General features: G+C 37.5%; 5 protein-coding genes across 6 annotated transcripts in view; 3 read left to right on the top strand and 2 right to left on the bottom strand.

Annotated features, from left to right (window-relative positions):
• Nucleotides 1–35,840, top strand: part of LOC135468638 (alpha-actinin-like) — a 47,933-nt gene extending 12,093 nt beyond the window's left edge. The window contains exons 2-22 of the mRNA XM_064747002.1: nucleotides 12,831–13,065; nucleotides 15,746–15,832; nucleotides 16,491–16,578; nucleotides 17,862–17,940; nucleotides 20,615–20,696; nucleotides 20,967–21,052; nucleotides 21,410–21,502; nucleotides 22,133–22,363; nucleotides 22,734–22,810; nucleotides 23,176–23,305; nucleotides 23,509–23,600; nucleotides 24,786–24,831; nucleotides 25,309–25,375; nucleotides 25,666–25,727; nucleotides 26,056–26,133; nucleotides 26,745–26,900; nucleotides 30,758–31,042; nucleotides 31,441–31,494; nucleotides 32,023–32,250; nucleotides 33,025–33,183; nucleotides 33,669–35,840. Coding sequence (XP_064603072.1) covers nucleotides 12,831–13,065; nucleotides 15,746–15,832; nucleotides 16,491–16,578; nucleotides 17,862–17,940; nucleotides 20,615–20,696; nucleotides 20,967–21,052; nucleotides 21,410–21,502; nucleotides 22,133–22,363; nucleotides 22,734–22,810; nucleotides 23,176–23,305; nucleotides 23,509–23,600; nucleotides 24,786–24,831; nucleotides 25,309–25,375; nucleotides 25,666–25,727; nucleotides 26,056–26,133; nucleotides 26,745–26,900; nucleotides 30,758–31,042; nucleotides 31,441–31,494; nucleotides 32,023–32,250; nucleotides 33,025–33,183; nucleotides 33,669–33,827 — 2,574 coding nt within the window. The 3' untranslated portion in view covers nucleotides 33,828–35,840. The remainder of the gene's footprint in view (nucleotides 1–12,830; nucleotides 13,066–15,745; nucleotides 15,833–16,490; nucleotides 16,579–17,861; nucleotides 17,941–20,614; nucleotides 20,697–20,966; nucleotides 21,053–21,409; nucleotides 21,503–22,132; nucleotides 22,364–22,733; nucleotides 22,811–23,175; nucleotides 23,306–23,508; nucleotides 23,601–24,785; nucleotides 24,832–25,308; nucleotides 25,376–25,665; nucleotides 25,728–26,055; nucleotides 26,134–26,744; nucleotides 26,901–30,757; nucleotides 31,043–31,440; nucleotides 31,495–32,022; nucleotides 32,251–33,024; nucleotides 33,184–33,668) is intronic.
• A 1,504-nt stretch (nucleotides 35,841–37,344) lies between these two features.
• LOC135466361 (protein phosphatase 1 regulatory subunit 21-like) lies at nucleotides 37,345–53,931 on the bottom strand. Its single transcript, XM_064743795.1, has 21 exons — nucleotides 53,836–53,931; nucleotides 53,385–53,453; nucleotides 52,771–52,917; nucleotides 52,370–52,480; nucleotides 51,532–51,696; nucleotides 51,003–51,061; nucleotides 50,580–50,674; nucleotides 50,005–50,207; nucleotides 49,217–49,318; nucleotides 48,348–48,436; nucleotides 47,495–47,637; nucleotides 47,135–47,224; nucleotides 46,356–46,483; nucleotides 45,562–45,726; nucleotides 45,139–45,231; nucleotides 44,454–44,555; nucleotides 43,793–43,939; nucleotides 42,909–43,052; nucleotides 42,324–42,422; nucleotides 41,920–42,057; nucleotides 37,345–41,081 (listed from the first exon to the last, which is right to left on the bottom strand). Exons 1-21 carry the CDS (start codon nucleotides 53,884–53,886, stop codon nucleotides 41,058–41,060), a joined length of 2,364 nt encoding a protein of 787 aa, XP_064599865.1. The 5' UTR covers nucleotides 53,887–53,931; the 3' UTR covers nucleotides 37,345–41,057.
• Nucleotides 53,932–55,740: 1,809 nt separating this feature from the next.
• On the top strand, nucleotides 55,741–92,043 carry LOC135467629 (polypeptide N-acetylgalactosaminyltransferase-like). Its single transcript, XM_064745410.1, is given in 16 exon segments — nucleotides 55,741–55,850; nucleotides 66,389–66,744; nucleotides 74,251–74,349; nucleotides 76,996–77,063; nucleotides 80,419–80,484; nucleotides 81,338–81,459; nucleotides 82,257–82,344; nucleotides 82,971–83,058; nucleotides 83,322–83,425; nucleotides 83,925–84,051; nucleotides 84,545–84,564; nucleotides 84,567–84,636; nucleotides 85,162–85,245; nucleotides 87,534–87,660; nucleotides 88,710–88,829; nucleotides 89,416–92,043. Coding segments are annotated over 16 exon segments (1,794 nt in total). The 5' UTR covers nucleotides 55,741–55,760; the 3' UTR covers nucleotides 89,581–92,043.
• A 3,442-nt stretch (nucleotides 92,044–95,485) lies between these two features.
• On the bottom strand, nucleotides 95,486–117,537 carry LOC135466661 (PHD finger protein 10-like). 2 transcript variants are annotated; one of them, XM_064744282.1, is made up of 16 exons: nucleotides 116,486–117,537; nucleotides 115,887–116,176; nucleotides 114,910–115,034; nucleotides 113,270–113,353; nucleotides 107,564–107,631; nucleotides 107,040–107,108; nucleotides 105,958–106,086; nucleotides 104,701–104,810; nucleotides 103,674–103,806; nucleotides 102,377–102,523; nucleotides 101,531–101,557; nucleotides 100,482–100,514; nucleotides 97,733–97,856; nucleotides 97,295–97,407; nucleotides 96,649–96,770; nucleotides 95,486–96,220 (listed from the first exon to the last, which is right to left on the bottom strand). In XM_064744282.1, exons 1-16 carry the CDS (start codon nucleotides 117,509–117,511, stop codon nucleotides 96,157–96,159), a joined length of 2,664 nt encoding a protein of 887 aa, XP_064600352.1. In that variant the 5' UTR covers nucleotides 117,512–117,537; the 3' UTR covers nucleotides 95,486–96,156. The 2 variants fall into 2 exon arrangements, with proteins under 2 accessions (XP_064600352.1, XP_064600353.1); XM_064744283.1 differs by lacking the exons at nucleotides 100,482–100,514; nucleotides 101,531–101,557 and having other exon boundaries at nucleotides 95,487–96,220.
• A 14,093-nt stretch (nucleotides 117,538–131,630) lies between these two features.
• Nucleotides 131,631–142,963, top strand: LOC135468729 (b(0,+)-type amino acid transporter 1-like). The gene is made up of 13 exons (XM_064747128.1): nucleotides 131,631–131,765; nucleotides 132,313–132,435; nucleotides 134,729–134,830; nucleotides 135,417–135,659; nucleotides 136,383–136,508; nucleotides 136,940–137,039; nucleotides 137,328–137,372; nucleotides 138,997–139,120; nucleotides 139,658–139,761; nucleotides 140,381–140,477; nucleotides 140,984–141,133; nucleotides 141,569–141,737; nucleotides 142,026–142,963. Exons 1-13 carry the CDS (start codon nucleotides 131,735–131,737, stop codon nucleotides 142,082–142,084), a joined length of 1,473 nt encoding a protein of 490 aa, XP_064603198.1. The 5' UTR covers nucleotides 131,631–131,734; the 3' UTR covers nucleotides 142,085–142,963.
• Nucleotides 142,964–144,179: the final 1,216 nt, after the last annotated feature.

Raw genomic sequence — 144,179 nt, 5'->3', positions numbered from 1 at the left:
AAGTCTGTTTATGTTTATTTACATCATGTGTTCAGTGCACATGAAGGATGAAGGGTTTCTAGGTTTTGTTGGTTTATGGGATTTCTACTCGCTGTATACTGTAAGGAATTAGATGATACATATACATGGTAAAATCAAGCAGTGCTAAATTTACATATTATCCAGACTAGAGACCTCTTAAACAAAACTTCATAAATACAATTTCTTGTAAGTGTTGGCATTCAGGCTTTAACTCTGTGAGGTGATGTGATCTGTGTAGCTTTTACCAAAAAAAATTTGAATTCGTTTCAATACAACTACAGCTATATATATATATATATATATATATATATATATATATATATTTGTGTTTGTGTGTGCATCTGACTGCTTCTGTGATTTTTAGGCACACTTCGAATTGTTTGTATAATGAAGTTGGTGAGTGGGGGTGCTGTCCCTTCCATTGTCGAATTCCACTCCTTGTATTTGTGTTCAGTACATGCACCCTATTTAGTATGCTACAGGCGTATCATTACAGAGGGAAAGTACATATACTTGTATGTTAGAGTTCAGTGTTAGTGTGTACTTTTCAGAGAGCACCCACACCTTTCAAGGCTAGTGATACATATAAATATAGATACACATCATAAATGTATGATTGATGACTTGAGCTGTGCATGGAGATGGAATCTGACTGCAGGCGACATATGTTCACCAGTGCTGTATGGTTATTCCAGTTTACTGAGAGCACTTGTAGGTCATTCACCTGGACTCACCCATTGTACATGCACAGTACATGTATATATGCTGTGGACGCATCAGGGTGATGTCAGAATAGTTTAAAAGTCTAAAGCAGTGCTTAGTTTTTGGCAAAAAATAAATTTTTGGGGGTCATCAGTTGTATTTTGTGTCTGATTTCATTTTGTCCAAATCCCAGTTGAGGTGTGATGGAACATGGCGACACACTGTTGTAGACATACTGGCTTAAGCCATGTTTTCATTTATCTGATGTCACAGTTTTTTCACATCACTACAGTTCAGAAAACTAATAATCCCATACATGACAGCACTTGACTGAGCAAATGATATATATTTTGCGTATTTTAAAACATTAATGTTACTATAAGACTTCATGTACTCCACCTCAGCAAAACTGTACATATACTTGTACATGCACATGTATGACGAACAAAGGCTACATTTCTGGACTTTTTGTAATTATAGAATGTCTAAGGTTCTGAAACATGTGTTTGCACTCAGTTACACCTCACCCACTACCCGGCTGCTAAAGGTAATCTGTTTAGGGTAGGTATCGATCAAGTCAGACAGATGGATAACCCAGGAGAACATTTGTCACCGTGTCGCTGTGCAACCAGAGACTACAGACACTGGTGATAGCAAGTGTTTTGTTTAACAAGCTCTCTACACATAATCCAGCAAAACATTCAGCTGCACTTCTCACATCAGCTACTGTACCTATGGGGAAATGATATACTGTCTATGGATAGGCAAGATTTCTATATATTTTACAGAGAGAAATGTGTGATGATTACAAAACATATGCTGACACTTAGAGAATAGCAATGCAACTGTGATAATGAAGCTCAATGTTGTTGAATGTCTTTAAATCTCTAAACTTTCAGTTGGCAACTGAAAACTGTCAGCAAACTGTCAGTAGAGTGGGCATATATTGAGAAGTATATTTTCAGGAGGCTGTGGTCATTTTATATGTAATAGCAGCATAGCCACGACAACTGAAAATGGGCTTGGGCCTGGGAAGTGAGCTGGTGTATAATTAGCAGTCAGTGTTTGTTCAGATGTGTTAAAGGGAAGGGATACCTGTTAGAGATGCTCTAGTGTAAATTGCCATAGGCTAAACCTCTAAACCAGCCCCCCCCCCCCCCCCCCCACAAGCACCTATCCCCCCCCCCCAACAAACGGTTTGTTCTTCTGGTAGCTTCCACTATGTTGTATGTACATGCACACACATACTACTAGCTTGTATTTTACCCAAGTGGTATGTGCTGTACAAAATCTCTCCCTAATTTCTTTAAAAATAACAATTTTCATGAAGGTTATCTCTGGCATGTTTTTCAATGCCTGTCACTTTGTTTACTTTTTCTGAGGTTTGTGTTTAACCTCACATTTTTGTATCTATTTGGATTTTACATTATGACAGATTTCAGGAAATGTCACGATTTTCTGTACACCTCAACCATCAATGAATAACTTTTTTTTAATTCTGAAAAGTTCATTGTACCTGTATACTGAAATAAATCTGTAAATGTACACATTAAAGCTGAAGTTTGAAACATGTACATTAAGAATACCTGTGCCTGATACACATATCAAACCAGTAAGTGTTAAGAAATTTTGCAGACTTCTCTGAGTATACACAACTGACTGGTGCACACTTCTACTGAGCACACCCTAATAGTGTTACAATACATGTACCTCTTAACTGGCTTTACATGATACACATGTCACACCAATGAGTATAAACACCTGACTGGTGCACACATTTACTGAGCACACCTTGATCTTAAATGTTAAACACATGTTAAACTATTAAGTGCACATCTGGTGCACACTTCTCTGTCTCTGAGTATAAACACCTGACTGGTGCACACTTCTACTGAGCACACCCTGTCATTCGCCCATACACTGATAGGAGTACATATCACAGCTGGTGTTTGTAAGTTGAGTCATACATGTGTCTCCACTACATGCAGCATTATAGTCCGCCTATGGAATTCATATCACTCAATCTACAAAACAATCTTTGGTATTTTTAGAATCGTCAGCTTTATGGTGTTGATGCGTATATTTGACAGTTCTTATATTCTAGCTACATGTCTATGTACTGTATTATGGTGAACACATGGACACTTTTTTGAGAAATTGTGCTGTGAAAATTTGCTAAGTTAAAGAAATTCATTCTATCTGTCAGAAATTTGAAGCAATAACTCGCCTTCATTTCTGTCTTTGCATAAATTTTGTTTTAATTTACTGTTTTATAAAGGATGGACTAAACAAAGAAGAGCTTCAGTTTGTCAAGGATTCATGAAGTTCATTCATCTTCATGCACACTTGTTATTCAGGGTTTAAACGTCTGCCAGATATACACGATTGTAAATTTAGCATGGCTGAGAGTGGACCTGAGTGTTCAATGCTCAGTTTTTTGAAACTTATAAATTACAGTGTCAATGATCTGAATCAGAAGCACCTTACAATTTCTGCTGTAGGTACAAATAATAATTTTAGGCAGTCAAGATGTGTAAGATAATCCTGACTAAAATGGCTATACCAGAAACCACTAATATACATGAATGTACTTACTACTTGTACTTGTAATATACTAGCTATAATATGCTAGTCACAGTAGCCACTATAGAATAGATGGAACAGAAATATGTTGAGCATGTGTCAGACTTGAGCCAGGCTGAATTAAAATGCTGGTAGAGAAAGGTATGCTCATCGAAAGCAGATCTTATCTGAATCTTTGTGGCATAGAAAATCTATTGTTTTCTGTCAGGTGAATATTTGTCCTCGGGCTACTTGCCTCCATAGATCCATGGAGACATTGTGTATCAGAATAGTTGGCTTACGTTTATTGCTGGTTGGTAATAATCCCAATTTACCAGGGTAACTATGCTTTTATACATACAGATGTGCACATGTATGTAAATTACATGATGTGATATAAGGTGGAACTTGCTTAGCTTAACACATTCATAAAAAGTTAATATGAAAGAGCCACTTGTGTCATATTCTTGTAGTAGGAAACCAGACTTTACTCTGTGTAGCCAGTAGGATATGCAATATTCTTGTAATATGAGGGTTTCCTGAGACAGTAGGATGAGCAGACAAATTGAACACCTGCATGATAGCACTAGTGGGGCGACCGCATTCTCAAATGGCTCACAGCTTAGTTAATATGCTTGCTATTTTAGCCCTTGAATTTCTGATTGAAATTAATATTCTGAAAGGCCTGGCGCTGGCTGGTGTAAAAATAGAGTTACCATACATGTAGGTTATGTATGTGCTTGTATCTTGATTATATGTAAATGGTTATAAATTTGCATATTTATTAAATTCTTGATATATGTGCAGTCAATTTCATTGAAATTTTTTTGTATGGTTCCTTGGTTTCAAAGGTGTGACCAGAACTAGTATGGTCATTAATGTTTTTGTAGCAGAACCATGTGATTGTAGTTTCCTGTGGTGTATGAGGTGTGGTGTTTAAGGGATTTTTTAACAGCTGCCTGTAAAGTGCCCATAATTAGACATGCACCTGACTGCTATTGTATGCCAAAATATCCTTACAGCATTAAAACACCATTCAAATAAATTAATCAAATTTTTCAAAAATAGCACAGTTATACCTCGAAGGTGTTTATTCATATAATGATATCCTTGACCAACATGATGGTATGCCTTTATGATAATGTCTGTATATTAATAGATACATGTAGCATGTAGGGACAGCGCATGTATATGTACAGGGGTTCTTATGGAACAGGAAAATACATGTTTGACTGAGAGGCACACCGTCTTCAGTTGTCGAAGTATTTAGGGTGCTATAAGTAGAAATGTACATTGTCTGCAAACAGGGGGGTGGGAAGGGTTTTCTGTACACAACTGCTTCTGGCTGGCCACAGGAACCCGCTTAGCCAGGGCTAGTAAGGGCATGAAAGGGCCCCCCCCATCAAATGCTCACTCATTCACCATAAATCCCCGGAATGCATTCAAGGTATCAAACACAGTGCTGGTCTCCCTGGTAGTTGTTCTACCTTGGCTGGCTCCTACGTCAGACCCTCTGTTGTACTACATAGACTACCTACCATTATACCAGGTGCTGCTACAGTCTGCATGTGTTAGTTGCAGAGAAGCGTGGCAGCCCAGTTAAATCTCTCAGTAGTGTGACATGTAGAGCCCTCAGCTTGGATTTTACTAACTACATGTAGCTGACCTACTTACATGTAAATACATAGTTATTGACACAATCATACAAATGTCATGCGAGGCATTTGTACACAAGTGTGGCAGGATGCAAAATGGCTTTAGGTCTGGATGAAGGAGAACAATAATGAACATACAGAGGCATGAAAAAAACTGAGTCATGCCTCGTGCGCTCATGGGCTCACTTTTATGTAGTGGTGTGCATCCGGCAAACAGAAAAGTTGTAAAAGATTCTCACTGAAGTTGACACGAACATACAGTATGTAGAAATGTCAAGTTCAAGGAAGGCAAAAAAAGTTCATGTTGTTATTTAGAAGAATCCACAACTTGGTGCTTTTTCATCATGGATATGATTACATAGTTGGCCTATTAAACTGAATATTCTTTTCACTGACTCTTCCAAGATCAAAAGGAAGCTTGAAAGAAATAAATTGTAAAAGCTTGTAGCTAGGTCATAGTTTGCTTTCAGTCAGTGGTGTTTGCCCTTTATGCTATATTAAATGTCTCGGTCTTGTCACAAGTTTCTTGTATTACGAACACCTGAAAAAAGAAATCTGCTGTAAACTGTCAGACAAGATATACATGTACATGTACATGGGTTCTTCATGATATCGGTTCATTTTTGTGATTGGGTGTTTGTTGCCTGTGTCAGATGATTGATTGGGTGTTCATTATGTTACCTGTACAAGATGATTGATGTACATGTGCAAGTGGGGTCAGGATGAACTCTGTGCTGAATGGTTGGAAGGGTTGCTATTTAAAGAGCAAGAATTTCTAATTATATTAAACTATTTATGACTCATTAAATGAGAGCATTATTGAATTTAGGCATCCCACATTAAAGCTCTCTTAGCATGCCAAAACATTAATATGAAATAAAAAATGTCCAAAAAAAAAACATAACTAAATGCATGGGCATTTAGCTAGAAATAAGAGAAGGGTCTCAAGTATTTCTCCATGGCGTAATGTCAGTCTGACACAGCAGTCGTTTAACTTATTAAGCTGCATGTAAATGACTTTTTCTGCTGATCATGTAAATTTCATGATAAACAGAATTTTGAGTGTAGGTTATGAGTTATACTTAATGACCTGGAAAACTATCTAGACCGGATACCTGCTTATCTTCAGCAATGTTTTGGTAGAGATACATAACCAGTGTTACTGTAAAATTTTCATTTATTTTGCTGATCGAGTTGGTTTTTACAAAAAGGAGTAACATGTAGATCTTCATTTGACAAATTTTCCTTTCAAACAAACTTGTGCACAGTATCAGATATTCATATCATTAAATTTTGGACTTGAGTAACCCTTATGTATCCAGACTCTGAAAATCAAGGTTTACATGCATATGTAGTGCTTGTAAGCTACTCATAATAGGGCAGCATCATGAGAATATAAAACTGTGTGTTGGGAAAATGGTGGGTGAAATGTCATCTTGGATTGTAATTTTTGTATTATTATATACCTCAACCTTGCGCAAGCATATAGGCAACAGCCAACAACTTTGGTATCTTAACAAACCTAACTAGATGTATGGGTGCTGTGGGTGATATTAAGTGCTACACGTAGATTCTGATTGATTCATCTACCTTATAGGGCTAATTCAGAGATTTTTATGAACTTTGATTTATTTCTTATCAGGAATACTTGAGTGTTGGCATCAAAAGTATCAATTTGGGACCTTATGGTGTCAGGAAGTGCCTTTTCATGTACCAAACTTTAGGTGAAATTCAGTACTTGTACTTGGTATATGTGACACCATCTGACTTGGCAGTGTGTCAGTGCAATAGTACATGTCTGTAGGGAGACTGCTGTGGGTTGATTAATGTTTGATGAGGGGAGTTGTGGTTAGAAGAAACCTGATCTCTGAGATAAGTACTAAAGATAGGCCAGAGCATGTGGTCCATGTTCAGAGCCATCTCTCCTTGGGAAGTTAGTTGAGATAGCAGACAGACTGTGGAAGAACAGGCTCTCTTATAGCTTAAACAGAATTCCTGTTGCTATTTTTTTGTCATCCGGCTGCTAAGTGTTTGAACCAGTAGACACTTCTGATGCTCAAACTCTGAGGAGGTACATGTAGCTTGCGCTCAGATATCCATTAACTCTCTACTTTTCAAGGCTATAAAGACCTAGAAATTGCCCAATTACCAAATACCATGGTATCTCGCTATAGCCTGTATGGAAGTCTCATTTCTAGACTTGGCAGAAGGCCACTCCCCAGCATGTATGTTTTGAGTTGTCATAGCTGAAGGTGATTATGTAACACATTCATCAACATTTCAAATCATTGACTGTTCAAAGAAAACAAAAACATGAACAAGAAATGGTTGCTTAACACATGTTAAATGAATAAGATATATTCCTGCCATCTCTGTTAGCTCAATACTGAAAAAGGCTCTTAGCTGTAGAGGTGTAACGTATATCTGTATGTACATGTACATGTGTAAATGTACATACATATATAAGTACATGTAAGGTCATTTTTAAGTGGAATTCACAAGGTGCACAAAGTCTCACAAAGCAAAATGCAGACAAGTAATGGAAAAAGGAGTCCTACTTTCATTTATTTCAAGCAAGAAATTACAGGCATATGTGGTAATCGTTCTTGAGTACACGTTCATATGTTTAGGTAATGTAATTAAGGTACAGTACATGTTCATCTTAGCAAGGGAAAAGTACAGGTGTTTAGGTAGGTTACATGTACCTGTTCAATTGAGCAAGGAAAAGATTTAGGTTGTGGAGGAGTGTAAGATACTTGTACATGTTCAGTTTAGCAAGGTTTAACTTGAAGTGTTTAGGTGTTGTAAGGCACAGTTTGCATGTATGTTATCAGTTCAGTTTAGCAAGGCATAACTTCAGGTGTTTAGGTGATGTAAGGTACAGTGTTCATCTATCTTATGTTCAGTTTAGCAAGGCTTGACTTCAGGTGTTTAGGTGGTGTAAGATACAGTGTCCATCTATCTTATGTGCAGTTTAGCAAGGCTTGGCTTCAGGTGTTTAGGTAGTGTAAGGTACGATACATGTACAGCATTGCTGAAGAGGTAGTGCTGTAGAGACAGTGGTACAGCCACTGGGATGGGGCTGCTGGCAGGCCTGGGCACAACAGCTGTCAGAGGGAAAGTTATGAGGCCAGCCTCCTAAGGAATGTGCAACCTAAGGCTTTATTTTCCTCTGCTCATCTCTTCTCAGATGGAACTAGTTTGCAGCAGGGCTGCCTGTCGAATGTGTAGGGCTTGGCGATTCCCCCAAATCAGTCTGTTTGATCCCGTCTTCAAGTCACCAATGCGTCAGTGAATCTGTGATGGGTTATATTTATGAATTATTCATGTGTCCGACACAGAACTGATGCAAATATCGGTTATTGTCAGAGGTATTTTGGGATAAATAATCATTGCCTCATCTCTAATGATCAGAAACACTTCAGCACACGACACAACCTGGTTATGTGTATTTTATTAAGCACAAAATTGTATTTATATATGTATTACATGTGTTTTTTGGACTGGAAAGGAAATATTTTTTCCACTTGAATCACATCCTCTATAACTCTTACAAATATAAACCTTACAGATATGACCTTGATAATGGGGTTTGTGTATAGTGTAGATCACATGATTTAACTTCTGATTTGTGTGAAACACTTATGTACATTTCAAAGTGCAGATTAAAAAAGTACATGCAGTATTTTTCATTTTTGCCAATGTACATGTACATGTGTCTGTAAGAGTCTAGGGAGTACCGTGATTAATTAAAAAGACAACTTGGTAAATTTGTCAGTTTGTGATGATGTTGTTTCGTGGCTTGTTTGATGCCGGGTCTGACTAATAAAAGAACAGGGCTGAATTAAAAGGCATAACTTTACCGGGCTCATTTTATTAGTGGTAAGTAGGCAGCAGCTGTTCTTGACTGACTGGGGCTAACCACATGTGGGTTTAATATCTCCCCAGTGTCCAGTCAGTCTGCAGACTGCTGGCCTGGTCAGGTTAACCTGGCTGAAGCCTTTGTGGCCAGTGAGCAAGCCCCATAAGTCAGTACACAAGGAGATAATAGACTGTAAATGTTTGTAGATCTGTGGCTAGCTCTAGGCTACTGTGTGCAGCCTTATTCAGCTCTGCTTTCTCTCTGTCAATCATGTTCACAGTTAAACGTCCTCATTAGACACACACCTGTTTCTAAGGTGTCAAAATAAGATTTTTGGTATAACCAAGATGGCTGGGTGACCATTGGTTTGTTCAAAGAGAGATTTATCCATGGAAAGCTTCGTGCACAGGTGCACAGAATGGACTACTACACGTACTTAACATTGGCCCCTTTTACATGATAACGAATAGAGTTTTATGTCCTGTCTAAGTACATGTTGTAAGCTTTATCTTAAATATAACTTGACTTCTGACATACAATTATCTCTATGAATAAGGCTCTGTCTGAAGATGCTGATTGGACTAGACCATTTTGCCAACACAGGGGTGAGAGGAGCTTCAGGTGGCAGAAAGTGTTTTTCCCAAAGGGTCGATGAGTCAGAGAATGCAATTTGTTAGCAGTCTGGCAAGATGAAAACAGATTTGCCTCTCCACAGGTAGTCTTATTGCATTAGGTATTGGACTTGCAAGATCAATAAGTCAGAGAAGTCTATTGTCTGAATACTGATTCACATTGGTTATAATGAAAGAACTGCTATTTAGCTTAAATTGGTACTTAGCGAGCATGATCGATTCGTGTATATGTTGATTCTTCTCATCAATACATACTGTACAAAAATTGATTTATTACTTGCTAAAAACTTTTGTGCCTGTTTTACTAGTATACATGTAAGTAATGTAGATGTAGGTACATGCATGTAGGTTGTACTTAACATCCTGTACACTGTGGATTGTACATGTACACTGCATAGGAGCCTATAAGCTATTTTATACCTAATTTGATGTAATCCCCTATATACATTGTTTTATGGGACAGCCTGTATTCTACATGTAAATCAGTTGTCAGTGACCTGTTGACAGGTTGTTGTTGAATGTGACTGTCCATATCAGTCTGGGTAAAGCTGTGGTTTTCCTGCCTCTATCTTGGTCAGGGAGAGCTGTGAGAGTGTGACAGGAGGTCATTCTGCTTTCAGTCAGGAGCTCATTGATCATTCTCAACTGAGCCTGTAGTCTGGGGGAATCCAGTTGTCATTTATGTACATGTAATTGAAGGTGACACTTGACATTTCACACAGGTAACAACTGCTGCAGGGCCCATCTAGGCTTCATATAACCACATGTACATGTACAGTTTTGTACATACAGTTAGTGCAAAGTACATGTGCATACACTTTGTCCGTTCCATGACCTGGTAATAGGTCAGTGTTCAGTCAGCTGTTACGCTGTCAAGTTTCATACTCTTTGTGGTACCATTCTGATTTATCTGTGAATAATCAGTTGGGACAGTGTGCTTATAAAGTTCTATATGTATACATGCCCATGTACTGTGTCTAGTATTTGATATACACGTATATGCAGTAAAGTGGACAATCATACTACGAAGTGCATCCGTACATCTTTATTACTGATATTTGCTTTGTTATATACAGACTCAGTACATGTACCTTATTAAATTCTTCAACCTTTTCAATCGCCTCTGCAACCAATTTTTGGAAACATACTGAGGGAACTACATGGTGCAGAGAAATAATTTACACGGGCTTAGGAGCTTTCATCTTTAGTTACACAAATGAATCAGTTTATGGTCCTTTTCATAATAATTGTATACATAAATTCCATTGAGAAAAGTGCTTTAGATTGACATTATACACATTCAGTGCTGCACATATACATGTACTCATATACACATTTATTGTACTCATATACGCATTTGTTGGCTATTGTTTGACTTTCCAGTAAGAGGCAGTTCCAGGGTATTGGCTGAGGCCTGCTCTAGTTTCCTGATTTCAGGGCTCTAAGCTCCTCTGCTCTGGCTAATTACCCCAAAAGCATTGCTCATTATCAGTTTGATCTGTTTGTAATTGAGCAGGCCCTAATTACTGTTAAAACCATCCTGTCCTGGAAGTCCACATGTACATGTAGGTGATATCTATTTTATTACCAGTATTTTATTGACCGGGGAAAAAAATAACAGCCACATCAGCTCTCATGGGACAGATAGCTCTGTGTTTGTAATAATTACACTACAGCAGCACAAATGCCTGCAATTTCTCTATTGCTGTAGGACCAGGACTGCAGTTCGAAACACTAAACCGTCCTGTATTTCTTATTTAATAAAATCCATATTTGAAAAATTTAGAATATGAAAACATTGAATAGGTTTGCAGAAGATATGTATACATTTAGCACCTGAGGAAAATATTATTTGCAGTTCACTTTGGATAGGATGATTGACCTTGACAATTTTCTGTGGTAAACATAGTTATTTAAATGTTTGTCCTTGAATAGTACATCCAAACCTCCGTGAACATCCAAATTTCTGTGTACCACTGTGTGTGTATTCAGAATCACACCATCTGTTTCCAGCCAACATGGAACATCAATTTGCTTCACTGATTTCAATACAGGCCTGCTTCTGTTACTTCACATTGTGAAGGGCTTTTTTTGTGATTTGCTGGCCTTATTTCCAATCAATAATGTTGATGAGGCCACAAGCAAGAATTAATGGTTAAAAAGTGTGATGTTATTTTGTGAACATGTGGAAGTATTGATCAAGAAATCTAGGTACAGAACTGTGCGGTGCTGCTATTTTATAAGCTGCATTTGTTGACAGGATTGGTCGTATCACTCATATCACATCATATCAAATGTTCTATAAAATCTAATGTTCTATGCATACCGCAAAATAAACACACACATCCGAACTCAAAGTTGTCCTAGACATGTGGCGCCCTGATAACACAGACCAAAGGCTGGCGTGGTCTCATTATAACTATAGATTATGATTGGAAACTTAGGTGTTTATTGAATTGTTTCATGCAACTTCATACATCAACACCACAGTTGTGTACAACAGGTCTACATCTAAGTTTGTATCTACATGTATATCGTGCATGTGTCGGCCTACCAGTTGTTCCATTTTAGAGAAAGCTTTCCTGTATACATGTATATGTATCTTTGGTTATGCAGAGAACTAGAGTAGAGACTTTGGTTATGCAGAGAACTAGAGTAGAGACTTTGGTTATGCAGAGAACTAGAGTAGAGACTTTGGTTATGCAGAGAACTAGAGTAGAGACTTTGGTTATGCAGAGACCTAGAGTAGAGACTTTGGTTATGCAGAGAACTAGAATAGAGACTTTGGTTATGCAGAGAACTAGAGTAGAGACTTTGGTTATGCAGAGAACTAGAGTAGAGACTTTGGTTATGCAGGGAACTAGAGTAGAGACTTTGGTTATGCAGAGAACTAGAGTAGACTAGATCTTGAGCCATGATCTTGTTCACCAGTCGATACTATTTGTTATTGTATTCTTCTACCTTTTCAGCAAAGCTAAGTGGGTTTATTTTGGTTCTGTTTTTTGAAACGAGACCCAGAGGGTGAAGGGGAGTTGAGGGTTTTCGAGCAGTGTATTGTTGTGTGAGTCAGATTGAACAGAGGTAGAAACCTCATGTAAGATAACAGCACATGTATATCTCTACGGAGTAATACTTCTGAATTGATCAGTATTCAAGGCACATGTTCATGAGGAAATTCCACTGTAGTGTACAGCAGATAACAGTTATATCCTTCAAAATCACTGTTCCATAATGCTGTTTCACATGTAATTTATAGTCATCTGAAACTACATCAGTGAGAAATTGATCGTAAGTATAAATATGCCTATGCATGTCAGTAAGATGAGGTCCTATCCGTCTCGCTGACATGTTAAATGAAATCACTCATTTCTATGTTTGTTTTCTTGTTTCTTTCAGACATTCACAGCATGGTGCAACTCCCACCTCCGGAAAGCAGGGACCCAAATAGAAAACATAGAGGAAGACTTTCGAAATGGGTTAAAATTAATGTTACTACTGGAAGTGATATCTGGGGAACAGTTACCAAAGCCTGACAGAGGCAAAATGAGATTCCATAAAATAGCTAATGTCAACAAGGCACTGGATTATATTGCCTCCAAAGGTGTCAAGTTGGTTTCTATTGGTGCTGAAGGTAAGTTGAGTTTTTCTCAGGGTTAACCAAATTGGGAATGGCAACATTTTAGAACAATATTTTTATGCGTTGGTGGCAGGAGATACATGTACATTGTATAAGTTCAATATATTGTATCAGTTCAATACCATTCTTGGACAGGGAATTCTCTTGCTCCCGTTTTTCTTGATGCCTTGGTGGTAATAAGCTTTGAACAGTGAGCTCTGTTGAGGCCATTCCACCAATCTGACCTGTGTCACATGAGGAATAGTATATAGCCCTTGTACCTTGTCAAATAGCGTGTGTGTTACTATGAAAAGTTCCTCCACCCAAATTAGAATGAGTAAATATATATACATGCACCAATATACATATATATGTACAAAACACCAATATACAAGAATGGTAATCTTCAAATATTAGTGGAATTAATAATTCTAGATAAATAGGTGACTTATTTACGATGGTCTTATTTGAAGAAAAAAAGACACAGTAGTGGTCTATGTTGGAATTGATACATGTTAAACATTTGTACATGTATGTGACAAGGTCATGTTGAGGCAAACTTATACCATATTTGAAGAGTGGATGGCTTTGAGTTCAAGTTCAGCTCATGTTGGGTTCCTATCTATCGGTATGTGGGAAGGTCTGCCAGCAACCTGCAGCTGGGTCTTGGTTTCCCCCGTGCTCTGACCGATTTCCTCCCACCATGATGGTGGCTGCTGTCGTATAAGTGAAATATTCCTCAGTTTAGCGTAAAACACCAATCAAATAATTAAACTAAATATCTGTGTCAAGGTGAGGTCCCTCTAGTATCACACCTAAGTTTCAGCAAGGTTTCTTTTTTGTACATTCTACTTTGCCCATATTTGTTGCAAAGACTTGTTGCACACATGAATTGCAATAGTTTGAGAAGTGTTGGTGTCGTTAAGTGGGGAAAACTTGCCAGTTTTGTTCGGACTACATGTAAATTAGTTTACTAGTCATTCTTATACAGGCCACATGGCCCAGTTACAGAGATGGTAACTCAAAGGGATACCAACATGTAATCCATGATCAGTGATGTTAGGAGACTTTGTCTAACTTTGCATGTGATTGCATTGTGTAAATTGATTAGTAACAGTAAAAATAAACAAGGAAAGCTAAGTAAAAGATATGCTACATGTTAATAGAGCAAGAGGGCATACATTATGCCTGCAGGTATGTTTTATAACATCATGCATATGTATGATTGGTGACTGAACTTCATGTAGCTTTACAGGTTTTATAATTTTTTTTTTTGAGTTTTGAGGTACATGTAAATGTATAGGGTATATTAGACACTGCATTGTGTTCAGATCATTATTGCTAGGTGCATCAGTAAGGGTAAATGAAAAGTACATGTAAATATCACCTTTCATGTCAATTCTAAAAATGTACAGACAATTGCCATCCACATGCCTGAAGAACATTGTTCAAATCATATACGTGTACTAAAGTCAAAATGATGTACATGTAATGAGGTAACAATGAAAATCTTAGTTCTAATACAGTGTCTTTACCACAATGTGGCTGAAGTATTGCCACTGTGATGTTTGAGGCCATACATACATTCATACACTATCTACCACCTTACACGTACTGTTATAGACTCCCATGAGTAATGAGAAAGGTATACCATAGTACCAGGGTATAATCCAGTGATTTCGTGGAAGGGCTAGTGGGCTTAGAATGGGGGAAATTTTGTTGTAAAACAACATATTTTGGGGAGAAGTGTGTACCAGTGAGCTGTGATTTTTTTATAAGTACTTTTACAGTTAACAGGTACATAACCTAGACACATGCCTTCCAAAATCAAACACACAAACCTTCACTCATATGATACCTTACTCTCAGTGTTCGAACAGTAATAGAGAGGTGTGCCTAAGTGAAAAGTGTACAAATGGGACATTTGTGGTTGCAATATGGGAAACAAACCAGTGAAAATGAGGCCAAATATCGACCTGTGGAGCATAGGTAGATTATACCCTAGGTACATGTTTTAATACCACACTATTGGCGTATGTGTACCTTGCAAGGATAAGAATATATTCTTCAAGATCTTACCCTTATACATGTACATGTGCCATTCCCTGAATTGAAAGTGAAAGTCTACTACTGCTGTAATAACTGAATAAGGTTGCTGACAGAAACTGCCTTCTGTTTATCATGGACTGTTCTGAGACATGCTATCTCTCACACGGTGGCTATATTTAACCTATACAGTAACTAAAGAAGATGGTGGGCACGATGCCCAATCTTCCCCTTTCCACAAGCTGGCAGAAATTCTGCTGATACGGCATTTCATCCATGACCACATACATGCACATATGAACAATGGATGCTGATCTTGTAATACCATAGTCTTCACAAGAAATAAAACACCATGCAGTAGTTATGTACATTTCTTTTAAACACTAATTTACAGCAAGCATGCAACTCACCACACTAGTCCAGACTGTGGTTCAAATGAATGGCTAAATACATTTTTTTTTTTTTCATTTTAGATATTTCAGATGAAGTATTTAGCTAGGCAAGTGTTTCCTGTGTCCTCTAGAAATATACGTGCTTTTATTTTCAGTTAATCTGAAGGATTCAAATTCATTGTTGATAAAGTTAGCGTTACGGAGCTCGCACCTATATGTGTGCATATAATCATCACCTGGATATTTTGTTTGATCAGAAATCGTTGACGGAAATGTGAAGATGACACTGGGTATGATCTGGACCATCATTTTACGATTTGCCATTCAAGATATCACAGTAGAAGGTAAGATCATCTTTCCATCATTATTTGTCTTGCTTTCAGATATGCTATATTAAATCGGAGATCTTCAGTTAAGTAACTTATATATGAGCTGATAATGTGCTCATTCAAAAGTATGTGCATAATTTTGTGTGCTTAGAAGTGGTAAGTTTGTTTATAATATCTAGGCATGGAACAAGCGTTATTGATAATCATGTTGTCCTGTATGCAATCATAAAAATAAATTTTTTGCCTCAAATTAGAATTTAAACGGCTTTGTAATTGTTTGCGATTATATTTGTCTTTCTTGGTTTTTCATAAAATATTCTTTTGTGTTAATTATTCTGAACTAACATTATATTTTGGTTCATTATATTTTATTAAACTTACTGATTAAACATGAATAACGTACATAGAAATTGTCCAGGGAGAAAACTAATTTCTGGTGTATGATATTCTAATGGTATGTGTAAAAGTAATATTTACCTCTTACATGTAGCTAACATGATATGTTTTCAGTTGGTTATATTAAATGTTGTAAGAGTTTTGTGGATTAAAAGAAAAAGCCTGTAGAGAGCGATGATCTTTTGATCAGGTGTGAAATATTTTTGATTAAGCATAAATTATATAATGTACCATTTTCCGGTCATTTAAATAGCTGTGTTGTGTCATTGTGTTACAGAGCTAACAGCTAAGGAAGGTCTGTTGTTGTGGTGCCAGAGGAAAACTGCTCCATACAAAAATGTCAATGTGCAAAACTTCCATCTCAGGTAGGAAGTTAGATATTAAGGAAGAGCACTGCTCTTTGGCAGCGTAAACTATGATTTGCAATCAGATTAGACTGTACATTCAGGCTTCTGGAAACGTTAGTCTACTGGTCTCACCTTTTTGCCAGCTGATGAGACCAGGGAGAAAAAAAAAACACTGGCTGTATTGAGACCAAGGCCCAGTTGTCCAAAAGTGTATTAGCTGATACTGGTATTAAGTTGTATTTTATATTTAAGATTTTAGCTAAGTTCAGCAGCCATTGCAGTTGTCCAAAGTCAAAGTATACGAGCAGTAGATATAGTTCATATTAAGTATAATGTTGCACGATTATTTATTTGGTTATGTCCAAAATTGAATACTTGGCTTAAAGTTGAATCTAAAACTCTAGAAGTAAGGCATTTCACCAAGTCTGTCATAGGTTACAGGGTATTTGTATTAGTCCTGTTCAAGAGGTTCCCTTAACTAAGAGCTTTGTAATAATGTAGATGTAAATTTAGTGGAATCTTCCATAAATCCTTTTTTTAAATGTAAATGATTAAAATGAAGTTACTACTGTTTATCATATTTTCGGATGGCACATTGAGCTTTTGTAAAAATTCTTTATGCTTAACATTAATAAGCTGTACATGGTCAGTGCTGAGCTAGTCATTCACTTCTGTAGGCAGACCTCTTCCTGGTTTTCTCCATCAAGAAATGCCTGCAGCATGGCTACCAGCAGTACAAGTAAAGTAATATTGGCAAAAGAACGAGTCTAAGTAGCTAATTTTCTGTCTATCCCACCATAAATGTGTGAAGAACATTACTGGGGTTTGGAGAGATTGGTGGACAAAACATGCAGTCAGTTAGTCAGGCAGAATATTGTCTGTCTTGTGTTGCTAGCATTGTGTTGAACGGACAACCTGCTGGCAAAACTGTTAAAATGTATGCCCAGTGAATTCTGATTAAATGTCTTGTCCATGACTTGACTTTTTTCAGTGAAATCTATCTTGTCTTAGCTTGTCCATGACTTGTGTGGCAAAATTATTCTCCTACATGCACCAGGCCAATTTTCTCCACATGTAATTTGCTCTCCTATAAAAAAAATGGAAAAGTCTCGGTGCACATGAAGGGGCTTAATGTGTACATCATTTTGTCTGGTTCCATTTTGGGACTGTCAGCATGACATAAGGCTACACAAGATACACATAGTGGGGTTTTGCGGGACTAACTTGTGAGGAGTGCACTTTCGGGTATATGACCAGTACTGTTGTTAATATATACATTTGTCTGATGTGTCCCATTTCAGCTGGAAGGATGGTTTGGCCTTCTGTGCGCTCATTCACAGACATCGGCCTGAGCTGCTTGACTATTACAAACTGTCTCGGGTAAAGCTATGTGCCAGCAGCGCTCCTCTATACAACTGCTTGTAGTCGCGTCACTCTGCTTCTTCTAACCTCATCTCTATTTTGTACTAGCCCAGCCTCCAATTTAGCTCAGTAACCTCCCCTTGCAAGAATACTCAATGCTCCTGTGCGTGAAGCTGAAAGTTTTCTTGTTGCGCATTGTTGCACTGCAGTAATTGTGTTGGAGAACTGTGAAAGAATAACAAGCAAACTATCAATTTCAGGCCACCAACTATTTCTTTTTGTGTGTGTGTGTGTCTATGTGTGATCTGCGCATCTCCAATAGATGTTTCACATGGAATGAACTTGATGTATTTAACATTGAGACCCATAACTTTCACATATCTTGTGAGATTGTGAAAGTTGCTCGCCAGCACGTACTGTACTAACCTTTCCCTAGAAGACTTTTCCAATTTGTTCCCTGGCGAAATCTGCGATTATTTATTTTTTATTTTGGTTTCTCCTATTTTTTTTTATTTTTATTTTTGTTGTTGCTTTCTTTTCTGCATGTTACTCTTGAGAATTTTGTCTTCTGCAGTTTTAAGGATGGGTTGGCTTTCTGTGCCTTAATACATAGACATCGCCCTGAGTTATTAGAGTATGATGAACTAACAAAGGTAAGTTGGGCGCCTCGCTACATGCATATGCGTAACTTGGCCCTGACGTAGACTGTGGTCATTTTTGATATAAATTTGATCCAGTCATTATTTTACTTTAATAGATATTGTCGATGCATTTTTGTACTTTATAATGTTCCTATCTAGTGTTTGACATTTTAATTTCTCAAAGGTATTTCTGCCATTTATAAATTGGCAAAGTTACGTGGTGCCTTGTATGTTATAGTTTATGTCTTTCTGCCTAAGCTTTGTGTACATGCATCTATACATATGCTGCTGTATGGGCATGCAGTGTGTCAGCTCAACTGGGAGAGGTATAAACTTGTAATCGCATATACATGTATCACAAAAAAAAATCTACAGTATGTTATTATGGAAGACATATAACATATCATACTGTGTGCCGATTTGGTCTTTAGGTACTGATACCTCATTTAAAAGAACTTAGTCCTGGATATTTTTATGCTAATACCTCTATATGTAGGTTACATGTAAGAGCAGGAAACTAAGCTACTCCAAACAACATTATAGCAAGAGCTTATCAATGATGTTTATCAGTTTCCTTGTTGGACTGGTGGACATAGTCATCCTTTAAGTTTTACTGAGAAGTGAAATGTTCATATGCGTACACAGGTGCTTGCACTTGATCTTTATAGGGATTTAGTAACACATTTGTCTCCCTTTTGGAGTTGTGTTTACTGTTTGTAGTGCTCTGGTAATACTATACACGAAGGTCAGTTATTCTGAAGTTGTAAGGCATGGTGTGTGAACTGGATTATCTCCCCTCATTCATATTACACAAGTTATAAGGATACCTAATCGATTCTGATTGGCTGGTGTGAGAGATGGGCAAACCTACTCTATGCTTAGCCTATGCTACAATTTAAGTATGGTATATTTATTCAACCATGAATGATGAATTTAACAGGATTTAACACAGGAGATCCTATCTGTCAACCAATCAACATCGATTTTGTATCCCTTGTAGCAGTGTTCTTTGTAACAGCAGTGTTAACCTCATTTCCCCTTAATTTGTCGAGTGATCTCCTTTATGAACTATACCTTAAAAATATTGAGATTTTTCTGCAGTGAAGTTTGAAATAAAATTCATATTTGATGTCAGTTTTACTACTCTGATAAAGCTTTCTAAAGCTGTGCTAATCAATTAGTTATTAAATTTCACAAAATCCACATTGATATTGCTTGTGGAACACTTCCAAAATTTCTTCTCTACACCTTTAAAGAATTTAAGCATTAATGGGAAAAGGTTTTTGTGGTGTACGGTACTGAGTGATAACACTAGTTTTGGGAAGTTTCAGAAACTGGAATGAAGAAATTCTACCAGCAGTGTTCCTAAAGTGGTCATATGTCATAATAAAGAATAAGATAGTTACCAAAAGTTACATTTACACCTCACTACAGGGTGAGTGTTGACTCATTGATTTTGGCATATTAAAGCACATTGTGGAACCACTGGGTGATATGAAGTGGGTATTATAACAAGACATCAGTGATTTTTGGAGACTTTTATTAAATCTTTATATTGATTAGGCATTAAAAAGAGAAATCTTTTGGTGCCACTGTAGTTTACATAGAGATTTCACATTAACCTAGTTTGGCCCCACCATTGACCTAACCATACCCTCCACATAGAAACCACAGTAGAGCTATAATACTAGTCTCTCCCATTCCTTGACCTGTTCTTAGTGCTGGTAGAAATGCCGCTAGGCAATCCAACTAACAAAATATCAAATATAAACACACTAACAATTCATTCTTTAAAGTACATTTTACAGTTTATTTATTTGTTTTGTGGTATTAAGTATGTATCGGGGAATGTTGATATTAAGTTACTCTGTCTTTATAATACTTAATATCTGTATTAATTATTGTTAAATTTGTATTTACAACTATTGCATATCTTACCATTCAAAATGTAAGACATTGATCTAAATAAACTGTCTATCTCATTAAAATTATATGTAAATTATTTGTATACTTTTTGGTGACATTAAGGTTAAAGTGTATTTGATTTACAGGACAACCCCATGCACAATTTGAACCTGGCTTTCGATATTGCTGAAAAACATCTTGATATTCCAAGAATGTTGGAAGCAGAAGGTCAGTTATCTCAAGCCTTTGTATTGTGTGTGTTTTTTTGTTTCTTTTTTTATTTTTTTATTTTTTTATTACTTTTTTCCTGTGCTGCCATTGAATACTTTTCCAAAGTATAAAATACAGAATTTTAAAATCCTTTTGCGGAATTCTGATTCATTTCACTTATGGGTTAATAAAACTGTCATTACTTTACAGTGATAAGAACTAAATTCCATCTTTTTCAAGTTTTCAGACTTTCATATAGATGTATGTGTATGTTATTTGTCTTCACAGATATGGTGAACTCTGCCAAGCCAGACGAGCGCTCTGTCATGGCTTATGTATCCTCTTACTACCATGCTTTCTCTGGAGCTCAGCAGGTTAGATTAAAGCTCTCTTCTCTTTTGTGAAAGACAGTTTTCAAATTAAAGACACAACATTGATGATGGTGATGTTAAGAATAATGATAAGTCCAGTGTCTTCAAGATTGGAAGGTCTTTCAATAAGGAGATTCTCTGTATAATGATAAGGGATGATTATTTCCTCTAAAGATAAAGCAAAACCACAAGGAAAACAATTTTATTTCATGTGCCAGTCTTGTCATATTATTGAGTGTGTGTATCAGTTTTAAGAGAGCTTACATGAATCTGCCTTCATAATGAGAGAAATCAAGATTATCTGAAAGAAAAATGGATAAAATTACATGAGATAATTTGGAAATGTTTTTGTTTTCACAGGCTGAAACTGCAGCTAACAGAATCTGTAAAGTATTGAAAGTCAACCAGGAGAATGAGCGGTTGATGGAGGAGTATGAGCGCCTGGCCAGTGATGTGAGTAGATAGTCACATGCTCCATTTGGTGCTCAACTGGACATCAACATTTCCGATCCTGCTGATGTTTTTCAAGAAATGATAATACTGCCCTTATTCCTCTGCCTTTTCGCATATGAAAGAGCAACTTTCAGTGTAATATTTGCATATTTTTAAGCTGATTTTGGAGACAAAACTACACTGGTTTCAGATAGCCAATTTCTGGACTTCACCAAAAGTCTAATTTATCAGTCTACACAGAATAATGCCTTGCAGACGTGAGTACAACACCTTGCAAACATGCGGAAAGGTTGAAGAATTAGAGTAATACATATATTGGATATTATCCCGAATTTGACAAAATGCTCCATTTTCATTGGACAGCAAATGGGAGGATATGTATATTTCCGAATTCTGCAACCAATGGTATATTCATCTATTAACTGGGTTACTTACCTTTTTGGCTGATGCCTTACCCATAACCATTTAGCTAATAAGATGACAAAAGAATATTTTTTGGCCCTGGTGATCTCGTAGCTCATTGTCTGTTCCTTGACTATTTCACTTTGTCATGGACTTTGTAACATTTTGTCTGTGCGTAGAAAATCTTATTGCGTATGGTATACAAGATTATTGCCTTTGATTGATCAGCTTTTGGAGTGGATCCGAAAGACAAAGCCGTGGCTGGAGAACAGACAGACAGACAACACTCTGGCGGGAACCCGTGGTAAGCTGGACCAGTTCCGTGATTACCGTCGTCAACACAAACCGCCCAAGCTGGAGGACAAGGCTCGTCTGGAGAACAGTTTCAACACTCTACAGACCAGGCTACGCCTTAGCAACAGGCCTGCCTACATGCCTACAGAGGGCAAGATGGTTTCGGTGAGTAAATGTCACGCATTGAAATTTATACTTTCTCTCGTCTTTATTTTTATGCAGTGCTGCCTAACTGGTCCTTAAACATATTTTAAGTTCTCAAAAACAAAGCGGTTTAGGTCTTTTAAAATTTAGTGTTTTTTTTTTGTTTTTTTTTTTCTCTCTGAGAAGGAAATCCCTTGTATGGTAGCTGTGGGAAATTGTTGTCCAGTTAATGAATTTTGAGCAGGTGCTGAAAGTTTCTGAAATAAAAATATGAAAACAAATAATTTTAATATTTCAGGAAATCTGGAGAAATTCTCATAAGTACTTGTTTTAAATTACATTTATACTAGCTGTGGATTAATGTATTGTTTGATTTGTTTTTTCACAACAGGACATTGCAAATGCCTGGAAAGGCTTGGAAAATGCAGAGAAAGGGTTTGAGGAATGGCTTCTCTCTGAACTTCAAAGGTAAGTTGTAAGAAAGAATTTGGAATTCTTTGTCCCATCAAGATAACAGTTTTCCTAAAATTGCCTCGTGGGAAGGTGTCCAGCAACCTGCGAATGGTCGTGGGTTTCAAATGCAGACATCTTTGCAGTGAAAAAAAAAAAATCGAAATGTTAGAAAACAAGAAGACAGAAGGTAATCTGTGTGCACAACATTCCTTATTGGCTAAATTTTCATCTGAATCTTTGCAGGACTTTTTCCGTACAGTTGTTGGTATAAAGACAGATACAACGAGAAATAAACAGTGACAAGAAATATAACCTTGGGGATGGTGATGAATGAGGAAAAAGTTATTTATTTTTGGAACATGGTGAATTTTGTGTTGCAGGCTTGAGCGTCTAGATCACTTAGCTCAGAAGTTTAAACACAAGTGTGACATCCATGAGGAATGGGCTCACGGCAAAGAGGAGATGCTGCAGTCTCAGGACTACAAGAGGTGTAGACTTAATGAAATTAAGGTGAGATACTACACCTGGCTGCACATTGTTTCTGGCTGTTTTAGTATACTCTACTGATTTACCCTGGGCACTTCTGTTTACTTCCACAGATAAAACTAACTAACATCAGATAAGAGAAAAATTTCTGGGTAAGATAGTGAACAACAATCAGATAAGTTCCCTAATTCCCCAATTTTAATGGTGTGTTCTTTGTTTCTGTGCAGGCTATGAAGAAGAAGCACGAGGCTTTCGAGAGTGACCTTGCGGCCCATCAAGACAGAGTTGAGCAGATAGCAGCCATTGCTCAGGAACTAAAGTATGTCATGCCCAAAGGCTAGTGGGATAGTTAGGGCTTAATCACATTACCAGTAGGGTCATCAGACATTTAGTTAGTTCAAACTACCTCCATATACGAAGTATGGAATATCCAGCGTTTATTCTTTCTTTGTCTGAATCTGAGTTTTCTCTGTAAATATTTTTGCGCCTTTCATAAAAATACTACTATGAGTTTTATTACGTTGCATTTTTGTGTAAAATTTTGTTTTGACCATGTTGAACCATGTGATGTGTGGTGTACAGTAAGTGTTGCCACCTGTTTGAACCATGTGATGTATGGTGTACAGTCAATGTTGCCACCTGTTTGAACCATGTGATGTGTGGTGTATGGTGAATGTTGCCCCATGGTTGAACCATATGATGTGTGGTGTACAGTCAATGTTACCCCCTGTTTGAACCATGTGATGTGTAGTGTGCAGTAAATGTTGCCCCCTGGTTGAACCATATGATGTGTGGTGTACAGTAAATGTTGCCCCCTGGTTGAACCATGTGTTGTGTGGTGTACAGTCAGTGTTACCCCCTGGTTGAACCATATGATGTGTGATATACAGTAAATGTTGCTCCCTGGTTGAACCATGTGATGTGTGGTGTACAGTCAGTGTTACCCCCTGGTTGAACCATATGATGTGTGATGTACAGTAAATGTTGCGGGCCTTGTTGAACCATGTGATGTGTAGTGTGCAGTAAATGTTGCCCCCCTGGTTGAACCATGTGATGTGTGGTGTGCAGTAAATGTTGCTCCCTGGTTGAACCATGTGATGTGTGCTGTACAGTAAATATTTCATTGAATGAATACTTGCTGATTTGATGGAAGCGTGAATGAATTTGTGAGTTAGTCATTCACTGACGTATATATAAATATTGGAGATCAAGGATGGATTACTGGGGTAATGATTGTTAAGAGAGTTTTATTTTCTTTTGCAATCTCCATGAAATGCGAATGAATGTGTATACTGACAAGACAAGAAAAATATTCCCTATGCACCAGACCTTAGCGATTATACCTCTTCACTATGTAAAAAGACCTTGGGTTCTGACATTTGGTGCAGCATAAAAACAACTTTTTCTTCTGTGCTAAATGTGCATAAATTTATGACATGTCTTGTTTTCTCTGGTGGTGGCTTTGCTCATCTTCTAGTTTGATACGTCTTTGTTTTGGTTTCAGTGCCTTAGATTACCATGATGTTCAAAGTGTTAATGTTCGCTGTCAGGTAAGACTTCAGTAAAGTTTTTCTGGATTTGAGACTTGTAGAGGATTTAATTAATTTTGAAAGATAGGAGTTGAAGATATTGATGTCAGTTGTTCTTATTTATTTATTTGATTGGTGTTTTACGCTGTACTCAAGACTATTTCACTTATACAACGGCGGCCAGCATTATGGTGGGAGCAAACCGGGCAGAGCCCTGGGGAAACCCATGACCACCCGCAGGTTGCTGCAGAGCTTCCCACTTATGGCTGGAGAGGGAGCCATCATTTGAACTCACAGCAGCCACATTGGTGAGAGCATTTGTTCTTTTCAGGATATATTTGATGGAAGTAATTCCGTTTATTTTGTAGCCAGCTGGCAACTTTGTTCCCTGACATGTTTAATAATGCAAGGCTTAATAGACTTTACAAATAAAAATGTAAAATTTTAATATTTTAAGCTATTAACCCAATCCTAATGTGAAAAACTTGATGTTTTCAGCGTATTTGTGATCAGTGGGATAGGCTGGGTACACTGACACAGAAACGTAGAGATGGCTTAGAGGTGAGTTTACCGAGGGTTGGTTGGTGTACCACTTCAAACTGGTGTACATATAAGAAAGTCAGTAGAATTACAATAATGCTACCTCGTAAAATGTATACGGAGACAGTTATTTTACGGCTTCCTGATGGCAACATGCATTTTAATATGCCAGGGATCTGTACATACCTAAATATGACAGGGATCTGTACATACTTAAAAAGGTGAAATAACCTCTAAGATTTATTTGACTTCTGTCTGTTTATTGTTAAATATTATTTTGTTCATACATTTATTTAAATTATTTTATGTTTGTAGGAAGCAGAAAAGATTTAGAAAGAATAGATCAACTTCATTTGGAATTTGCCAAGAGAGCAGCTGTAAGTGTGAATTACTTTTTTCCTGATATCTTGATGTTATTTTGCTCAAACATGGTGTCATTGCATTTGTTTACAGCTACGTGTATGTCTTACAATTTGGGGTGTGAAGTATGATTCTGTCTTCATGTATTTTAAAGAAAGATGAGATTTAAGATAATGATTCATCAGTGAGATACTACTTGTCTGTTATTACTGTTGTTCTTTCATTATTCAGGAATCAGAAGAATGATTAAAAAACCCAACTAAACAATCTAAATTGACTAACGTGCAATTGGATTAATACTCATGTATGTACAAAATCAGTATCCATGTATTTTCTGTAATTCAGCCTTTCAACAACTGGATGGATGGCGCCAAAGAAGACTTGATGGACATGTTCATTGTTCACACTACAGAAGAGATTCAGGTAAATAATTATCAGATTATCTCTTATCAAATTCTGTTGAGGTAATTTTCTGTGATATGGAAATAATTGGATTTTAGGTACAGGTTATTAAGAGACCATCTAGAACCATTTGAAAATTAAAGTGTATTCCTGTGTATAGTAGGAAATGGGATGTGTTGTGTGCTTATGTAGCGTTCTACTTTTTGAACAAGATAGTGCTGCAGAAGTTTATGATTTGTTATTTTCCTGGAAGATGAACTGAGGAAAATACCTGATTGCTTGTTATAAATCTGAATGAGCAGAATACATGGGAACTGTGTCAGCTAATGTGGTTAGTCTTGTAAATATGTTTATATTAGGAAATGCTGTGTAAAAAGTGCAGTAATCACCTCTGATTTAATGTAATTTTACAGAAGTACAGAAGTGTGAAAAGTTGGTGAAAAACCATCTTAAGTAGTCATTGATTTTAACTCACACAAAATTTCACCAGATTTTTCACTGATCTAATGCCTTGTGGTCATTAGTTGGTGAAAACTTCCATGTTATTATGGGCGATATACTGTTTGGGTACTAGCAGTACCCATACTTAAAGATAATGTTCAGTGTGTTAATAATGGTGTTCTCTCCCCTAGGGATTGATTGATGCCCACGAGCAGTTCAAGCAGACTCTGGGTGAGGCTGACAAAGAGTTCAACACCATCATCTCACTGGTTCAGGAGGTACAGAGGCTGTCCCAGCAATACGGGATGGCTCCGCCTGATAACCCCTACACCACCCTCAGTCCTCAGGTATGTCAGACAAGCCAGGCTCACTGTAGATTTAACATGTGTAACTATAGTTTTGAAGTGTATTACATTAAATGCTGAATGATGGAATGCACAATTAGATTGACAACAGTTCGTAAGGATTTTTCATGGTGCCTGAGTATAGTTCTCAAGGGATCGTTCTACAGTTCATGGCACTGTTTAGGTAGTTCATGGCCCATGTTTAGCATTACACTTATTACTGTTGACATACCAGTTCAACGTGCCACTGGATAGTTTGGCATTCACTTTGGACTGTTCAGCCTTTACATTGGATGGTTCAGTATTCCTGGAAAGTTCATCAGGAATTTGGCAGTTTCTGAATTTTTGAATAGTTTCTGGCATGAAGCGATGAACATTGCTTTTAGGCATCAATTTAGGTCAAAATTATTCATTCCTGGACACCAGAAGTTCCAAGATTCTGACAACTTTTAGATTTCTCTTGTACCCATGGAAGTTCAGTTTTTTTCCTGGTGAAGATAGTCATGTTGCAAACAGATTTTGATAAAACACAATTTGTCTTAATTTTGCTTTTTGGAGGCATGAAAAACTTTGACTTTTTCAACTACCTATGTTGATATTTGAAAGTACCTTATATCTGTGGTATTCTGTACATGATAATACTTCTGTTTTTTGCATGCTATAGTGGAGAATTTTTTGGGATTTTATCGCATGGTTTTCAGATCTCTCTTTTGGTAGTTCATTGATGTTAATTTGTAGTGTAGAACTTTTTTTCTGCAGTTAAGCTTGTCTTGTACTAGTTAGAGGACTTCACATATGCTGCAGTGATCTGTGTTCAGATAGTTCTTTCGTATGTCTGAATTCTCCGTTTGTCGTATCTTTTCAAGATTCTGTCTTATTGGGTGTCTTCTTTAGTAGGTGTCATTTTAGGTATCTGAAGGTTTTCATTTTTAAGATTGTTTGGCATGTGCCCTTGATCGGGCTCTTTGTTTCCTTATTATCATTGTTCAATGAATTTTAGGGAAAAATCATATTTTCTTGCTCTGTGTGAAGTGTGTTTAGTTACTACAATATATGTTTGTTTAACAGTTTTGAGATTTGTGATGATATAGTGTTCCTAATGCTAATTCAGTGCACAGCGTTAGAGCATGCCATTCACAATGTAAATTCATGATGTTATCACCAATGATCTTCACAAATCTTGACAGGAGTAAATGTGGTGCAAGACAATGCATGGAATAGCTTACAGCACCTGATAGGTCCAGCAGCTTTGTTAAAAAAAAAAAATTAAACTTAGTATCTATATATCAGTCTCTAAATACATACGTGTATATTTCATTTCTTGTGCCAAGTAAATATGGGCAACCAATATTAAATTATGTATGGATCATCACTTTACAAAATTGTTTAGCATGAACAAAATTCTGTGCTAATGTAGCAGGGAAACCAGACCATAAATTTAAACCACTTGAATTTTCCAAACTACATGTACTGTGTGAATTTTTTGATGGTAGCCTTATCTCATTGAGAGATGAAGCACTTGCTTGTGTTTGTGTGATGGGAGTTTTGTGCTATAACTATTTTGACTTTGTCTTTTGCCTGTCTTTCCCAGGAGGTTAGTATGCCAGTTGTAAGTTCTTACTCTAACCACTGCTAACTCTGACTGCCCACCAGTCTGCAGCTTTTCATTCTCGCCCCGCTTGGACGTTTTGGCAAGATACAAACCTTGTCTACAGATTCAAGATGATTATAATATTACTTTTGAAATCCAGACACAAAAATTTGTCAAATGAATAGCTCAAGTAAAATTCTAATCAAATGTTTAAAATTGATCCTGTCTAAAATGACAAAGCTGCAGTGGAGTGCACCTTGGCTACTACATTGTACACAATGTATAAATACTGACCTAATGACATGGTGGTGTTGTTGTGATATTGACCTATCCTGTGGTATTATGATATCCATGTTAGCAGCATGGCTCACATGACTGTCATGTGGCTTAATACTGCTCGTCATGTGCCTTAATGCTCGTTGATTTATCGTATCTAACATTATTTGTTGATGACGTTTTAAAATTGAACTGAAATTTTAAGTATTACATTGCTTAAATCAGGAAGAAAATAATCCACAGCCATGAATTGGATTACCGCAAACCAACTTTATAAATTATGCATGAAAAGCTAAAGTAATGAGCATGAATGTATACATAATCTGGCTTAATGGAAGTGTGGCCTTTGGATCTAAGTTCCCGGGTGATTTAAGGGGATCTTATTTCCTCTAACATTTCATCTGGAGATACATTACATGCATTTATTGAGCCATGTGAAAAGAAGCTTCACATGTCTTATCTGTACATATACATATATAGCTATTTACGTTTGAGGTCAATGGCCAACTCTGAAGTAGAGCACTTTTAAAGTATAAAGGGCGATTTAACTTTTGAATGACATAGAATTATGAAAATCATTATATTATTGTAATCAAGTTCCTTCAGAAATATAATTATCACATGGTTATTCATTTAAAAAAATTTTAGGTTGTGGTGAATTGTTCATTTTGGAGGTGGTTGTTTATTGTTTATTAATTTGTGGGAAAATGGTTTACATTTGGCAGTATAACCATTTAACTTATTGATCCTTTTCCTGCGAAGCAAGAAAGTCATACTGGAAACTGTTAAAACTCAGCTGTGTTAATATAATCTGAGGACTGCATAATCAAAAGAAGCAACTCTGACAAAACTAGGGCTTTCCAACATATTCAGTAAATGTCAGTGAGATATCAATTTATATTAATTTGTATACTTTGAATTCTTTATGTAATAAGTGACACTATGTTACATAAGTTATACATCCGTTATTTATTAGTCATTACTCACAGGAGCTTTTTCTACATGGTTTCAGTTCTCCCATCTGGTATTCTCTATCACTGACTCCATTATGTAAACTCTTTCACTTTTACTTTCTCTTCATCAAATTTTTCAAATTCTTCAACGAAAAGTTTTGCTTTCTGTTAAGCCAATTTTCAGCTCAGCTTACATGTGTGTTAACTTTTATGCTGCATTGTGCACAAGAAATTTTTAAACCAATGTTCAGCTCTGCTTTATACCTGAAGACTGTTATGCATCCCTGTGAACAGTTACATGTTTTTAATCAGCCATCAGTAAATTTCTGAATGTTGCAGTTTATTGTGGTTTCCAGATTCTGTGGTATGCTATATGCAGACTCCATCATTATATGCAGCCGGTACTTGTCATGTGACTGTGCCATTTACATGGAGACTTGCATCAAGCAAACGGCATCAGTTGTGTTAATGTTGTGATTTTGTGTCATGAATGGAGAGTGTGGTTGAAATGTTGTGATATTCATTAAGAAGATACATTATTGCAGTTCATGGTTCTTGGCTCGAAGTAATTTATTTGAATCATTTGCTGAATAGTAGCACTTTTGAAATTTAAAGTTCATTGGAAATGATTTTTTTAGGAAAAAGCACCGATATTCGTGAATTGGCTTTGTAATTTTTATGTTGAATATTATTTTTTCAAGATCAGGACAGATCAGTCATTGTTTTCAGATAGTGCTATTGAGAAGCTAACGCATGTACATTAAGTTACTACTAAAGCACCAAAGATTTTCCTAATTTATCCTAATTATTGCTGTTGCCTGTGTAAAAGAAAGCGTTACAGTAAAAGTCTTAAAACTAGAAAAGAAACAAGCTGCTTTGCAGTGTGTTAATCTTAGTCGCATGCATCTTGTAGCTTTTCGTCTTTGTCACTCGTACCTTGATGTCATATTTTTGTATCACTTTATTCCAGCTCAATAAGGACATTTCACTAATTTGTGTCAAGTTTTAACCTTGTATGACCTTGTTGTTGCGTCCCTTAGGACATTGCTAACAAGTGGGGTGACGTGAAACAGCTTGTGCCAAACAGAGACAATATCCTGCAGCAGGAGATGATCAAACAACAGAACAACGAGCGACTTCGCCGGCAGTTTGCTGCTAAAGCTAATGTGGTGGGTCAGTGGATCGAGACCCAGCTGGACGCGGTGGCCTCCATTGGTCTCCAAGGCAAGAGTTCGCTGGAGGATCAGTTGAACAAACTGAACCAGTACGATAAGGTGGTTATTCAGTACAAACCCAACATGGACGATCTCGAGAGGACGCACCAGGTTTGTGGAGTTCTCATCCAGAATAGTGTTACAATGGAAATATTAATGCATTTCAAAAAGATAATTACAAACTGTGTAAACTCTAGCCTATTCTGATGCTTTTTTTTCTCTTCTGAAACCTGAAACTGTTCAGATTCTAAACTTATTCACATTCTTGGGATTCATTGTATAGTTTTACACGTCTTGAATACCATGAATTCTTGCTGTGAAGCTTTCAAACTGGTTAAATGTTGAATGACTTTTGGCATGAGGCTTGCAATAGATTCTGCTTTGTAATTGGCAGAACTATACATGTAGATGTTAATGTAAAACATGTACATGAATTCATTTTATGTGTAGGCTTACATGAATTTTCAGCCAGTGTCTTTGATCGCTCCTGTTGTGTTACTTTTTTACAGGAGGTTCAGGAGGCCATGATCTTTGAGAACAGATACACTCAGTACACCATGGAGGTAACATGTTAGAGTTGTGTTGACCTACTAACATAGGATTTTTCACGATACGTATTGATGATATTATGTTTTGTCTGCAAAATAACAAGGATTTGAATATCTTGCAAATAGAAGATTTAGACAACATATGTAAACAGTGAACAGTCCTTAACAAATGTGGTTACATACTTGAATCCATCTCCCACTGACTCAGGTGCAGCTATAAAATCAGAATGTACGTTTTCTATCTAGTTAATAAACTTGGCTCTCAGTTTTATCCACCTTCATAACGGAATGCTGTAATGTATAAATGGTAAATAAAGCATTCTTGAGTATGGTGCTCAAACCCAGCTCACTGAAAAAAAAAAACAAAAAAACATAGAAGTAAGTGTACTATCAACATTTAATCTCCAGTGTATATACAAATATTTTTTGACAGAACATAAACTTTAAGTAAATAGGTAAGTAATATAGCAGATGAAATTTTGATAGTCATGTAAGTATACATGACTCCAATCCTTGCTGACCTATGTCTTTTGCTTTCTTCAGACTTTGCGTGTGGGCTGGGAACAGCTGTTGACAGCTATCGCCCGCAACATCAATGAGGTGGAGAACCAGATTCTGACCAGAGACTCAAAGGGCATCAGTGAGTCACAGATGAATGAGTTCCGTCTCTCCTTCAACCACTTTGACAAGAACAGGACCCGTAGACTGGAGCCGAAGGAGTTCAAGGCTTGCCTGGTCAGCCTGGGTTATAACATCAGAGAGGACAGGCAGGTCAGTGGTACACATAAAATTAGACAACTTTTACAGTGTGACATTTATGATTTGGCTGTTATGTTATGATTGGGCTGTTATGTTTTATAAGATTTTGTGCTCACGAGTAACTGACAGTCCCATTTGATGACATATTTATTGGATCTTGACAAAATATTATCTAGGTTTGCAAAGAAAACTGAAGATTTTGGGCAGGACATTATATGTATACTTTTACTAATGCTTTACATTTTGGAAGTAGATATTTAATAAGGGTTTTTTCCTTGGCCTGAATGTGCTTATACATATTCTATGCTGTACAAATGTTAAGGGGTTTTTGGAAGAAGATGTATGTCTAGAAGTTTGCCATTTACCTGATGAGACTCAATTGTTTCCCCTGATCTCTAGCTGGTTTTCTCAACTTGTGAACTTAATTACAATCCTATATGTGAAGTGTCTACAAGATCAGTGCAAATTGCAAATGGAATCAAATTCATTAGTATTGCATTCATATGAAGATATATATACAATTACTGTGCAGATCAGGTGTCTTTTGAGTGAAAATGTTGTCAATTACCTGGTGAAGGTTGGTGGTTTAATTCAGACATTCCTGTTTTTTCTACATTTTAATTAACTACTGTCATACAAGTAATAAATTCTTGAGCATGATGTTAAATGCCAATCAGCCAGTTAATGAGTCAAGCAGAACATATATTCTGCTATTTCTACAAGCTACAGGCGTCATTCTATTCTTAGGAGTTTTTTAACGGCCCTAAATCTATCTATGACAAACAGGGGGAGGCCGACTTCCAGAGGATCATGTTGATTGTGGATCCTAACAGAACTGGCTATGTGACGTTTGATGCCTTCCTGGACTTTATGACGAGAGAGACGGCCGATACTGACACAGCTGAGCAGGTCATGCAGTCCTTCAAGATCCTGGCTGGAGACAAGGTGAGATCAGTATTAAATAACTCGTAAAATCAGCGTCCACTTAGCAGTCTCAAATTAAGAAATTTGGTCACATTTTGATTGTATAATTATTTAATATGAAGATTTTCAGGGGCACATCTAACACTAACCGGGCATATCGTCCACACCAACATGTAGTGCAGAATTTTATCACTATGGTAAATGTGCTTGATGGCATCATTCATTTTATACAGTTACGAGTAGTTAGGAAAGCTAATGCTCAAGAGCCTTGTTCTGAATATAAAACAACATGTGAAACTGAATATGTCTGTTAAAATGGAAGTAAGATGAGGATCAGACTTGTCTGAATCTCTGCCAGTATGAGATTCAGACATTGCAGACAGTAGAATCTGGGTTAATGCACTGTTGAGCATGGTATTCAGTTACTCTCAGCAGAGCGGGCTTCATATCTTTGTGGCCACTCATCCACCTCATTTCTAATTTACGCTTGTCGTTCTTGTTCACAGCCTTATGTGACTGCGCAGATCCTGCGCCAGGAGTTGCCACCTGATCAGGCAGAGTACTGTATTCAGAGGATGGCACCCTACACTGGGAAGGATGCAGTGCCCGGAGCCCTGGATTACATGTCCTTTTCCACAGCCCTTTATGGAGAGAGTGACTTGTAATAGAGGCTAAGATTGGAAAAGAGACTAATACTATTCCCTGTATAATATAATGCTGGCCGGGTTGGGGAGCAGCATTTGGGCTGGCACAGCCTCTGACACGTCTTCACCCTGTTCACACACACTTTAAGTATTGACCCACCATATACAGAGACAAGCCCCTTCCCTCACACCCTGTTTTGATATTACACAAAGTATGAGAAAATATAAGTATATTTTTATGATGTGCTGATTGCTGTGGGTGGGGGTAAGGAGTTATCTCCCCTTCCTTGTCTGGCTGTCACTTGTTACAGTATCCAGTAATATCATTTCCAGTCAGATCACTGGTAAGCTCTCAGATTTGCCTTTGTGTTTATGTGGAGCTGTGGTCCTCACTGATGAATACCAGGATTCCAGTAATGTGCTTACTGGGCTAAAATCAGTGGATATCGGTAGAGATAGTTTTTAATCCTATGGACCAACATCAAAGTAATCATAACATGTTCAAGATCTCCATGTTGAATTTCTGGGTGGGAATTGTTTATTTTCCCAGTCATATGGTTGGATCACAGCCCCATATAAACCCGCTCGCCCACGTGTTGCTCAGTGGCCTCTTCCCTCGGCTCTCCCGACCCAGGGGTCAAAGTTCAGGTTGTGTCCCTCGTATCTTGCCAGCAGGAAATGGGTTTGTTAGAGTTTCTAAACTTCTCAGTAGGTTTGTCCGGGAGAAATAATCAAAATAAAAATTCCATGCAAACCCAGTTGACCGAGAATTAAATGGATGAACTTGCATGTGCGGTTGTTGTAGCGCTATTTTGGACAGTTGAGAAAGTCTGCCGTTGTAAAATAGTCTGGCTGTTGTTGTTGTTGTTATAGATGTACAAGACATGAGCCTCCCGATCTGCATGCAGTGCTCTGCTGGTGCGGTGTATTTATTTGCTCTAGGGCAGGGCTAGCAGTGATAAAATTCGCGTCTTCCATCATCATTGCAGATTTTGGAGAGCTTGTGAATTTTATCAGTGAGCTGTCTCGTTTCTTCCTAATTGTTATTTTTATTTCCAACCAGTTTTGTTTTGGTTCTTGTTTATGACTTGTTGTAGATATTTGTTACTTATGTCATGGCTGATTTAAAGCAAAGATTCCTAGTAAAAATAGGCAACAACTGTCATAAGCCAAATTTAGTGCTGTTATCCTATTTTTTTTTTTTTGTTTTTTTTGTTTATGCTAAAGTGCAACGAAGTTGGTGTCATCATTTAAGATGGACAAGAACATTTTTATTTAAGACTAAGATATTTTTATTATTGTAATGAATGCAGCCAACAGCATGGTGAAGGTGACATTTGGTGCAGGCCTCTTCACTTCTTGAGTACAAACTTTAGGCGTACCTAAAACTTTGCTTTTTGCATGTGTGATCCTGCCATAGCACGTGACTAAGTTATTCTATATATCCTGGTTTTTAAGGAACGTTTAAGTATGAAATGTGAACATAAGAGCGAATTCCCTGGTTTATGCTGTGGGCATATTTACTTAATAGCTAAATAAAATACATGAGCAAAGAAAATTTGGAAAAAAAATTGCAAATTTGAAAACGAAAAAGAGGATAAAATACCATGGAAAAATTGTAAAATGAAGGATGTGGAAAGATAAAACATCAAGAGTTCCAGATTTATCACTGCCCAGTAACACATCTAAAAACAACCTGCTGCACACAGCGTCTAGAGTTTTCAACAACATTAACTTTGAGTTTTTGTGTCCAGTGGTTTGAAGAGTGCTTTCTAGTGTCACGGAGTTCTGTTTGTTCATGTGTATATCATGTGTTGTGGATAGAACACAACCGATGCTTTTTAACTAAACCAGTGTCCACTGTAAGTAGTTTGTAGTTCACCGTAATGATATGCTCACAAAAAGAAAGAATTGGCCAATCACAGTGCAGGCTTTATTACCTATGTAGATATTGATGTCATGCTTTTGTATCCTGGAAGTAATGTTTCTTATAGACCTTGTTTTGTATTCCTCTTTTTATTATATTATCTTTTTTTTTTTTTTTTTTTTTTACACTTAAGATTGACAGAACTTTTGTCCATCCTGTGATGTTTGTTTTGTGAGAGCTGTAGAGTTAGTAAGTTGGCTTTTCTTAACATGATGAAAAAATAATAACAAGTGAATGTTATTAAATAAAAAAATCTTAAAAAAAAATCTTATAGAGATACGTAATCGTCAACTGAGAAGTTCTTCTCAAAGCTGATTTAATATTCTGAATATTTAGCTGAAACGCAAATGTGCAAATATTGAACTTGTATGACTTAGCCGTGTAACATTACATTATACATTTTTTAATAATTGATCCCTCAATGATCCTGTCAAATTGTATTGGGCAACTCTTTCCAGATGTATTTGTACACCTCTCATTTACCAGCACAGTTTGAATATAATGAAGCAGCAGAGGGCACTCTGCTGGATGAGACATAGAAGATTTAAAAGACATAAGTACATTTTATGCCAAAATCATGTATGGAACTGAGTGATCTAATAAAGAAAAAATCCTTCCAGATTTGGTGTTTTGTACCATGATTAATCACCATGGTTATGGACGCTGTTTTAAAGGATACATAAAATGATTGATTTTTATTTTTTGATAAGTAGTATTTGATGTGGCCTAACATACAAAATTACACAAAAGCTGATTACCTTTATGTGTCATAAAAATGGTTTTATGTCCCCAGGATGTTGATCAATTTGCGACCATTGACTGAAAATATGCATAGAATAGAGGGATTATTAAGAAAATATAAAATATGCCTTAAAATGAAAATACTTTCTCACTTTTTAGCATATCTTCATGTATCCTTTAACTAAGGTAGCCATTGAAAAGGATGGCATTGCACTGGTCATTGCCATTAGCTTTTGAGCTGCTTGGAACCTAGACATCATTTCACCATCAAGTCTTAGGTCTCGCGCGTTTTAACAGTTGGTTGCTGAAAAGGCATCGGAGGCATAAATTAGTGAAACGGTCATGTTTTGTAAGATTTAATCTAGGACCTGAAGTTGGACTTCGAGCATACATGAAAAGGAACTTCAAAATGAATATTATGGTTTCAAGAGTAATGAAAAAAAAGTATGCCAAAAGAATGAAGCATATTTTATATCTGTTAATAACACCTCTACTTTATGCATATTTTGACGCAGTTGTCAAAAACTTTCAGACATGACGTGATTAGTAATTCTCTTTAATGGCCTTAACTGATCACTGGAAAGGTCACCATTAATTTGCCAAAGGTTAATGGTTTACTCCAAGGAGTTCTGGTTTCCTCTACCCATGAAACTATCATCAGTGGAATCGGATTTCCGACACTGAAATACTGGTCTCGAGACCAGTGAAAATACTGGCTCGAGTGAGACTAAAGCTCTTGACTAAGGGTGTCTCGCCCCACCACTCTACCAACTGAAGTACCAAACCAGAAGGGAGTGGCTATTTTGTTAGCGTCCACTTGCATCAGCACATAAGGCCTTAATATTAGAAAGTACCTGTTTTATTTTTTAGCCCAGTCAGTGTTTTGAAAACCATTACCATCATCATCAGGGAATACATCAATATATATATTGAATTTCCGACACAGAAATAATTGTTTCTCTCAAAATGGTATTTAATGTAGCAAAGTAGTCCTACACAACCCAAAACCACTATTTCCACCATAAACTAAACACACGTTAAAGTAACACAATTGCCAAAAGGCAGAAGTAAGTTGGTGACATCTTTTATTGTTATCTGTGGCACAGTACATACACTGATACTCAGAAGTTCAGCATGATTTTCCTTTGCTAATCATATACACAAATGCCCAGAGGAAACAAACTGATTCTAGCTCCCTTTACAAGTACTTGTACAGCACAGCACATATACACAAATCCATAACGTAACAAGTATGTACATATGTGCATTTTCAGTCATCTATGATGTTTTATTGCACTCTTCTGCCAGCAGCAAAAGGTCTGCTCAAAAACAACAATCCAATTAAAAAAAAATAAGTATGTCAATAGATTACTGATTGAGTTAAAGTTGTAATTGACATAATATTGGATTTAAGATTACGTTAAACATTTTGCCTGATTGTGAGAGTTCAATTGATTGTTGAAAGGTATTTTCAAGTTTGGTTGGAGGGTAGGATGATACTCAAATTAAGTTTAAGCAAAAAAACCTTTACTTACATTTAAAAATGCCTTTATGGACGTATTTTTGGACGAATTTTTATGTAAAATTCGGTAATTTCTTCACTCAATAGCCAGATGCAAGTGCTTGCTCATTGTGACAGGGTAGGGAATCATATCCGACAACTTCTGAGAGATGATACTCAATGAACAAACATTACATATACGAGAACCTTCTAACCCTCTTGTTAGCCTTATAAGATTCTGATATGGCCAATATTGTTTTGATTGTGATGTTCAACTCAAACTAAGTATCTCTTTATTCAGAGAGAATGACTTTCATTGCAAGTAGGGATTGCTTTACTGGTTATGTAACCATTATTCAATGCTCCATGGTATTCAGTACATTTGCACGAGTTTACGTTTTATTTTCCGCTTCGCTTCTCTTGTATACAAGAAGGTTTACACAATTCATGTGATTGTGTTTCCTTTTTCACAGTAGAGTCTTAATCAGGAACATTTCAACATTGTGTAAATGATTTGTTTGTGCAAATTATTTCTCCACACCACATAGTTTTCTCAGAATGTTGCAAAACATTGGTTACAGAGGCAGTTCAAAAGGTTGAAGAATGACTGTACTTCATCACTTTCTCTGCATAACAGAACTAGCAAGATATTACAACATGCTTTACAGTCAAAAGGTTATCTAAAATATGCTTTTAAGTATCAGAATGTGACTGAGATATGCTTTACTGACTTGAACAAAGAATGACACAAATTTCAGTCTGCTCACGAGGATTTCGTGATGAGCAAATAACAAAGACAACAATATCACTGAATCTGTCATAGTAACACATGCCTAGATGTGACCGCAGACAAGTTTGTACCAGCTAAAAAACAAACATAAAAACCTTCATCATACCGGCTTTATGTGCATGATGATGTTTTGCTACCGGTTTTATTTGTATTACGTGACGAATGCTTGCGTATTATACAATATCAGTTATACAATTCACAAACAATATTAAAGAATCATTTCTGTACAAAAGGATGCAGTAATATTAGTAAAAGTAATTTGTTGTATAGATTTGCATCCAAATGTATCTGACGGTCATCACACCAATGTGCCAATGCTTTGATTATGTTCTTACATAAACGTGTATAGTTCATACCCTCTTCTCCACTTCATAAACTTCATACACTCTTCTCTACTTCATAAACTTCATACACTCTTCTCTACTTCATACACTCTTCTCTACTTCATATACTTCATAAACTCTTCTCTACTTCATAAACTTCATACACTCTTCTCTACTTCATGTACTTCAAACACTCTTCTCTACTTCATACACTCTTCTCTACTTCATATACTTCATACACTCTTCTCTACTTCATATACTTCATAAACTCTTCTCTACTTCATAAACTTCATACACTCTTCTCTACTTCATATACTTCATACACTCTTCTCTACTTCATATACTTCATACACTCTTCTCTACTTCATGTACTTCAAACACTCTTCTCTACTTCATACACTCTTCTCTACTTCATATACTTCATACACTCTTCTCTACTTCATACACTCTTCTCTACTTCATATACTTCATACACTCTTCCCTACTTCATATACTTCATACACTCTTCTCTACTTCATATACTTCATACACTCTTCTCTACTTCATATACTTCATACACTCTTCCCTACTTCATATACTTCATACACTCTTCCCTACTTTATATACTTCATACACTCTTCTCTACTTCATATACTTCATACTTTCCATAGCTTGGAAAAATGAAAAATCAACAATACAGACTAATCTAAAACTTCAGATAGTCAATAAGGCTCGTTGACACTTGACATGAAAAGACAAGAGAAGAAAGCACTATACATTACAGTAAAAAGATCTGAGGTGGCATGAATCTTTTGAGCATACCTGTATGTATACAACATGTATTACTGATGAAATATCATCGTCTGCCCAAAAGTCGTTCTTAAATGTGTACCCTAAATGACCTAAAATTTCATTCATGCCTAAGTTTCTCATTTTTCCAGATTCTGGGACTTCTACTCATATTAGAAAGGTGCTTTTAGATTTGCTTGTAAGGTCTGATGATATCCTAACCGGGAAATGTAAATTTTGCCACCACAAATAATATCTTTTGACATTTATCTGCCTCCAAAAATGCTCTTTTGTGGTCAAATTTTTTGGTTATACAGGGTAACTCTTGAGATTATATCTTATCACTTGGCACTTGATGAAATATTTCGTCTGTCAGCCCTGTCCTTCAAGCCCAAATAAAGATGACAAAGTCGTCCTGGGCATATGCTATAAATGACAAACTGAACATTTTTGCTCCTTATATTTACATTATTCTCACATGTGTAACACATGACTATGGATCTCAAAACCTGATACTTGAAAACCTGACCAAGAGTGCTGTTTTAAATCTCCCGATATACATATATGATATGTAATATACAATGTATATACGTATATATATATATGATTTCATATACATGAATATGTACATAAGCGATCTGTGTGACTATCAAGTGAACACTTCAAGATTTAGAGCATGTAATAAGCAACAAATAAACCTGGTGTTAAATGCAGGTTAACACATGAGCAATTGTTTCTATTAAGTTAGGTCCTTAAATGAGAAAAAAAAAGCTTTATCACAATGTTGCACTTAATTAAGAGTAAGAGGAAAACGTTCATGTAAATACATTTTCTAAAATCCCCATTGTCTTCTCATAATTTAGCAAATTTATACTCTTCTGCTGTGTTTCCAATAGCATGGGATTGTGTTTGATAAAGTACTGTAATGTTGCTGAAATGTATTGCCAAATTGCACTGTGTCTGTTTTTATCAGAGTGTAATGTCAGGACAACTGATCTCATCATATAAAGTACATGCGATAGGGTACAATCAAAATGCAACCTTTCTTGATCAAAGTTAGCAAGGAATAATTTGTTAAAATGCCAATCTTGCTGTCATTACAGTTCTTGTGTAATCGCAAACACAATGGCATGTCCATGGAAACACAGCCTTAGCCTATTAAAAGTATAAGGAATATTGTTAAACTTTTTTCTATATACCTTTATTTCCTTGATTTTTTGGCACCCTGGAAAAACAAAAGGAAATAAATGAAAATAAATATTACTTTTTTTTAACTTCCAACACCAATTTTAAACACATTAACATGTATTTCCTTGTGTTTTGGATTTATTTTAATTGTATTGTCTTTTTACACATTACTCAAGAACACTTCACTTTACATGTAATGGTGGTCAAGTCATCATAATTTTCACCATATTTGAGATCAAGCACATACGGACATTTCACTCCCCCTTGGCAGTTGCTAAAGGATTATGAGGTGAAAGATAACATGGCAAGATACCAGGAAACAATGGATGACATTCTGAGATCTATACCTGACAATTATACTATGTTAGAAATGAGAACGTTGATATTTGATATGATTGATTGACTGGTGTTTTACACCATACTCAAGAATATTTCACTTATACTATGGCGGCCAGTATTATGGTGGGAGGAAAATGAGCAAAGCCCAGGGGGAACCCACGACCATTCACAGGCTGCTGGCAGACCTTCCCACACATGGCTGGAGAAGAAACCAGCATAAGCTGGGCTTGAACTCACAGCGACAGCATTGGTGGGAGACCCTGGGTCATTGTGTGTGCTGGGTTGCTAACCATCTCAGCCACGAAGGTCCCCAGAACATTTGTACACCATATATAAATTGTAAAAGTCAACAAAGTGCAGGTCTAATAGAGTTTTGTATAAACTTTCAGGTTGTGCATACAATATCATCATCCCCGTGTCTGCGCAAGCAAAGCTAGTAGGCGTAAGAAAAACGGCAAATGCTCTGATGTCTGAGGTCTTAAATACAGTACAAAGCATATAAATGAATCCAGAAAATGAACCCCACTTTCACTCACCTTTGCTAAACTAAGCTGCACTGTGAGCTCATCTATTTGATCTTTCTGCAGCGCTAATTTTTCGTTCATTCCAGCGAGGTGTTCACTCATCATACTTAGCTGTCCCTCGTAACTCCGTGTAGTTGTCTGAAGTTCATCCTGCACAACATCAAAACCCAGTTATATGGCTTCTTTACTGACATTAAAACAACACTTCTTTTGAAAGACCATTGACTGATCGCTAAAGAGTGTGACAAGAATCTGATCATAGTCATAACCATCATACAAAGTAGAATTCAGCTTTATTTTTGCTCTGAGAGTGGAACAGAAGATCTAACATTCCTGACATTGACTAGACCTAAGCTGTTTGACTATGGGTACAAACAATTCTTCACAGCCTTGGTGATGCCTTTATCATAGCTTACCCTAAGCTGTGTAATCTCCTGTGAGGTCACTCTTAAATCTTCCTGAGCACCGTCCTTAGCTCGTTCTGCAATCTTCAGCCTCTTATGCAAAGCCTTCACCTGTAATAGTACATCAGTCCTCTTTACTAGTCCTCTACCAGTACTAAAGGTTCGCACCCTATCTTTCAGTCCATCAAGCCATCTCTACAGTTTTCCAAACCTTTTACAAAATGGTTCATCCTGTGAAATTAAAACTTGGCCGCTGGCTTCACCATAAGGTCTAGTTCAAGTTTTTGGTCCAATATGAACAAAAGATTTTGGTTTTCTAGCCCCTTTTCAAAATGACACTTGAAACATAGCTCCACCTTGACAAGTTACAGATCAAATTTTAGCTGTTTTGTCAATTTCCAACAAAATTATGGCCATTTTTGTTCTCTGGTATATACATATATATATATATATATATACATATAATACACAAGATTATTTTACATGTATTTATATCTGAAGCTTGTCAACTGAACCATGAAGAAAGATGCTATAGATGTGACGTAAAAATGTGAAAACAATATAGTTGGTTCACAAAATATACAACCCATACAGTACCTCGGCCAGGAAGTTGACAGCTTTACTGTCGGCTGTCTGCAGCTGTGATGTCAGCTCATTTACACGGCCAGAGAAGTGGTTTTTGATCAGCTGCTCTCTTGTGTCTGTGTCGCTTCCTCCTGGTGTCACCTCCAACTTACCCAACTGAGTAGCAAAGAAAAGCGTCCGTATTAGGGAGCAATGAATGAATGAATGCTTGTGATTTTACATCATAATTAAAGATTTTTCAGTCATATGACAATGAAGAATCCTTAGGTGTGTACACATATAATGTGTCTTCTTGTCCATGCCACCGAAGTGCTGCTGTGACTGAAGCATCATGGCGAAGACACCAGACATTACACCCTACCCAGTCACACTATACTCACATCGGGCCAACCAGTCATGTTTCTTTGCTCTAACCACTCAGTACTGAGTGCTGAGCGCCAAGCAAGGATGGAGTTACTGGACGACTACATATATTTGCGAAAAATAAATCAGGATAAATGACTGCTAGTGTCATGTCATTAGATACAGGAAAAAAGTGTTTCAGATGTCAACAGAGAAAAGTGCTTCCGTACTTTTATTCCATAAAGCCCTAAATCATCTAAGGCAAAAATTACATCATCTTCCATCTTGTTCTTCAAATTAATTATTGACTGCTTCTTCCAATGACTGTACAGCTTAGCCTTAGAAAGTGACAACCCTTTTGTGCTGTTTTCAAAATCAGACATTGCTGTATTTGCCATGCACAAATTGGGTCTTGATTATCATTTGAAACTTCCTGCCAAATCACAACAAAAAAAGAAATCCTCACATACTCATTAATACCACAAATACTTTATGAACGTTCTCACAATAACAGACAGAGTAGCATTGGATTGTGATCAGACAGCTTGACTCACCAAGGATGTTTGTACAGACGGGGTTGTGGTACTATCTGTCGCCCCTGAAAGTGGCAATACAGGTGGCTGATCTATGTTATCCTGTATAGAGCCTATTGAATGGGCGTTTTCTGTTTGTTCCAGCTTCTTTGACAATTCTTTCCCTTTCTGAAAGTTAAAGAACATAATACAAAACAGATATAATTATAAAGCTGACAATCTCATAGGTCCACTGTATCTAATATGTTCACAGAAATAACTGCAAATAAACATGTATTCAGTATTCGAAGCACAACGATAATAAACAAATGGTACATTGCAAAGTCTGGTCAAGCATTACTAGCTCAAGAACAAGATTTGTACACAGGTTCTGAACACTGGTAGTGAATTTCATGTCACATTTTCTCATAGATCTTATTCTCTCTGAAAATTCTGGCTTCATGTACATGTAGTATAAAACCAAAGAAGTACATTCTTATTTTTAAGTCTGTCACGCATTCGTCAAAGCTGATGTGAAATGGTAAAAGGAAAGTAGTGCTTTAATCCAATGAGCAACTGAGGCAAAAAGAGTCAAATCAGAAAACCAGATCACATGAATTTCAAACAAATAGGACTCAAATTTAAGTCAAATTCTCTTTTTTTCCCCGTAAACGAATAAACCAGAAGACAATAAGTAACCAACCTGAATTTCTTTCTCATATTTAATCTGAAGCAGTTGCAATTCTAACATCCAATGTTCCTTATCTTGCTCTAGTTTGTTGACCTTCTCTTGGAATGAAGTTATCTGGAGGATAAAATAACAAACATATGTGTGAGCAATTCTTTGTTTACCATACCTCCTTTACACAGGTTAACATATTGTCAACAGAGGCACTCAAATCAGCCTGTCTATATGTGAAATACCCTAACTACATTCACAGTAGGAGCAGGTTAAATGTGACTGAATGAGTACCTTTTTTTTCTTGTTAATGCCTAACAAGTTACATGCCTCCAGGATTCTTCACTCAAATTAAACATGTATCTGTGTGATTCACAATTCAGACCAAATGAGACCAATATTAGTGTTCCCAATGTTACATGTGTTAACTCAAGGCCTCAAAGCTTTCTTGGTAAACTTCAATTGAAGCCATGTCTGTCTTACTTGTTTACTTCATTTGTGTTTGCAGATGTGCTCAAGAATATTTTACTTACACTGCAGATGTCAGTTTTATGAGTAGAAACTATAGTGCCCTGAGTATAAATCCACCAGCCTTTAGCTATCTTTTTTCTGTCACTCTTTTCCAAAGTATGGAAGGATCATGATTAATAGTTATGTCATTTATAGAGGCATTATTCCATGTACATGGATTTTGAGGCTAGTGTCTTACCTGCCCCGCTAAGCTGTCCCGACTTTCCGCTGAGCTCAATAAGATGCGTCGGTTCTGCAGGGCCACTTTGTGAGGCACTGTTTCTGGTGATGGCTGGAATATGAATTGGTTCAGAAATTCAGGAGCTGTTCTACCTGATGGTCTACTGACTTGGACAATACAGGGATGATGAAAGGGCAATTATTTCGTAAGTTCATATGTAGTTCTGGTCATCGTACAGCCTTTCATACAATATTTTTCATAATGGGTGTTAAAGCTATCAAAGAAGTGATTATAAAGCTAAACAGTCTAACAATAACTTTCACTAAACTAAACAGGTGAACCCTGAAGATATCTTGGATCTACTGCCAGACATAATGTATATCTTTGGTCACTGAACATATAATCAAGATACGCCATCTTGCAGGAATATCCTTGCCTTACCCTGGTTAGACTGGAGAGATAGGCAGCTGATTGCTGTCTGAACGTAGCCACGATGGGGTTGGACTGATTGATATCATTCAGTCCCCCAACCACACTGCTCCCTCTGGTCCTGTACCCTGCCGGCTCCTCAAAGAAATCCTGGTTCCCCGTCAAAAATGCTGAAAACTGAAAACACACTCATACTCAAGTACTGATAACACTAAACCTGACACTTATTCTCTTACTTTTCAATCAATTATTTATCTTATATCTGATTGATGTTTTATGTCCTTTAGGAATCAATGTAACTTGCCATGTATCTGACCATTCTTCTCTTGTCTTCTCTTACAGCTTCTGCTCAAGGAGCAGAATCTCAATTCAAAACCTAGTTTATATTCAAAGTCTATTCTTTTTCTAGAAGAACCTATTCATACTAATGAAACAGCTTAAAAATGATTTAGCACAAATAAAACACACAGTAAATGATATTGTCAACGTCACAATGCAAAGAGACATGTCTCATGAGGTTTAACAATATATCAGTTACTTGCACATGATGCAACTCTGGTAACATTGCAGGTTTACACATTATCATTTCAGCTTTTGTAATAACATATGGAAAAAATTTAGCCTTGAAACAGATCACAGTGTTTAACATCCATATTGTGTGATCAGGTATGTGGGCAATGGGATATATTCAAGTGGAAAAAAACTCAGCTTTAGCATCTGCAATATCATGCCTTTCTACATATATACAGTATCAAGTGATTACCAATTAGAAGCCCTGAATCATGAGCTAAGGCACACCACCATACCTTTCCTGTTGTGGTAACCAGGGTAACCAGTGATGACACAATACACTCATCAGTTGTCTTTAACTTCTGGGTTGCAGTCGGTAACTGATGCTCTAGAGACACTTTGGAATTGTAGTGTTTGGACACCTCTAGCAAAACAATAAAAAACATAAACATTAAAGGGGGACTCATGTTAATTAAAGGACACACATACAAGCTTATTTAAAGTCAGAAAGATTGTGATAATCTAAAAATCTTGTCATTAGTCACTAATGACTTTGCCTTAAAGTCTCAATCTTGAGTTCTATGAGTGGAACAAAACAGCTTTATCTTCCTTTCAATATTCTTGCAGAACAACTGAAACTACCACACAATTCCTTCCCTTAACAAGCTGTTCATTGGCTGTTTGGCTGTTATAAATACAACCACTTGTTTTCTTGTTTTTTTATGTTTTGTTTTTCCAATCTATAAATTAAATAATTATGTTTGCAAAGGTTAAATAAAAGAACTGACAAAGAAGTGACAATATTGTTGATGTAAAGTTGCAACCAACTCCGCCATAAACATGTAATTATAAACATTATCAAACAAACGACAGCACAACAGGCCAAGGTCACCAGGGCAGAAATCAACCTGAAGGCAACATATCTACATGAGTGACCTTCCACTCATCATAGTCATGTGATATGTATGAATTTGCAAACCCATCAATCTAAATGTAATTAGTATAGTTCCTACTCATCACAGAAGACAAGAGCCTCTTGAAGGAGATCTTGTCAATCAATTTCCTAATCTCTTACCTTTTACAGCTTCATGCAGATCCGTCAGGCAGCTGCACAGCTGTTTAAATATGGAACCATAACTACCTGGTGGATGACGAAAGGACTCCCCTGCGGGAAAGACAGCAACAATAACTCCTTATAATGTTTCATGGGGAAAAAAAAATTTACTTTTCAAGAGAAAGAAATAATCGAAGATATGGTAGTTTGGACAAAACATGGATGCTTAAAACATTAGGAACATTTTTCAGTGAACTCTTTGATTAAATTTTTGATTAAATTACTGTGGATTCAATACCTGTAGTTGAGCAAAAGCTAAGCAACATATACATTTATACATTTGACACAGAGCATTACTCAATCTGCTGTCATCTATCTCACCTTTACTCTGGGATGTTATTATGCTGATGTACGTCTCTAATTTGTTAAATACTGCGTTGAGTTTCTTCAGAGATGTGTAGAGTTCTCTGTTCTTGGCCTCCAGTGTTGACGGGCACGAGGATAAAGCACACTCCTCATCTATGCTGTGAAAGTATCATGAAAGTATTTCATTACTCCAAGATAAATTTATTGTATGACAGATGTGAAAGACTTTCATCTGGTATCTTCAATGAAGAAAGATATTTGATTATTTGCCTGGATTATGATTTTACAACATATCCATGAATATTTTTCATCCACAAGTTAAATTCATGGATAGGGGAACCATGTCACGATTTCTTACAATTATTCCTTCTGGAATAGCGTCAGCTGGATTTGAACACAATAATGCCCTTAACATTCATTTAGAACTTACAGTCCATTTGGCACAGACGTGAATGTACATGTAAGGTAGCTTCCCATATTAAGTACCCAATAATTTTTGGTACACTTGGTCCTCTCCTTTAAGCCAGTATACATGTATTTATAGCAGGAATATTTTAGTTTCTTGTTATCACATGTTTAGTCCATCAAATGAACAGTATATTCATATCATTACTTTTTCAAAAAACTGGGTGAGACATGTAATTCTTGGATTTCAACACCACTAATATCTGTCCTAAAAATTAGAAGAAATTAGGGAAAACCTCATTCAGTTGTATTCTTTTAACGTTTAACTGTAAATTATTCTTTTTGCAATTTTTTTTCACTAAAGACTACTACAACCCCATTCATATAGATAGGAGAATAGCTCAAGAAAGAATTGCATGCATGGAAAAGAAACAATAAAACTTCATTTAGCAGTATCACAAACCTTAGTAACTGGTAAGGCAGTAATCTGTTCAAATAATCCACAAGTTTCCTGAAGTGGGTACCTAAGGCCTGGACTTCCACTGCAGTTTCCTGATTCATAAGAGAAACAATAACTGAATAGTTTTGTTAATGTTTATAAATTTACAGAGTACTGGTAGGAATTCAAGCCTGGGCTGAACTGGGATAATACATATACAGTGATTAAGTCTGAAAAAGATGTTAAAACAAACCACAATTTTTCATAACAAAACAATATAAAGTAAAACGTGAGAAAAAAAAATGTATACATGGAGGAAACTTGGACTTTCCTGGGTAAACCAATGCCCTTTGCCAGGAACCTAACAAAATTCCTGACTTAACGCTGTAGCCAAACTAATGAGAAATGGAATCACATCTGCCATCCCATTCACTGGGGTTCACCATCAGCGGTGAGTCCAACAGTTTAGCTGATTGAGTCAGCAATAGTTTCAGAAATAGATAAGGTGGAAAATAAATATGTTCTTAGCGGAGTTCAATTGAATTCAGAACTTCATCCAATAGACAAGATCCTTAGATTTAAGAAAATGTGACTGCCTCCACACGTTTTTAAAACAACAACAGCTTCTTATATTCAATAATACAATTTTTGCCTATTGTGGTTTAATGCAGGAAGTCACTGCAATTGTTGTAAACATGGAAAAAATGCTTATTTTAATCTCTTCTTATCGCACCTGATGAAAATCTGAAGCTGTTTTATCAGCATGAGAATTTCAAACTAACTACTACCAAATTACACAATGTTCCAACATCCCTTTACATTATAAATATACTGATGAAGAAAATGTAAACTTAAAACCGAAATACTGAGATAGCTGAGAATGGATAGTATACCAGTGTAGTGAGGGAGTCTTCCTTCAGGGTCTCCATGAAGTGACGTAATGACTGCTCCACAGGCCGCAAAAAGCCCAAGTTCTCATGTAAATACTGACAGTACTGAAACATGAATGAAGCAATACAATACAGAACAGAAAATTTACTTGTAAATGTGGTGTGGTTCGCGGACTGGTTTCCCCTCTTTAGGAGGTTAGTTGAGTTTACATATTCACATGTATATTGTGATATACCTTGCGACCAGCCAAATCAGAGTGGAACATCCCCACCCCTACCTGTGTCACACCCACTACCTGGGGAGTTCTGTTTAAATCCTCGTCACAGTGAGAACATTTGCTAAGGAGAGTTTCTCTGAGCTCAGGTGTATATGTCAACAACTGTCTTCAGGGTTTGTCTGTCCATTACATGCAGTCATCCCTTCAGTTAGCACGTGATTTTACTCTCTAAGTAGTTCACAAAATGGTAAAAGAATCAGCACCAGTAGAGCAATGGAGGTGAACGGCAGTACACCCTATATGTAGATACAACAGTGGAGGTTACTGGTGGTCAGGTAGTTGAAAAGCTTTGCACAACCCAAACAAACTGTGGAATTTCTTCACAATAAAGCTACACGTACTTGTAAAATGTATATATTCTGCATGTACTTTCCTATATTTCAAGCTGATACTTACTGATAAATTAATAGTAATAAAGAGCGAATTTACCCTTCTGCTACAAATAGGTAACACTGACTGACTGACACAGAGAGAGACCAGAGCATTGTGTTCCCAATACAAGAGTGTATATACCTTAGCGTTGACAGGGCTGAGAGGTTCTGAGGAACTATCACAGGGGTAAATCTTGGACCTCTGCTCAGAGTATGTGTAGAAGTTAGACAGCCCTTGGGTCAGCTCCTTGACTAAGTTGACTGAATGACTGACCAGTTCCTTCACTCTCAGCTGATGTTTGCGGTCATGGGTGGGGACATTAAGTGAGTTCAAGTGTCTGTGTTCTGAAAATAAAATGATGACAAAATAAGAACACTAGTACATGCTGCTGAAGGAATTTTAAACCCTTGAGGAAATGCCTGGTCAGTACACATTTAAAGAATGTGACGGTGTTATGAACAAAACACCTTTCTAGCTGTAATATACAAACTACAAACATGTATATCCTCACTGCATCAATCTATGTAAATACCAAAGCATATGACTAAAAACTTATTTAAATATATTTAGGTACATTAAATTTTATTGTGGTATTGTAAAACATGTTTTCAATGGTTTCAACGCAGACTACAGTAAGTGCTGGGGCAACACAGTCAGATCTACATGTCATGCAAATAACCTACCAGACTTTCAATATCATCTTATAGTGAACCTACTTGTGTCAATAAAGGGTAACTTAGTAGAGAGGATCCGGTTAGCGTTTTCCAATCTAAACTGAAGCTCAGTGGATACTGTATCAAGCTTTCCCTCCCTGAAATGAACAGAAAATGACATTTAACGGCATAAATCTATGTTACACATCTTCATGTTGAAGTACTACAGCAGGAATATGTATGTAATGTATATTACAAAGCCTTTTTTCTTGACAGCACAATTAACAAGAGGAGATTTTTTTAACATCATTTCATCAGCTAATTCAAAGAAAAAAAACTAGAGTTGAGTACTCGAGTAGACCCAACAATAAAAGCCGCTAAACTCAAATTGTTTAACGTTTCCTATTTACATGATCTGGATCCATGTATACAACATATAGATTAACTTTTCACAACATTTAGAGCATCATATGTCTCAAAGCTTACGCAATCTGAGCTCTGGAATTGGCCTCTTTCATCTCCTGTTCTACTGACTGCAAGCGAACCTAAAAGAACGAATATGGAGAAAAAATTATACAGAATAAAACTTTTAAAAAAATTCAAGCTAAATCTAATGCAATGAAAGCATTCAAATTAAAAATACCACATTAATATATACATTCTGCATTGTAAACTGTAAGAGCGCTTTGATAAGAAATCAAGATATTTTTCACAAGAGATACATGTAAGAGGATTGACTGTTGTTTACTACCATAAGAATTTTTCACTATATTGTGGCAGTCAGTTTTAAGGCTGGAGAGCCCGGAGAAAGCCACTAACCATTGCTCAGTTACTGACAAACATTTTGCAAGTGTGATATGCATAACAAACTGGTGAAAGACAAGCGGCTGACGGCCACACCTGCATCGCTTATCGCTTATTGTCACCAAAGCTTCACAAATCGTGAGAGAAGGTAGAACAGCAGTGATGATGTTTGTCAAGCAATATATCAGATGATGGTTATCTGCCTTTGTACCTCAAGCATGGCCTTCTCTTCTTGTAGTTTATCCGTCTGAGTCTTGTTACTCTGAACTGTAGCATTGAGAACTTCCTGATGCTGAGCAGACTCTAGTTGTAGTTTGGACAGGTTCTCTTCCAGAGAGGACAGTTTACTTTTGTACATCTGCTCAGCCTCCTGAACCTAATACACCAAACCCAACCATCACAGAAATTATACCTAGATTACATGATAAAGTTTTGTACATCCAGTTAAACAGCATTTGACAACCCTGAGCACATTTTTTTTAGGAAATGGACAATTTGAACTTTTTGTAGCAGTGTTCGGTAATATCAGCTTGAAAGTACATCCTACTGATGTAAATCCATATTTCATTTATCCAATTAATTGGTGTTTCAAGCAAAATATGTTACTGTTATGAAAGTGACACAGGTTTCTAGATGGAAGAGCCTAGGGAAAAGCCTTGCACCAAGTATGTGTACCTGGCAAAACCCCTGAAGTAAAGCTGCAGATTAAATGATGAGATCTGGATTTGAACCTGTAACTCTAATAGTCGCAGACTAGTGGACGATTTTAGCATAATAAATCTTCGAGGCAAAAATTAACACTGAATACAAACAATACTATTTCAACAAGATTGCAACACCACTTTAGTGTAGACTGTTGCAAACAATGTATATCCTGATAATAATCCTACAACAATTCTTCTCATCCCCAACCACTAAATGTGTGAGCACTTAAGTACTGGCAGCTCACTTGTTTGTTTGGCATTTACCTCTATACAAGTGCTGAGTTCTTCTCAAAACAAAGAACTGGCTCTCATCAAATGGTGGCTTACCCAAGTGATCCAGCTTACCTGTTTGTGAAGTTTGGCATTTTCTTCTATTTTACTCTTCAGCTCCTCCCCAAAGACGGAACTGGCTCCCACAGAATTCTGAGGCTCATGGTGATGCTCATCTCCACCTTTCTGGTATGGGTAAAATAAGAAAGAATGAATAAATCACTAATTACTTTATAATGACATCAAAAGTACAGGTCAATAAAGAAAATGTAAATGTCTTAATACACGCAAGTTAAAACATGATTCCACCCAGTATTGTTGACTGTAGGAACTAAAATACACAGTTAATGGTTCCACATAGAATGAAGCAGTAATAAACTATATCACATTAATAAATAATAATAATAATAAAACAACAGCCTTGATAGGAAATTCACATATATGTACAAATGTAACTAAATATATATGACCCACACCTTGCTTTTCTTTTTGCTGACCTCAGCACTCTCTAATTCATCCTGCAGAAACAGTACCCTCTTGGACAGTTGTTGATTTCTGAATGACAAGCTGTCGATTTCTTGCTCATATTTGCGAATAACTTGTTCTTTTTCCTTCAAGACATCCTTGAAAGGAAAGTTAAAATAAATCACAGCTTAAGATAAATTTTACCATAATTGTTATTTATCAGGCACAAGATGGTCAACTCATAAGTGTACGGCATACATTCATTACCCATATTACACATTAATGTGCATGTTCTAACTTCTTCTCAAATTATTGTTTGCATTAATCAAGACTTCAAATGTTCTGGCACTTCACCCACCTGCTGCTACAGCTGTGGCTAGCAGACAACATCAGGCTATACTATCGATATGCAAGATAATAATGAGAAACTAAAAGCCTATTGTGAACCATTTGCAAAGCATACATATACAGTGATGGTCACCAAATCTTAATCTCTTAATCTGGTCTTATCTCCAGCGAAGCAGAGCTTTGTATTAAAATTTACATTCCATCATTGCTATTTAAGAGATAGATGTCTAAAGCTTGTAGGAGCAAGTAAATGGTAAGTCCACAAGATAAACATTACCTTAAGTTTATTCTGATTTTCCTGTTCATCAAAAACAGCCTTTTTTAACACCGGAATTTGGGCTCGCAGCTGTCAAGGAGAAAAGGTTTAGCGTTTATTATTTGTATCTCAATGAAAAAGTGGATAGGCCTACATGTGTACATGTTTTCAATGCTTCGAGATCCAAGCTGTTAAATTTTCCATAAATTTTATCGTATTAAAGATTTTCATTAATGACTTCAAATTAAAGATGTAAAATTGTAGTGTCTAACAGCGTTATGGGTAGATATATAAGCACAATGGATTCCGCTAATCGTTGTTCTGCTTCAATGAGTGACACCGCAGTATTTCAAGTTGCATGGGGGAGGGACGGAGTATTTGCGCTAACTCGACGAGGGGCAAGCAATGATTTAAATTAAGCAGAAATATGATCAACTTCGCGCCAAAACTGACGTTAAAAATATGCATTTACCTTTGAATACTCCGACGCGAGTCGCTGATACTTAGCTTGTAAATCAGTCATGATTAAATAAAGCTATGTTTGATCATCTTCGGCTTTTCCGCCTGCTGACGGCGGAAGTGTCAAGTAAAGGAAAACTTACATTGAAGAGCGACTGGTAAGGTCGACAACTGAGTTGGGCTCAGTTAGGAACAGCCAAAATTGTCTCCCCTTTTGGGTATAAATAAAAAATAAAAAGCTTCAAACACCTCATTGAAACGATATTGATTATTGGAGAAAACAAATATTTTATAGCACGTAATATTTATACACTGTTGATATATGTTTTTAACACGGCTCAATCAGTAAATTATCTGGCTGGCTGTGTCAAAGCCTCCTTTTTAAACTGCACATAGATTGACATCTGTCAGAGTTGTACATATGTAGTATATGGGTGGTATATATATGGTATTTATTGGGTCCTAAGAGTAATGCAAGCCTTATCAACATAAAATTACGAATTTATTAAAAACAATATAGTGACATTTGATTTATATTAACAATAAGTTTTGAACACAACAAAAAAAAAAAAAATCATTCTTATGATTTTAGAATTATCTGTCATTTCTTCTTTAGTAGAAATCGGAAGGTTAAAATTTATGTTTTCTTCATGCTGTGACAGAAGTTAATATGCCAGTAAGTGTTTAAAACTGAATGTAAATGGCAACCAAAATCGAGCATGGAAGGTTTGTGGACTGAAGTGATAAAATCCTATTCCAAAAGTTATCAGCAGGTATTTTAAATGATTTAGTTATGTTTCATTTACAGGTATAGGAGGTTTATAGTTAATTAATATAAGAGCTACATATGAAAAGTAAGATGACATCAATATATTTTTATTTAAAATATTACATATTATTTATATGTGTTCATGCACAGTGTATGTCAAAGCCCACAGAGTTTGTCATGTTTTTCAAATAGGCTGTATCTCAAGTGCCCATTTACAGTTAAAGACCTTGTATATTTGTATATCTGATCTAAATAAATCCTTTTTATGTTTAACTATGATGTGACTGAACATCAGCTAGAGTATAAGTCAAAGATGTTCAAGACTTAGGATGAACAGATATGAGCTGTCATGAAATTCTTGATTTTTTCTTTCTTAACACAGAGTATGTAAGGTTGTCTAACATATAAAAATGCAAAAAGCTTCTCAGTTTACTTCTTGGGGCATAAAAATGGTTTTGCTTTGTCCCCTGCTGTAAAGACATCAACGATGATAGCTGTCAAAAGAACTTTGTTGGGAGAGAGCTTGAATTTGGGGCACTAATTAAGCTTTCTCCTCATACCCAGTATATTCATCAATGACATCAGTTCTGAATATTTCAATTAACAGAAAATGTGCTTAAAATAGAGAGATTATCAAGAAATATAAAATATGACTCAAGTATGCATTTTTTTCTCAGTTTTTACTAAAAATGTTTGTTTTATATTACCTTAACTCATGAATCCATTAGTGATAAAAATGATGATCTGTTGTCTTGAAACGTCTCTGTTGACAGCCTTTAAAAGTTCTGATTTCAAAGTATATGTTGGCTGGGTTTATTCACTGATCAGGACTGTGGGGGGCAGTACCTGTTGGACTGAAACAACCCTTTCTCAGACGATGACCTGGGTTAACCAATATAGGTCTATCTTAAATCGCGTAAATTGTCTTTGATATATCGATACTGATGGTTGAGTAGACTGTTAAAAAGGAGTTCCGTCTGACAGAAACAAGAAATATCAGAAGAGGTCATGCACTAACATATGTGAAAACAACACGGTCTTAGACCAAAAGCTCTAGCACGTGGCAATGTTTATCTGTCATTACTCGCGTCTACAATCAAAGCAGAGCGCCCCCTAGTGGTCCAAGTCGCGGCAGTCAGAGCAGATGACATGAGGACAGGGAGGGTAACATGCGCCGTAAAACACGCTATCTTGTGATCTTCGCTGCTCTCTGGCTTGTCGGAGTGGTTTACTATGTGTACAGATCTAAAGGATCCCAGGTAAAACTAGATCTGGCAGCATTTGTGTCACTGTTCCTTAATTTTTTGTCCTGTAAACTTGTTTCCAAAAGTGTTGCCAAGTCGGCCGAGATCGTGTTCACCGGCGCAGTAGTCGTGACTGAAGCAGTGAGTCGGTTCGGCCCACCAGAGAAGTTCGCCGCCGTCTTGGCAGACCTTAGTTTGAATATCCACTTCGCTACCGTCGTAAAAAAAAAGTTCTCAAAATACCTTTGACAAATTTATTCCGGCTACTTAGCCACCGGGTAAATTAGCCTGTTGTGTGCGATAATTTGTTGCAAACTCGTCCTTCACACAATCTTTGAGGTTCTATGTAATGGAACAAATATAATTTAGCAGTGGGTAACTTCCTATCGCAGTTGACCCACATCTCTCTTTCATTTACCTGCCCGGTCGCGATTATTGAGAGAGCAAACTGGGCTAGAGTTGAGGGGGAAGGAATCTAACAAGCAGTTAATTGCTGAGAATGTGAGGCTTCTTTATTCAGCATCACCTTGGTTTCTTAGCTGTCAAATCTTTAACTGCCCACCTCTTACAATATCACTTTGTTTGAAGCAGATTGTTGAAACTTTGACCCTTCTTCCAAACACGTCCAGGCCGGGGACTTCGGTTTGCTTAGGTCCTGACTAAATACTGAGCAAAGAACAAGAAATGTCAGTGTTAAGCTCTCAGTTTTTCAGGCCAGCAATAACGTGACTTTGGTTTGTGATACTTCTTTATGCTTTTTATACTTATTATACTTATTTATTTGTATAATTAATTTAGAAATGAAAATTTTCTTTGTTTCAGTGTTTTTTCAGTGTCGACGTGATGTATCAGGCTGATGTTAAGTTATCATCTTAGCTCAGCCTTCCCTTTTTAAAAAAAAAATTCTTCCATTTAAGTGTCAATTTCTGTGATAGAAAATCTTTTAGATAGGCCTGTACTGATGTTGAAAAGTTGACAATGTCATTGAGAACTTCTCTCCCAGCACTGTTAAGCTGGTACCAGTATGTATTAATTACACCCTACTACGTACTGATTTGACCCGTATCATTTGTAGCTAGCTCTATTATGGTAACCATCCACGAGCAAGCCCATTAAATGAACTGTGAGTGGCCTGTCCACTGTCCCCATACATAGATATACATACATGCACCTGTATATAGCCATTCCCCTGCCTTTGAAGCTGCAGCATGAAATTAATCGTATATTCATTGTAAGGAGTCCTTCTATGTTGTACTATCGGCATGTTCTCATTGATCAACATGCTGTTAAATAAACCAGTATTGAAGTTTTATGTTGCCAGGATATTGCTGAAATATTGCCAACGTGGCGTTAAGCCATAATCATTTATTCATTCATAGAAGTTGTATGAAATTGAATGTCTATTTCTATAAGACTAAGAGATATTTTGATATTTTTGTCAATTTCATGTACTTACTGTACACGTGTGTTTAATCAAGAAATTTCTCTGATAATTAACTTTTCGGTGTGTGATTTTCCACTGTGGAAAGTAATAAATAGTTGGACTAGTAAATAGTAATTAGTAAATGGTTGGACTGACTTTTACCTCTTGCCTTGCATGTATATGAAATGATAGTATTTACTTTGTGTGCGTGTAATTTTGGTTAATAGTGGGTAATGCATGTGATTACACACATACACAATAATTACAATGTACTTATTTAAATACATTCAGTCTAGATCTGTGGATGTGGGGTCGCTCCCGCCTTTAGGGTCTATTAGCTGACGGTCGCTTTGTTTGATACTTGACCAGGTGAAGTGATTTATACATAAGATTTTCTTAGGTGTTGAGATATTTCATTTTTTTTACCTGTCCCATGTGATATACCAGTATTTTTTTTTTTACCTGTCCATAAGTTTGTCCACCTGTACACATCTGCCTCTGTGGTTTAACATCAGGCTCCTTTCTAGTAAATATTAAACTCCAGATAAAAATGTTCAGTTTTAATTAAGATGAGGTTTGAGATGCTGAATTTTGACTCAGGAAGATTTTAAAAGTTTTCATACAAGAGTAGTGTGCTAAAACACACCTGTTGCTTGCAATACAACAGGTAACCTTTATGTTCACTATTTACCTGGAAAAAACATCTGTCCATAACAGGTGGACAGCGTTATTTTGACAGTCTTCTGTTTTTTTTCCAGTCAAAACTTTTATGTGACAGTGTGAATATTTATTTTGAATATGATATACATACATGTATGTATACACATATTGACCGCAAATGACACATAGGTGTGTCTGTCCGGTTTCAATTCTTGTGCAATAATATCGATATCTGTAACCCTGAGTTTACATGGCATTTAAGAGGTCAAGTCATACAGATTAAGAGCAGATTAAGTTAAATCTCCAGACCTCATGCATTCTTATCACAGACACCCTTGTCTTGACAGACTGACAGCCGAATTATACCACTTCTCTGTATGTGTGTCGTGTCACTCACTCAATATAATGGACGCTCCCCAAGGTGGTGTGTAGCATGTTTTCTGCAGCAGTACAGATTTTTTGCTGAAAAGAAGCATGAATGTGAATTGTCAGAATACATTTCCAGGGTATGTACATGACAAAGCTGGGTTGCATGGTCATTTTGAGAGGTGTGAACTATGAATGCAGTTGTGGGCAAACTAGACACGTTATAGTGAATGGCTAGCATGTACCAGAACGTGACACTCACTGGTAAAAAGGTTTTTGACAGGGCTCATTGATAACAGTGCTAGTGCCTTAAAATTTTTTCTTTCTTTGTTTTTTTTTTTCAAGTTATTTTATTTATTTATATATTTTTTGTTTGAAACTGAATACATCAATCACCACCTGAGACCAACTGACTTGACCAAAAATCACTCAAGAAAGAACTTTTGCACATCCTATTTAAAAAAAAATCATACATTTATAGTAAGTAAGTGTGAAGAAATGCAGTATGAAAAGCTCACTGTTTTAAAGTTATTTTTATGAGTGTATGTTGAATAAGACAGTTGTGGTGTATAGACAATGGTGCTTTGAATACCGGACCCAGGTTTCATGAAGCACTCTTAATGTTACATTCACTAAACTACAATAGCAACCAGTACTGTAGGGATTACCTGGCTTGGATAGGGAATTTGTTGATTTCTTCACCCTCACTTGACACAAAAAGTGTGTGACAATACTCGTTGGCCATTTTGGAGTGTTTTTTGTAGCCAGTATGCTGCACACATCTGTGTATCACACATGGGAATATTTATCTGTAAATTGCCAAAATTTGGTGGTTTAAGCTCAGCACCCAATTTCCCTCCACCCATAAAACTGAAAATCATTTCATAAGTGCAAAATTATTGAGGATGGCATTAAACAACTATCAAATAAATAAATATATCTGATTTGTGTGATGAAGTTGCATGTGTGGACTCTTTTCTGAAGAAGCATGTGTGGCTTGTTTGTAATGTGTAATTGATTTAGGGTTCAATTTTTTTTTCCACTTCCCTATGAGGATATACATGTACATGTAGTAGCAGAAAATTAGCCAGGTGTAAATATCAATTAAGTTTTTATAAGATAAAATTGCATGTAAACAACTGGGCAAGATAGAATCTGGGCAAGATACAGCTGATATCGGTAGGTGTTTTTTTTTTATTAATATTATTTTTTGATGCATTGTAGTTTGATGCTGCAGAAAAAAAATTAACCGTAGGTAAAATTGATTACATGCCATCAGATTGTATTTCACGTATATATATATATATATATATATATATATATATATATATATATATATATTATTTCTCATTCTGCCTACTCTTTGATGTCTACAGTGTTTGTTCAGGGATTAGCATTACTCTGAAATGTCAGCATACAAGGCTGGGGTATATGTGTGTATGTATGTATTATGTGTGTGCAGTAACTAGAACAGATGGGATTTTCTGACGCATCTGTCGTGTGGTGATGAATGTGTGCCTCAGTGATAATGTATATGTAGGCCTGTTTGCATGTATTGCAAGTAAGAAATCGAGCAATAAATTACATAGCGTACAAGCTGTAGTCTGAATAGTTTTAAGCAGATTTTTACACTCTAAATCCATATTTTTATACTGAGGAATCCATATTTTTATACTGATGATTGAGTTGCTCTGAATAAATGATAAAACAGTGACAAAATCATTCATCCAAGTCTAACAGGTCCTCCATGGCGAAGTGATTAGTGTGCTGGACTATCACAATCACGCAGGAGCCTCTGCACAGTTCCCTCCCACCATAATGCTGATCACTGTCATATAAATCAAGTATTCTTGAGTATAGCGAAAAACACTAACCAAACAAATAAATTAATAAATAGATCTCAAATATGCAGTGGCTGCGAGTTCAAATCCAGCTCCTTTTGGCATCCTTTCAGGTCATACTTGGGAAGGCTTGGTCAGTTTCCTCCAAACATAATGCTGGCTGCTATTGCATAAAGTGAAATATTCTAAAGTGTGGTGTAAAACACAGATCAAATTAATAAATACATGTAAATCTAACATGGTTACTGTCTTTAATCTGTTGCTGGGTCAGTGGCCTGTTTGCAGGAGGAAATGCTACTGTCTCAGAGGTTGACGGTTCAAACCCAACAGTATAGTCTCATCACTCAAAGATGTGTTTTGGATGTGTTAATAAACAAGTAGCTGTTTTCTTTTTCTAACCTTGTACAATATTGCCAAAGTGGATACAACAAGAGCCTAATCTAGGTGGTGCAGGCCAGGTAATATTTTTCAGTCCAATACTTTGGACGAATGAAATGGCTCATTTTAACCAGTATTTATCTGCATGTATTTTTGCTTGTGGTCAGTTTTTACAATGGCATCTGGGTATCGGACTAATGAGCCTGAGTATTGGACTTTGAGTTCATGTAAATTGGTATATATTTTACTCTTATTTGATTCCTGTAACTCATGATCCTCTATATTTATATAAAGTTGAAACTTGTACATATATGTGTAACCCAGGCTTGTATGTATGTTTAATTTCATAATTTAGTTTAGTGTTAAAGTTAGATTATATTTAAAGATTTACAGTTGCACTGTGGTATACATGTGTGTATTCTGTCTTTATGCTGTCGCATTGTTATCACAGTCATAGTTAAACAATGGCCCACGGGTACATATAACGGTATTTTACCCAGAGTTTTTGTATTTCTGCAATCCTTTAATTTATAAGCAAACATGCACCTGGTGCTGTTAAGAATTGGTGTAAGAATGAACATATACAATGGGAATGTACAAGAAAGTCTCAGCTGATTGACATGCAAGAGATGTTTTATTGGTACATATGTATTTCTGTAACCTTAGAATTGAACAAAGTAACTTATTTTTGTAAGACAATCTGTTTTGATGTCTATAAGGCATTCATCAAACATGTGAATGGACTACCTTTTGGCTATTAAATATACCGGAAATATGTTTCTTTTCTGTTATCATGGGGAGACTTTTTGTGTGTGTGTAAATATTTCAGTCAGTGGGAGGAAATGTCTAGTTAATTATTATGCAGTATATCTGATGAAAATTGTAGGTGTAAATTCTGAGGTGTCTGATAACTTGCATTCTGTTTCATTTGATTGGGTTGAACTGGTCATCAGATTCAACATACTTGTCTACTCACTACATTTGCATAAATAAGTGAAAATTTACATGCTGGCTCATGTGAGCTGATTTTTTTTTGTATAGCAGCTTTTCAAAGCACTTTTAATTTGTGTCACTAGCTGTGATGAATATGTATAGACATGCCAAGATACACGTAGGCCCTGCGTGTACTTTACTGCATGCTTGAATCTACATTGACAAAGACATGCACATATTCATGAGGGTGATACTTCAGCTTGACCACAGCTTTGTGTGAGAAATGTTGTGGAAATATCTTAAATTCACATTTGTGAATTACATAATTTTAAGTTTATCATTTTTTTTCATTAATCCAGTGAGATTGAAACTTATCTTACCATAGCACATGTGCACTTACAGCATAAGATATAATGTTGATCCTGAGATTAAAATAGACACCTGTCATGTCTGTCTTAATTCCAGTGTCTGGTATCATCAGGTTTCTATAGTGATGACACTATAGTGTAGAGTAATTTCTTGCAAAACATTCTTTCACGGCCAGAGCTCATTTTTAAGCAGTTTGATGGGAATCAGGAATCCAGTTTCCAAAATATTTAAAAAAATCGATGTGACATGAATCTGTCCACATACTCATAAAGAAACATATTGATGTAAAAATATTTAAATGAGAGTTAAGATCCTTAACTGTGTGAAGAATTAAGTATTTATCTCTGACAGCTATTATTTTATCACTTACATGTATTTACCTTCAAAAAAGGGAACGGTTTGAGTATTTAAGAATCTTTTATCTAAATCCCATGGATTATCGTGAGATGCATGTACATGTATGCAAATCATATGGGATTCTAACAGATTTGATGAAAAATGATCCCAAGTTTGCATTCGTTAATAGGGTTGGATTATCCAATCTGTTAAAATGGGACTACATTGATAGCTTGTTCTGATGATGTCTGTGTGCCAAAAACTCTGAAGGCTTGTTCAGACTTCAGGTGATTAAGATAAAGTTCTACACTTGTCTTAGTGTAAGGAGATTATAAAGTAACCATAGAGGTGTAAATTGCTAGGGTGTGTCAGTTATTGTACTGGGTGATTGGGTAATTAGAAGTGTAATGAAGGAAATCATCCATCTCTTGCTTTTTATTATTGGCATTAGATAATATACCTGTCAGAAATAGGCAGTGATCAATTGAGAGTCAGCATGTTTAGTCTGTGTAGGCCTTGATACGGAGCAAGACCTGTCCATTGTATATGTACAGTTTTATATGCAAATGACATACACTGTTTGCCAATACATCGGGAATTATTTTAATTATCAGTAGTATATGAAAATAGTTTAGCTTTTGCAGTCATTGTATTTTTCTTCTTGAGTATGAGAAACTTAAAGTGAACGTACAGTCAGCCAATAAAGCTGAATTAATTAATAAAGTAGTATTACAGAAATGTTTAAAAATATTTAAAAAATTCTACACCCCTTATCAACAAAATAAATAGCAAACAATCGTCTTTATCTAGCCATTGATTTGGTAAGGCCATTTTGCCATGTTATAGCTATCTAGAGTGATGTCACAAAACCTAGGAGCTCTCCAGTACCATCGGTATTAAACAGTGTGACAATACAAACAAAAAAAGCCTGATACTCAACCAAAGAGTATCAGCTCTTTTCTGTGTTCAAAGGGGTGATGTTTCTTTTAGTTTGGCGCTCGGTCAGGGCGATGTTTGTGTTTTAGAGGCCCTGCTCGTCCTCATCCTGCACGGGCTGGCTGTACCAACTTCAGGGAATTAACCGAACATAGCAGGCCTTCTGATTGATAAAAGACTCTTTCATTCAGATTTCAGGAAGATATTTTCGTAACAAATGTGAATTTGCTTAGGAAGTATTATGCAAAGTCCTAATATTTTTCTTCAAGCAATGACTCTCCCCGATGCAGTTTTCTTGCCAGCTGACCCTGTCAAGTTACTGCAGTGTCCTGCCCAACATGTACACATTGTGACACAGGCAGCCGTTCTGTGGCCCAAAATGCATCAGTTTAACACTTAAACTAACCACAAAATCCAATTTATTTCATTGATATCTGTCTAGGCTCTACAAGAAACCACACTGACAATCAAGAGCTAATAGGTTTTTTGACGTGACAACCAATTGTCACGTGATGCTTTCAGCGCTAGTCATTGACCAGTGTGATAAGGGCTTCTACAACGTGGGTACTTGGAGTGAATTGTCCGTCAGTGCCATATCCCCAATGCTGAACTTCATCTTCATGGCTCTCAAAATTTTTTGCATATTTTTTATGTGATAACTGTGTCTTATATCATTTGTTCTAAGTATATATAGTGGCAGGCTTTATGTTCACTTTCAAGTAGAACTAATGAAGTCCAAGAAATTGTGTAGACTTGGGTAACAACATAAAAAGAAGAGAAGAAAGCAAAGCCACAAAATGATCAGCCATGTTGAAATGATGGGACACGAGTACAGAAATATAAAAAAAAATGTAACATATTTGTTTGGTGTAGAATGACTATCAAAATAGAAATTGAAGCTAATATAAAAAAAAGTGGCTATTTGCAGTCACATGTAGAACATCGTGACAGAATTAAAAAAGTAAAGCAAAGAAAATAGATTCTGAAAATAAACTGCCAAGGGCTTTTAGATTCCTTTGTGCAGATGGATTTCTGATAATTTTCCCCTGTGTATGTTAGAATGTTGTACACAACTGCTTATACCGGTGTACATGTGACATTTATGTGTGGGCACGTGCATCCAAATCTATGTACATACGCAAGACATTCCTTCATTGTTCTTAGCATTATTTATAGGTAATACATGAAATTTGACTTCGTATATACAGAGGAAGAAGGTTATTGATCAAAACATTAATTTTTCCTCTAGCATATTCTATTTCTGAAATTTTACCCAGAGTGATTTGTATGGGAAATTTCTCTGATGTCCTTTAAGTAGCATTTTTCCCCTTGAAGAGCTCCTGACTTAAAACACATCAGACAGCTGTAGGGTGGGGATCAGATTTGTGCAGTAAATTTTTATCTGTATTGATTGAGTATTGATCAGCTGGATTAAAGCTCTTTCTTTTGTACATAAAACAAACTGACCAAATATTATCCTGGAAATTGAATTGAAAAAATCGATAGAAGTATACAGCTGTCAATAGCACATTAGATGTAGACTTAACAGCAGAACAGCTTACCATGGGAAATACAATGGGAGGTCTACTGACTATCTACATGTACAAATATATCAGGAAAAGTAGTGACTTTTGTGAATATTCTTCACACTGTCAACACTGATAACTTACTACAATATCAAAAGGGAGATATGATTGAATTTTATCTTTTTTCAACCTTTTCCACCGCCTCTGCCACCAATATTTTCAAACATTCTGAGAGAGCTACGGTTGTAGAGAAATAATTTGCATGGTTTTATAAAGTTTGCGCCTTTAATGAAACAAACAAGTTACTTTTAGCATCTTTTTCTTAATAATTGTATGTATAAATTCCCCTGAAAAAGTTCTTAAGTGGTGGAAAAGGTTGAAGATTTACCGTATACAGGGGCCTTTCATGGCCCAAGGGGTTAGCACACCAACGTGGCACAATTACCTATTAGCCACCAATGCAGTCGCTGTGAGTTCAAGTCCAGTTGATACTGGCTTCCTCTCAGTGGGAATGTGTACCAGCAAATTGCGGATGGCAGTGGGTTTCCTCCCACCATAATGCTGGCCAACGTATTTCAACTGAAACATTCCTGAGTGCTGCATAAAACACCAATCAAATAAATAAATAAATAAATTTGGTATGTGCTTTGAATGTCATAATGCCTGAACACACAGATGTTATTGTCAAAGTAGCCATATCAGTATTGTTGGGAATATATTCCCAAGTCATACATTTTTATTTTTTGGTTTTACTCAACGTGTTGATTTTTTTTTTTTTTTTTGATGTCAGACTTTTAGCTAAAGTATAACTGAATTAGATGCTGTCGTGCCCTCAGCAAACCTCACTTCTGTTACCTTGGAACTCAGGCTTCTGTGTCTCATCTAGTCCAGATGTTCCCAGAATTAATAGAGTGAGTGAGTGCTCGCTTTGGGGTTTAACGTCGTCAGAATTAAGAGAAGTCTGCCGTGAAATGTCAGCATATAGACTATGAAGGCTGTATATTACATTTATAACTTGTATTTGCTCAGGTGTTAACATCGTTATGAAATGTCAGCTAACAATGATAGGTAATATGTACATGTAAATTTGTATAATGTGTGTGCATGAACTGGAACTGATGAAGTTTACAGAAGAATTAGGGTAAAAGGTCTAAAATTTCACCCAATCCAGTACAAGTTTATAAGCAAATAAATGTCATGAAATATTACAGTTAATGCTGAAACTTACGTTTTTCTAGCAGGATGAAATTCTACTTCCCAAACAGACCTGAGAACTCTTTCCTATGATCAGTACACCTCTCAGAATCAGGTCAGGTTAGGTTTGCAGATTCATAACGGGTGACAGTACTGTATTTGTTGTGCATGTGTAAACACTGATATCGCTACACTTATTTTCAGAGCCTCTTCCACATAGTTTCATCTCTGAAAATGAAAATGGTTCCTATATCCAGGGAAAACTCTTCTGTCACATGGCAGCCTTTATTGAATAAACCCCTAAATGACCGGAAATCCATGAGTAAATTGCCCATTTTTCCTGATTTTGAGAGTTCTTTTGAGTTTACAAAGGTGTTTGATGATTGCTCGAAACATGGGATGTATATTCTACTGGAAAATTGTTAGTTTCAGCAAGGAAAATAATATTGTGTGACATTTACTTGCCTCAAAAAATGCTTATTTGTGGGTGAAATTTTAGGTTGTGTAGGGTAAGACCTTGACATCTGACAACTCATGATGTACGCTTGTAAATGTATGAATCACTCACACTTTTTGTGTTTGATATTTCAGTCAGACACCTTCCTGAAAATTAAAGAAATACCTGAGCCACAATGGCCTCAAGACACCCAGCTGAAGTTTGTTGGGCGTTCCAGAGATGATCCTGAGCCGGGGCAGGTGGGGTTGGGTGCAGTGGTTGGGGTGGAGCTGGAAAGTCAGGGAGACGCAGTACAGGATGAGCAGGGGCAAGAGGAGGTGCCTGACCCCGCCCTCCAGGGTGTCCCCTGGGAGGAGTTTAACGAGAAGGCCTACCTGAGCAAAAAGGCACTGAAACCAGGAGAGGATAAATATATACGCAACAAGTTCAACCAAGAGGCTAGTGATGCTCAGAAATCCAACCGACATGTTCCTGACACAAGAAATAAGTTGTAAGTATATTTTGCTTGTGTGCGAGCTGCACCTGTATGATTGTGTTTAAAGCCTGTAAGGGATTTGCATTGACAAAACAACATGTTGGCTGTGATTCAGTGTACAGTTTGGCGTCAGGCTGTTTTTTTGTTTGTTGTTTAATGTAATGCTCAATAATTGATGTTTATAAATGTACATACTTGTGTGCTGTATTGGTGAAAGACAATACATGTATAAACAAATGGGAAGGTATGTCAGCATGGTTGTGGGTCTTCTCCGGGCCCTGGCCGGTTTCCTCCCGCCATAATGCTGACCGTCGTCTTATAAGTGAAATATTCTTGAGTACGATGTAAATCAACAATCAAATAAATAAATTAATATAAGCAAATTCGTTCAAAATAAATTGAAACGTATGACCCCACATCCTCACATGCTGGCAGTTGGGAGGCATGAACCCACACCTCATGTGCTGGCAGTTGGGAGGCATGAACCCACACCTCACATGCTGGCAGTTGAGAGGGATGAATCCACACTTCATGTGCTAGCAGTTGGGAGGCATGAACCCATACCTCATGTGCTAGCAGTTGGGAGGCATGAGCCCATACCTCATGTGCTAGCAGTTGGGAGGAATGAACCTACACCTCATGTGCTAGCAGTTGGGAGGAATGAACCTACACCTCATGTGCTAGCAGTTGGGAGGCATGAACCCACACCTCACGTGCTGGCAGTTGGGAGGCATGAACCCACACCTCACATGCTGGCAGTTGAGAGGGATGAATCCACACTTCATGTGCTAGCAGTTGGGAGGCATGAACCCATACCTCATGTGCTAGCAGTTGGGAGGCATGAGCCCATACCTCATGTGCTAGCAGTTGGGAGGAATGAACCCATACCTCATGTGCTAGCAGTTGGGAGGCATGAGCCCATACCTCATGTGCTAGCAGTTGGGAGGAATGAACCTACACCTCATGTGCTAGCAGTTTGGAGGCATGAACCCATACCTCATGTGCTAGCAGTTGGGAGACATGAACCCACACCTCATGTGCTAGCAGTTGGGAGGGATGAGCCCACCCCTCATGTGCTAGAAGTTGGGAGGCATGAGCCCATACCTCATGTGCTAGCAGTTGGGAGGAATGAACCTACACCTCATGTGCTAGCAGTTTGGAGGCATGAACCCATACCTCATGTGCTAGCAGTTGGGAGACATGAACCCACACCTCATGTGCTAGCAGTTGAGAGGGATGAGCCCACCCCTCATGTGCTAGCCGTTGGGAGGTATGAACCCATACCTCATGTGCTAGCAGTTGAGAGGCATGCACCTAACCACTTAGTCAGTTTGAGCCTCAAGAATATGATGTGATCACGAAGCAATTGTAGACTTAAGTCAATTTCAGATCACTTTTAAAATTGTTTTTCTGATGTAACAAGGTCAAAGTGTTGCTTGACAACATAAATTAATGGAAAGGAACACACCAAATTTAATGATTAAAATCTGGACTTAAGTCTAAGATGGCTAAGATTAGATGATGATGATATTGGATATGATGATGTCTTAAAGTTGCAGACTTGTTGGAGCAATTTTAACTATTTTTGGAAGTTTTGTTTGGTTACATGCATATCAAAACTGAATTTATCAGAAAAAAAATTAGAGTAAAATCTCTAAAATGTAACAAAAATTGCATGGTGTCTAGATACATGTAAATTCAGTAAGTTTCCCAAATGCTGTCCAGTTTAATGGTGGGATGTGTAGGTAATGAGGAGAAATACCTGCACTCTAATTCCTCAACATTTCCGCATATGAAAGAGCATCTTTCAGTGCAATTTATGCACATTTATAATTTGATTTTGAAGATAAAACTGCATTGGTTGGATTTACCAATTTCAGGGCTTCACAAAAGGTTTAATTTTATCAGTCCAAACAGAATAATGTCTTCAGAATATGCTTGAATAAACACATTGCAAACAGGGGAGAAGGTGGAAGAATTGCAGTACTGGTAATTTAGCTTTCCAATACACTGTAGGTTGGTTATCTGAAATACGACAAGGCTCTCCTGTTGTTAAAGGTCAGTTAACTTCACTTGTATTAAAACAACTATTCTCAGTCACAGGATTTAAGACAGGAAGTTGTCAGAGTGTATACATGGAGAATAAAGTATCAGTGATTAACATATATGAAGCCTGTGTGTAGATTCTATTTGACAGGTCTGCAGTAATACTGATGTATGTATAATGGTTGTTGAAAATTGTTCAAAATAAACTGAAAGATGAAATACTGGTATAGGTATGTACATGGAGTTTGTTTGTTTAACACGATTGCAGAAGGTATTATGGGTGTGTAAGCAATACATATAATCATTTGATGGCTGTTGGAGCAAACAAATAAATCAGAGAATGTGCTGTATAAATAGAGATTAAGCATATGGTATCAATGGCACGCACATCAAGACATTGATCACTAATTTCATTTATTCCAGCTGCGAGTGTGATGAATACACCACTACTCGCGTACCTCACAGTGCTTTCTATACTTGTAACAGCTGGCCTCATTCTGATAAGGAATCTTGGCCTATTAACGATTGTCATAAGTACTTGGCTATTCACACTTAAAGGTACAGTCCAGTAATGTCTCTGAAAGTTTTGCTACATGCTGGCTATACAGCATAGATAGACAGTTTTGGGATCGTCTCTGTATTAAACTCTATTATGTGTACCTGGGATGAGTCTGTGTGTTAGGACGACTCATGCACTTGAGATGCATGTGTGCATGTAAATGTACAGCATGCATGTCATGCATATAAGACAGGTAATCAGACATTGCTTATCTACAGCATGTACAGGTACATGTGTGTTATATAACATGTTTCTTACACGTGTACATTGAGTGAGTGTATTATCAGAGGATAGACACTTAAGTACACATCCTCCTTTTGATTAGTTAGCGTATCCTTTCATGAATGGAGACCATTATGTATCTGTTTATAATTTCGGATATTTGTTCCTGAGAATCTTAAGTGTTCATTTGCTCCTACTGGTTGTTATCCAATCAGAGAGTGTTTTTCATACCCTAGGGCAATGGTGGAATATACATTGAAAATCGTATATTTCTTTTCTGGACATGTATTTTTGTGAAGGACAAATGTAATTGGTATATTTCATAATTTTGCAATCTTTTTTGTAAAACAGAAAATTTTTGAAGACATAATGCGTGGTCAGCAGAAAGTAGAATTCTTTTTATTTCATTCTGGCTTATGAAAAAATATGCATTTTAAACAAATTACATAATAAGAAAAGTGAAGAAAACAACAATATAATAATGCTGTAAAAACTTTGCAATAGAATCCTTTTTTAGAAGATTCCCTTAATCCCAGTCGATAATAAGTGGTAGACATTGCTATTGGGGGCAATTGCAGAGCCAAATGTCCATTCGCTGAAGACCACTTGTCTTATGTGAGTAACTGGACAAAATTTGATGATTTTCTCTGGCCGCAAAATGACCACTGTCATGCGTGCATCTGTACATGGATTTGTATGACTTAAAATTTGAAACATGGTTTTGTCACTCATTTTAACTGATTTTGAAAGTTACATGTATATTGACTTCAAAAATATGTTTTACATGTAAGGTTTATTTGGGAGGGTTGGATGATATCCTAGTAGAAATATGTGAGTTTCTAATTTTTTTTATTATCTTTCTTTGCCTTTAAAGAGCTTTTATAGTGTCACGACTTGTACGTCCTAAAAGCAGGGTAAAATGATAGGGATCCGGATAGTTGGCATTGCTTTCTTAAATGGTTAAAAAAAAAAATTTACGTCATATAAAAGGTGCTGTTGTTAGTTTTGGGAGGATAATACAGCAACAGAAGGTTTCTGTCATGTTCAATTTTGCATGGTGTGACGTCATGCAAGAACACTTGACATTACCCATTCTGCTTGATTCATCGTCACATAAGGAATATTATCACATCACATGAGGAATATTATCACTTCAAATCAAGAAAATTTTACGGAAACTGCCAACGATTTTGTTTTTTGAGGATTCTTCACTTGTAGGGATTTAGTGTTATTCATCGTATATTTTTGAAGCCGCCATGCTTGCTTTATTCCATTGGGTTTGTTTCATATCATTTTAACATTTCCGCCTGGTTTCTCTTTTCGCTGAAGTAGCGCTTTAAGAATACATTTTTGGAGATATTAGGGTATTAGGGCAATTACATTTTGGAATGACCTTAAAAAATAATCAAATAAATAAAAAAAGTAAGAATATGTTGTTAACATATGTACAGATATGCCGAGGATATTTCTTACTCTCAATTTACACGTACATGTATCTCTGCCAGAGCTCTTTCCATTGTACATGAAGCTCAAATTATGGTGCTTTACCTAATGTGAGGCACATGGGACAAAACATGACAGCTGCTGGTGATGATTTTCAGCTGCCACATTCAGATAAACCTTATGATTTTTACCTGAGAGACCCCTTTGTATCTGGGACCAACTTGTCTGCTCTCTATGCAGACACCTAGATAACAGGTAATCCCAGAGTATGGTGTTTTATGACTTGATATGAGGATTGAACATAAACAGTAGCTAGCCACTCACATTATGGCCCATTCTTGCTAGACATGTTATGTAACATGTTGACATGGTTTCCTTTCTATAAGCTGAGAGAATTATTTTCGAAAGCCTTGACACAGTCCTGTACATCTTTATTCCCCAGTGTGCACATTTCACTGTGAGAGCTCAAATATTGGTGGCGCTTGTACATATATGTGTACATTTAACGTGGAATTTGGGCATGACAGGGACGTTGTTTGGATATTGTATTAGCTGTTGCCTCCCTCTCCTGGGTGCCCCCCACCTCATTCCACATAGAAGGTATGGAAATGTCATTTTGAACAACAAAAGATATAGTAAGACATTCTCACAATCTGCTCTTTGTCTTTATGGCCTCATATACAAATGGATGTGTGACAGTTTTACAGGGAAATATAAAACCACAGGGAAAAACCGTATTGTTCAGTGATTCAATGTTAATCCAAAAGCTACCAGTGGGACAAACAGATGTAATTATGAAATCACTGTGAAGTGAAAATTATATCAACATTTATAAATTAATTGTCGTCATGTTTTTGTTGTTTGCTAAGATGTACCTATATTATTGTTGGGAAATGGAAACTGTGGAAAACGATTTATGATTAAAACAACAAAAAAAATTTTTTTTTTCTTTTTTTTAAATTGTGAATTCTGTTAGAAACTTTTCTGTAACCTCCTGGCAAGCATTGTCTTATCTAGCCTAAATCTTATCTCTCATATCTAGCTTAAAGTTCAGGTATAAATTTCTCACTATGGGTCAAAGTGCTGCTCTAGTTCCAAGAGAAACTAAGTAGAAATGTTAAAGTGATATGAAGGAAACCCTATGGAACAGAGCCAACTACATAGTTTGAGGGGGAAGTATGATCAGTAGCCCCGTATAACCCTGGTGACACAAGAGCCATCAAAAACAAACTGTGTCAGTTTCTGTAAAGTTGGCTTGATGTGATGTGATGTGATAATATTCCTATTGTGATGGTGAATCAGGCAGATTTGACATCAGGTAAGAGAGGCAATCATGCTTGAATGATATCAGGAGCGTTTGATGTACATTGATGGAGGATGCCGTAAATTTATTCTTGTGTGATGACTTCCCAGGCAAAAGGGGAAAAAACAGAAAACATTTGTTTCCGTATTGTCCTACGAAATTCGGTTTTAATACACTGCAATTTTTTTCCCAATTTAGGTAAGCAACTATATGGATTATTTAACCCCTACTTTTAAGAGGCAGATGTTTTAACACTGGTGTAGCTCTTTAATCGTGTAAATGTATGACTTACCTGAAATTGTAAACATCCGAAAATGTACATATTTAATAGTGCAGTAATTGAAAAGTGAATAGGAAACCCTTGGGTTTGAATTAGGCTATCCACATGAAGCATGCAAGCAATTCCGAGTTCAGTAGTAAGAAGTGAAAGAGAAATGAGAGTAAATAACTGGTCAATTCTTTTGATGTCAACCTAACTCTGTAATTAACTAGCTAACCTTAACTGACACATGAACATGTAGCAGTGAGCAGCTGTCTTCGTAGACTAAATCCATTAATCTCTGAAAGATCCAATGAGCTAATTAACATAACATTAAATTTGCTGACTCTAAATGAACGCAATGCTTCCCAGTGCAGTTATAGGTTGAACATTAAATGTCTGTAGGCAGTCTGGAGTTCTGAAGACGACAGCATACATGTGGAATGAACTAGAGACATGGCATTGATGAGATAAAAGGATACATACTGATAATGACTGCTTTTGTAATGTTGACAAGGCTGTTCTCCAGATCTATTCATCTAAGCTGTTGGGAACTAAAATAAACATTCGCTACTATAAGGCAGCTAGATGTGTGCTGACAGCTACATGTAGATAATCAACTTGATATGAGGGTAAATTCATTCTGAGGTACAGGAATAGAGTTACTGGGGGTATAATTAAGTAGAAGTAATGCTGACTTACCCTTAATACCCTTATATCAACTGACTACCCTCAGAAGGAGAGCATCATCCCAAACCCAGGTCATGCTGCTCTCTCAGATTTGTTTGAGTCATGTTGAACAGATAACTTCTACCTTTTTTTCTTCAATACGCTGGTAGCTTTTTTTTTTTCGTTGTAGCTTTCAGCTGTTGAATGTTATCCATTCCTTGTAGAAAGTTATATGTATGTTCCGTCTGTACAAATTTATGTAATTATTTATCAGCAACTTAATATTGTCTTGCGTTACAGTTTTGGCATAAAGTCTTTAAAAATATAATTACCTGTAGACTTTATAAAACCCACTTATGCGTATTCTTTAAAATCTGATGGAAAAGAATCACATGAAATGACATCTTTATGTTTTAGTGCAGGAATAAAAGTGATAATAATCAATATTTAGCTTGTAGTCTAATGTGGTAATTACAGTATTTGACCTAAAACTTCGTCCTTTACTAATTTACCGATTTTGTCTGATTATGAGAGTTCTAATGATCTTTATGAAAAGTGTTTTGGGTTTTGTTAGGGGTGAATAAGTTCTTGGGTTTTAATGTTGTACTTAACAATTCTTCAGTCATATGACGATGAAGGAATCCTTAGAGTGCATGTGATGTGCCTCCTTGTTGCAGGAAGGATTTCCGCCGCTCTTTTATCTAGTGCTGCTTCACTTATACTGATACGGGTCATGATATGCACTATCCCCTTCACACTAAATGCCAAGCAAGGAAGTTACAACTTCCTCTTTTAAGGTCTCAGGATGGACCCTGGATCTGCCACTCCCAAAGCAGACGCTCCGCCAACTGAGTTGTTGGGGCCGGTGGGTTCATAAGGATGACTGGCTGATAAATGTAAGCTTCTGAACCTAAAATTGATGACCTTTTTACATGTAATGTTTTATGTACGTTCTAACACACATGTATTTTCGCACATACATGTAATTATATTTCAACTCAATTATTTCTTTGTTTACAGATGTAAAAACAAAGAATGGCCTAATGACTTACCTGCTACAAGTGTTATCATTACCTTCCATAACGAGGCTCGATCCACACTCCTGCGTACCATCATCAGGTAAGGCAACAGGTGTACGTGTAAACAGAGTGGCCTCTCCACCTGCATATACCTGTCACCAGTATTATCAGCATCTACCATAGCAAGGCACATCCTCTTTTGTACCATCATCAGGTAAGGCAACAGATGTACATGTAAACAGAGTGGCCTCTCCACCTGCATATACCTGTCACCAGTATTATCAGCATCTGCCATAGGAAGGCACATCCTCTTTTGTACCATCATCAGGTAAGGCAACAGGTGTACATGTAAACAGAGTGGCCTCTCCACCTGCATATACCTGTCACCAGAATTATCAGCATCTGCCATAGCAAGGCACATCCTCTTTTGTACCATAATCAGGTAAGTCGACAGGTGTACATGTCAACAGAGTGGCCTCTCCACCTGCATGTACCTGTCAACAGTATTATCAGCATCTGCCTTAGCAAAGCTCATCCTCTTTGGTACCATCATCAGGTAAGATGATAGGTCTCTCCTCCACCTCAGGGCTCTCAGTGCTTTCCTTCACCTGAATCTGACTTTCATCATTAAGATGTACATGAAATACTCTGGGCAGCATTATGAAATTCTTATCAAATTAAAAAGTAAAGAAATTCATGACAAAAGTTGGATGGAGATATTCCAGCCTACCTGGACTTCTTCTGTGCAATGGGAGACATTTTATTTTATCGCTTTTTCGCTACCTCTAGAAAAGCATGAGTGCTTGCTCTATACATTGTACAAAACATACAATGGTGGCAGTAGTATTAAGAAATTATGAATCTTTTGTAAATACAGGTATTAAAGTAGGTAATTGACAAGAGAGAAATCTTAGAAAAACATAGCCCTGTCAATGTCAGTGTTTTCTCATCTTTCCCGCAATGGGCGCTTCATTTATTATTGTTTGGATGATGTATTTGTATGTGTTAGTACAGTTACATCGGCTGACGTACATATGTGTACATGTAGACTTTAATATGCAAATTAGTGCTGATTGATCCTCTGTTCATATACATCTAAGGTTTGATTAATGCAAGGAAAAAAAATAAAATTTATTATTAAAGATTCAGTTAAAAGTTAACTAGCTTGAGCTCCCATAATAATGTGCATGGCCATGTAACAATGATTGAGCGTGCATGATCTGATAGTGGGGATGAAGTAAAGGGCATAGCCAGAAATCTGATGACAGTCTGTGAAATGTGCCTAAATTTGTATCACACGCCCTTCTTATGTTGAGGCTCATTTCACTCCATCCACCAAGGACAGCAAAAATACAGCCATCTGGAATTTAGTTCATAATGGTAAATTTGGCTATGGTTTGTTAGAGAATCGTAATGTAGCAGTGTATATCTGATTTTGTGGTAGTGAGAATGGAATAACACTGTAATTTTTTTAGTTGACAGTTTCAAGGACAAGCTGTTGAGAATTTGTCTGTCCAGTGAAACGATTCCCACTCCTTGTGACATCAAGACTACTGTTCCTCAGGCTGATTCTTCTGTTTCCAATTCCCTTGTTACATTTCTACCACAGTAGCAAAGAAAAGATTAAGACAAAAACTGTCGCCAGTCAATTAATCAATGGTAACCTTCCACTTTAGTGCTACTGCTGGTTTGCTTACTGTGTTCATCCCACTCTACTAGGGATGGGAACAAGCTGCTGACAACAAATTCACAGAAAGGATGCCTAGAATCTGTTTGGGACTGAGTGTTTATTTGTGTATTTATTGGACATTCTGTTTGATGTTTGTGTCTCGCACTCTAAAACAAATATAAATATTTTAATATCGGTGGTCAGCATTTGCTGGATTCATTAACTATCAAATACATACTGTGTGGCTCAGGCACTGACATTACAAGCTTGCAAATAAGCAGTCTGGTAAGGGCATTGTTAGGTATCAAATCTCACTTTGTAAACTGCAGTACAAACTATTTGAATAGTGCCTGACAAAGGTCACCTGTAAATAACACTGGGAATCTTCAAAACACTAGAGGGATTGAGTGGATTTTGGAATCCGTAAGCTGTCCCTCAAAAATTTGTTTGCAACTGCATTTAAGTATGAACCTTTTTCGCATGAAGTAATGCAGGTCCAAGCTGTGTTGTCTAGTGTTCATGGCTGTGTTTGCAATGATGACTTGTGGGCAAATTGGTAGTGTAGCACTCATATATATCTTAACAAGACAGTGATCAGTCCAGCCTGGACTCAATGTGCCATTGCAGGGTCAAATGTGTCCCATTAAATTTGTCACAGGTCATTCTGACCTCATTAAATATTTAACCTCAGAAGTGTAAAAGCTTGTGAGTGCAATAAAGTGCAATACAGTTTTGGGGGCCTCCGTGTCCAAGGGGATTAGGGTGCCAGCGCAGCGCAATGACCCAGGAGCCTCTCACCAATGCTTAAGTTCAAGTTCAGCTTATGCTGGTTTCCTCTCCAGTCGTACATTGGATTGTCTGCCAGCAACCTGTGGGTTGTCATGTGTTTTCCCCAGGTTCTGCCTGGTTTCCTCTATTGCACTGTTAAGCAATACAGTTTTGTATCTTAAAGTAGAATAATGAATGCTTTCATGCATGTCAGGGGTTTTTTCTTACGTTTATTATCCTTATTTCCTGATGACATACATTGTGTGTTGTAGAACTAAGGAACCTGTATTTATTGTCTTTTTTTTCTAGTGTTTTCCAAAGAAGCCCGGCTCACATGGTAAAGGAAATTATCCTTGTTGATGACTTCAGTGAAGATCGTAAGTTTGAAAAGGTTTTAGCATCAGCTTGAAAGTTTGAAGCTGGTATTGAAATCCTATCTGCAAAATGCAAAGAAACATGCACACGTGTATTAAAATTAATATGGATTAGTACAGACTTCATGGTATGGTGACATGGACACTACAAACATGACATTTTGGTTGCATTGATAGGTTGCATATGGTTGTATGTGTATAGAAAAATCATTATGTGCAGACAGGATATGGTTGTATATACAAATTAATATGGTTGTACATACAGATTAATATGTTTGTATGGACAGAGTAGTGTTTTACGCCAAAATTAATATGGTTGTATGGACAGAATATGGTTGTATGTACAAATTAATATGGTTTTACGGACAAATTAATATGGTTGTATGTACAGAATATGGTTGTATATACAAATTAATATGGTATGAAGAGAATAATGTGTTTGTACTGACTACACTAATTCTTCAACCTTTTCAACCTCCTCTGCAACCAATATTTTGATATATTCTGAGAGAGGTATGTGGTGTAGAGAACTAATTTGCACAGTTTTATGAAGCTTGCATATTTAGAGACTCAAACAAATCATTTGAGCATCACTCTGATAATAATGGTATGCTTAAATTTCAGTGAATAAAGTCACTTTAGTGGTTGAAAAGGTTAAAGATTTACAGTAGATAATATATGTGTGATTGTAGGGATTCAGTGATGTAGTTGTTTTGATATAATGACAGTCTTTGCTCACTTTTTATCTCATGGCCTTGTTTAAATCCTCTGAATTCCAAAACACTTGTAATTAAACAATGATTTATTAAATACTTGCCATACATACATATGTACATGTGTATTTAGTTTTGCTTGAAAAACTCATTCTCTGATTTCTTTATCTGTTATCACGGATTGATTTTTATGCCTCAATAGTGATGTAATAATGAAGACTAATGTGTTTCGTAAGCTAAATGGTTTGACAGATGTGCCCAATCCTCCACTCAAATTCCAAACACATAATTCATGCCATCTGCTGGCTTGTGACATCCAGTAGCTCACAAGTAGCCTTCATCTTGTTTTTTTCTTCCTGCTTTGACCGAATTTTCTATGTACATGCATGTTTTTTTATAAGGTAGTTTTGGTAATTGTGCACTTTTAAAGTACAGACTATAGCTGGTCTGACTGTCATTATACATGTACATCTACATATATACGGAAAACTTCAATGGTGGTCGGTTAAGCATTCACTCACCCAATGGAGGCCCGTTAAGTACTGGCTCACTCAATGGGGGCCCATTAAGCACTCACTCACTCAGTGGTGGCACTTTAAGCACTCACTCATTCAATGGTGGCCCTTTAAGCACTCACTCACTCAATGGTGGCCCGTTAAGCACTCACTCACTAAATGGGGGTCCGTTAAGCACTCACTCAATGGTGGCCCGTTAATCATTCACTCACCCGTTGGTGGCCGGTTAAGCACTCACTCACTTAATGGTGGCCCTTTAAACACTCACTCACTCAATGGTGGCCTGTTAAGCACTCACTCACTCACTCAATGGGGGTCTGTTAAGCCCTCACTCACTCACTCAATGGGGGCCCGATAAGCACTCACACTCTCACTCACTCAATGGTGGCCCGTTAAGCATTCACTCACCCATCGGTGGCCCATTAAGCACTCACTCACTCAATGGTGGCCCGTTAAGCACTCACTCACTCAATGGTAGTTTTGGTAATTGTGCACTTTTAAAGTACAGACTATAGCTGGTCTGACTGTCATTATACATGTACATCTACATATATTCGGAAAACTTCAATGGTGGTCGGTTAAGCATTCACTCACCCAATGGAGGCCCCTTAAGTACTCGCTCACTCAATGGGGGCCCATTAAGCACTCACTCACTCAGTGGTGGCACTTTAAGCACTCACTCATTCAATGGTGGCCCTTTAAGCACTCACTCACTCAATGGTGGCCAGTTAAGCACTCACTCATTAAATGGGGGTCCGTTAAGCACTCACTCACTCACTCAATGGGGGCCCGTTAAGCACTCACTCACTCAGTGGTGGCCCGTTAATCATTCACTCACCCATGGGTGGCCGGTTAAGCACTCACTCACTTAATGGTGGCCCTTTAAACATTCACTCACTCAATGGTGGCTTGTTAAGCACTCACTCACTCACTCAATGGGGGTCTGTTAAGCCCTCACTCACTCACTCAATGGGGGCCCGTTAAGCACTCACACTCTCACTCACTCAATGGTGGCCCGTTAAGCATTCACTCACCCATTGGTGGCCGGTTAAGCACTCACTCACTCAATGGTGGCCCGTTAAGCACTCACTCACTAAATGGGGGCCCATTAAGCACTCACTCACTCAATGGTGGCCCGTCAAGCACTCGCTCACTCAATGGGATCCTGTTAAGCACTCGCTCACTCACTCAATGGTGGCCCTTTAAGCACTCATTCACTCAATGGTGGCCCGTTAAACACTCTCTCACTCAATGGGGGCCAGTCTCTAATGAGCCTTGCCTGAAAAGAAGTTGCTAAACTGTGGAAAGGTGGCTTCTTTTGTAGGATTTTGCTCACAAATTTACTGAAGCATTCCCATGAAAATTATAAAGCATGTCATGAAGCCATCAAATGTAGAGCAAAGTTGAAGCAGGCTGAAGAGTACCCTCCACAGGAGACTAGCATCAGAAGTTGCAGCTGATCAAGATGAAGGACACTGTAGCCTTAAACTGAAGGCTGTGTGCTTTAAAGTGCATCAGTTTAACACACTTAGGTTTTTTGACATGACACACTAATTATTATGTGACGCTTTCAGTGCCAGTGATTGGCCAAGTTCACAGTTCTACAACATGGCTACTCAGAGTGAATTGTCCGCCAGTGCTATGTCCCCAATTTTATCTTCTTGGTTTTCAAAACTTTATAGAGTGTTTTTACATATTTTTCTGTGATATCTGTGTCCTGTATCATTTTTTGTATATATATAGTGGCAGACTTTATGTTCACTTTAAGAACTCTGACTCCAGCTTAAAACTTAACACTTCTCTCTGAAAGGCAAATAATTTACTGCATTTAATTGAACACCAAGCATTCATGACTTTACAAGCCATTCGGTGATACACATGTTTGTTTTTTAGTCGAAAATCTTGCATGAGTGTGATTTTGGAATATTATCTTTTTAATATTTTAATTGGAATGTAGTTTAGTAAGATTTAAAAGTTTTCAGTCGAGTTTTAACTCTGTGTAATTCATGCTCCTTGTAAGTGGTTTGTAAGTATCCTTTGATTTACTTGACAGTAAGCGGAGAATATATCCAGGTGTCAGTCCCATATTTCTCTGGTGTACATGTAACTCCACTTTTTTCTTTGTTTCAGCTACTGATGGTGAAGAACTTACAATGATGGCGAAAGTCAGGTTGATACGAAATAACCAAAGAGAAGGTAACTGTCACCATTTATGATGAGTCTGAAGTCAAAACTTTATACAAGTGTAATGCAAGCAATTATATATCCATGGATGTTTATTTCTTGCTCTTTTCTAAAATGAGGTTGGGATGCTGGCTGTGTAAGTTGCTTGTCAAAACAATTATTAAAGTAAAGTAAAAAAGCCTATCATTTCGTCTATATTTGCTTAAGAAACATGCGTTTAAATTAATAAAATGTGTAAATGAACATTTTTATTCTGATGAAAGATAACATATATTTTTATATCTAAGATGGGAGCAGTGATGACCTAATGACCTCGGACATCAGAGAAGGCACCTCGGTTTAAACACTATAATTTTACCGTATATTATGAAAGAAAAAACAAAAAAACATCCTTTGTATACGAGAAACACAATGGGCAAAATTTATAATCTTCAGTTCTAATAAATTCAGAGAAAAAAAAATTATGTCATGGTGTAATTAATTTTAAGCATTATCCGATGAGATGCTGTCTTCCCATTCCCATAAACCTTCGGCATCCCTAATGAATTTTCACTGATATTTGTTATTTAGCAACTGCATGCTGACAAAAGGCTAACGTAAATGACAAAAATGTATTTGTACAATTTGAACAGCGTGTCTAAGGAGGCCTGTGCAGGATTGTCATTTTGTTCTACATGTTATTTGATGGAATCTCATTTTAAATAATAAAGCCTGATACTTTTCAGAAAGCTTGGCTATCATGCTTTCGACTGAAATATGTTTTAACCAGGTGCTGTCTTGTCCTTAAATCAAATAACGACATGGAAATGATTATGAATGAAATCCCTGATATCTGTATTATAATATTTATTTCTGATCACCCCAGGATTGATACGGTCCCGAGTGAAGGGAGCTGACAGTGCTACAGCCAAAATCCTGACATTTTTAGACAGCCATTGTGAGTGTAATGAGCACTGGCTGGAGCCCTTGTTAGAACGAGTGGCTGAGGTGAGATATGGCTTCATCAAGTACACTAATGATTGTAGATATCAGCAGCCGATTCCATGAACAGACTGTGAGATTAAGTTGATTGTAAATCTCTAAGACTATGATTATAACACTAAGCTTCACAGCCACACCCTCTTACACGAGGGGATTGTAAGCTAGACTTATCCTAGCTACAATATGAAATTACAGTCATCTGGAACCAGTTGCTATTTGCCCCTAATATTAAGAGTATTCAAATATTTGAAGGGTTTATGATCAATAGTAGGTACGACCCCTTTGTGCAAGTGGGCCAAAAACCGCCTTACAGCCATTGTACAGTAGTAAACATCATGTTTATAAAAGTTAGTAAAGGGGAGAGTAGAGCTTTAGAACCTTATACATAACATATATACGTTGCCTGAAAATGATTTTAGACATATACTGACATCATTGTATGGATGAAATATTCTTGTGTACTGCTTCAAACCCCAAGCAAATGAATTGAAAATTTCTTCATATGAACCACTTTATGGCATAATAGTGGAAACACTGACTTGAAAAATTCTGAACTGAAATTTTCTTTATGCATGTAAAATGTCTACCAGCCATAGGAAAGTATTTATTGTTTCAGAGTAGTAAAATGGTCGCTTTTTTTGGCATCTGTGGCAAAAAAATGTGATTTTTTGAGCTACTTGCATATGAACGTAAGTCTGTGACATTTAAATTCACAATCAGCATGTAATTTAGTCTTGAAAATCCTGTTTCTTTTATCACGTGTCTTAAGTCATACGCTTGTTTTGTGCATTTTTGTTCTACAGGACAGAACCAGAGTGGTCAGTCCCATTATAGACGTCATAAATATGGATAATTTCATGTATGTTGGAGCATCGGCTGATCTAAGGGGAGGTAAGCCTGGAACGCTATGGTTTGCGTAGACATGCAAAAAACTATGAACTTTTATCAGCCATCTGCCAGAAGCCAGTTATAAAGGAATTTTTGTGCTTACCCATATATACATGTGGAGAACATGTGTGAACTGGCTGCTTCATGGTATAATACTGTGGAATGTCTTTTTTCATGGAATCTACTACTTCTTATACACACATCTATATGGATACAGTGTTCAGTGCTCTGTTAAAGTGTGAGGTAAATCTTGAACTGCTCTTCTCTTAATATTGTTACTCACTCATCATGGGAAATACTACATACATGTTTTTATTCATGTCCGGACTTCATTTTCGAATGGAATCCTGGAGTCCAATTCTCCTATAAATGAAAACTCTAGGAATCTGCATGGATTTTTTTGAAAAACTCAAGTTCAGACTGACGTGAGCTTTTTTTTATTTTACAATATAGTATCCATTGTTTGACATTGTTTACGTTATGAATATGAAATCTCCAAAATTTTAAAGCAAATCTGTTGGAATCCATTTTGATTCTGTTAAAAATCTGGCAATAATAAGGACCTGCATGTTTCATCATCTATAAAATGCAATGTGTTGATATGGAGAACCTCTCTGTTCTTGTTACAGGATTTGAATGGAATTTGGTGTTTAAGTGGGACTATATGACAACAGAGGAGAGGAATAAAAGATCAGACAATCCTATAGCTCCTATCAGGTTAGATCTTATAGGCCTGATCATTTGATTAGCTGATTGATGAGTTCTTCTTATACATCATACTTGTATGAGGAGGGCCCAGATTTCATGGTCATTGTATATTTGTAGCATCAAGACAAAAATGACAAGAAAAAAAAAATTCATGATTTCAGGTCTGAAAACTTTGTCAAAAAGGCATTGAACAATAATCAGATAAGTAAATGAAACAATTGCTGAATCAGTAATTTAACCACTATGTCATTTCTGATATTTGTTCTGTGTAGGACACCGATGATTGCCGGAGGGCTGTTCATGATTGACAAGTCCTGGTTTGAGGAGCTGGGGAAATATGACATGGACATGGATGTGTGGGGAGGGGAAAACCTGGGTAAGGCCTTCGTTGTTATCTATCATCTTTATTGTATCAATTATAATTCCTCTCACTGACACTATAATTTAACATCATACCATAATTTCTCACCGTAATCTTGAACATTAATGTACATTGTATTTGGGAGTTCAAGGCCTGCTCATCATCAGTTTGCATGTGTAGATTTCTGTGTGAAAGGAAAGAGTTTTATGGGCCACCATGTCAGTAATTTGAAATTTGAAACTTCCTCAGGTACTGGTAATTAAAACATCTTTGGGAAATGTATAAACAGAGAATATTAGCATGATGTTTGCTTTGTCTTGTCTATTTTCCTGCTGTAAAAGTTCCCCTCTGGGAGTGTAATTACAAGCAGTTATTCCAGGTTGGTCAGCTCCGTTATTTAGTTAACCTGTTGTTGTAGAGTATATCTGTGGTTATATATAACATCTGTGATATCATCTGTGTATGCATGCTTACATGTACATATAGGTTTATCTTGTCTGTTGACCTGTTGTAGAGATATCGTTCCGGGTGTGGCAGTGTCATGGGAGCCTGGAGATCATGCCCTGCAGCCGTGTTGGGCACGTCTTCCGTAAACAGCATCCTTATACCTTCCCTGGAGGCAGTGGCAATGTTTTTGCAAAGTGAGAAAAACAAAAAAGAAAAAAACAATAAAGAAAATAAAAAGTAACATGTGACTTGGAAGTAAATTAGAACTATTTTGTAACTTTATTTTTTTATTTATGAGCCAATAGAAGTGCCACATCTTACTGTATGATGATATTGACAATAGCAAATACAGTGTACAAGTGTGAGTGAAGGTCAGGCTGTTGAGACCAGTGCAAGCTGAGGGTCACTGTCTGGCAGTGAGAGAAACAAGCTCTAATGTGAGAAAAATGTCTTCTGTGTGTGATACAGACTGCACAAGAATGATGTGTAGTCATTTGAGCAGAATAAGTGCATTTTGCCATACTTTCCTGAAAGTTTCAGCATCTGAGACTAATTTTCAAACTTTGTGACAAGATTGTCCACATGTATGCCGTTAAGAATCTTGTCACCTCTTTGTTACACGTGCCTTATGACTTATCTTGCGGGTAAATTCTACAAATCTGGTATACTAGATTCTTTGTTTTATAGAAATACTCGAAGAGCTGCAGAGTGTGGATGGATGATTACAAGGAGTTCTATTTCTCTGCCGTGCCGTCTGCAAGATATGTGCACTTTGGGAAGTAAGTGAGGTTTCATGGAGTCATGTTGGATATTTTTTTGGAGGGGTTGGGCAAGCAGATGAACAAGAAACGTAACAATGTAACAATGATGGCTAAGGATTTGTAACAGTGTAACAAGAGTGGCTGAAAACATAAAAAACTATATGAGACCAGACTGTGAAATGAAATACTGTATTTTGCCTAAAATTTCATTCATGGATGATTCTGAGAGTTCTTATTATTTTAGAAAGATTCTTTGAGGTTTCCTTGGAAGGTAGGACGATATACTGCTGGAGAAGTATAAATGTCAGTAGCAAGAGCAATATTTTTGTACCTTATCTGCTTCTATAAAGCATTTTTTGTGGCAGTATTTTTGGGTTTCACGTACAAATAAAAAAAGCACAAATATGTTTACATGCCATATTTTCGTGTCTTTTTGGTTAGAGCTCCTTGTGTTTTCTAAATATTCTTAGCCGAACATTTACATGTATGATTTGTTTAATTACCATAGATAATTTGCATATTTCTCTATTTTCTGTTTGCCAGTATTGACGAGCGCTTAGCACTCAGGAAAAGCTTGGAGTGTAAACCATTCAAATGGTTTTTGGACAATGTTTATCCAGAGTTGAAGTAAGTTTATGCTGAATTAACTTTTGGTAATTTTTGGAATGAACGAGAAATTTGTTCCTTGTTTAACATCAAACAACTGTTGACTGTTGTTTTAAATAGAAAATTAAACAAGCTTTGCTTGGTCAACAGAAAAATTATTATTTTAATGATAAGTAAGGTGTATATAAATGATGCAAATTATTGAATGCTATAAATGTTTAAAGTGTTGATTATTGATATAGGTGTTTTGGGAAAAATTTATATTTGATTATAATTTATTAACATTCATGCGAAAATGAAAATTGAATTATTAGTCGTTGCGGACTTGACTTTGATTTATTGATTTATTGATTTATTTATACAATCTCAGCCAGCATAATGGTGGGAGGAAACCAGGCAGAACCCGGGGAAAGGCTTAACTTTGACCCAATTCTAATCTAAAACCGTCAGTTTCAGTGATTCTATAAGTTATTGATGAAAAAAGAAAATAAAAATGGCGTTGAAAAGAAAAACCTCCTTTGTTACACAACTACAGTGACTATGACATAACATGAGATTAGTTTTTGAGTGTGAAACTACGAGAGGTGGGACCTCACCCACCAACATGTGCAGAGTGTAGGGGGTATCATGACAGTATCAAAGAATTTCTAGGCAACAGAATGTAATAACATGATATATCCAACTTTAACAGTTGTAGAAATGTTGAGGGATCTTAACTTCAATGTATGTTTTTCAACGTAAGTATATATATTTTGACCAGAATTTTTAAATTACCTCCAGTTGTATTTATAAAAACATATTGTTTATCCAGAGCTCTCCAAATAAGCTAACAAAATTAATATGTCTTAAAGTTAGGTCTTCCATTAGCTTTTGTTGCTTTGACCTGGAAATTTGCCATAAACAATTTTCTTCGAGGTCCCACATCACCAAAGATTTTTCTATAAACACACCTTTTAAGTGGGAGAGTGACCTCAAGGGAGGTAATAAGGTGTGGCTCTATTGAGAGTTAAAATGGCCTGGGGTGGGGAAAATAGGTCTTTGAGGTATGAATTATTATCCACATTATCCAGCTCAAGCTGGTTCAGTTGCAGACAATGTGATGAGGCTTGTCAGGTACTTTGCCAGGTGTGGAGGTGTCTTCAGGGAACTGCCCAGTTTAAACCTGAATGCTCTCATGTATAGGGAAATATTCTCCAAGTACTGCATGAAACACAAGTCAAATAATTAAGCATATGTCTTGAAAGTCTATTAGGCTTTAAACCACCTGCTTCATGATTGATTGTAACGTTTGTTTTCAGAGGTACATGCAGGATTTGAACCAGCTGGCTGATGATTTACTTTGTTTGCACTGCTTGTTTTCAGAAGTAAGATTTGAACCAGCCACTTGATGATTCAATGTGGTTAAAGGTGGAGAAAACAAAAAAATGACATAAAGTTCAGATGAACAGAGTGCGAAAAGTTATTCCTAAATGTGGTCTTCAATATTTTGTTCTGATTTATCCTTATGGAGAAAAAACACTTGAAAATAATTTTTGTATGGTGGGTATTTGGGACCACCTTTTAGTATTTATAGTCTTTGTTTAATAATGTCATAAATGAGGATATAACACAGGTTTAATAAATATTTTTGCACTAAAATTTGTTCTTTTCAGCTAACAAATGTATTAAACCTCAATTTGGATCATATTTATATAAATATTATCATAATTTAGGTAAAATGCATATGTTTTGATACAAACAACAAATTTATTTTCAAATAAATTTATTAGACAAGCATCACATCGTTATTTGGAACATTATTATGCAACAACGATAAATACCAAAAGTTGGTCCCAAATACCCACCATACCAAAATATTTTCGAATACCCTTTTCTCTTGAAAAAAAAATCCTCCAAAACATTAAATACCATATTAGCAAATAAGTGTTGTCGCTCTTTCATCTGATTTTGGCATCATTTTTATGTTTTCTTCTCCTTTAAAATACACTAGTTTTCAAAAGTATGTTTTGTACCAGCTGACTGAAGAGTCATGTTGTTTGTACTGCTTGTTTTCAGAAGTAAATTTGGAACCAGATGCAAGAACCTTGATGATTCATTATGATTGCAGTGCTTTGTTTTTTCAGAAGCACTATTTGAACCAGTCATTCGATGATTCGTAGTGGTCAAAATACACTGGTTTTCAGAAGGAGGTTTTGAACTAGCTACTGGACTCTTGATGACTCATCGTGATTGTAACGTTTGTGATTTTAGAAGTAGAATTTAAATTAATTGGTTGCTGATTCATTTTGTAATGTACTGCTTGTTTTTAGAATTCCCAGCAAGGAGGATGTAGCATTCGGGATGATTCAGCAAGGCAGCATGTGTGTGGACACGCTCGGCAACTTTGCTGATGGCAATGTGGGAATATACCAGTGTCACAACTCTGGGGGAAATCAGGTTTGTACAAAGTTTCGATATTCAGGGTCTTTTGTTCAGAAGATCTTGGTGTAGATTTGATACTGTTGTTGAGTCATTATTATTTGCTTAAGACCACAAATAAATTAATTCATTGAAGACAACAGCAGAATTCATGCAATGAAGGCAGAAGTTTCAATTTCATTTCATGAAAACAGCTGACAATTTATGGACTGAATGTAACAGCGACATTTAGCCGGAAAAAAAAAGATCAGCAATGTAATTTATCTAGTGAAAACCAAATTTCACAAAAGACAGTAAGCCAACTCATTCACAGAATTCACCAAACAAATTCGTCCACAAAAAAACACGGAGCAAATTCATTACCAGAAAACACCAAGCAAGTTAATTCCTAGAAGACCGCAAGCAAATTCATTCACAGAAGACAGCAAGCAAATTCATTCACAGAAGACAGCAGGCAAATTCATTCACAGGAGACAACAGGCAAATTCATTCACAGAAGACAGCAGACAAATTCATAGACAGGAGACAGCAGGCAAATTCATTCACAGAAGACAGCAGACAAATTCATTCACAGAAGACAACAGGCAAATTCATTCACAGGAGACAGCATGCAAATTCATTCACCAGATACAACAGGCAAATTCATTCACAGAAGACAACAGGCAAATTCATTCACAGGAGACAGCATGCAAATTCATTCACAGGAGACAACAGGGAAATTCATTCGCAGGAGACAACAGGCAAATTCATTCACAGAAGACAGCATGCAAATTCATTCACAGAAGACAGTAGGACAAGGTGACAAGTTGTACATCTTCCTGTACATGCATCTCACTGTAGTTACCATGCCTGATTTGTTATGGGATGGTTCTTGATGACAGCCAGTGTATATGCCTTGTGGCAGTTATTCAAGTATCTAGAGCAAACAATTTCATGCTCAAATAAGGCTTTAATTTGCTGAAAATGTGTTATAACTAAGCTGTCTCCCTGGACATTCGTGCGAATTCAAAAGGCACCATTTAACACTCTTTCTTATCTAACTTATTTATTTTCTTTCTTCTGAGCAGGAATTCTCTTTCACCAAAGATGGACACATCCGCCACTTAGATCTTTGTGTTAGTTTGACAGACACTGAACCAGGAAGCCCTGTAAAACTGTTTTTGTGTTCGTCAGGCAGTCACATGCAGGTAAACAAGCATGTATGCAAACTGTTTTATATGAGGTATTTTAAATTAAGGATAGTTATTTTTGGAAAATGCATTCTGTGTGGACAGTCTTTCTCTGGAGTGATTGGGTCAGAAGAAATGGTACAAGACCATATTCCATCTATCAATATGATAAGGATATCTGGATGTGATGTGCAGCAAAGTGCGTCAGTAATTTGCCAAAGGCCTGTGGTTTATACCCGGCATTGTTTAAGTGAAAAAGGAGTATAGCGTTAAACAATGGTCAAATATATAATCAAATTCATCTATTTATTTATTTATTTTATTGGTGTTTTATGCTGTACTCAAGAATATTTCATTTATACAATGGTAACCAGCATTATGGAGGGAGGAAACTAGGCAGAGTGTGAGGGAAACCCACGACCATCCGCAGGTTGAGACCTTCCCACATACGGCTGGAGAGGAAGCCAGCTTGAGCTATAAATCAAATAATTACTAAATATTCAAATAATTATTATATTGTCCCCCTGCACTCCCTTTAAATGATAAATGGAGAGAGCTACCAAGTGACATCTCCACATTATTGTTGTGTTTTTTTTTTTCACAGAAGTGGGTTCGTATTAAAGGCAATTCTATGTTCAAGCACAAAACCAGCAATCTGTGTCTTGATGGATCCGAGAACACAAACATTGGTCTAGTGGTGAAGACCTGTGACTACAAAGCGGAGACGCAGAAGTGGAAGTTTTCTGTCAGCAAACTGCACAGGTTATAATGATCATTTTGAATGATAAGACAAAAGGAATAAGTAGATTGATGCCTTGAGTTTTGTCACCATGGTGACAGATACGTGTACAGTTTATTCACGGAGATGGGTATGCCAAAATTTGTTCCCCAACTTTTTTTATTGGATGAGAGGTTTTCATGGGGGCAAATTTTGGGGTTTATTTTGTTGAATATGTGTCATGTGGTTTGTGCAAATAGATATAAACACTGCAATAGTGAACAGTCCCAACCTCCACACAGGATTACTTCCCCTTGCTGTACATATTCATACATCTGCCTGTGTGTGTGTATGTGAAGGAGTGGTGAAAAAAATTACATACACGTATGTTTAAAATGCCAAAATATTTTACATTTGTATCTTTTTGATTAAAAATTAAACTTCGCTGGGGTGACAGATGCAGTTGCCAAACAGCTAACAAATGTTCCATATTGTAACGGAGGCAAGTTTTACATGAACACTTCATACAGTATTATTACACTTTCAGGGCCCTTTTCCCCAAAACTTTGTAGATCTGTTTTTCATAACTTTTCTTATAAATCAGGTTGCCTTATGGTGCTATAACCTAGACATTTTATGGAAAAAGTTACAGGAAATGTGACTCACAAAGTTTTGTGGTAGTGTACCCTGGATATAGCACAGATTCTATTGTTGAAGGTTTCAAACCCACCCAACTGATTGTCACATTTATGGTCTAGATAGCTTGACATTAAACCCAGAGTGGTTTGGATCTTTAAAAAATAGTGTTGACCTGAAAGACGGACAGTAAAAAAAAAAATTCCATCTAAAGCTATCAAAACCTTTTCTTGGAGGGTTGATAAAGTGATGCGAAACCTGAAAACAAATTTATTTTTATTGGTGGCCTTGGCCCAATTTCTCAAAAATAAGAACCTGTAGTATTTACAGAAAGTGTAATCCTCAACAGTGATCATACATTTTATACTTTAACCACTGTTAAAATGTCACCCACCAATATAAAGTGTTAGAGTGGTCTTTATCTCTCAGTTTAGAATTAGAATGGAAATGAAAGATGAATATTACAATTGGATACATGCATTTCCAACCTGGGAGAGTTGCTCCATCATTGACGTCATATTTTGGATGTAATGGAAGCTCTTGGAAGATGGCTCAACTCTGATGCTGTATATGTCATTTATTAAAGCTGGACAAGACCCAGTGTTCCATATGAAAATGGTCTGATCATCAATTTTTAAATTTTTGGAAAAATTAATACACGGTGTATAGAGTTTGTTTTTTCAGATTTTTCCAAATTGGTTGTCTCTCTTGTTTCCTGTGACGACCTGTATGTTCAAAGTTGTATTCTGCTTCAGGGTAGTCACTGGGTGTGATGTGAAAAGAATGCAACAGTAGACATTAAAATATAACTTTTTTCAACTCTGAAGAATCATCAGGGAAATTCATTTTTTTAATTGCTTAGAATGTTTAATTAATTAATTAATTAAAATCAGTTTTTAATGAAAATAAAATTTAAATTTCAGTCCTAATTAAAGCCAGTCCCTGATATTGAAATATATGTGCAATGCATCCTGAGTTTGAAAGCAAAATCATGTGTTCTTGTGTTCCATTCAAGAACATTATTAAAACATGAGAAATGATGTCATGTAGTTGGCCATTTGGATAGTCTTGACAATGTACAGAGAGGCACTACCATTGTTACTTATTTGATTTACGTACAAAATAGGTCATGTATTTGTATATCTACTTACTGAATACCAATATTTGACAGTTGTTAAATTCTTAAATCATCAGTATGATGGTGCTGTTAAATATTTGAAGCTTTAATTGGTCGTTGATCGTAATGAGTGCCATTGTTTTTTTATCCGTGATAGATAGTAAGATGATCACTAATTGTTTGGTTACTATATTCATAAATAATTGTCTTTTATATCACACTTTGTACAATGGAGTGTGTTTTATGTACATGTGTTTACAAATGTTATTGTTGTCATGGTAAGTGAGCAGTGGAATTTGATATTTTTTGTTTTTTTGTTCACATTATTCAGTGCATTCAAATCAAGTCATTTTGTACAGGTACACTGTGTGTGATTGTGACATTAAGGTTTTGCTCATATTACAGTTCTGACTAACAACGCAGCACCTGTCCCACCTGAAGTAATTCAGGCCAAAGTTGTGTAGTTTATTGTTCATAAAACATCCCGCCTTTTATGAGGACAATGTGATGTATTACAACAGTTCAGCAGTCAATCCGGCATGGGCTCTGTCATCTTTGTGTTGGAAAAAGCACACTGTTTATGTACTGATATATCGGCGTGGAAATTTGTCTGTGTAAAAGGCAAATCATGTGCAAACTTGAGGAAGCAACATTGTTTTTTCTTATGTACAAGTACACTGAAAAGCGTTCAACCCAGGTTTTAAAATTGGCACAAATGGAATGACATTATATAAAATATGGCAAAACTGGTACGTACTACCCTAAATAACCATAAATTTCGTCCATTACTAACTGGCCGATTTCCCCTCATTCCAAGAGTTCTGTTGATTTTAGAAAGATGTTTTGAGGTTTGCCTGGAACCTGGGATGATATTCTACTGGAAAATTATATGTTTCAACACCAAAAATAATGTTTTATGAGATATAGTGGTCTTTAAAGATGCACTTTTGTGGGCGAAATTTGAGGTCATTTAGGGTACATCTAGTTTTATTGCTCGTTAAGAGTGTTCACAAAAAGCAATCATGAATATAGATGTATGTGGTCAGGTGACTGCAACATAAAGTGAAGAGGTTTGTCAGGAGTCTGGGAAAGGATGGCCACTTACTCCAGCTTCCTCAAACCATAAACCAGATCGTGTCAAACATCAAGTTAATAAATAAACTATATTCAGTACCCTGTCAGTAGTGTTAAAACAGGTACAATGGAGCAACGCCTAGGTTCTTTTTTTATTATTTTTGCAACGATCCTCTGCAGTGTGACCTCAGCTAAGCCGAATGTATGTCTTCCTTCATAGGTACGTCTTAACAATTCTTCCATCGACAATGACTTTCCCCACTGCTGTACTTGTTCCAGAAGGCCTGCTCACAAGTTTAATGTGTTTGTCAGTCTTTCTTCTCTATGATTCGTGATCTTCCGTATCTCATTGTCAATGGCTCACAGTCTTTGTACATTATACTTTATCATCTGAACTATTTAAAAAATTCATCCCCTAATTCCTCAACCTTTTTGCATACAAAAGACCAGCTTTCGGTGCAAGTTATGCACAGTTTTAATTTGATTTTAGAGACAAAGCTACATCGGTTGCATTGACCAGTTTCAGGGCTTCACAACAAGTACAGTTTTATCAGTCATCACAGAATAATGCCTTCAGAATATGCTTGAATAAACACTTTGCAAAAATTGTGAAAAGGTTGAAGAATTACAGTACACCATTTTCGATTTTTTCCCTAAATTGTTGTACATGTATTTGTGTTATTCTGTGTTTTAAACATCTCTGGTGTATGATAATGATAGCATACATATAATAGCTAAGAAATAGTGTTAGCTTTTTCAATGCTGAAATTGATGTTGAGAAATGCTAAAGGTCAGATTTACCACTAAATAAACCAGAGTCCTCACTGGCACTGGTTATGTAGTTTATCACTAGTGGAGATATATACAGTATTTATGGCATTTAAAACACAGCAAATGTCAAGTGAAAAGCTCTGGAATGCAGAAAGCCACCTGAAACTATTCACATAAATGTATAGCTCTACCAGGACTACATACAAATAGGTTTCAAACTTTGTTGCCATGGTGATTGTATAGGTCATTTTAGCAAGTGATGAAGTATTATACCTGTAGGTATCTGAAGATGAAGCTTTACCCTCAGTGTTCTGTTTCATTTAACTGTACTATTGAATCTACACACATTTAGCAGCAATACCTAGTAATAAATATTTTAATGAACATTTCCATTGTATAGAGTTTAATTTATCATAAAATTCATGAACACTATGAAATGTTAGTGTATATTTATTTATCTTTTTGATGTGGAAGACTGTTTAAATTTCCTACAAGTCCCGTCTTTTTTTTTTAAATTTTTTTTAATTATATATATATTATCACGTGATGGATCAGGCTGCATCCTGAACCTCATAAAATGCTCATGTCAGTACAGACGTGTGGTGTGAAGTCATACAATAGATTTATGTGGTTGTGGTTGAAGTTGTCAGAAATACAACTGTAGTTCATACTTTAATAGGTAAATGTTGTTTTGTTGAATGCCAGAGGGATTATATAGTCTGAATTCAATATTATAACTAGATTAATTGAACTTTTAATTCATGTGATAAATTTATTAAATTTAAATGTGAAAATCTGAAATGGTTGAACCAAGCATGCAGTCTTGAATCTGCTAATGGTATAGAAAACCAGGACACTTTAAAAGGTAAGACAGCACCTTGTGAAAACCTATTTCAACCTAAAACTTAAATTCCACAAAAATATATATAAAGACCTCTTTTTCTTTTAAATGTTTTAATGGATGTGTTCAATAATTTTGCTTCTTATCTTGTCTAGACAAGGTATTGCTCAAGCATTGTCCGAGCATTGCTGACTTTGCTCAACAAAGGATGCATAGGCAATGATTAGAGTTTTGTTTTTAATATTATGTTGTCAAATTTCAGGATATAATGTCAAAATGTGCAATTTTTTTTTATGAGAAGTGGATGTCAGTCAGGTGCTGTTTTATCTTTTAATGACAAAGACCTTGTATACACCGTGTGCTGAAATATGTTTTTAGGAAAAATTTAGTTTTTTGTGTGAATTTCTGTGAAACTTGACAGTCTGTGGTTTGGTCTCTTCAGTGTTATTTGTTCATGTATGTGTATGTGTAAGAAAGTTTAGTCACTTGTAGTCTGTTAAACCACATTTGTTTTATATATAGAATCGTATACATGCAATCACATCAAATGACTCAACCTACACAAATAAAACTGTTATATATATATATGTTCACATTTATATGTTTTGTTATGTTTTATCAATCCTTGTCACACAAGTAAAATGCTGTCACCATATATGTATATATTTATGGCATTCTCTCTGACCAAATACGCCATACACCCAAAATGACCTCAGATTTCGTCCATGCGTAAATTGCTCATTTTTCCAAATCCTTGGAGTTTTATTGATTTTAGAAAGGTGCTTTGAGAGGTGTTTGGAAGGTAGGATGATATTCTACTGGGAAAATGTAAATTTTACCACAACAAATAAGATCTCATTTAGTTGCCTCCAAAATTGCCCTTTAATTTTTTGGGGTTTGTTTTTGTTTTTTAGGTCATTCAGGATAGTGCGCATCAGTGCATCATTGAGGAGACAGACAATTAAGTGAAAAAGCAGAAACTACCTCACTCATTTCGTAACCTTATCATGCTTGGCACTTCTTAGTAAAACCCTAAAATATTCTGTTTAAAAAGAAGGAAGTCTGAGGCATACACAGGGCAGGTTGTATAAAGTGGGACACAGAAACGCACATGGCCACTTACACCTACGCCACCACATTGCGCAGTGGTCACAGAACAGAATTCAGCTCAGTTCCACATTTTATGAGTGATTTTTATTTTTTTTTTTGACGTATACGTAAAGTGTCAACTATCACAAATATTCACTTAACCTAAATGAAACTTGCTAAGTTGTGTGTGCCTGTCAGTTGTTACAAAGCTTTTACATAGCAAGACCTGCATGCTACTGTTCATCCTCCAAGCCCCAAATGTGTCATGTGCACTAGAAACGGCAGGCTATCTGGTTTCTGTCAAAAGTCCATAAGTCTTTGAATTCAGCTTTGAATTTCCTGGGCTCTGCTTGGTTTCCTGTACCCTAATTCCTCAACTTTTCTGGATAAGAAAGAGCAACTTTCACTGCAATGTATGCATGTCAGATTTTGGAAACAAAGAAACATAGGTTGGATTGGCCAGTTTCAGGGCTTCACAAAAAGTACAATTTTATCCGTCTACACAGAATAATGCCTTCAGAATATGCTTGAATAAATACCTTGCAAACATGCAAAAAGGTTGTAGAATTACGGTACCCATTAATCTCACTGCAACTGTACAAATGGAACATTCTTGAGTACAACTTAAAAATAGTCTAAAAATAAATCAAACTGGTCAAATGCTGTATTAAAAACCACATTCACAGTTAGGGTACCACACGTATATGAAAGAAAACAAAACTTAACTGACAATAATAAAAACTTTATTATTGATTCCAGATCGGAGGATGATCCAGACAAGATTGTACATATACATGTTAAATGAAAGTAAGAGGTCCACACACTGAGCACGCAACATCTACAATAATGACCTCAACAGTCTACACATCATGAGTGACAATGAAGGCGTACCGATTCGCCGATGAAATGAAACATGGAAATTTTTATTTTCCACTTTTTTCCTTGTTAAAGGAAAGCATGAGAAAGACATGGATAGAAGCCATGACATGTATTTATATATGTATATGAAGGTGAGGGTAGCAATGTTGGTAATCAGAATCACACAACCCCTCCATTATTAGAAAGTTGAGATAAATTTGTGTTAATGGGGCATTATTGGTTAATTGGATACTGCAGGCTTTGGAGAGGGAACACCATTTTGTCTTGTTTGTCGTCTTGATTTTCTGAAAATAACAACAACACAGCTAGGTTTAGAAATGAAAACAATGCAATTTGAATTAAAACTGAGCTGGGATGGACTGTTAGCCGCATACCATATCTAGGCTTATGATATTTGCAGCTAAAAATAGTATAAGTTTAACTTGAACTTTGGGATTTCATTGCTTAGTATGAAGCAAAAATACTTCTCACCATGGGAAAATGCCAGTAACATACAATGTATTTTGGGTAATGGAAAAGAAAAGCATGGACCCAGTCCACAGGGGTCACTTTTACAAACCTTAAGAAATCAAATTTCTTGACATTTCTGTAGAATGACGTCCAGATTACAACAACACATTTAATATGATACGGAAATGTATTTTGTATGAAAAAGTGTAAAATGGTTTTGAAAAACTGGGGTGTGAAACTCTTTATTCTAAGTGCTACTTACTTCGGTTTACTGGGCATGTCTTTACAGCTTGGACACTCCCACCTGCCCGTGGGTATACTCTTCACCCCGACACAGAAGGTATGGTAGCCACGGTCACAGCGGTCACAGAACATCATCTTATCCTGACAACCCACACCCACACAAATATATGCAACAGACTTAATAGTTTGCACACCTTCTTTTTTTTGTTTTATTCCCTTTCTCACGAAGGTTTTTTTCTGGGTATGAAGGCATCTCTCATTGTTGACAAAACCTTCCAAGGTAAGGCCATAGATTTGAATCCATGATCTCAGGGAAAAGGCTGGTGGATTTAATCGGGTACTCTGAAGTACTAGGCTATATACAGCCTTTGCCCCCATAGGTTTATAGTGCATTATGATGAACATACACAAAAAAGGCTTTTCCTGGTAGGATTTGTCACATTTTCTGTATAACCATGGTACAGGCTTGTTATTAGGGATAACACTGTCTGAATATAGTACAGATTTTAGTGCTGAAAAGTCTAGTGGCTACGACTACTCTGGCTTATTTTCTCTGGTTTATTCAACACAATAACTGAACTGGTCTGTGTTATGCATCTAATATTGTCAATCTGGTCACATTCACTGTAAGCAACGTCCACTACCCTCCACCTTGGCAGACATACCTCATCATAGGGGTCCATACACTCCACACAGGTCTTACACTCCATACACTGCCAGGGGTAAGTCTTAATGACAGCGATCATCTCTGTGGTCAACTCCAAACATGTGGGGTGACCTACAAAACAGAACAAAACTGGAATTTATACGATCAAAACAACCCTCCTTACAGTCACAGCAATTCAAACAGAATATTTGAAATCAGAGGAGTTGTGAGAACAAAATCAAATGGGAAGATGTTCCTCGAGGATAACTTTGTAACCATTGATAATAAAGGCATGAATATTATGCATGCATAAGTTTACACTATAGGGAAGATGTAAGGACATTTTCATGGAAATTGGTGCAGTACTTGGAAATGTGCACAGATAAGGAAAGGATATTCCCGATGTGTTGATGTACACATTAGATATTATCACTGACCCTTCCCCCATTATACTGACCTGAAGTTTTACACTCTGAACACTGCACTAGATCTTCCACTTTGCCCCTCACTTTGTCATCACCAGTTTTACAAATACGACAGGTTTTCTCAACCTCCTTCTCTTCCTTTTTTTCTCTCTTAGGCTGAGAAAAATAAGCAAATGAATGAGTCTAGTGAATAAAAATCAAAGTTCATTTATTGGCGATCCAGTCCTCTACAAAAGCAAGCAAATATTGTACCCATGGAATGGCAGTATTATCTACTGTTAATATTCAGTGTGGCTGTTCGGGATACAGGAGTTCCCTCCCTTTGAAGAGGTGTAGCCAGCCTCACTGTACAAAGTAATTTGATTTTCAATCTGGAAAGAGTAATAATCTGTACTAGTAAGGCCATACTAATTTTATTTGTTTTTTTTTACCAGCAAAATATATCTCTTACAATGTAATCAGAGGGTATAAAACTGAACAACTACCCCAGCAAAACAAGATTGGACATAATAGTGTTGGTTTGCCAATAAGACCTAACATAAAACTGGTATCACCTAACATCCACAACAGTAAGCAAATATACACTCATAGCAGTGCCAGTGCAGCTTTACAATTGTAAATGATAAAAAAATGGCCATAATTAACCACAAATTATGATTTATATATTTATTTATTTGATTGGTGTTTTACGCCGTACTCAAGAGAATTTCACTTATACAGCGGCGTCTAGCATTATGGTGGGTGGAAACCGGGCAGAGCCCGGGGGAAACCCACGACCATCCGCAGGTTGCTGCAAGACCTTCCCACGTACGGCCGAAGAGGAAGCCAACATGAGCTGGACTTGAACTCACAGCGACCGCATTAGTGAGAGACTCCTGGGTCATTACGCTGCGCTAGCACACTAACCAACTGAGCCATGGAGGCCCCCACAAATATATAGGTAACTGTACTTGTGTAATTTGCTAAATTTTTCCCCAAAGAATCCATAAATTAACAATGCACTTTTTTCCTAACATTGGTTTCATTTAATCAGAAAACAAAGACGAAAAAATAGTGCATCATTAAGTTGACTGTACATGTATATTCTTACATGAAGACATCCTGCCTTCTAATTCACAGCATATTGGATTACATACATCTTTTCAATTTGGGTACCCTTTTTGAGTCCCATAATTTGGGCTGAAATTGAAAATTCCTGGAATTTACATGCAACTTAACAACAAGAATACCGTTTGAGTAAGAGGACAGAATAATCCACACCTTTACAACATCAATTAATCAATATAAAAACACTTTAACATTTTTTCATTCCTCCCACATATAATTTAGGGGGTTTTGGCGCTCCACTTTGGGCACCTACACGTATTATGTGTATGAAGAATTGTGCACTCATGACTGGTGGATCCACCAAAAGCTGACATCACCATGCCCTCATTCTGTTAAATTCTTCAAACTAATCATGAACAATGACCATGAAAGGCAAAAGGCAACTGTATCAAAATAAAACTGACAAAAAAAAACAAAACAAATAAACATCACATGCTCATAATTTATCCCTATTTTTCCATACAAAAATGACAGCTTATTTCATATGTCTGACAAGAAATATTCTGTTAAGGAATTGTATGTGAAAGATAATGTAAACACATATTGGATTTAATTTTGATACACAAGTCAGAGTAACAAAAATACAGTTACATCTTGTTACATAACTACAACATTTGACTTAAGACTGATTTGAAAATAAAAAAAAATTCCCAAAAACAAACAAAATGGCAACCAAGGTTGAGTAAAGCCAACTTGCTGGGAAGATGCCAAAATTATGGACTATTGAGGAAAGATCTGAAAAATCTATAAACCAGTTTAGTTTTAGATCATGCTTAACAATTTAAAGCACGTGTGTGATTCAAAGACAAACTTCTGGAATCTTGAGGGATTATGTAGAAATCAGTGTTTAGTACGTAATCTACTTGCCATTGCTGAGCAACAATTAAACAAGAGAAAACAACTCAAATGTAACCAAATGCCAGTTTTGTGGAGTCTGTTCTCATGCTTTTGGTTTGCAAGAGTATTGAATACAACTGGGTTTTGGGTTTCTGGGTTCCAACAATTTCTGAGTTCCAACCAAACAACAAGCACTGTGATGCTAATACATGCACACGTATGCGAGTACAATAATATTTCTGTCTCTAATAAAAATTCCTTTCCAGACCTCTCTGTACAATTCACCTCTTAAGGACCACAACATAGCTACAATACTGGAGTATCAAATTACCATCACACGTTAAATCTTCAGAGGTGAAAAGTATCAAGACAATTATGAATGGGTAACAATGTTGTAATTATTTCTGAATCAGTGATTTCAGAGTCAGGCATCAAATCACCAGTAACTACCTCCAGTTATTCAGCTCCTAAAATATCCATTTGTAAGTCTAACCACATTGCCGATCAACTCCTGTGTAGTATCAGATATACTTGGTTCAACGGCTGGAAGACTTAAACAGTCCTGCTGACTCACTGATTAAAGTTTACTGGCTTGTTTATTCTCAATCTATTGCCTATTAGCAGGCTGTTTGATCATCATGTGTCCAATATGATCTCATATTGGGTAGTTGTCGTTTGATATGTAATATCACAGGAGCAAGACAGTATAATAATGTACAAGTACGCAAACAAAAAGAGAGATCTACACATACATACATAAAAAACAGACACATGTACAGAAAGATCAGGCCTATAACCAAAGGACATGCAACAAATCATTGAGACAGATGGAGTTACCTCCTCCTGAGTTGGAGCCACAGGTTCCGTCGGCTAGAATAAATCAAAACATTCCCAGCTAAGCAAGTACATTCAAATGTACTGCACTAAACACAGAGAAATATCCTGTTGTTTAGAGATGGGGTGCATGTTATGAGTGCATGTTCATGAGAAATATATATATATATATATATATATATGCCTAAGGCCTATGTTATTTGTAGTTTAAGAAAGCATAGGTGTTCATATCCATGCACATGTATAAAATATGGCACACCCTAATTCCTTAACATTTTCACACACGACAGAGCAACTATCAGTGCAATTTATGCACATTATTAAGTTCTTTTTGGAGACATTTCATACACTCCCTTTTATCCAGTGGAGATATGTGTAATATAAACTGTCAGTGCCACAAAAAAACTGATTTTAGAATTATTTATTTATGTGACATACAATGACGCGCAGTATTATGCTGGGAGGAAACCAGGCAATCCATGGCCATCAAAGGATTACTTTAGAGTTAAGTTTAATCACAGCATAATTATCTTGGAGAAAGGTGACTGATTCATAAATTCCACAGCACAATTTCCTGCAAATGAGCAATTCCATAAGAAGAGCAATACTGGTAATTGGATAAAACACCACATTTAATATAATTTACACCCGTCAGCACCCGCAAATCAAAATAAAAGGCAAAGTTTCACCAGTCAATGAATTCATTACATCAGTAGTACAAAAATATATACAAAATAAAAAAGAAATTAAAAGTGACACAGCTTTATGGTACCGAGAAAAAGAAAGGAGTTCAAAGTCATTTAATGCTGAGACATGACAGAATAAGACATAATTTGAGTCAAGGGACACACTCCACACTTTGTTAGTATGACACTCACATTAACAGGCCTTTACACACATCTCACATTTCCAACATGTACACAATATCACACCGCAATGATATGGCTGAAATAATGACATTGTGGCCTTCAGCCATAATCATTCATTCACAATACTTGTACATCTAACTGTAGAGCCACTATCAAACACAACATGTCCATGTTTGTACTTGCCTGCTGTTGACGAGCAGTGGCTGATGGCTAGAAGAAATGGTTAGAAAGGATGCATTATTCCTATAATTATCACTGAACGCTTGCAAAAATCACAAACTGCTACATGTATGGTATTTATTTATTTGGCTGGTATTTTAGCTTATCCGCAATAACATTTACACAATAGCAACCAACATAATAGTTCAAAGAACCTGGCCTAAACATGAAGGAAACACACGACCATCCAATGGTTGCTTGCAGACCTTTCCATATACATAATGCCTACATGTAATACAAGGTTTTGCGGCACTATGTCATGTACTAAAACACTGCTCTTTATAATACTGAAGTCATCCTACTGTAATTCAACCTTTTCGCACGTTTGCAAGGGGTTTATTCAAACATATTGTAAAGGCATTATTCTGTGTTGACTGATACAATTATACTTTTTGTGAAGCTCTGAAATCAGCCAATGCAACCAATGTAGATTTGTCTCCAAAATCTAATTATAAATGTGTATAAATTGCTTATTCATAAGCGAAAAGGTTGTGGAATTACAGTAATCAATTTTCGTACAAATAACAGCCAAGCTAAAGTGATCTGACAGGTACATGCAGAATCACAATGAGGAATCTTAATAGCGCATTTCTTTGAGACTATTAAACGCAATCCTTGTCGCGCTTGAACCAAACCATTAAGGCATTATATTCTGTTATCAAACTGTTTGCTAGAAGCTATGCCAGACTGGCGTGGTGCTAGAAGGCTGCATGACACTTAACCTCTGCTTGTCTTCATGTCTGATGTACTACACTATTGATCACTGTAGTCTCTAACTTGTTTCTAGGCGTTTCTCACTACCAACCTTACCTTCTGTTTGTCTGCCTTGGCACCACCATTGGGTGTAGCTGGTTTGACATCCTCAGCTGGGGGTGGTGTAGGTAAAGGAGCCACACCCATACTCTCTGCCTCACTGGAGTCTCCGTCATCACTGCCAGAATCAGAGCCCCCTTGGTCCTGTGGAAATGTCGGGTCACAAAATCTTCTAGAAAAGTGGCTAGCATACTATATACAGCTTATGATACTGTCATGGCTGTAGTCAGAGGCAGGCAAGTTGCCTAAAATTACAATTATAATGTCACCAGGATTCTTATACTGACATTTGAGTCACACAGTATTAAGTACAGGATACATGAAACACTTGGGTTTTATTTCTTGATCCGGGGTATATAATGTGGCCTAACATACAAAAGTACAAAAAAGATTCTCTTGACGCCTAAAAACAGCTTTAAACTATGGTTTTCCAAAGGCCCCAGTGGTCAGTCCGGAAATTAAGTGGCCTTAACGATGCTAACTGTCAAAACAACTTTGTTGGTGGGACGGAACAAAATAGGGTGCTAAGTCGGTCCCGTATTCCCAATATGTTCATCAATGATGGCATTTGAAGTTTTTTCGAATATTTTTGACCACTGATGGAAAATATGTATAAAACAGAGTGGTTATTAAGAAATATAAAATATGCATCAAAGTGCTTTTTGATGTATCCTTTAAAATGAATCATGTGATAATGGAATCTACATAACCTGGTGTTTAAATCACACAAGCTTATCTCACCTATTCACTATCTGTCAAAATCAATGGATAATAATATTGGTTATCTTGAACTTCTTACCTAATTGGGTGAAACATTCATACCTAAAAACATTCATTCATTTAAAAAAAAAGTTAATAAACCAGAATGTTTCTCACATACATTTATGATAATTTGCATATAGCTCTTGTTACTGTAGAAAGTGTTTACTGCAATGTTCTTGTTTACTGTAAAAATCACAAAATAATAAAAGGTATTTTATTATTTTGTGCTTTTTATAGTAAGCAAAAACATTTTACTTTTATGATAGCAGTGAGGTTTATGGGTGAAGCAAACCAGGTGTACACACAATGTGCACAAGACTCCCTTACCCTTGGGCTAGCCTTCTTTCTTGGGAGAATCTGTCTAATGGCTTGGCGAGCATGAAATTGTAGTACGCCTATTGAATTAAATCTCAGGGATGTTGGTTTTGATTGTGTTAGTCAATGTCTGGTGCAGCGTACTAACCGGAATTTGAATTATTAAAATGATGTACACATGTTAATGTCTTATTTTGGTACGCAGAAATTGTCTTACCTCTCCACTTTCCTCTGCTGTGTCATCTGATGTATCACCTGTCGATGGATTGGCCAGAATATCCTTGAACTTCTTGGGTGGTCCATAGATAGCTGTACCCACAGGGAGGTATTTTAATTCTCCAGGTGTGTACCTGCAGCAGTACACCAATTAGGTAAGCAGATTGCTTTTTGTCACAAGGGTCAGGATTTTCTTAATATTTAATTTTAAAAGTACACATGAAATCAAATGGAGAGTATGTGGCCGACTCTATAATGTGCTTGTACGTTTGTGGTGGCTGAAGCCGAGATTTAAAAATTTTACAGTTTCTGTCGGTTGTTGTCGTGGTTTTTTACCGTTGTTTGTAGGCCATGTATGGTAGATGTACAAATTATTGGGGCTGCCATCATTGGCTGTTTGGAATAAGTACGCTATTATCACTTCCTTTTTCTGTGTACTTTACGTTTAAGCAATTTTTCTCCTGCCAGCATGCTTGGTATCAGAATGATGGAAATTGTCTAAACTTAGGTATGAATTTTAATGATGAAAGTTTGGGCGAGAGGACCCAAAGAGACAGGTGGTGATGAGGTCACGAGTGACGTCCCTTTGGTGTTGCTAGGCAACCTTCCCAGCTGCTGGCATAGAAAGGTCCAGATTTTGAGTCAATCTATGTCAAGATTTTTATGGCTGCTTTCTCACAGACTGGGCAAGGTATTCACCAAAGCCTATCAGCCACAGAATATTTGGGAATGAGTTACATCATTGAACGTTAACACTGTCACTTATGGAAAATTAATAGAGGTCTGAGGCCATCTGGACCCAGAGCTCTTCAGTGTCTGGAGGTAACACTGTATACCCACGATGCTTTCTGTAACTTTTGTGTCAGTGACATAAGGCATTATCCTGGAGCTCTACTTTCTCAATGGCTACAAACAGGCCTCACATCTGAATTTTTATTATAGATTCACAAATACCCCAAAAGATAGCTTTGAAATTTCTAAACAAAACCTCACCTGTTAGATGTACCTGACATGTTGGTTACACTTACTCTTTGTAATAGTCTTGGAACTGTCCAGGGATCAGAGCCACTGGATAGGGGCTCACCTTGGTGGCTTCAGGGGGAGCCACTTTGTATTTGCCTTGAGGGTAATGGATTGCCTGAGAATGTAAAATGTTTGTATCTTGGTGTACACATGGTTTAAAATAAAAGCATAGGATTCAAGGACCTTCACTAAAATATAGAAGGATATATATACAATTTCTATTTCATCTTAAAAACCTGACTGTACTAATATTCCTGAGTATAGAGTAAAACATCTGCCCAAATCAACAGATTTTATCGCTTTGCAATTTTACAAGCAAAAATACAATGAAATGTTGGAGAACTACAAGATGAACTATGATATTTACAGCATTATCACTGGAGTCAATGAAGTTCAATTAGAACAATTATAATTATATTATAACTGTAAATGTTCACACACAAATGGTGTCAAAATATGTTGTCATACCAGTTACAATAGCACAACAACAAGCAGATTAGGCTAGGTTAATGTGGAAGCTGTAACCTGGGAATATGGCCAACCAATCTCTGAGCTATTCAATGGTAATACCTACCAGTGCAGCTTTTTAACCTCAAAACTTTGGGCCCTGGTGAACGCTCTGCATGAGAACTCTGCTGTCACGTTATTAACGTCAAACTTTCCATTCCTAGCTCATCATAATAATGTCATCTCAAAGAATGAAGGACAGTACATATTATACAGACAGTGCATGCTATGGGAAGGGATATCAGGAATTGTCAGGCGAAGCCCAAGATGAATATCACTTGTCAAGAGCTGACAATTCCTGATATCCCATCTTAAAGAATGCACCATATGTTTTACTATACGGAAAAAATGTACAATTTTTGTTGTTTTACTTTAAAGCACCGAATTTGTAAGCTGACAGCAGAACTGTGGCCACCATCCATTTCTTTACTGTTTAAACAAGCAGACAGCAAACAAGGGAGATAACGGCTGTGCAATAAACTGATGTAATTGTTGGATATTAGCGGGAGATCACTGACTATTGCCCTATGAATGTGGGATATTAGTTTGTGAGCATGGCGTGTTTTTCGGAAAATATAGTGTGACGGTCTGTCAACCAATGAAAACAGAGAATAGCTCTATGAAGTACCATAATGTAACATTGTGAACATTGGTCTACAATCAATTTTTGACGTAACAATGCCTCAAGGTCCTGCTTCACACTAGTACCACTTTATGTTATAAAAAAAGAGATACCACCCCTCCAATGCTCTCACCATAGTCTGGAGGTCAAAATAGGCTCGCCTGTCTTCTCTCCTCTCTCTCTGGAATTGCACGTTGAACTCTGCTGCAGACTTCACAGCTTTCTTCATGTAATCTGCCAACTTGCTCTTCTCAAACTTTGGCTGGAAAAAGGAATAACCGATGTTTAATAAAACAGCATCCTATCTGTCTGTCAATACATTGTACCATATGGATTATTATTTCATATTTTACTGTCAACAAGAACCAATGCTGGTCAAGTGATCTAATGGCTTCTGCTCAAAGTCTACTAGCACTTGACCAATGAGGCAGCAGGTTCAGATCCAGTTATCGTGGGTTTGGCCACAGTTTGGATTCAGAGGTTTGTCTGGTATGTGACAACATGTGGTAGTTTCCTCTTAGACTACACCTGACTTCTTGAGCTCATGGACTTATTCTGGAAATTCTCAAATATTCTAGGGTATGGTAAAGACCACCAATCAAATACATGAAGGCTACCAATCAAATACATAAAAGACCATGAACCAAATACATAAAGACCACCAATCAAATACATAAAGACCACCAATAAAATACATAAATAAATGTGATGTCAAAAAGCGTACAGTGTAAATGTGACTAGGCAATGTAAATTTACAGTGCGTAACTAAATGGCAATGTAAATTTACAGTGCGTAACTGAATGGCAATGTAAATTTAAAGAGTGTAAGTGAATCACAACAATATGCAGCGTGTACAGTGTATTTTTTTCAGTGCTCGTCTTCAAACGCTGCAAGGGGCCTCCGTGGCTCAGTCGGTTAGCGCGCTAGTGCAGCGTAATGACCCAGGAGCCTCTCACCAATGCGGTCGCTGTGAGTTCAAGTCCAGCTCATGCTGGCTTCCTCTCCGGCCGTAAGTGGGAAGGTCTGTCAGCAACCTGCGGATGGTCGTGGGTTTCCCCCGGGCTGTGCCCGGTTTCCGCCCACCATAATGCTGGCCGCCGTCGTATAAGTGAAATATTCTTGAGTACGGCGTAAAACACCAATCAAAAAAAAAAAAAAAAAAAAAATCAAACGCTGCAGCAATTGTCAGGGGACATAACCTGAACATGTACTCACAACATCATACTCCTTGTGCTTGTCACTGATGGTTTGTCGTTCTTTTTCATGCAGAACAGCTGCATATTCCTGTATCAGATAAAATGTTACACATTCACAAACATGTAAGTCTGCCGAAAACAAATGGATGTGAATGATGCAGATGTATAGATCAACAATAGGTACAATGTGTACTCATTCAGTTTAATGCGAAATTTCTGATTAAAAAGAGCAAGCAAACTATATTCTGTGTTCATGCTCGTTTAACTACAGTTACCACTAGTCCTACAGTACAAAATTTAAGTCTGTATGAAAACTTTATATTCATTTCAACTTTACCTATTTTGATACTTTACTATAATGCATACATACACAGAAATATGAATACTTGCAGACAATTGTAACTCACATTCTAACTCGGTGACGACAGACAGTTTTCAGATAATTTAGTAAAAGAATGCTAATTTGTATTTCTCTTTGTTCCAATAGCAACACAAATCTACAAGAATACTGTGATTAATGTTTTTGAAGGATGAAGAACTCACTCGATATCTCATTGGATAGTCACGAATCATGAGATCCAGAACTTCCTCGCTCTTCAGCGCTGTTAAACCTGAAACAGGAGAGGTTTGTCTGCTGAAGAGCTGCTGTGAATTACAGCAAGGAGAGGAGTGGGGTGCAGGGACAGACTAAAATAACAAGCCATTCCGGACATCCTGTGGCTGTTGTGGGAGCAGAGATCTGCATCCCACTGCTGCCACCAGGGGAGGCCCCCAAAGACAGTTTGCAACACTACACCTTTGCTATCCTTCGCACAAACATAAAACAGGTTTTGCTGTTCTTAATGTCAGCATGCTGAAGTATATGAAAGTATATGTAAAAAATCTGACGAAAAAAGATCTTGCACAGTAAAATGACAGTAAAATAAGACATTTAATACTTTTCATCATGATATGCTTTATTAATATATCATAAAACTAAAACTTTTCCAATATTTTTGCTGAAGAGACAAGACTGGTTGTAATACCTCATACATTTCATCGCCTGTAATATGAGGCTATAAAAGTATGAGATGGTCTGAGACATAAAATAACATATACAACAGTCTTGGACAATAAACAATTTGCAACTTCCTAACAGTATGACCAGACAGGACTGAGTAAATTCCAGTACATGTATTTACCTCATTCATTGTTTAACACGACAGAAGTTTCATCTTTAGGATGGCAGTCAGTTTAACAAGTGTAAGAAACCAAAGTGTTTAGGGTACACTTAGCACTTATTTTTAAACATCAACACTCCATAAAACTATTCTTTTCGCAAAGCTCCAATATCCACAATCCTGGTGATAATCAATTCATAATGATGGCTAAAATACAATTTTGGTTGAATTTTTTAATGCAAAAATATTGAGAAATTAGGGTAATAGTTTCCCCCGTTTTTCTAAATCAATTACTGGGAAGATTGTCCTGTCTTCCAAATCCTCAAGCAACTTCCTGATCATTAGTCTATAAGAGTCAAAGAGTTGAAAAGACATCTAGTTTATTAAAAAAAAAATACACATGGATTTTTAAGAATGCTAAAAAACATCTAAATTGTCAAAAACTTCTTGAATGCATAAATAAAAAAGGTTAACCAGTTCTTCAAATGTGGCTGAAAATAAATATAAAACAAGTAAATATTTTGTAAGATATAAAAAGAAATGATCATACATTGTACTTCAAAAACTGTGCAATTTAACAAAAATTAGCTGGTTTTAACTTGTATTAGACCAATGAAGCAACATTATTGAATTTGTTTAATTAATGCTAGATTCATAAAATTCTTTTGATGTGTTATTTGAAGAAAAGTAGAATAATGAAAATTATAAGGCAGCACTGCCATATTGATTTATCAATTAAAGCTCTCAAAAAGGGGCAAGGTAGAATTTCTTGTAGTTTTAATGAAAGACGACATATAGTGAGAAGGGGGTCAGTTATAGTGGAGACAGTTTTGATTAGCTGATAACCTGGGTGTTGTTTCCCGGCGGATGACAGACAGTGAAGAAAGACGACAACAGAAAGACTGGCTCTGTAAGACCCCCAGGGAGCAGGGCAAAAGGGAAATGAAAGAAAGACAAGAAAACCATCAGGTATCCCGGGCAATGGGAGATACGATCTCTGAGCCATCAAACCACCTGCAAATACAGGCTAATTATAAGTGGCTGTTTTCTTCTCTTTCAAAAAGACCTCTCAATTTCTTCCTTCCTGATCATTTTCGATTCAACAAACGTAAGGGAAAGTGACAGAGACTCAGCCAGCCATTTCCTCTCAACTGACACTACGAACAATTGACTGCAATATCAGCTAATACAGGGCTAGACAAAGGTAAGCAGGTTCTTATAGTGTTACAATATAATTATTGCACTGAGAATACAAAATTTATATTCCTACATAATACAAGTGATAAATGTGGTAATTTGTTATTGATGTCTCAGACTATCACAGATGCCTTTTTGATAGTGCAAATTTATGCACATTTTTAATTTCACTTTGGAGGCAAAACTATGTTGGTTGGATTGGCCAGTTTCAGGGCTTCATAAAAAGTATCATTTTATCAGTCGATACAGACAAATGAATCCAGCATACCCTATTTCATATGCTGAGACCATTTAATGAACAACATACTCATGTCTTTACTTTTCGAAAAAGCTGGGAAAGAAAGGTAATATTCTGCTTTCAGCAATACTAATATCTGTCCCCAAAATTAGAAGTATTAGGGTAGGCTTGAATAAACACCATGCAAACATGTGAAAAGGTTGGAGAATTAGTCTGACTTTGATTTCTGATAACACCACACGATCAGTGAACATGTTGTTAAGGTCTCACATAGAGTATAGAGTACTGAATATGAAAAGTTATAACCAAAAATAGAAAACAAAAGTCCATTCAACTGGAAAGAAAATTTCTTGTAACACTGCCCAAAAACTACTCTATAAACCACAACTTGTTAGCAATGACACGATACCTTTCAATAAGTCTAATGACATTTAAATAAATGCTCTGTATACCATTTATCTATTGATGCTTGATTTGATGCTTACTTAAAAGTACACATTTAGGCCATCCTTAAAAAAAATGTCAGTTGGGCACAGCCCTGCTTTACAAAAATGGGTCGGTTGGTAGGAAATATTTTTCTTTTGGGAGAGTTTTTTTTCGATTAATTTAACATGGAAGTAATAATCTCACACACTGATAGACGGGTACTAAAGTAAAAAAAAAACCCAAAAACTGCAAACCAAAACTACTACAGTATCCATGTTGGCCTATAAAGCTATTGCACATAAATAATAACTATACTTATGACAAAGAAGTTGTCCAGTTTATAAACAGTCAATAGTCTATTAGAGGTACACTATTTTGATGAAATTTATATGAGCAAAAAAAATAGGGAAATAAGAATAAAAATGTAAATGAGTTAGTGTGAATCCTAATCTGGCTTAATGTAGTAACTGTCAGAAGGAAACTAACTTTGGGAAAGTGTAATTTATTATTCCTCTTTTTGCAAGATTATTCTATACACAACAACAGCCATGTTTATAGGTGAATGAGATCTGTCAGAGCCCAATGGTACCACTGCACTTCATCAGGTAGACGACAAAAAGTTACAGTTGATCCACTGTGAGATTGGTTCATACATATATATATATATATATATATATATATATGGCTTTGAACTGAGCTGGTGACATTGAGTCAGCACTCAGTGTTTGATTCAGGAATGTTTGAGTTTCTGGAAAAATTTTTGCCCACACCAGTGAGGTAAAATAGCCAAAATTGCCAGGGATCTGGAGACAGATTTTGTGTATACTTGGAAATGCATTTTCAGCCATTTTAAGCTATTTCTATGCACAATACAAAATGTATACATAATGTGGGCAGTTAGTTCTACAAATTATTGAACTGCAACAATATAACTCTAAGAAAAGAAGTTAGAAAAAATTTGATTTTTTTTTCAAATTTTTGCCCATTTGACTTTTTGACAAGTTCTTCTGATGGACACAATGAGACCTTGTATTCATTTCTGGCACTTTACTTTTGGTCAATGAGAGAACAATAGATTAAAAATTTCACCATTCTCAATTTCAACAGCTACATGCATTTACCATTCTTTGATTGTACCATTTCATTTATTTCATATATCAAGATTACACATAAAAAAAATAGTGTTATTTGTGCTAGCCAAAAATGATAAGTTAAACTGCTCATGACATCTGAGTGCCCATTTCACCAAGACTGGATACATTAATGTCCAGCATGCAACTTTGGAGACAGAGACAGCTAAGAATGCCAAATAATGACCATAGCACGGGTTCAGCAGTACTAAAGTTCCATTCCATTTAGCTCGGTAGTTTGGAGCATACAATCGTAATAAGGGAAAAATTAAAAAAATACACCTCTCGAAAACAGATCACCAGGGCATATGACACTTCACAAATCACTGAGTGATCTACTACATTACAAATGCAGCTACAAACCATACCATATACATAAACAAACTATAAAGAGAAGCAGGTACTAAAAAAAAAACATTTCTTTAATAATCTTTAATAAAATCTTTAAGGCATAAAAAAGTCATAATCATGTTTTTCAAAAATCTTCTGCCTGACTTAATAACAGAACTCTTGACAGAACACTAATCAGCACCCCTGATCCACAGGTCTGTTTCAAGGTACAGTACTAAACCCATAAGGTGCAGGTTACAAATTGGATTTGGACAGGGAATTTGTGGAATGATCAGTGGTGCCACTGTGGCAACTTACACAGTTAAATGTTCTTTTAAGACCATATGTCTTCCACGAATGTGGTGCACAATTCTGCACACTGCAAGCGGGAAAGTTTATCAATAACTAGCCAAAGGTCAGTGGTTTCATATGTCTTCCACGAATGTGGTGCACATTTCCGCACACTGCAAGTGGGAAAGTTTATCAATAACTAGCCAAAGGTCAGTGGTTTCATATGTCTTCCACGAATGTGGTGCACATTTCTGTACACTGCAAGTGGGAAAGTTTATCAATAACTAGCCAAAGGTCAGTGGTTTCATATGTCTTCCACGAATGTGGTGCACATTTCTGCACACTGCAAGTGGGAAAGTTTATCAATAACTAGCCAAAGGTCAGTGGTTTCATATGTCTTCCACGAATGTGGTGCACATTTCTGCACACTGCAAGTAGGAAAGTTTATCAATAACTAGCCAAAGGTCAGCGGTTTCATATGTCTTCCACGAATGTGGTGCACATTTCCGCACACTGCAAGTGGGAGGGTTTATCAATAACTAGCCAAAGGTCAGTGGTTTCATATGTCTTCCACGAATGTGGTGCACATTTCTGCACACTGCAAGTGGGAAAGTTTATCAATAACTAGCCAAAGGTCAGTGGTTTTATACCCATTGTATAAGAGAAAACTTATGTGTCAGGTTTATCAGAGTACCCAGAGTAAACTTCCTTCCCATCCCCCTCTAAATACAGTATGCAGCTGAATTACCTAAAACTACATTCAAAGTAATATACTACTATTTTATTGGCAAGAGATGCAGGTATAAATCAAAAAAATACATTGAAATCACCTTTAAATCAGCTGGATGATTCTGACAAGTCTTGTCATATTTTGCTGCCTGTGTCACAGACAGTCTTACATCCATTTTCATTCAGCTGAGCGGTGTTTTAAGCCATAAGCGAAACCATTTAGACTATATATAAGTGGTGGTAATCACAGTTATCACAGGTGGAAGAATGGTGGATGAATCCATGGAAAGCACTCAGTCATGATTGATACTGGGATGAAACATCAATCATCTGGATTTAACGTGAAGTAAAATCCACACCATTCCAGTCATTGAAGTCAAGCATTACTGTTGTTGCACACAAAAGGCTCTTGACTTACAAGATGGCAAATTGGATGATTCTTATTTGGCCACGTTGGCATCTAGTAGTTACTATGGTTAAGTCTAAGGATTATAAGTACTTTATAAAAAGAACTGCAGGTATTTCATGGCCTGGCATACTTAATCAAGGGTGGTGATTTCTTCTGTGCGCTGACTGATTTTCTTCAAAATAATTCGTTGTATCACAGAAATATATGCAAATACCATGTAAATCCAAAATCAAACAAATTTAATGTACAAAAAACATAAACAACTTCCATTCTGTCAACCTGGAACCCTTTGTGATATTTGCATTTCTGCAAGTAGTTGTACAAGACTGACTTACTTACCCAAGTCACACTGTGTCTCAGATACAACCCCTCTGTCCTTCAGGAACACCTTCTCATTCATGTCCACAGATCGTCTCTGAAGATCTACAAGTATGCAAAGGTAATGTCACGATGCGTTTTATCTGCATGTACAGGACATTAATGTACAGTACATAAATGTACAATCTCAAAGTATAAAAAAAGTAACAATTTGTGCCTAAAATGGAAAACTGTGTCCAGAAATACCTTAAATACATTTTTTTGAAAAATTTTGTCTTTACCAAATAGCACAAACAGAATTATTTTTGTAATGTCAGAGAATGTCACAGAACTGACAATTTTCAAAATGTTCTACAAAGTGTCTGTAGATACACAGGGGAAAAACCTAAACAAGTGATGTGACATCACATGATGTGCTCTCAAAAGGGCAACATCTACCTTACTTTCAGTCACGTTTATGGTGTAGCAAAACTTTAAAAAAAATGGAGCCCAAGGGCTGTGAAATGGGCCTACTGCTCTCCCCTAAGTTTAAACAGTTGGGAAAAAATTTGTGTAAGCAAGGATATAAAAAAAAAATAACAAAGGCTGATTATAAATGAAGAAGAGCACAGTGAAAGACTAGATGCTGAAATGTTTTAAACCTTATATGAATAATGATGTAAAATTAGTCATCATTTATCCTTAGTCTTAAGCCACGATGTTTTTCTTAGCTGGTTTCTACCTCTGGTTCACTGAATGCAACACTTTCAACAAGGGAGATAGCCCCTAGAGAAGATTCGGAAGAGAAACAAAACAAAAAAACAACACAAAAATTGACCAGAGATTAAATTCAATCATCGTTTTAACATTATGACAATGTTGATCACCAGAGTGCTAAACCTAAAAGTTGTGAAAAAGGATTCTTCATTCTTCAAACTAAAAGCAAAACCATTTGAGTCCGCCATCTTGAAACTTCATTCTGAAACACGCATCACTCTTGCCCATAAGGGAATGTAGACAGTACGGTTTTTCTCGTTTTTTAAAATGAATCATCATCTGCCAGGTTGGTAACTCATTTAAGTACATCAAACAAAAAGTGCATGTCGGTTGAGTTTGAGGACTATCCGCCAATTTGGAAAAGTCCTTTTCACTTTCCAACTGTGAGTTTGTCAAGATTATCGCATGTGTCAAAAACTAATACAAAAAATGTTAATTTAAGTACAAGAGTTCATGTAAACTTTAACAATGAAATCTTCCCAACGCTATGTACGTTACCACAGGCTATCAAGGTAACAACTGATATGTGACATTTACCGTTATAATCCTCAAAATAATGCAAGTGTATTTGACAAACTATCGAATTGAAAGGATAATAAATGAAAGCACGACACCAAACATAACTATAATTTTCATTCAATGACACTGAGTACTTGGGTAAAACTACTTCCGGAAATTTTTTTTCACATTATTTCATGCCTTTATAATGGGCCTCTCACAATTCTCACCAACAGACCCACAAAAATGGCACTAACTTCATCTCAACATTTCCGTTCACATTAAAAGTTTAAAATGAAATAAAATAAACAGAACAAACACAGGCAAATTGAAAAGACGAGCTAGCAAAATCTGCAGCTAAGTCACTTGCCAATGGTCAGTGATTTACCCTATAAGTTTTCTCTCACCTGGGTATTTCCTCTTGAAGGATTTGACGGCCAGGAACTCTGAGATCTGCTCCTGTAGCATGTACCACTCTGCACCAGTCTCCTGAGGCCACTGATACTCAAACAGATTGGCTGCAGGGAACGCCCTGTTACAAACACACAGAGAAGGCATTACACCTAAAACTTTATTAAATAATTTGCTCGGTTATGTCTAAGAAATCTGTGCTCTGCCAACTATGATGTTACACTATTGATGCTGCAGTGGAACATTCGCTTTGTGAGGCAAAAATCTATACATATATTGGTGTGATATGTATTTGTGGTTGTGTATAAGAGAGGAGGCACAAATGTTCATTGGATTAAAAGTACCCCATTATTTATGACACAGTATTTGTTCCCATAATAAATGTTAACACTTAACAAATTTTAAAATAATACAAGTCTTTCCAGTTAAATATACTAAGCTACCTTAATAAAGTAGTCATATATAAACAGGCCGTAAAATGCTTGCAAGATGAGATATTACTAGAAAAACAAATATCAATATCTAGTCAATAATTAAGTCGACAAAATGATACAGTATTTACTTTTTCTTATAAACAGTCTTAATATTACAGTGTGCCATTCATATTAGAATAAATGTGAATTAAGATTTCAAAGAGAGCACAAAACTACTTTAGCATTAACATTCATGTATCAGTATGGAATCTCCAGATTTACAAGATCATCAACCATAAAATTTTACATTCCAGAGCTGTTCATTTACTACTGTTCTATTAAAGCCACAAGACTGCCTTTTATGGGCTCACAAAAGGTTCTGTTAGTTCATGCACATGAATATATATATGTTGCTAGCTTTTTTTAAACGATTTCCATTACTAGGTTAGGGAAAGTACACATTTTTGGAAATCATCACAAAATTTTATCTTGACAATCCTTACATAAACATGTACTTAAGGTGAACAACAAGCATGGTTCATAAAAAGTCCATAGATTACCCATGACAATCAGAGTCATCAAATGTTGCCACACTGCTTCCACTGCCATGGCGTTTACGGTTGTTCCCAGTGCTGGCTACATCACTGGAGGCATCCTCAGCCTCAACAGGCGGTTCATCATCGCCAGGTGGTTCGTCATTGCCAGGCGGTTCATCTTCACCAGGTGGTTCATTTTCACCAGGTGGTTCATCAACTGGTTGTTCACCATCACCACCCACTTCCATCTCCTCTACTTGTTCATCATCTTTTATTATATCTTTGTCTGCCTCAGCATTACCTTCTTCATCCCTCTGGGGTTTAGAATTTAGATGCATAAACAAATAAACCAATTAAGAAACATAACTGTATAAACAGATGTTATTCTTAATGAACATGACTATTATCATCTAAAATTAATAAATATGTGACATATGTTTAAATACATGTAACCATAAACACATGTGATATATACACATATTTTCATCATGTGGTCAAATGAATTTCTTTTTTATATTCTTCAGTTCAGTGATTACAACAGCACAAACAGATATGGAAATAACTCTTGCAACAATGAGTTACATTTTCAATTCATAGTGTGAAAAAAACAAACACATACATACCTCTGCTGTTTTAGATGTGTCTAAACAAGGGCTTTCAGTGTCTCCTGTGCCTGTGCCTAAAAGTTCTTCACTTTGTGACTTTTCTGTTGAATCTCCACATACTGGCAGTAAAGATGTATCCTCTGTGCAAGCTGGATTTGTATTTATTAATTCAAACTTTTCCTCCTGGCATTTTTCTTTTCCTGATGTCAAACTCTCATGTTCATGACTTACACGAGATTGACTTTCTTCTACTAGATTTTGATCTGTGACACCAGATTTCTTAGACTGAATTGTTTCAGGAGCATTAGTTACACTATTCTCACTGTCAGCTATATGTGCAGATAAAGTCTCAATATTATCTTTTGCCACACTGTCGTTTTTACATTCACTTGATGACTCTTCTGTATTAAAAGCTGGCCGCTGTTGTGTTTTCGTGACAGTTTGTTTTGAGAAATGTGGCAAACTTTCTGAAGAAGTGGAAGTATATAACAGGGAAGCTTCAGGGATTTCGGATCCGCTTTTACTAGCAGCAAAAGATTCTTTTTCATCTCCTGGAGACTCTACTTGTCGCTGTTTATTGTCAGTCCCTTCTACAACACCAGCTTTTTCCTCTGAACTCTCCTGGTTATCCGACGGGTCAGATTTACATGTTGTTGGATCAGAATTTGTTAGATCGGATTTGTCTATAGTATCGTCTACTAAAGAAGAATTCGGCTGTACTTGTTCTTGTCCTTTGCCTGAGTGGCAAGAGTTGTCACTGTGACCACTGGCAGTATTTTCCGATGTGTTACCCTCAACTGGGGTAGGCACATTTGCTGGGGATACATTACCACCATTACTGTCTCTTTCGATTTCCAGTCCACTCGCATGTCCGACATCACCGCTTGCACCGGGAGCTGGTGTGTTCGGAGTTTGTGGTGTTAGTGTCGTCTTCTGAGGCAAGCATGCCTTACTGTCCCCAAGATTAATATCTTTTCCGTCACCCGCATCTGTTTTCGATCCCGTGTCACCCGAACCATCTCCTTTTTGGGAGTTATCTTCCATCGTTGCTAAAACCTTTCGTCTGCCAAATTTCTTTTGTCGTCCGCCGCGCTGTTAACAAATTTACCGCATAACACTGAAGAGCTCTCCCAGTGCTCGCCAAAGTTTCTTCCCTTAGACCGCCTGCGGTTGTGAGCGCTTGATCGGCCACCTGGCTGTGGTATATTTACTGATTCTTACTTATGTTGATATGAACTACTTTTATCATCGAGTATATAGGAAAAGAGAAAGAATTTTTGAAAGACCTTCAAACATTAAGGGTAGCATTTAAATATCGGTTAGAGCTAGTAATAAGCTCACATGTGCAGTAACTTTATAAGCCTGTAAGGACTTAATCACGGGAACTTAATTGTCTTCCACTTGATGTGGTTCTTACAGTGACATTCCTTTTTTCTTTCTTAACATTTTCCCTCGTCTTTCAATGGAATTGAGAGGAATCGCCAAACGAAAAGATTAAATGTTGAATTCTAATCTTGAAAGCCTTACCAAAGCCAGGAAATATTCTATACTGTATATAAAAGCCCCAGCCAAAGCGGACGGATGTGTCTCCGATTTCCATCACAGTTGCTACTTGCTCGCGTAGGATACACCTAATCTCCTTATAATTGCGTTTGGAGACTCTCGCTGGCATCCTTTCCTCCGTCCGCCGTTAGGCCTGTATAATTAAACACTAATTAGAAGTATATATCAGATGAAAGGCCATTAAAAACTGTCCAGGAAAATAGTTGGATTTTTTTTTTTTTGATAATTTCTTTTAGTAAAAAGCATTTGATTATTTTATGCTATGGTAGCCTTTTCTGACCTCAGCGCTACCAATGACGTCACATAAAGTTTTTGTAAATTGGCGCTACATTTCATCATACAATTATATTCAACGATTTGACCTTGAAACGAATATTTCAGGCAAAAGTATAGATGTGACGTATCTGATACCTTCAGGGCTACAACAGACCACCATAGAATCTGATCTTTTAGCATAACTTTACTCGGTTACCCCCCCCCCCCCCCCCAGCCTTCCAATATATATAAATCCAAGTCATTTCATGAACAGTTTTCAAAGGTCTTTCATCTGATATATACTTCATTTTAGAATGGTCTTTGCCTTTAAGTGAAAATTTCTTGATTACGGCTTTAAACACCAATGAAAGAAATAAGAAAAGCTCAATTACAATGAAATCTGCATTTCATTTGCGTTTTCTCTCGCTTTTTGAACAACGCCGGTAAGAGACAAGTTTGCAATTTGAAAATTCAAATTATACTTTAATTTATAAGACGATTTTGTGTTAGATTTGATGTGCATTTGTAAAATTTGTAATCACTTTTTACAATAAATAATAATGCCCATTTATAGACTAAGCGATGTCCATTTTCATGTATACGCTAAACTATATTCATTTGTGCAGCGCTCAAAAACGTAATCTGTTAATTTAAACGAAAAGTCTGTTGTCTGAGAGATGCTCTAGAATGTATTCTTTTATTACTATACAATATTGTGTAAGATTCATCATAACATCCCGTTAGCCCAAAAGAATCGTCATGTTGAATTAATAGCATTAACAGAATAATCTACTGCTGTAACAGAATACACTCTAGCATCACACAGATAATAGACGTTTTGTTAAATTTAACTTGACTTTAAATTTTAACTTAATTTTTAATTTGAGAGTGGGCCAAATAATGAACGTTAGTAATGAATAAATGATGTCAGCCTATAATTGATGTCCATTTGTAAATGTGCACTTACACCGTGTTACGACTAGCAAAAGAGACTGATAGCTTGAGTACTTTTCACAATGTGATTGGGGGAAAGGGGTGTCATGTCTGGTCTCTATGGTAGGAAGCTTAGTGAGTTTAATGACACTTACAACAGAAAAGACGTTGTCATGGTTTCAGCAAAGTTACTTAAAATGTATTACCTAAACTATTCAGTGAACACATCAAATATGTCGCCCACGTTTGCGTGAACACTTTCTTGTAAGTCATGGCGCCTAATGGAGTTTTAACCATGACAATGTCATTTCCGATATTTTCTGTTTAGAGAAAATGAATTCAAGAAGTTTTGTAAAAATGACTATTAATTTCTCCCATATAGCAGATTTAATCATAGTTTCACGAAAACTTCAAAATAACGTTTTAGTCTGTAAATCAAACATGTATACATGCATATATATGATATATATGATATTTTTGGATAAATATCTGATCCTGGTGACAGGTGCCCGGCACGACTCAGCAGGAGGGAATGTCGAGTTATCAAACATGGGAGGCATTGACGCCCACGGACACGTCTTATCTGTCAGTCACCTGCAGCGTCACAGCCACGGCCAGTATGAACCCAGCTCCCCGGGGCTGGGACGTGGAGAATAACAACTATCACATGTATCCTAATCACTGTAAGCTTTCGTTGAAAATTCATCTCTAACACCTTATTTGTGTAATTTGTATGAACTATAACTATTTTCTCAGCCAATGGCTTATCGTCGTACACATGGCTGTTCAAACAGAACCCGATACAACCAAATCAAACAGTGTCTTTCTAGAAGAGGATTGGAATAGTTTTATGACGCCAACATTAATATCTATCTATTTATTCGATTGGTATTTTACGCCGTTCCGCATAATATTTCATATATACCGGTACCTAATACGACGGCGAAAGTTTGACGAGATCCTCCACTTGAAATCATCTAGAGCAATGTGACCAAAGTAAACAATGCATTCAGATTCCACTTAATTTTCGCATCGTTACTGAGATGAAAACCTGTCGGTGACTATATTAAACTGTGAAAGGGCATATGGAATGCTCGGTTTATATTTCTTAATACACATTATATAATGTGTCCTGACATATAGAATTACAAAAAAGCGTAGAGGCTTTCTTCTTGTAAAAATGGCTTTAAACTACAGTTTTCCTGAGGCCCCAGCGGTCAGTCGAGAAGTTGAGTAGCCAGCAGTGGTGACATCAGCGATGATAGCTGTCAAAACAGCTTTGTGACTCGAGAGCCCGAGTTGGGGGCGTTGCAACTATGTTCATTTCCGAATATTTTCGACCACTGACGGAAAATATACATAAATACTTAATAACGGAATTATTAAGAAATATAAAAAATTCTCATTTTTGGGGCATATCTTTCTACATGTTTCTAAACCATACTCTCTGTTTCATAGTAGCTATTCACGTATCCTTTTATATCCACTAGTCAGATATATCATGACGGTAGTATAGAAGGGGCTGAACGTGTCGTCTTTCAGAGGAGCAGATGTGTCCGCGCTCCCCTAGGCGCATACGCGTGACGTCACACGTCACGCGAGGCGCGCCAACGGACCAATGAGCGCAGCTCCATGAGCTCTATGTCGCGCCAAAACGGACCCATGGGTGAGCTCCATTTCGCGCCAAAACTGATGTCACGCGCGAGAGACGCTCCTTCTGCTCCATTTCGCGCCAAAACTGACCCATGGGTGACTTTCGTTGACGTCCGCGTTGACGGGATAAAACGAAGGTGTGTGAAGAGAGTGAAGCTACTCCGGCTATCTTGCCTGCCTGGACAACACCAGACCACGTTCACTCAGAGAGCCCCTTGTATACTGCTAACGCTACACTGCCATCATGGCTTACGGAGGAGGAGGAGGAGGAGGAGGAGGAGGAGAAGAGGCAAAGGAAAATTTACTTGTCGGACGTGCGCCATGCACTTTTCCCGACGGAGTAATTGCCTGCGACACGAGCAGACACAGCACGCCGAGAAGGGATGAGCAAGCTTAACATATGTACAATGGCGTCCATGGGACGACCTCGAGTCCGCTAGGTTAAGTAATACGGGCAGTATTGTCCACACACGACCGTGTCTATACTCTGCAGCCGTCGATCATTCCACGTCCAGTGGTGTGTTCTGCGGTTGAGCCAAGCAGTGATATCGGCGTGGATGGGTGGGAGTCCGTACGAATCAAAGTACTACCCCCGGAGACGGGGTGGGTCTGGACACACGTCTATTAAGACGGCCACCCAATGTTGTCCCGGGCGGAGGCACGTGTCTGTCTTGATGACGCAGACCCAGGCTGGTTGGTGACTTGGTAAGAGAGGTGGTCTCGAGCGTAGACATCCCCCAGCACGGGGCGGGTAAACACGTCCGCCTGTACCACACATTGCAATTGCACCGTGTCCATGTTGTTTTGTTTTTTAAACTGGCTAAGTCACAGAGCACGTTTCGGCTTTTGTCTATTTCTATGATATTGTTGAATTCGGCGTAGCACAGCAGGGTAATGGTTTCCGGCAGTAGCCTGGCAAACCGCGTCTCTAGGCGCAAATCACCTTTCTGAACCAAGTTCAGTGGATGATCGTCGTGGAGGCTGGGAGTCAAGTCGAAACAAAACAGCGTGTTGCCTTTGGCGAACACGGTGGAAAGGATGGAGGGGAACTCGTCGTGAAACACTTTTCTCGTGTTGGTAAAGAGGTTCATGTATGTTCTGAGGAAATTCCCGGTCTTGAAGTCGGGTGTCAGGGTCTTAGCAGGAATTTGACGTCCGCCGACATGCAAGGCGGCGAAGTTTGTGTAGAAGTGCTGGAAATGGAACGGGTTTTTATCGTAGCTGCCGTCAAAAGCCGTGTTGCTCACACATCCCACCACTAAACGTATCGTTAAGCTGCACAAAAATAGGTTTTGTGCGTTGATGAGGGTGTGGCCTTTGGGCACGAGAAATATTTGGTCAGCACGCGGCGGATATGGTACTTTGCAGGGGTTTTGGGCAACGCTTTTAAATGCCCCAGTTGAACGCCGCTGGTGACTTTGCGCACAAAGATCAGCACCTCCTCCAAGCGGGTCTTGTGGTCGGGACCCTCCTCACCGGCAAACATCAACGACATCAAGGCAAACGCGTGCTTGGACGGGGCGGGTTGGATGCGGACGCTCACGTTGTTCACCAGGTAACACCATTGCAGGAACATGTCGCAGTGCAGGCGTCCCAGTATATCAACCAACTGACTTTGGGCCGTGAGCTGCAGCCCTTTGTCAAACCCCACGTTGGTCTCATCCGTCCTGTCAAACATCTATGGGGTGTCCGTTTACCACAAGGCAGAAGACAGCTGGGTGTTCTTGGCTTCTGCGCAGTAAGACAACAACGTCTGCATGTTTGTCGTTCAGGGAGACATCGATCTGTTGCCACAGCGAATGCAGCCACAGGCTAGTCGGACCTACACTCTTGCCGGCCTCCACAACCCCTCCTTCGCCTTCACGTATAACAAGGTGTTGGCCAAGTCCAAGTAAGTGTCGCCGTCCGTATTGGTGATGGGAAATTCCACAAACCCCACGTCGCCCAGGCTGGCGAGGACACTGTAGGCATCCCAGCGATGTTCTCGAACGCTGGTGTCGGCAGGGGGTAAGATCCACAAATCAAAGTCACTGCTGACTGACGGACAACACTCGGTGTGGGGGAGAGCCATGGCGTTAGCTAAAAATATCCGATGCGGAGCGGGGTTTGGTGAGTCGAGGTTGGCGGGGGAGCGTATGTCTTCGGTGCCCAACAGGCAGGTGAAAACGAGTGGGAGCAGCGCGTCTTCCAAGTAAGTGTCACCGTCCGCATTGGTGATGCGAAATTCCATGGGTCCCACGTCGCTCAGGCTGGCGATGCGACTGTAGGCGTCCCCTTGATCTCCTTGAACACTGGTGTCGGCAGGGGGTAAGATGCACAAATCAAAGTTACTGCTGACCGACGGACAACACTCGGCGTGAGGGAGAGCCATGGCGTTAGCTAAAAATATCTGATGCGGAGCGGAGTTGGTGAGTCGAGGTTGGCGGGGGAGCGTAGGTCTTCTTGGTCCATCGTGCAGGTGACAAGTGGGAGCGTTGCGTCGGACCTTCCGTTTTATAGACGTCCCTCCCCGTTCGGCTTACAGAGCATCCTGCGCTGGGGGGTAGCAACCGGCTTTGACCACCAGCTGTTTTCTACCCTTCAAAGCGTGTCGTTACAAGGCCTGGCTCACCGGCACTCCCTCTTCCCACACATCGTCCATGACTTTCAGTGCGTGACATAACGCAGTTTTACCCAACGCTTTCACAGCGGGCTTAAGCAAGAGCTGCGCCATTTTGATAAAACTGCGGAGACAACGCTGTACAACAGCACCACGAAACAAAGGTAACCCACCTCCGCCGGGTTGCTTGGTGTAATAGCAGACGTAGGATCAGCACATGGCGGGATCGTCTACGACGTTTATTGCAAAGGTAATGCGCGCCGCTGTCGAATGTGAAGTGTCAGCACCACTTCACCGCATTGAAATGCGACGGGTTGCCCGGTGTCATCCCTTATATCAATTTCCACCGTCGAGAAACGCTTGCACCGCACGGGGATGTTTTCCACGTGTTGGAAGGTCTTGGAGATGTTGCCCGTACTTCCCTTTCGTGGTGACCAGCCGCAGCAGCGGTGCCAGCGTGTCCCCCACCACACGCCTTTCGGCAATGTGCGTGTACACGTACAGCGTGGGTGTTGTGGCATGTAAACCACCGGCACCGATGTGCGGCATATCCGTCGGCCCCATGAGCCAGTCGTGCGGTAAATTCATGAGCTTTTTCATTCACGGGCTGAAACCAAGCCCCAGTTGTTTCTGAAACCGGAGGCTGTATTTCCATTGCACATCATCGAAACTGCACGTCAAATCACCGGTGTGGGCCTTGAGTAAAGGGATGTGTGTGAGGGTCAACAAGTCGGTCAGGCCCTTGGCGAGGTGTTAGGGTGAAGGGTAATAGCCTGCTGGCAATGATTAGCTTATGCTTATGCTTAAGTTATGTTTAGCGCGGTGCTGGTCAAATTTGGAGTCACTTCATACCACACTTTGTCTTGCCGAACGTTGAACCAGGTATAGGGGTACTGTATTTCTCCCAGTCACCAGTCAAATGCATGGGCTGTGACAGTTTGGTTCTGAAATGCGTCATAAGCTTCTGCTGCAGAGGAGGGCGAGGTAGACAGACTCCTACTGTGACTGCTGCTGCTGGTCGCCGCGGGTGAGGAGGGCGAGGTAGACGCTATTCAACCTCCTTCTGCTGCTGTCGCGGCTGCTGCCACGCCGCGCCGTGTTGGGTGAAGAATAGACGGGTGTGGAAACGGTTATCGGTACCGTATTATTGTTAGGGAGCGATAGTCGGTTACGCCGGCGGAGTTGGAGTGAGATAGGGAATCCCGTAAACTTCAACCGGGGAGTGATGGCTTGGTCCATGGACGCGTCCTGCTTGACGGTAAAACGCCGTGGTGGGTAGCGGGTTGGAGGTCAGGTCCTCGCCCGGGACAGTGCTGTCAAGCCAACGGGCGATGTCACTCGGCGACGACGGTGGTGATGGTGGTGGTGACGGCGGCGGTGGCGGGGACAAAGGCTTCCTGGACCAGCGGAGGAGCGTCTTGCTTAATTACCCTTGTAGATATTGAATGGTCGACTGGTCTTGGAGGAGCTGGACAATCCGACCACTAAATCTCCGATGTACAAGGGAACTCGGCTGCCACGGTGTCTTTATTCTCGCGCAAGCCTTGTACCCACTGATCCATCCCTTGAGGTAGGTCGAGAGGGAGTGACAGCTACCCCTGTCATCCTCGGGGTTAAATACGTTTGACGTCCGTGGCCTGCACCCAAGAATTAAAGCTGGGTGGTCGAATTTCTCTTTCACATTACTTATACGCACGAGATCGCCTGTGTGATAACGGTACACCGATCGTTTTGGACGTGGGTGGATGGTACAAGGTTTGACGCACTTCTTTCTGCTTCTGGGTGCCCGCCGTATACTCCGGTGATACGCTCGATTGTAGCCGCGGACCAGCGCCGACGAGTGTTGTAAACGGTGAAATATTTGTACATGCGTCCTTTCAAAGTACAGTTAAGCCGTTTTACCACGGACGCTTTGGTCTCGTTAAACGTGTGATAGAAAAACACCCCGTTGTCCTTTAAAAATACCTGGAACGGTCTGTTCAGAAACTCTTTGCCATCGTCCTTTTGCAGGTTCAACGTTCAACGTCCCGTCTTGAAAATGCGTTGAAACGCGTCGATCAGACGAGGACAGGTTTTGGTGCGCAGTGGAATAACCCGAGCGTACATGGAAAGGACATCGATGCAGATTAGTAGATAACGGTTGTCGTCGTTCTCTTTGGCAATCGCTGCCATGTCGACCGCCTGCCAATGATTGTCTATACCCCTAACCGGTATTGCCGTCTAGCGGGACGGTGCAGCGTGTACGTGTCCTGCTGTGCCAGCCAAGCCAACACGCGGGCCCTACTCACCTTGAGTCTATGTTGCCGGGCTGCCTTGAGCAAGGGCTGAAAGCCGCAGTAAGCCGCTGGACTGTCGGAGTCGTAGTACAATGCATGGAAAGTGGTATCGACCGGGTCTGAGTCTCTCGTCCCAGTGTCCGTGTATAGTGAGTGAACCTATCCCAGACAGCGGATGCATTTGTCAACAAATTTCAGACGCCAAGACCGATCACGTGATCACCCATGGGTCACGTGATCACCCATGGGTAAGTTTGGGCTCCGAGGAGCTGAAGAAGCTGCTCAACCCCCAACACACCAAGACCGCGTGGTTACTCATTGGTCCGTCACGTCTGAAGGAGCTGCTCTCGCGGGTGGTGCGAATGGAGTTCACCCAGTGGTCAGTTTTGACGCGAACGAAATGGAGCTCATCCATTAGTCATTTTTGGCGCGAACCCATGGGTCCGTTTGGCGCGACATGGAGCTGAAGGAGCTGCGCTTACTGGTCTGTTGGCCCGCCTCGCGTGACCAAGTTATTGTGCAATCCCTTCCCAGAGTGACAGTTCTGGTAGATTATTATCCTATGAAAGTTGTTGCAATACCACAGGCCTATAGGCTTGTCTTTTCCCTGTAAAAGGAGATGTGTATATAGGCTAAAGTAAGTCTCACTGGAGCGATAGTCATTAAAAGAAAAAAATCTCTGTTAATTATCTCCAACACTCATAAAATGCAAACATTAAAATGTCAACATTTTAAATGTTGTGAAGTCTGAGTGCTAAGATCTTAAATTATAACGCTGCCTTTTGATTCTTTGCCATTACATTGATGTTAGATTACATTTATCAAACGCAACGCATCATAAGTATAAAGTCCGGGACACAACACCTAATAGGGTTAAATTGACACTGATTATTAAGATAATGTTGGATCAACATTTTCTTACCAGTTTGTACGCTGTTTTTGATTTCTAACACCTTAGACAAGAGTTAATCTAAAATTATAAATGCTTTCTCGAGTCAACCACTGTCAAAATTTTGGATTTAACATTCCTAAATTTTATATACATATATAACATTTCTGTTTAAATAATGTACTGTTTGTCCCCACAGCCACGACTCGTTATCCGGAAGCAAACAACGGCTGTTATCCATGTGATAATCCTCCAAATAACGAGCCTGAACCGACCCCTGTCAGGCTGTCCACTTTATTCTCTCCTGAAGACTTGCCCATTCCAGATGGCGACCCAGAGCTAGACTTACAGACGGAACATTCTTGGTCGAACTTTTATCCGGGCCTGGAACGGACGGATTCGCTTGCAAACATGGGTGTCAGGGAAGAACGGTCCTGTATGTGGCTGGATGGTGGACACAATATTTTCAGGGAAGCACACGAATTCTTTGACGGAAGTTTTAAGCCTTTTGTCGAAAGCAATTCTCAAACCATGAGTCACTCCGCTGCTCAGAATGGGCTGAGTCCTTCTTCTTATATTGGACAAGACAACTGCAGCGCACCGACCAATGATTTTACGGAACTGCACACAGTTAATGGGTTTGGCGCATCCAGTGAAAAAATGAGGCATCATGGAGATTTTGCTGAAAGAAAAATGAGTGAGTGGGATGTGCGTGTTCCCGACAATGAGATGGACAGGCTGGATTGCCGGCTTACAGAGAATGTCAGGTGTGTAAATCCACAACTATCTGCGCCTGAGATTGCAATGGGAAATAACTCTGATCTCATTCGTCCGTGCGATTTGAATGAAGACTGGCTCGCCGTTCAAAAATCCCCTATAAATCAAAAGGATGCCAAGGACATATATGAGAAAAATCATAAAAAAATTTCACACGAGTCAGCAAATACCGCCGTTCACCTTCAGGATGCGTCTATGGGTTTGAGTGGGCAGAAAGGTTATGGTGAAGTTCGAGCGAAGAAAAAAGACGGTGGGATTGAGGAAACCCACACGGAAATATTGTCGTGTGCTAATGGAAACAAACAAACTCCCGCGACCAATTCTGCACCATTGCCAGAAGTGAAAGAACTGGTGGACGTTGATCACATGATAAGCAGTGGGGTGACGGTAGCCGGTTACAAACCCCGGAATATCATCAGGAAACGCGCCAAATGTTCCGTGCCCAGGACAGGAAAGGACATCTGCTACTGGGAGAAGAGGAGGAAGAACAATGAGTCCGCGAGAAGGTCTAGAGAGATGAAGAAGGAGAAAGAGAAGCAGTTCTACCGTCGCGCCCTGGAACTCGAGTACGAAAATCTGTTCCTGAAAGAGCGAATTGGATTCTTGGAGACGAAACTGTCCTGTTCTTCAAACCCAGCCTGCAGCTTGGGATAAATGGTGAACTGGTATACCGAGTCAAACGTTATAGCTAAAAGAAAGCGTAACGATTTAGACCTATAATTTGACGTAGTAGTACACAAGACGTAGTAGTACACTAGATCTGCGATCTATTTCATTATTCCCTACTTAGCATTCAGAAATACGCTAGCAGTATACCAAAGTCTCAAGGCAAGCTAGCTTTCTGGCACTTGATCAACGTCATTAGTGAGGTTTCTATTGGGTTTATGGACTGAAGACTTCAGAACTGTAACAACAAAGACTATAAAGCGTTTGCTCAGTGTTACGTTGGTTGAAGGTTGCTTATCTTCTACCAATAAGGCACACTACAGATTTATTTACTAATAAATATTACCGTTATTGTGGAAATTCTTGAGTATACAGTGAAATAAAAACACCAATGAATTAACTAAACTAGCCCAATGCGACGTCATTTGAAAAAAAAGGTGACAAAGCGAATTACACACAGGTAGAAATCACTCTACACTTTATCAAACAGATAAGAACTCCGATTTCCTCCACCAAGTACGGCACTGGACATTAATAAATCAGCCAATCAACCAATCACTCATTCAGTCAATCAATCTAGGCATGAAAATGGATGTATTACCATGCATGACAGGCTTATTCTGCATGGATCTACTCTGCATACAGTTGAAATACAGACCACTTGTACATCAACATAAATATGTCTGTTTTATGGCTTTAGAAAATTGTTTAAATAAATAATCTTAAGTTGTTTAACAGGTCTTATGTCATGCCCGCAGGTTGGTGTTCTGTTAATCTCTGCTCCCAAGTGTCGTTACAGGAACACACGTTGAGATATTATTGAACATGATTTTCATAACTGGCTTCAGTTTGTAAAAGTTGTATGGATTTGTAGGTGTGTCTCCTATATGTGTACACCAGTGTTTAAATATTATTTTACAATAAATGTAACGGATACCATATATGACAAAATTATATCTTAAGACTAGCTGTCCTCAAGACTATTATAAAAACATGAATATCTGGCGGAGATATCTGGCTCACGACATAAACAAATATAAGTTCCCCTTGAGAGGATATATAATGCCCCAAATATATCAGAGTGTATTTTGTAACAATGGTGCTTAACAGACTGCTTTTATTTGCCCTTAATTTCCCTATAACCTTGAGCAGCGAAGTCACTTGTACAATACAGTACAAGAAACTTTAATGGAGACAAATACTTTCGGTGATTATGTCGCCTCGGTATTTCATGTACATATTTAGTATTAAAGGAAAGGACCTCTAAAAGTCGATGTAGGCTTCACGTAATAGACCACTTAAAACTATGTATAAATATACTTTCATTTATTTTTTTAGATTTTTGTAAAGAGACATAATGGCGTTCAAACGTTTGAAGGTGGGCTTTATGGATCAGAGTTTAGGAGTTCTGACGTCACAGGAATATTTTCCAAGTTTAATCACGTCTCTGGGTGTTATATATCTCCTTTCACCCATGACTAAAGGATTACTGAAATAATGTTCACCAATACTCCTTCCTACTATTCAACATCAGGAGAAAAAGTTGATGTGACGTCAGAGTTCCTAGATACTGGCTCATATAGCCCACCGTAGAATCCAAAAACTGAATGCCTTTCAACACTGAATGCACTTTCAACACAAAATGCACTTTTCAACACAAAAAATGTAAAAATATAGATGATAGTATTTTTACGCGCAGTTTTCAGTTGTCTGTATGATGAACCTTACTTCATATTTTGGCTTTCTTTTACTTTAAATGCTTTGTAAAACGGGAAACGTGGTTTCAAAGGACGTGAAAACTTTAGGTTGAAATGATTTATGAACAATCGCTATATATATAAATTTATAAACATGTAGACATATATAATATATGAATCATAGAACAACATTCGTACGATGAGTTGTCAGAAATGAAGGTGCCGTGAAAGTCAGCATTCACGAGAAGAATTTTCAAAATAATTTGCTTGATCCACAGCTAGTGGTGTAAGTGCATGACATGCATGCAGTTTGTGACCATTCCTGACATCTTTAAAAGATAGAAACAATTCATATCAACTTCATGGCCAGAAGTATCGTTAGGCGTCACCCTGGCGCGCACGTGGCAGGGCTGACCTGAAAACATGAGTGGTTATGTATTTCTGATTTTAAATTATTACTCCTCATTTCCTAAAATAATGAAAGACGAGATATTTGAAAATGCGATTTCAGGCGCTTACAATACATGAAACACTGCGCAAGGTACAAGTCCATGAAATAATTTAACTTGTTGAATGCCATACATACTGCTGAAGTTGTTATACGTATATATATGTATATAATAGCTTCAGCAGTGTATATGGCATTCCCAAGTTTAAAGACACGTTAAAGAGACGTTAGGGTCTTTCCTTAAATAATTAATTAACCATCACAAGCACAAATATATTTCCAAGTCTTTCTCGAAAATGTCTCCAGAAATTTAACGATTTAAATATATTTCCGAGCTAACAAAATTAAGAAACCTTGTCACAATTATAGATTGTGATAATGTATTACAGAATACTGGCTATATTGCCGGTATGTCACCAAGCTTATTGAGTTTTGGAAATACAATGTAAACAAACTCAAGTGTAATGGTTATATGATACTCTGTGGACAAAGGTGAAAACAGTGATTAGCATAAGGTAATGGGGGGTCACACGCCTTTGCCATAGGAAAATACACAGATAGGATACATGTATTAGTTTGGTGTCTAGGATTTTTGTGTTAGACCAGGATTTGGATTCTTAGCATGACGCCCTTTACATGCAGTTTGCCCGCGCAAATGTGTGATTGTAAAACAGACAGTTGACCGTAAACTGACCATAGGTAAGATGTTTTCAAATGATCAAACTTAGCTTGAAAGAATTTTATTTAGTTATCTGTAACAAATTGTAACATGTTACAAATGTTTTGGGAAAGCTTATGCTAGGAAAGATATGACGAAGCACGAATCGTTTATTATACAGAAAATCGTCCGTTATTTATCCTATCAAAATGTAAGTTTACAACAGAAAATGAGTCAGTTGGGAGCTGAACAAACCAAGAATCGTTTATTAAAACTGAGTGACTTTGAAACTGAACAAACCACGAATAATTAGCCAAAGAAAGTCGGTCAGTTTAGAGCTGAAGATATCACGAATCGCTTGCTAAAATGAGTCAGTTTAGAAGAAACAACGAATCGCTTATTAAAAAATGAGTGAACTTGGAGCTGAACAAAGCTCGAATCGTTTGCTGCACAAAATGGGTCGGATTAGAGCTGACCAATCCTATCTGTTATTAGTGTGTGCATGAACTCATGTGTATAGTACCATCTCACTGTATGATATGCTTACATAGATGATTAACACACATTTCATATAATGTTGACAAGCCAAGCAAAGAACCAAGTGTAACGGTTTTCAAGGCAGGTTTTATACCCTTAGGCAAACAGTTAGCTTGGACATTTTATCGTCTTTACTTGACACTAGGCTAAACAAACACGTTCTGGCCAATGTATATAGGGCATATGTATTGTTGATAACATCTTCTGAGGCAGTGGTCGGCCAGCTGAGGACAAGCCCCAGTGTTGTAGGATATCAGATCTGCGTGCTGAAGCTTACAAGTGAGATATCAATTATCTGTGACTACAGAACGACAATATGGAGGGAAGCGATAATCCCTCGTTCCACGGTAAGTTGTCTTCTAGGTATTATACGTTAGTCTAAGCTGACAGTAACAAGCAACCAGGGGAAATGCATTAGATTAGGAATTGCTTGGGATCAGTGCACATGTGAAGTCATTAGCAGAATCCTTCCCCTTATTTTGTCTTCAAAAGTTGCAGGAATCAACACCTTGTCTTTTCGCCCATATAATCGTTATACTCATGACGAACATTCATGGACAGAAGTAATTATACCCAAGCTGTGTCGTACATATTTTACTCCTGCTTTAATTAGCGATGGTTATTCGTGGACTCGAAACGCATGCACAGGAGAAGAACAACAGCCAGTCCAGTTTGGACCCTGGACGACATTGCGCGGGGAAAAATGCCCCATGCATTGGTGGTCTGTGCAATATGTGCTGTACCACGACTATTCTCCCCATGAGTTGAGAAGATGTTTTAGCTATTCCTGTTTATGGCGTCAGATTTTCGGTGGATGGTAAATATCTGAGTACGACCTTAAACCCCCAGCACTCACTCACTCACTCACTCACTTATCATCTGTTTAACTTTCAGCTTCCAGTGACGGATCGGAGAAAGCACACGACAGCAAAGAAATCGTTATTGAAAATAAAGTTGAACTGAAGAAGCAGGTCGGTCTAATCAGCGGAATAGCCATAATAGTAGGCACGCAAATAGGTTAGTACATTGAAATGATTATGAATGACTTCCGTATTAATTTATTTCATAGAGTGTTTATCTATCTTGCAGTACAGGCGAAACATATACTAAATATTTTCTTTCTACTACCCACTGCATTCAGTGGAGACGCAGATGGGACAACAAGTGATGCGAAGGTGGTCAAATCTCTCCAGTTCGAAGTCATACTCCTTACAGCGCATGTGACGTTCTCTACGCTCGCTTTACATCACTGCCACGACTAGACAAACTTGAACTTTGGATCCTGTGCCCAAGGCTAAAGCTAAGGGTGGAATGAAGAAACGTAAAAATATTAAATTTATTGCCGGCACTGGATAGTGTCACTATGTAAAGAGATGCCATGCATAGTTCATAAACATGTAGCTTGTACGACTTGAAGCTTTCCTTGCTCAGCTTTCGAGATTAAATACAGTCAATGGAATTAATTCGTGTCACAGCATTTTGCCCCAGTATCCAACATGACTTTTGTTTGACCTTATAAAACACAATGCTCACTGTCATAAATTGTCTTATAAATCGGTGAGACGCGACCAGTAACCACAGTTAAGAGTGATGTATTTATCACATACGTTAATAAGGGCACTGAACATGCATGGGCAAAACTTATAGGCCTGTGGCGTATACAGAGCCTGGATACAACATTCTCACAGCACAGGTTACTTTATATGATTTTGCGTGTATTTGTAAGCCTGAATACTATAGTGTAGGACTATGTACATTACTGCTACACGGCTAAAGGCCTCTTTCACATTGCTTTATACTCCAGTTCCGTAATATTTATTCAAATAAATATTACGGAAACAAATTAGCAAAAACATCAGAGACAGGTTATTTTTGCTCCGAGAACGAAGTCATTTTTGAGACCGACATCATTTTATATTAAAAATGACAAAGTAATTTTAAAAATTGGAGACTTGGGATATGTTTCAAAATAATGAATCTAAACACCACGCTGACAGCATCTCCGCCCAAAAGGAAACAATACAAAAAAATAGATTGACCAAAAAGTGTTAATTGCGCAGGTGAGGATAAAAAAGCCATTGTACTAAGAGAAGCTGAGGTATAAAGGTTGAAAGTGTTACCTAACGGCATTACACTGGTATTACGCGTCACTCTAGTATGTGCCACTCAAACGTCACTATTTTGCGTCATCCACAACGTCACATTAATTGACGAAACTACAAAAAGAACATCATTATTGTTTGCCCCCCCCCATCAATCTTATGCACACATTATAATCATATTTCTATTTATTAGATTAATGATTTACTCCGTATCTAAGAATAGTTAATTTAATAGTGCACAGGATGTCTAGGCTATTGACCGCGATCTCTGCAATTAATCTTCGTGCCTGCGCAAAACCACAGCGTCCACGACTCCACGGAGGACACGAATGGCACAGATCCGCGCCTCCCGTGTCTTCCGCGAAGGCACGAAGGTCGGGGTCAAAAATGAACGCTGTCGGAAACCTCAGGGGTATGAGAATAGAAAAGCGTAGCACTCCGCCAGGAATTTGACATACATGTAACTCATAACTTATGACCGCTTGGAAAGTAGTGATGACCTTGATTCGAATACACAGCTCTGTTGAGCGAATTCTTGGTCGTTTTCGGGATGCCTGAGGTACTGTGAGGTTTCCTCAGTCCAGGATGCCGGAGGCGCTTTGCAGTTTCCTCATTCCAGGATGCCTGAAGCGTTGTGCGGTTTCCTCAGTCCATGATGCCTGAGGCGCTGTGCGGTTTCCTCATTCCATGATGCCTGAGGCGCTGTACGGTTTCCTCAGTCCAGAATACCTGAGGCGCTGTGCGGTTATACCCACTGCTGCGGGTAGAAAGCACGACTGGGATTTCTTTTATAACTACATATAGTGGATATCAAGGTCTATACGAAACATTTTATGAGATATATTTTATATAGGCTTGTAGTATAAACACCTTTTACTACCGGTTGTTTATTTCGCACCATCTTCTGGGTGTGGTAAACACAAACTAAAGTTGTATTCCCAGTAAGCTGTCACACAAAATATTGTCTACACCGGAAGTTAATATGGGCCTCCGTAGAAAATAGATTTTCATGACGATTATTGATACAATTAAAGGCTGATGAACGAATCTTACACAATGCCAGGAAATTAGCCCTATATACGTGCTATGTGTGCTCAGCATGGTAACTTTACGGTAAAATTTGTATTCATTTCAAACTTGTGTGGTTATGTAGGGCTATATATATATGTATATTAACTGTTCCGTTTTCGTATTTATTCGTGCTATAGGTTCCGGGATTTTTATTTCACCAAAGGGGGTCCTGAGAGGCACGGGGTCTGTGGCTGCTAGCCTTCTGGTCTGGGTCGGATGTGGAGTTCTCGCTACGTTTGGTAAGGACAGAACTTATTTATTTAGTTGACCTAAACCCATCGAATTATTCTTTTACACGACTGCGGTCAGTTTTCAACCCAGTAAAACGCATTTGAAACTTTGGATTCTAGGTTGGCCTTTTCTGGCCAAATTTGGGCCAGTCATTCCAAATGCATACACATACAGAATGCAGATCTAACGAACTATTTCAAGCAAAAAAATGTCAATGTGACGTAACTGATACTTCCTCGGTCACTGCAGACCGTCTGTTGTTTTAAAATCATTTTACTCGGTTGGAAAAATTCTAAAAAGATACATCGAACTATTTCTCTCTAGGCAGTTTCGAATGGTCTTTCAACACCGACAGCTTACTCCATAGAGCCCGCCATTTACACATTTGAATGCATATAATACTCTTCAAAAAGTTCTAAAGAAATGAATAAATGTGTTTACCCAATATGCATTCAGGGGCCTCTTGCACAAAAACGATTGTAGGCTAAGTTGATTACAACTTCCAATGCATAGTTTTGAAATGTCTGTCTGATGAACCATAGTTCATTTTATGACTTTCTTTTACTCTAGTTGATCGTACGTTTTTCCATACAGGCGCCTTGACCTACGCGGAACTAGGAACGATGATTCCTAAATCCGGAGGGGAATACCCATATCTGTACGAGGGCATCAGCCCGATCGTTGCTTACCTGTATGCTTGGGTGACCGTCACAGTTTTGAAGTCGTCCAGTTTTGCAATCATCTGTTTATCCTTTGCCGAATACGTCAGCGATCCGTTTTTTGATGACTGCGGTCCACCAGAACTTGTCAAGAAGTTTCTTGCATGTGCTGCAATAGGTACGTATTAGCATATGTATATCTGTAAACCATATATACATAATTACACATTGGTAATTATACATATATAATTACCAAAGACGTACAGTATAGAGGGGAAAACTAGAGCAGCGACGACAGTGTGATAACTGACAAATATTTACACGTAACCGGTGAAATACGGCCTGTTGTCAGTTTACCTCACTTAGGGTTTTATTCTGTTCATGTAAATACATAAAAAGTAGCAAATTATATGCCCCCAGCACCATGGCTTAAGCAGGATTAGGTAAAAAAATGCAGCGATGTTATTAGACGTAATTACTCAAAATGCTGTGTTGTCATCACATTTAATAATTACCAAAGCATGTGCATGGCATAGCAGAGCATGTGCAGTATCATTCTGGAAAGGGGATTTTAGAGGATCTCTTCGATTCTGGTTTTGTTTGAAAGAAAACTTGCCAAACTTTGGTAATTTTTTCATATTATTTTTGAAGTGGTCTTTGTCTTCATTCTCAAGGGACTGAACGGGACACGGTGGAAGCACCACATCTCGACAACTATCTAACAAGATTCTGTACATATGTAATTTCGTCCAGTCATCAAATACAGATAGCATCAGTATCAAACCTAATTTAAATAAGCCAATAAACGTGATTTAAACCCCTGAGCGCTAATGTATGCTGCAGAAAGCTGAATAACCCTGTATCATGTGTATTAACCAAAGAGGTATTGTTGCATTTCCAGTGACCATCTCCCTTGTGAACTGCTACAGCACCAAATTGGCAGCACGCGTTCAGGTTATCTTTACAGGGCTGAAAATCCTCGCTCTCATTGTCATCATCATTGGCGGAGCGGTGATGATTGGACAAGGTATTCAAAACACATTAGGTGTATCATCGTAATAATCCATGCCTGTTTCATGTATATGAGGCCTGTTATGATAAATAAACCAGCTATAAGTATATTTGTGGTACATCAAGTGTTTACTTTTCAACAAACAACTATACCCTTAAAGCAGGACTTCACAGTCCCGTGAAAAGTCGAGAGATCTCTTTCATTCAGGTACAGTTGTACATTTTAACAGTAAACGCAAGATTGTTAAGACCGATTCAACTACCAACATTACTCAGGATGTTAATGGCGGTTGCGTATAGGTGCCACTTTGTCATTTCGTCTGTCTTTCTTTTTCGGGGTATACAAAAAAATGAAATAGGAATAACTTGTACCACATGAAAATAAACAGTCGACTGGTTTAGGTAGGGCCTATTTCTTACAAAGATATTTCCCGTCTTTTTTTTAAGGTAACACCGAATATTTATCTGAAGGATTCAAAGATACTACCTCCGATCCTTCCTTAATAGCATTGGCATTTTACAATGGTTTGTGGGCTTATGACGGCTGGTAAGTTATCTTCAAGGTCATCTTGCTCTCTTCGGTACAATCCATGACCAGCGTGATATAGGCTTGATAAACATGAACATGGCGTAAAGCTGCATTTAAATCTAATCCAATGAAACCATTTCTCTACACGTGTACGTGAACTACATAGTTTAGATTTCGTGGTCAGATTATGCCATTCCTTACCTGTATGACCAAGCGTACATGTAGAATTCAGCTCGGTGTAATCTAATGTTTTATACATGAATGAAATGATAAATTAACTGAAATGTCCATTTTTTCTATTTGAAGGAACAATTTGAACTACATTACTGAGGAACTTGTTAACCCAAACGTGTAAGTATATATGTAGCTGAGTGAGCCTACTGATTACCGTTACGCTTAACACTTTATCAAATTGTTCTTGGTCTGCCAGCGACCTGCGCATGGTCGTATGTTTGGTCGGGCTCTTCCCGGTTTCCTCCCAACATAACTCTGCAGCCGTCGTATCGGTGAAATATTTTTGAGTACGGCGTAAAACACCAATCAAATAAATAAATAAATGAAATTGTCCTTAATTTTTATAACATTGTAGGCCGTCAAGATTTACATTTCATAAACACTTTATACTATATTATATCATGGATATATAACTACTATATAATGTATGTTGGATATATAATCCTTATATATCCAACATACATTTTGTGCAGAGCCTTAAATCATTATTGCATTTATTTATTTATTTATTTATTTATTCATTTATTTATTTATTTCTATGATTGATGTCTTAAGCGGTACTCAAGAGTATTTCTTAATGCCAGCATTATGATGTGAGAAAAAAGGGCAGTTCCCGAGGGTTCTGGTATCTATAACATCGTTCACTTTATACTGATTGCCACTAGTGGAAAATAAATTATACGACTGTTTATACATTCACTTGGAGACCTTTTGCTTATATGACTCGATGAGTTATGAGAGAGAAACCACTTATTAGTGTTCAGTAAATAAAGCCCCTGGAATCAAGTAATGTGTGCTACACCCACGAGTTTAAAGCACAATACCACAATAATTACTCTGCTTCGAAAAATGACCTCTCAGCATAAGCTATATATTTACTTAACTTCTGGTTAAGTGGTATAAAGCAGCCTGATTTATAAAGAGTAATTGGTGGCCTTCTGATAGCGGGGCTTCAAATAGTTGCAGTTATTTATTATTTATTTGTTAAACACCAGTTATCAAGAAGAATATTTCATTTATATGACTGCGGTCAGAATTATGCTGGAACCAAACGGGATAGAGTGCGAAAAAAAACCCATAGCCATCCGCAGGTTGCCGGAGACATTTTCACGCACGTCTCAGTGAAGCAGCACTAGGTAAAAGAGCGATGGAAATCCGTCCTACAACAAGGATGCACATTACATGCACTCGTCATATGACTGAAAAATTATTAAGTGCGACGTTAAACCTCAATCACTCACTCACTCACCCAGTGCTATATGTTAGCCAATAAAGTCAGTGGATAAAGTGATGGTTACATATGTTCAATTGAAAGTCTTTAAGTGGTTAATTTGAGCTGATCAATGGAATATTTTTGTGAAAATGTTATCACAGTTTTCATAATATACAGGGTGTCCCAGAAGTCGTGCACCATCCTGATTTTCATTTTCTTCTCTGTTTCAGATTTAATACTGATTTTAAATTTTTTACTCTCTTTTAGAGTTGATTATGGCTAATAAACTAACAGTAAAAGAAAGAGTTGAATTGGTTTTTATGTTTGGAAGAGATGGGGCAACACACCACTCTGTAGCTCAAGCATTCAACCTCTACTTGGATGATGAGCGACTTCTGGGACACCCTGTATATTAAAATAAAATAAAATAAAAAAAAACAATGAACTGGTCATTCACCCATTTTACAATTCGATTTAGTATGGAATATAGATGAAACTCACAATTATGTGTTGCGTTTCGATTTCCAGGAACCTCCCCCGCTCTATAATCATTGGGCTTCCCTTGGTGACGGTTCTATACCTGCTGACAAACATCTCCTACCTAACTGTTATGTCTAAAGAGGAAATCCTGTCGTCATCCGCTGTGGCTGTGGTGAGTCGCAGTTTTAAAATGAATATTCATGGCTTTACGCCTTATTAGAAATGTTACAGCAAAATGTCGTACCGACAACAGTTGTCAAATCAATGAGTGAAAGAATGATTATGGCTTTACGCCGGATGGGCAATATTTCAGCAATAAGGCGGCGATCACAGTTCTCGAGTGAATGAATGATTATGGTTTTACGTCGCGTCGGCAATATCACTGTAATATCGCAGCGATCACATTTCACAGATGAGTGAATGAATAATTGTGGTTTTACACCACATTGGCAATATTACAGTAAGATTGCGGCGATCACAGTTCTCAAATGAATGAATGAATTATTATTGCTTTCCGCCGAATCGAAAATATTGTAACTGCATCTTGGCATTCGGCGTCACCAACATGTGCAACTTACAGGCGTTTCTTTTTTGGCGTGTATATGACCCACTAAAACGTTTTGACAAATTCAATAAATCTCTGAATTTATAAGTCATATAGTAAACTAAAAACAAAGTAAAGTAAGTGAATAACTCCATCTCTTGCCAGACGTGGGGGGAAAGAGTGCTGGGTCCAGTAGCCGCGGCTATTCCTGTGGCAGTGGCCTGCTCTACATTCGGGGCAGGAAATGGTTCCTGTTTCTCAGCTGGCAGGTAAGTGGATTCATTGGTACGTAACACATTTCTCGTGTTTGATCTTGTTTCAGTTATCTTTGTTCCTTACAAACGTATTTTCACTAAAGACAGTTCTTGGTGGGACATTCTATAGCTGTTTGTTCCTTCGTGTGTTTTTCAGTTATCGCCCTGTTTCAATTATCGCTCTGTTTCAATTATCGCTCTGTTTCAATTATCGCTCAGCAGGACTGAACGTTTCAAGGTCTTGTAAAAAAGTTCATGGTGCTACTATATTAGTTCCTTACAAACACTAAAAAATAGTGGACACTCCACCTGCCTCACCATTTGTTTTGCAATAATCACTGTGTTTTACATCGATTGATGGAAGAAACTGCTTCACAAGATTGGAAAAGTCAGTACTTGTTTTTGTAACACCAAACACATGGACATCATTCTGCATTGTTATGTATCCGGTTTCCTCCCTTAAAATAAAGTAAATAAGTAAATAAAAAAAACTAAATAATTGTGTATAATGTGGCGGTAACGTTGACATACCATAAACTGAAAAGGATTTTGTAATGTATATGGCTGTCATAATTGTATCTGCTTTGTGGTATTTGTTATTAACAATAGCACTCTTGGATCTAACTTCTTGTAGAATCTCGTTCGTGGCAGCAAGAGAAGGACATCTTCCTGGATTTTTGTCTTATGTTCATGTCATTAAATATACCCCTGTCATGGCACTTCTTTTAAATGTGAGTATAATATGTGCTTTGGTTGGGAAGGGCAACCGTATATGGTTAGCTCGTCCAATTAAATGCGTAAATTGTGTCACTAATTATGTGTTATTCATGCTTTATTATGATAAAAAAAATATAGGATTGGCATTTTCTGACGTACATTCTGTTACAATGTATATATGTGTTGTGAAAGAAGAATGGCAGGTTTTTGTGCTAATATATTAATAATGATTATCCGTGAATTTTCCATAACAACACGAGACATCGTGTAACGGTTTGTGTATCAATTTCTGTAGCTATGTTAAAGGGTTATGCAAACCCGTAAATAATATCGTATGCCTTCCTTACCAGCCAGCCTACCCAAACAGGTTGCGATGTGGAACGAAAAGAATCTGAATGATGTCAATCTGACTTAAGAACATGAGATTTGTAGCGTTACAATGTAGATTTACTCATTTCTCTGTACTCATTTGGTTTGAGTCATCAATATTCAAATCCCCACCCCTCTCGGTACATTGCAGACGATTCTGGCCCTGTGTTTCGTGATACCTGGGGATATCAGTACCTTGATAGACTTCTTCAGTTTTACCGCCTGGTTGTTTTACGGCGCCACAACAGCTGCTCTCTTGGTACTACGCTACAAGTGGAAGGAGGCAGAGAGACCGTATAAGGCGAGTGTTGACGTACATGTCCTGAAACCTGTGACAAGAACGTAAAATAAACAGCTAAACTGGGCTAACATAGAGTTTGTTCCTGATAAAAAATGTGACCTAACACTAACTTAATAGCTGTTTTCATTCAAAATTCACTATATGTGTTATAGGAAACACATATCCTGTTGTTTACAAAATATAGGAAGCAGTAAATGCCACTCACGAATATTTCACTTATAATACGGTTCTTCTGGGTCGTACGTGGAAAAGTCTGACAACAACTTGCGGATGGTCATGGGTTTGGCCCAAACTCTGCTTACAAACTTTCTCTTACAATCATGCTGGCCACCGTCGTATATGTGATTTATTTTTGGTCAGTTCATGAGTGTAGGAAGATTTTAACTGTAGCTGTATATCACAGCAGTAAAACCACACCTTTATCATATGTTATAGGTTCCTATCGTGATCCCCATCTTAGTTTTACTGGCCTCCATCTATCTTGTCATCGCCCCCATCGTACAAGACCCACAGATACAGTTCCTCTATGCCTCCCTGTTTGTTGTTGGTGGACTAGTGTTTTACATTCCCTTTGTCTACTTCAAAGTTAGGTTCAGATTCATGGGTAAGTCTGGAATAGAGTGTGGTGGGAGAGGGGACACAACTTTCGTTGACTTTCTTCCATGAATGACCTCACACTGGATTAACTTCATGCTTTTGCTTTTAAATTTTACAGAAAACAAAATAATGGTTCAGGATGATATGCAAAGTTGTTATAGCATAAATGTTCTCTGCTAAATACATAAATCCCCCAAAGACAGAATTAAGTAAAAGCAAGCAAACAAATCTATCTCTGTGTCATCCATTGATCTTTCAATCATATTACCGTAAAACTTTTGTATTACACTTACAGAGGCGCTATCGATTGGAATCCAGTTATTTTTTGAGGTTGCTCCCAGTAAGCAAGACTGAACGGTCAACACTGGGGATTTTGTGGGTCGACACCACCTAGAGTACTGAAGATACTGTATAGGCATCAGCGAGACAGAAGAAAGAATCACCCTGGACAGCTTCTGAAGTCGTCTATGTTCAGAGTTTATACTACTGATTCCGTAGTCAAATTGCTGATGTTGTATGAACGACAGCTTATACCTTAAATGGAGAGACCGTATAAAGATAACATGAGAATTGGGAGAAAGGCCGAAGAAATATTTAAAATTTATTTAACTTATTTTTTTTTTAGATTTGTTTTCATTGAAGTAAATGGAGTCAAATTTTGTTGATTGTAAAGTGGGCTTATATACCTTATATAATTCCATTGTCAAGGTATTCTGACGCGACATCACTTTTTTATATTCATATGTGGGCGACATTTAATTATTTTGAGAACCTAAAAAATAGATAAATGAACAGATAAAGTAAAGTATCTTGACGTCTAGTTTACAGCTGTTCATCTAGGCATCATATGGATAAATATTGCGGAAGTGGCGTTGCGCCGTAATTGCTCATTCATCGTAGAAGCCTTAGTTCATTTTTAGCTCTCATTCATTTTACACAACAGTTCAGATCCATATAAATGGTACATCTCGTACGTCGGAAGACCTGTCAGCAAACTGCATGCCGCCATCGTATAAGTGAAATGTTCTTGAGTACGGCGTCAAAAACTAATTAAAACAAATAAATAAATGGCACAACTCCCTGATGAATAACTCAATACAGCCGGTTAATAACGAGGCACAGGTGTTTGCTGGTGTCGGGTGTGTGCTTGTGAGTAGGGCTGGGATAGGGGAGGAGAACAATGGTTATCCGAGAAGACTAGCCCATGGCCAGCGAGAAACGGCTTCGGCTGGGTTGGCTGTGGATCTTACGTCAGGAGGTGTATCAGGTACTTGTCGAGGGGCTGTGATTTCCTACAGACTGTTTAGTTCTAGCAATGTATATGACAGCCTTCGTAGTAGTAAAACGTTTTTGCTTAGACGTCACCATTGAAACTTATCAAATCAAAAGAAAAAATGAATAAATAAGTATCACATTTTTGGTTTCAATATCACTTTAGATATATTCTATATTTCTTTACAACTGGAATTATATTTCAATTTTCTTAAAAAAAAACAAGCGTTGTGTAAAAAGTAGATGTTCATTCCGTCCTTCTCCATGTTGGCAATTTTCTATTTGTGTAATGTGTGCTACATATCATTAAAAATATGTATAAATTCTATTTTTGTATTTATATATATATATATATATAAAGGTAGGCGTATCTGTATAAATCAGTTTTGTACTCTACGAAGTTATTTTTGGCATATATATGACTGTTTACGTGAAAGGAGATACATTGATTCAAACTGTTAATTCTTCACTCATTTGTTTATTATTTTCAAATATCTGCGGACGGTTGCGGATTTCCCCCGAGCTCTGGGGTTTTCCTCCCACCATAATGCTGGCCGTGTCGTATAAAAGAAATATTCTCGAGTATGGTGTAAAACACCAATCAAAAAAATAAGTAAAATGTTATTTTCGAGGTATTGTTTTACCAAGTGACATAAGAAAGGCTCGTTGTGACTAATCTGACTGTAACTGATACCGTTTAAGTTGCTATGATAATCCTATAAGCTTAATCTATTTATGCCTTATCATAATCATGAAATAAACTTGTCTTAGATTTTATTTTGTTTTGTTACATTCTTTGCGAGTTAACAAGGCATAAAATATAATCTCTATCCAAACGATAATGTAATATTACCAATTCTTTCGAAGCTACCTTCATTCTGAGAAGAATGGGTTGTAGCTTTTATTCCCAGCAAGCATGGCAACAATTTTTATTCCTCATTGCAATACTTTATATACTATGCTACTCATAAACAACAGGTGTTTTTTTATTTTATATAATTAATAAATAATTTATATTTTACATTCATTTATTTGTTTACTTGATTGGTGTTTTAACGCAGGGTGTAAATATTTCTACGGTGTAGATTTTATTTTCGAAGAAAGTATAAAACTGAAGAGAGTCACCGCACAAGTTAAGAAACCAGGCTCCTCACATTCCCATGACTCAGTCGAAGCA

The sequence above is a fragment of the Liolophura sinensis genome, chromosome 6 (assembly GCF_032854445.1).
Source record: "Liolophura sinensis isolate JHLJ2023 chromosome 6, CUHK_Ljap_v2, whole genome shotgun sequence".
Taxonomy (NCBI): Eukaryota; Metazoa; Mollusca; class Polyplacophora; order Chitonida; family Chitonidae; genus Liolophura; species Liolophura sinensis.
This window is presented reverse-complemented; position numbering and strand designations above follow the sequence as displayed.

What these genes read in the sequence shown, in the direction of transcription:
- LOC135466361 (XM_064743795.1), bottom strand. Translation starts at nt 53,886, where the DNA reads ATGACTGATTTACAAGCTAAGTATCAGCGACTCGCGTCGGAGTATTCA. An exon ending in ATGCCAAACTTCACAAACAG is followed by an intron (nt 51,697 to 52,369) that starts GTAAGCTGGATC and finishes TTGGTGTATTAG; the next exon opens with GTTCAGGAGGCTGAGCAGAT. An exon ending in AATAACATCCCAGAGTAAAG is followed by an intron (nt 47,225 to 47,494) that starts GTGAGATAGATG and finishes TCTTTCCCGCAG; the next exon opens with GGGAGTCCTTTCGTCATCCA.
- LOC135466661 (XM_064744282.1), bottom strand. Translation starts at nt 117,511, where the DNA reads ATGGAAGATAACTCCCAAAAAGGAGATGGTTCGGGTGACACGGGATCG. An exon ending in CTTCAAGAGGAAATACCCAG is followed by an intron (nt 113,354 to 114,909) that starts GTGAGAGAAAAC and finishes GCATACTTGTAG; the next exon opens with ATCTTCAGAGACGATCTGTG. An exon ending in GTATGGACCCCTATGATGAG is followed by an intron (nt 96,771 to 97,294) that starts GTATGTCTGCCA and finishes GTGGGTTGTCAG; the next exon opens with GATAAGATGATGTTCTGTGA.
- LOC135468729 (XM_064747128.1), top strand. Translation starts at nt 131,735, where the DNA reads ATGGAGGGAAGCGATAATCCCTCGTTCCACG. An exon ending in AGCGGTGATGATTGGACAAG is followed by an intron (nt 136,509 to 136,939) that starts GTATTCAAAACA and finishes CTTTTTTTTAAG; the next exon opens with GTAACACCGAATATTTATCT. An exon ending in TTGTGGGCTTATGACGGCTG is followed by an intron (nt 137,040 to 137,327) that starts GTAAGTTATCTT and finishes TTCTATTTGAAG; the next exon opens with GAACAATTTGAACTACATTA.